Source organism: Dipodomys spectabilis, unplaced genomic scaffold, assembly GCF_019054845.1.
Source record: "Dipodomys spectabilis isolate Male_0828 unplaced genomic scaffold, ASM1905484v1 ptg000066l, whole genome shotgun sequence".
Classification (NCBI taxonomy): Eukaryota; Metazoa; Chordata; class Mammalia; order Rodentia; family Heteromyidae; genus Dipodomys; species Dipodomys spectabilis.
The window spans coordinates 12,572,787-12,716,965 of NW_024870743.1; the positions used below are offsets into that span (position 1 = coordinate 12,572,787).

The 144,179-nt window shown below is 38.6% G+C and overlaps 2 protein-coding genes across 4 annotated transcripts in view; one reads left to right on the plus strand and one right to left on the minus strand.

Annotated features, from left to right (window-relative positions):
• Positions 1–3,254, plus strand: part of Gdf7 (growth differentiation factor 7) — a 3,780-nt gene extending 526 nt beyond the window's left edge. The window contains exon 2 of the mRNA XM_042680852.1: positions 2,284–3,254. Within this exon, the coding sequence (XP_042536786.1) occupies positions 2,284–3,254 (971 nt within the window). The remainder of the gene's footprint in view (positions 1–2,283) is intronic.
• A 12,854-nt stretch (positions 3,255–16,108) lies between these two features.
• Ldah (lipid droplet associated hydrolase) lies at positions 16,109–106,217 on the minus strand. 3 transcript variants are annotated; one of them, XM_042680801.1, is made up of 7 exons: positions 106,153–106,217; positions 95,968–96,123; positions 90,889–91,032; positions 81,084–81,253; positions 49,030–49,264; positions 31,495–31,577; positions 16,109–17,964 (listed from the first exon to the last, which is right to left on the minus strand). In XM_042680801.1, the coding sequence occupies exons 2-7, from the start codon at positions 96,119–96,121 to the stop codon at positions 17,773–17,775; spliced, it is 978 nt and encodes a 325-aa protein (XP_042536735.1). In that variant the 5' UTR covers positions 96,122–96,123; positions 106,153–106,217; the 3' UTR covers positions 16,109–17,772. The 3 variants fall into 3 exon arrangements, with proteins under 3 accessions (XP_042536735.1, XP_042536734.1, XP_042536736.1); XM_042680800.1 differs by lacking the exon at positions 106,153–106,217 and adding an exon at positions 105,727–106,146; XM_042680802.1 differs by lacking the exon at positions 106,153–106,217 and adding an exon at positions 101,480–101,488.
• Positions 106,218–144,179: the final 37,962 nt, after the last annotated feature.

Sequence of the window (144,179 nt, forward strand, 5' to 3'; positions counted from 1 at the left end):
ACTGGAGCCCCGTGTGCCTGGGACTGTGGCAGCGGCTCGCGGGGCCGGGCCCCAGGGCCCCAGAGCGCTGAGCGGATGCCTCGGCGGGCTGGCAGGTCCGCTCAAACGAGCAGGCAGGCTGAGCACAGATCTGCTTCTTGGAAGGGGTCTGGAATGGTCCCGGGGCCCAGACCCCTCTGAGAAGAAAGCAGGACAGGAGTGGGGGCTTTGGAGTTTCTACCACGAGGGATCGTACACAGTGATCGCTGTGGCCACGGGGGGGGGGGTGCACAAATTGGAGAGAGTCCGGGGGAGCACTGGCTAGAGGCAGCAATGGCTGGGGAAGGTGGTGGCTCTCGGTACGAGGGCCCTTCTTGGCTGGCCGTATCCGGGTTGTAGTGGTTTGCGTGTTTGACGAGTGAGTGGGTATAGATCTTTCCATGGATCTGGAGAGCCAGAGGTCCTGGACTTTCGGTTGCCTGGGGAGGGGAGGCCTCCCTGGAGTCTGTGCAGGAAGAATGCCCGCGGCCCTGGCACCCCACCTTACCCTCTTCAGGGCCCTCCAAAAAGGTAGGACGTGGGTGAGGCCATGTGGTGTTTCTGCGTGTCATCTGGATTTTATTAATCTCCATTGAAGTCATTAAAGCAGACAGATAGAGAAAATTTAACTAATTTCAGGCGGAAATGCAAGTAATTTTGGCTTTAATTCTGTCCGGCATGGAAAGTTAAGAGAGGAAGAAAAAAAAAAAAAAAAGAATTGGGGCTGGAAAGTAAAGGCTGTGGGTCTGAGGCTTGGACTAGAGGTCTGGACCCCTAGGATCCCAGTCTGGGGAAAGCAGGCAGAGAGAGGCCTCTGCGAGGTGGGCAACCACCCCTGCAGCACACCTATGCGCACACTCCTTTATTCGGAGTACGTGGGAAACCTAAGCTAACATAGCTCCATGAGTCTGTTAGAATGACCAAGTATTCTCTGAGGTCCAGATATGTCCCCTGCTCTAGAGGATTGGATACACATAGGAAGCCCAGGCCTGACATACAGGGCCAGCAAAGGCCATCGCTGCATGAGGACCTGCGCAGGACCCTACACTTGCAGAGACACCAGACTTCCTTAGGGTTAGCTGTATTCCCCACTGTCAGAGACCCAGCGAAATCCTTTCCTGGGAGAGCTCTGCTTGACTGGTAAGGCCTGAGAGGCCTTGCTTCTTTCTTCCAAGGGTAAGAATCAGGGCCCTGAGCAGGAGGAGGTGGAGGGCTTCAGGGGCAAGTTCAGAGAGAAAGATGAAGACAACACCCCGACAGACATCAGGGCCTGGAGTCCACCGTTGGTGAGCTGAGCTGAATCTCTGATGAGGGGTGGGGGAAGGTTGCAGTCTCTCTCCCGAGTTTGGGGCAAAACGAAACCATATGACCCCCTTCAAAGGGAGCTCCTTATCTACTGCTTGGTGGAATTTAACCCCCCCCCCCCTTGATCCCCTAAAGAAAAAAAAAAAGCGCTCACGACCAGAAATAAAATCCCAAGCCCGAGATTAGTCGCCACAGAGTGAACAGGCTCGAAAGGCTCCCGCGCTCTGGTGGAAGCTAGACTTCCCGCGGGCAGCAAACCCGTTCCGCTGTCTCCAATCTCGAGTTCTTTCGCCTCCCACCCCCCACCCCTCCCCGTCCTTTCCAGGCTAGGGGGGCGCCGAGAGGGGCCAGGCTGAGACTTTGGGCAAGCTCTGGGCCTTAGTTCTCCGTTCGCCAAACGATGCCGCCTTTCTGCCTTGTCCGACTTTGCGACAACTGGCAGGCCGAGTTTGCACGGGGGGGCCCCTGGGGGAGGGGATGTCCAGGCTGGGTTTGGGGAAGAGTGGAAGCAGAAGAGGAAAGTGTTTTCTGGGGATAAGACATTCTCGTTGGCGCTCAGCACCGACCCGCAGCAGCTCCCCCGTACCTCGGCAGGCAGGGCAGCCAGGAGCAGTGGCTACATTGCGGGGGGCCGTCACCCCTGCCTGAAGTCCGGCATCCATCCATCTTGTTACCCAAAGCCCAGGCCTCTGGAACGGGGGCAGAGCTGACTTTGTCTGGGACGCAGTGGCGCGCTCCCAGCCCCGATGTGAGGGTGTCTTTGGTTGCTCTGGGGCTAGGATGGCAGCATCGTGATTGCGCCCCCCATGCGGGGGAGGGGGCAAATGCTGGAGTCCCCAGGCCTTACCCTGCTTCCAGGACGGCTGAGCTGAGTGTTGTTGGGGGGGGGGGCATGGAGAAGGGGGAGTACAGCTTTCGTTCTCTTTCTTTTCTACCTGTGTCTCTGTTCACCTCTGGCAGACGGATCGACGGCGGAGAACGGCCAGCGTTTCCTGTTTGACGTGTCCAGCCTTCCCGAGGGCGACGAGGTGGTGGGCGCTGAGCTGCGGGTGCTGCGCCGCGAGCCTGGCTTTGGCCGGGCGACTCCCCAGCCGCCGCCGCCGCCGCTGCTGCTGCTGTCCACGTGCCCGGGGGCCGCCCGCCCGCCGCGCCTGCTGCGCTCGCAGGCCGCCGAGCCCCTGGGCGGCGCGCGCTGGGAGGTGTTCGACGTGGCGGACGCCGTGCGGAGCCACCTGCAGGAGCCGCGCGCCAACCGCTCGTTCTGCCTTTTGCTTCGCGCGGTGGTCGGCCCGGAGAGGAGCCCGCGGCCCCTGCGGATGCTGGGCTTCGGCTGGCGGGGCGGCGGCGACGCGGCGGCGGCGGCGGAGGAGCGCGCGCTGCTGGTCGTCTCCTCCCGCACGCACCGGAAGGAGAGTCTGTTCCGGGAGATCCGCGCCCAAGCCCGCGCGCTGCGGGAAACCCTCGCCGCCGAACCGCCTCCCGACCCGGGCCCCGGCGGCCCTGGGGCGCCCAAGTCATTCCTCGGAGGTCGCAGGCGGCGGCGGACGGCCGGGACCCGAGCCGCCCCCGGCAGCGGTGGCGGCGGAGCGGGCCGGGGCCACGGGCGCAGGGGCCGGAGCCGCTGCAGCCGAAAGCCGCTGCACGTGGATTTCAAGGAGCTGGGCTGGGACGACTGGATCATCGCGCCGCTGGACTACGAGGCGTACCACTGCGAGGGCGTCTGCGACTTCCCGCTGCGTTCGCATCTGGAGCCCACCAACCACGCCATCATACAGACCCTGCTCAACTCCATGGCACCCGACGCCGCGCCCGCGTCCTGCTGCGTGCCCGCGCGCCTCAGCCCCATCAGCATCCTCTACATCGACGCGGCCAACAACGTGGTCTACAAGCAGTACGAGGACATGGTGGTGGAGGCCTGCGGCTGCAGGTAGCGCGCGGCCTGGGGAGCGGGCGGCGGGGGCCCGAGGACGGACCGGAGCCGGAGGAGAGCCGCCCGGGGGTCGGTCACCCGGCGAGGGTGCGCGTCCGACTCTGGCCCCGCGCCTGCGCAGAGAGCACGGTTCACACTCACACGCATACACTCGTTCACTCACGCACACCATCACCCGTGCCGTTGGACAGCAGCATCCGAAAGCCCTTAGGGAAAGAGATGGCTAACCCATCTCCCTCACCCTCCCCCCGAGTCACCTTCGCAGCCGGTTGGGGGCGGGGAGGGGGGGGAGGAGGATGTTCGTGGTGAGGGCGGCAGGTAGCCCTGGACGAAATCGGGTAGAAACGGGTTCGGATCAGGGGCACCAGTTAGGTGGCACGCACTCAAGTACGTTTTATTTCACCCCTCCCCCCTTTGCCTGGTGTCTGGCGGGGTGGATGCATCCCCGACGCGGCCCCCTGGGGCCCCCTGCAGGGTTGACTTGCCCGGCTCGTTCTCCCCTAACTTGTACCACGTAAAACGCAGCCACTGCCGCGGTTTCCAACAGGATGTTTGCTTCCTGCAAGAATGCCTCGCGGAGCTCCCCAGATCTCCGCAAATGTCAGCACCGCCCCGTTTGATCAGGCCCAATTTGGAGGGATCCGACACGTGGTAAAGTGTGTTGTTGTTGTTGTTGTCTTATGGGGCAGGCGAGGGGAGTGAAATGAAGGAGAGCTTTAACGCTGTCAGAGCTGATGTGACCTTGGGGGCGGGTGACATCTGCCAGGTTCAGGAGCCCTCCCCCCTCCCCCAGTTGCTCTGAGAGAGGCCGTGGCAGTGTCCTGAGGGCAGGCAAGGAAGTGAGGGCCAGGGGCAAGGGGGGGAGGGAGGGGGGCTCCTGGGGCGGGGGAGGGACTCGTGGTCCCTACTGACTGCCAGGAAGGGGTTCCTAAGAAGCTGGGCAGCCATCAGGGCATGGGGCTCCAGTGTGTCCAGGCCAGCTCCAGCGGCAGGGTTTCTCTGCCAGGTAGCTCAGCTCCAGCGCCCCCAACATATGCTTGTGCTTAGCTTTACAATCTGCCTTGGCCATTATGTGCTTGCAGCACTCAGTTGTTGCTGTCGTTTTATTGGCAGTGTGATAGTAGTGGGAAGTGAAGGTACACACAGAAGTGCTTCACCCCACACCACGCTTGGTCAGACTTAAATTCACAGTCCAGACCTTCAGAGCAGGAGGAAGGCTGACCCTCCTCCCACACCCTCTCTTTCTCCTGGCTCTCAGTTTGGCTGTTGTGGGTCCTTTCTGAAGAGCAGGGCCTTGTGTGGGTAGAGCTGGTTGCAAACCTGTCTCAGTTTCTGACGTTTGTTCCCAAGAGTCTTATCCGTGGCAAGATTTTCTAAAAGTGAGCTCCAGCATGCCAGCCTTCGTTTGCTTTGCTTTGCTTTGCTGATGCCACCGTTCCTTGTGGCATTTCTGCTGATGGCTGGAAGAGAAAGAGAAGTCAGTTGGACCCCACCTGTTCACAGTTTCTTAAAGAAAAACAAAACAAAAAACCCTCCCCAAACCCACAGTTCTCCTGGGTGCTGTTGTTTAAAGCTGGAGCTTTTCCTTTTATTGTCCTGGAGATCCATTGATTCTGTCCTTGGCTTGGATGTCAAGGTCCAGGGCAATTTATATTTACCTTAATTCTTTGTCGTTACACTTTACATTCTTGAGAGACAAGAAAGACAAGGCTACTTTCTTTCAGGGTTCTACCTGAGTCCTTTAAATTTTTTAAAATTCTCCTAAAGGGGGTAAAAAATCTGTGTATAAATTATTAACATTAAGATGTTCCCCTTTTATAATGTAAATATATGCCATTGCTATGTAAGTAACTATAAATAATCAGAAAAATTTGAGTCTTCTAAGCTTAAAAAAAATCCCATAATGGCTGCTCTGGTTAAAAAAAAAACCAACAAAAACAAAAACACAAAACAATCCATCACTTTTTAGTGCTTGGTCAAGATGGTGCCCAGATTTCTGGATTTTGCCAGGGACTCCCTCTTCTAAGTGATGATGTTAATATTGATTGATCTGATGCCCATCATAATGGAAAAAAAATTAAAAAAGATACTAGTTAAATGCTGTTGAATTAGAAGATTTAGAAAGTAAGTTAATGAGAAGTCACAGTTTATTATTTTGAGGAAATTTTAAGGTATTTTCTCTCTTTGAACTGAAGCAAGCATTTTGATACTTTTTTGTTATTAGGAGAAAAAACAACTCCTGGATGAAGAAATGTTTTTGATTTAGCTGGAGCTTTTTATAGTAAGAAAAAATGTCCTTTTTTCTTTCTTATTTTCTGCTGCTTCTTTGTAAAAAGCTGTGCTGTGGATAGCATAGCAGTAAGCATCGCTCTCAATCTTTCTAAGCCATACCTTGTGAGAGAGGAAGGGTCATTGTCCTCTTCAACAGAATGGTTTCTTTCCACTGCCCCTGAGGCCTCCTCTGCTGTTTATTGAATAGAAGGAATGGTTCCTCGTTTTTCCTGGGCCTTCCTGGACCCTCCAGGGACTGCAGTAGATGCCCTGTTCCAGCTGTGCCTAGACCTCTGTTCATCCGCTGTATAATAGCATGTGTTTCCCTGTGAAAAGGTTCATTTTTGACATAGGGTTGTCAGGTTTCTGTTGCTAGACTGTGTTTAGACTGGTTTTGCTAATAAGCCTCTGTCAGCACAGTAGGGAGCACCCTGCACTGTCTGCCTATCTTTTAGGTGATAGGAATGGGCTGGGATAAGCAGCACACTCATTTGTACCACTGATGGGAGTGTGGAACAAGGTTCAAAGTTGTCAGGATTGTGGGTGACGCCACCTCCTGGCTGAAGGAAATTTCCTATTCGAATTAGGCACTACCACACGAGGTCACAGCACTCTATCCTGAGTCTGGGGGTGGGACAGTCCTGCTCAGGGAGAAGGGCTGCTGCTGCTGCGGCTGCCAAACACCAAGATGATGTTGTTGTTATTGTGGCTGTTGCTTGAAGCCAGAACTTCTGTATTAAAGGAGACCCTCCCCCGCCTCCCTACATTGGTGGATGGGAATTTCTAGGATTCCCAAAGGCTGGCCTCACAGAATTCTGGCTTTTCAAGCAGCTGGGCTGGGTCTTCCAGTGAGGGTAGCAGGCTTGCTTGGTGTGTCAGGCTGGAGCTAACTGTGCTCCTTTGGTAGTACTCGTTTGGCAGTTGAGTGCTCCAGTGCCCGGGGAAGAGAAGCAGCACACACGGCTGGCTGTCCCTGACTGCACTCCAGGCGTTGGCAGGGGACAAGGTGTGACTCCTGAGGAGGGGGGCGAGGAGCTGATATAGATCCTCTGCGTCCCCACGTTGTCAGCAAGCTCACCCATTCACACAGGGTGCCACTGGGGCTGTGGACTGCTGCTGTGCTCAAAATAAGGAACAGAACTGCATTCTTTCTGTGAGCAGCTTTTGTACAAGAGCTCTTGTACAAGCACATCCTTGGCTTGTGTGGCCTTCAGAAATGCAGTAAAAGGGACAGGACAGGGAGACACCCCTTCCCCCCCCCCCCCCCCCCCGCCCCGGGGCCAGGACAGCTGAACCCCCTCCCCCAGTGGGCTGAGAGAAGGATCAGCAGCAGGTAGGAAACAGAGTGAAGGGCTTGATTTGCCCTTCATGAAGGCCAGGGGTGGGAAGGGAAGAGAACAAGCAGATGACCGAACTTGACAGATATCATGCTTTTGGGGGGAGGTGGGGAGTTGCTAGGTCCCTGTGGAGGCTGGCATGTCTGAGTGGCAATAGTCATGCCTACTGTGGGCTTCAGTATACCAGAGTCAACCACACTGCTCCACCTACTGGGTGGCCTGCACCTGCCTGGAGGGTCTCCCCACCCCCCCCAGCCCAGAGGCAAATTGGTCATGACAGCCTCCCTGCTGGAGGGGACTTGTCTTTAAAATGAGGCCCTCTCATTTTAAAATGAGCTGGGAACCTGTAATCCTAGCTACTCAGGAGGATGAGATCTGAGAATTGCGGTTGGAAGCCTGGGCTGGCAGGAAAGTTGGTGAGATTATTATCTCCAAATAACTATCCCTAGCCCCCCCAAGTGGAGCTGTGGCTCAAGTGGTAGAGCACAAGCCACAAAAGTTCAAGGACAGCGTCCAAGTGAGTTCAAGCAAACACAAACAAACAAAAGTGAAGCCCTTTCCAGCCCCTGAGTCCTAGGATGCAACTACAGGAAGCTCACTCAGCTGCTTCCAGTGCACAGCAGAGCAAATGAGACTGTTTATCTGGTCAGTTGTACAACACTTGTGGCACGTGTGCCCATGCATGCATATGTGTGTGTGTGTGTGTGTGTGTGTGTGTGTGTGGTGTCCATCTTAACTCCAGCCTCTGCTGATGCTTTACCTGTGTAGCTTCCATTTCCCCCTGGTATGAGGCTGGGTGGAGGAGGCCAGGACCTGGGGCTGGGGGAATGGGGCGAGGGGATGGGAGTTGGCTTTTCCAAAGCAGGAGCTGTCTCATGTCCCCTAGCTTGGGTGAGCACTGCTTACCTAGCTCCCGATGCTCCTGTGCTCACACTGGGTGAGTAAGTAGGTTGAGATTGGTGACTGCCAGCGTTCCTCTGTGGAGGGCAGCAGAGGGCAGGGAAGGCTGAGGCCTGAGGACAGCCCAGGTGGACCTGTTCCCAGAGGCTGGGAATGAGACAAGCATGCCAAGGCAGACAGGCCTGTCTCTGGGTCTTCAGTCTGGGCCAGAGCTCAGAAGTGCACAGAGAACTCTGAAGGACGTTCTGGTGAGGGTCATCTTTTTAAATTTATTTTCAATTTTTTTTTTTTTTTGGAGGGCTATCCTGGGGTATCACTTGCTCAGAGCAGGCTGCCAGTACAAGGCTGGAAGTTGGTGTTGTAAGGCAGTGAGTGTAACAGGGCAGGCACTCTTTGTTGTGATGTATGTATGCTCCTGGTGTAACCAGAGCTTCCTTCTCCCATCCATGCGGCAGGGGGTGGTGGTGGGGGTGGGTGACGGTGGTGGGGGGAGGCTGTACTGTGTCTACAGCTGGCCTGAACTTAGCACCAGACTTCAGCCAGGCTGAGTTGGAGTTGGTCCTTTATGGCGGTGGCAGTGGCAGCATCAGCAGCAACAATTACTGCAGAGCAAGCAGGAAGGGGTTGGGGAGTTGGGAGGTCACAGAAAAATCAGTCTGTGTTTTGAAGCCTGTCTGCGGTGGGCTTTAAAATCTCAACTTTATCTCCCTTCCCCCACTCCATCCTTTCTAGATCTTGCAGGCCTCCAGCATCTGTGCGAGGTAGGTGTGTGTGCGTGTGTGTGTGTGTGTGTGTGTGTGTGTGTGTGTGTGTGTGTGTGACAGAGCCAGGACTGGTTTCTCTCACATGCATCTCCCTGAATGGCAAGAAGGCTGTGGTGTCCACAGGGATTTCCTGTTTGTGCACAGGCAGGTGTTTGTTGGCGGGACGGCTTGGTGTGCAGCACAGTTCACTCTTGTCAGGTGAACTTCCCTCTGCTGGGCTGGAAGCTTCATTCAGAGGGTGCCCTGAGAAAAGTGGTAGTGTGGGAACTTGTCATCCCGGTTCAAGGGACACGGAAATAAGGTCTAGAAAAGCAAGGAAAAGCTGAGGCCAAACCTAGGCACCTGCAGGCGACGTGGAACAGACTTTTACGATGATGCCAGCTGCTTTGTTTTTGCATTTGTGTTTTATCACCCCCACTCCCTTTTTATTTTAGTAAACAGAAGCACCGTAAAGGCTGGAGATGTGTTAGGTCAGGCAATGGGCTTTTTTTTTTTTCAGTCTTGTCTCCATTGCTTCATCTGACCATCGGTGGCATCCACACTATCATTTCCATGTCTAGAGATGCCTTGTTTTGAATCTGGGATCTCTAGAACCATGGCTGGCTTTCCAGGGGTAGAGAGAGTAGCCTAACATTAAGCTCAGTCTCAGAGTCCTGCTGAATGATAAGTTTGCAAAGGTTCATTAGCAGTGTACACGTTTCCCTGACACTCTGGGCTTCTAACTATGCACAACCTGTCCCTGTTTGAGGAGAACCCCAGGGGTCCCCCTTCCCTGAGCCTGGCCCTACCTATTCTACTCACAAGGGCCCTGGCCTGGGGGTCTCTGTGAGACAAATCTGAAATACAGTGATAAGGTGGGTTGAGGGCCTTTTCTTGCCACAGATGTGTGTGTGTATGTGTGTGTGTGTGTGTGTCCTAGCCTTGGAACTGGTGTGTCTCCTAGCCTTGGGACTGGGGGGACTTCACCTAGGCTTGAGGGAAGTGGGCTGGCTTGAGGAGCAGGCCCTCCACATGCTGCATGTTTCACTGCAACTTCACTGCTGAGCCAGAACAAGTCATTCTTGTTTAGAAAATGATGATCCAGTTTGGTGAGAAAGAAAACTCAGGATGAAATGTGTCTCCTGGCTGGGAAATAGGCAGGTGTTCCAGGCTAGGAGCAGAAACTCTCTGGAGCAGAATGTCTCTGGCCTTCTCTACTTCGGATAAATTACAGATTAAACATGAGCATCTTTAGTGTGATTTTATTTTTGCATTTCACTTATACCATGGGGCCAACACCTTCTATGTTTCCTTTTTACGAAGAATTAGAATTTCATCACATTAGGTCTCTTAGCTGGAAGGTTCTACTTAAAATGAAAAGTCAGTTAATCCATTAAAAAGTAAGGATTAATGTGCTGTCTACAGCTTGTCCTTTTAGCTAATGAAAATAGGGGCTCTGAAAAGTTTAGGATTTTTGTCTTGTTGTGTGTATAAATGAAGAGGCAAATCCTTTTGCTGTGAAGATTGCTGCTGAACTCCTGCACCTGCCTTCAGAGGGACGCTGGTTAAATAGGCCGTGGGTGGGCAGAATGCAGTTAGTTCATGGTGAGTGGCTCACAGCTTAAAAAGCAAATTTAATCTGATTCTCAAACGTTGGTCTTAAGGAAATGGCAAAACTCAGTGACGGTAATGCCATCAAGGCTCCATTACACGCCATTCCCTCAGCCACTAAGAACAAAATTAATTATTTTCAGAGGAAGTCTCTTTCATTTTGCAACAACACCCACTGTTTCTTAGCTTGGCTTGGGAGTAAGAAGGTCGGGGGATGTGGGAAAAGTTTTACAAACTCATTTGGCTCAAACTGAAATCTCCTTGCAGGCAATCTGCCAGCTCTGGTTTGGGCTGAGCAGAATTCTGGGGCTTTCAGGTTGCGGATTGACTGTCTCCTGCTGCCCAGCCTGACTAGTTGGGCAGCCCTGGCTGGCATTGTGAGATGGTATTAGTGGCCAGGCCAGCCAGCAGAGAACCTTTCAAGAAGAGGTAAAAATCCACATGGGTATATATTCTCACATTTAAATAGATTGTATATATTGAAATGTAAATGACTTGTAAAACAGCAAACTCTATTTTTCTTGACTATTACATAGCAGTATATATTTGCTTAAATATGCTTGTATACTTGTCATTAACCATTTGAATATTTTGTACAGATCAGTTGATTAAATATTTTATTCATAAAACTGCTTATGACTGGTGTTTAAAGATTAAGATTTGGATTTTGTTTAGATTGTGCTGATCTAATCTTTTTCTATAACAGAAAACAGATAGCATGACCGCAGGTGGGATCCTGCTGATCTTTATGCTGACCAGTGCCCTCTGAAAAACAGGGTCTCAGGTGTGGAGTGTGTGTGTGGGGAGGGCTGCAGGCATGGGCCCACTGCACCCTGGGTTCCTGTGAGCACTGTAAAACCACATAGGACACTGTGCGTAGCCCACACTGCATGAAGTCACTGCACAGGAAGGAGAAGAATCAGGCTTGAACTCTGGAGAAGAGGCCAAAATGCAGTGGAAAATATTCTGACTTTGGGGAAATGATCATTATAATTGTAAAGGGGACCATTCATTCCAAACACAGTGGAATGGAAAGGTTTGGGGTCTGTATACACCAGAGGCTGCTATAAACCTAGCGCACTGCAGAAAATGTGAGTCGCCCCCTCTCCCCCCAGAACAGGCCATATAGCCAGGCCTCTGAATTCATGAGGCCTCTAGTCCCATGGGAGTAGCTTCTTCTGCAAGACCCTGGCACTTTTCAGAGAAATCACCTGAGCCTTACAGCAAGTTTGACAAGCCATTTTGCTCAGTCTCTGCTAGACAAGGTCAAAGATCCCATGTGCTTGGTGACAAGAACGCTAGACTTATCTTTCTCCAACAGCATCTGCCCCAGGGTTAGACCTAACTTCTCTGCAGATGAAGGAGAAGCTTATTTCATGTGTGTTCCTCATACAGGCTGGGAGATGATTTTGTGGAGGAGCTGCAGTGGTGGGAAGCAGCCAGGGACTTGCTTCACTAAGGACTGGCTACCAGGGCCTCCTCTTTTGGGATCCACCTTAGGTGGCAGCATGGGTGTATTCTGACTGTAGTTAATGCAGGGGCCTGCGGTTGCTCATGTGAGCGCCCCTCTGCTGACAGATAAGCCTATTCTCTTTCTGCTCCTTAGCTTCATCACTCTTAAGGAAGAATTCTTATTTATTGGAGAATTCTTTCTTATTGAAAAAGAAAAGACCAACCAAACAAATCAAACTACCTTCCTCTTTTTTTTTTTTTTTGGTCAGTCATGGGGCTTGAACTCAGGGCCTGAGTGCTGTCCCTGAACTCTTTTGTTCAAGGCCAGCACTCTACCACTTTTAGCCACAGCTCCACTTCCCATTTTCTGGTGGTTAACTGGAGAGAAGAGGGTCATGGGCTTTCCTGTCCAGGATGGCTTTGGACCATAATCCTCAGATCTCTGCCTCCTGAGTATCTAGGATTACAGATGCACCTTCCTCTTTTTAATGAACTCATTTGCAGGTCCAAGTGATTAGCAGGCCCTGTAACATACCATAGAAAAATGTAAAGTCTTGTCAAGCTTCGTTTACAACCCTAGGCAGATTCATCATGTTCCTGTTGATCAGTCTCACATGGCCTCAGCATTCTGTGCAGAGCCTTTATACATCAGTAGGGAAGAAGTGGCTCCAGGAAGAAAGTAACATCAGGGATGGTGTTTAAAATTGTATCGCTGGGCACTGGTGGCTTTGGTGATGCGGGGATCACCGTTCGAAGCCCTCACAGGCAGAAAGTCCCCATGAGACCCTACTTCCAATTAACCACTCAAAAAGTGGAAGTGGAGCTGTGGCTCAAAGTGGTAGAGCGCTAGACCTGAGCAAAAGAGCTCAGGGACAGTGCCAGGCCTTGAGTTTAAGCCCCACAACTGACCCCCCCCCCCAAAAAAAAAAGTATTTAACTTCCCACACACCAATGAGAGCAAGTCTATAGTGACTGATGCTGAGAGGTAGCTACCACTGATTGGCCTGCTCCCTCCCTGAGCTGCCATGGTCTTTATGTGACGCTGTTCATTTCCGAGCAGGACTAAGTACCAGTCCATTGGGGGTGGGATAGCACAGGGGCATGGATGCATACAGCTTCTGTGCCTCAGGAACCTGTACTCATGAGCTTGGAAGGAGCAGCGATCTAGGGAGAAACTTGTCTATTGGGATGTGTTGCCAGTGCTCAGGCATCAACCTTGGGGCTGGCGTCTGCCTGTCCTAATGACATGCAGGTGCGTGGCCCTTCAGCAGTGGCCAGTAGAAGAAAGCCCAGATGTTCTAGAGATCCTGAGAAGGGTGGATTTGCAGGAAGGGGGAGCTAGTCCCTCTTGGAGGGAGGGAGACCCTGCAGGTGCACCACCCCCCTCCCCCTGGCTGTAATGGAAGCCCAGTCATGGGGTCACATTCCCATCCCAAGGAGAGGAATTTTCCCATAGACTTACTCAGAAAGCAAATCCACCTTAATGCAGAGAGGTCAGCACAGACCCCATTTGCCAGAACATTTGAGGAATGCAACACCAAATGCGAGTATCTCCAGGCAGTCCTGCGTATTGTTGCTGTAATTCCCACTTGGGAGGCTGTGTTGGGGTTAGTAGTTCTCAACAAGTAAGCCATGTATTTAGCAGTTGGCAAACTCCAGGGCTCTTCTAATCACAGAAGCATGGAAGTAACATTTGCAGGCATACCAGACGAGACCAACGGGCCAGGAGGTATCATGGCCTGTTTTCTTGCAGTTCTTGGGTGCCAGGAAGCAAACAGTTGATGTCCTTGAATCTATGAGATATAGTTGTACGTAACTCTGATGGAGAAATACGAGACAAAATTATCCATGTCCAACACTTTCATGGACATACATACACAATTTGAAGGTGAAGATGTCCTAAAATGTCTCTTCCTACTCATTGTGAGAATTGGGACTTTTTTTTTTTTTTTTCATGCCAGTCCCTGGGCTTAAACTCAGGGCCTGGGCATTGTCCCTGAGCTTTTGTGCTCCAGGCTAGTTATGTACCACTTGAATCACAGCTCCACTTCTGGCTTTTTTGTGATGAATTGGAGATGAGAGAGTCTCACAAACTTTCTGACTGGGCTGGCTTTAAACCATGATCTTCAGATCCCAGCCTCCTGAGTTGCTAGGATTACAGGTGTGAGCCACCGGTGCCTGTCAGGAATTGGCATTTCTTGAGTGCTTGCCTATTAGGTAGGGTAGAGAGATATTAATGAAAATACCTGAATTTGTACTATATTCTTCTGGCATGCCCAATTTTCTAAGCATTGCAAGGAAAGAAAAGACTGATACAAGTCTGTCTTCTAGAACGCTCCTTTGAAGGACAGGAAGTGGCATTGGTGGCTGGCAAAGAGAGGAGACAATCAGGAAAGGTGCTGTTCCTTTAGTGATGGTAAGAATTTCCATTTCAGTTTTTACTGCAGTAGAAGGTGGCCAGAATGCAGAAGCTGAGAGGGAGGGAGGGAGGGAGGGCAGGCTATGGGAAGAGAAGCTTTTGGTAGCTTGGGCCAAGGTTCAGCATGTGAAGTAGATCATGCGCACGATTCCCGGGGGTTGGAGAAGAGTTGATGAGGTGCTGGATCCAGTATCTCTCTGTGGAGTACCAGATGGCTAGTTGGGCATGGCAAAGGTGCTTGGTGATTAGAACCGCAGACCTGACAAACTCCCAGCACGTGGGCTTCCTCTTTTCAACCTAATGCTGGATGTACTTTACATCCAAAATCCAGTGAGTTACAGCTGTCAGACTTTTACAAAGACTCCATCGTTACCAATTAGCTACTCTTTATTTCATCTACCAACAGGTGTAGCTGCCCTTGGAGCCTTTGCTAGGTTTGCTTGTTGTGGCCTCCTGGGCTACAGGAGGCAGCATGATGTAGGACCTCTGGAGTAGAGGCCTGTGCTGGAATCCCAGCTCTGCTACCTACCAGCTGTGAGGCCTGGCACCTTGGTAGTGATCTGTGTGACAGCACAATCACAGCCTTCCTGGATTGGGAGCCCACATGAAACCTGTGACTGTGCAGAATAGTCTTTACCAGAGATTATTCTCTATGCTTCCAGGAGCTTTCTATATAGAACTATGACAACCAGGGCTCTGAGTGACACCCTAGAGCCTCATCAGGTATCACTTCCACTGACAGCAGCCTTGCTCTAGAGTTGCCTTCAGTATAGTGGGAGAGGTCAGACCCAGACCATGCCCCACAGCCACACCTGGTGTGGTGATCACTTAGCCACATCTATCCGTAGGGGCACAGGAAGCAGTCAGCCACTTGGAAAGCAGTGAGGAGTGCACCCCCAGCCCCGCCCCCACAGAAGGCCAGTTAATGTTAACACTGATCAAGCTGTGAAAATTATCCTAATAATTCATTTTCTAACAAGAACCTGTAATCCATATAGGAGTCATGTTAGGTTGTCATGTTTCTTTAGTCTCCTTTATTCTGGCTTGTTTTTGTTCTTAATGTCCTGTAGTGTGGCTTGGTAGGAGGGCCCTGGCAGCTTTCAATACCAGCTCCCCCAGCTCCTGGGGTTGGCTTCTAGAGCTTAGCTCTGGACTGCCCCAGTGGCTCAGAGCAGACCAGGAACCACAGTGGGCATGGAACAAGGCTACCACTGATGCTTTTCACTCAGCCTTGGACAGCTCTTCTGGAAAAGAAATCATGGACAAAGAACAGCCATGCAGTTGAGTAGAAAACAGAGCCAGACTTCCTCTGGAAAAGGTATCTCAGCTACTACTATCTTATCAAGTTTTGTCCTCTGTGTAATTTTTCTTTTCAGGAAAAGGATTTGAACTCAGGGCCTTACACTTACTAGGCAAGTACTGTACCACTTGAGCCATGCCTCCAGTCCCTTTCTGCTTAGTTATTTTTTAGATAGGGCCTATGTTTTGGTGTAGGCCAGCCTCAGACTACAAATCCCATGCTTCCTGCATAGCTGGAATTAAAATTACAAGCTACTATGTCTGGCTTGCTGAACAGCTAACTTTTTGCCAGGGCTGGCCTCAAGTAATGATCAGCTTGATCTCAGCCTCCCAAGTAGTTGGCATTAAAGGCATGAGCCATCGTACTTAGCTCTTAAGTGTAATTCGCACACGTGCACGTTTGTGTGTGTGTGTGTGTGTGTGTGTATGTGTGTCTTTGCTGGCACCATGACGTGAACTCAGGGCCTTAAGCCTTTGCTTGGCTTTCTTGCTCATTGCTAGTGGATGCTCCACTTGAGTCACACCTTGAGCCAAATCTCCAGTTTGGCTGGTTAACTGGAGATAGTCTCCTAGACTTTTCTCCCTAGGCTGGCCTTTGACCCTCAATCATGCAGGTCTCAGCCTCCTGAGTAACTAGGATTACAGGTATGAGCCATCAGCACCTGGGTTTCCTTAGTGTAATTCTTAATGAGAAACAATGAATTTTGGTCTTCTAAAATCTGATTCTTCCTTGTTTAAAAGAAGCAGTGAGAAAGTGGGTTTTCTAATAACAGTGACTCAGATAAATTGCTCACAATACACAGAGATTGGGCCAGACACTAAGTACTGATAAAACATTTATTTTGAAAATTAATGAAGTGTTTAGATGAGGAAAGGGAATTAGGGGCCAGAATCTCTTCAGTTCTCAGGAACAAAAGATACAATTTCATAAAGCAGACCTTGGAAATAGAGAGTAATGCCAACTAACCTGTCAAAGAACAGCAGTGGATATGACTCTTGTTTGTGGGAGACTGAACAGTACTTGTTTATGTGCGTCAGTTTCATGCTATCGAGCCTCTTGTGTATGCAAGCCTCTCAGACGTGAGTCCCAGCTTCCAATGTCAGCTTCCCTGGCCTCCCATAAGGATACCAAGAAGGACTCAGGCAGCTCTGGAGCTGTGGCCTGAGTACCTCCTGACTCTTTCCCTGGGACAAGAGCACTTCTGATCTCAGGTGTGGTTTCTTCCTTCTGAGAAGCCACTTCCCTTGACATGAAGCATGCTGAAGCCTGGGGGACAGCATATCGCCAAGGCGGAATGGTTCATCAGGGGGCTTTTGGTTTGGAGGGAAGGAATGAGGAAGCATGAGAGCTTTTTTCCTTTGGGAGGAAATGGAATGTTTCTGACTGATCATCAACTGTCACTGCACACTGCAGCTGATGGAATTTGCTGGCCCAGAAGGTCTCAGTATTGAGTCAGTTTAGGGACGCAGCACTACTGTTGGCCCTTCCCTAGCCAGAGAGAGGCTTCTTCTCTACCTCACTTAATGTGTCCAGGAAGGGCGAATTCACAAAATTTAATAGCTAATACTTGGATTCATTAGCGAAATGATTTCTAACAGTTATTGCAAATGGAGAACCAATTTATATGACTAACTCAGCAATTTATAACATCTATCAGGAAGTTACTTACTAAGACATTTTCAGAAGTCGGTAAGAACATCAGCATTAATGACTAGGATAGTAAGTACTTGGCTTGTGTCTGGTCTTCAATTGAGCGTTACTGCAAGAATCACAGACACAGCAACTGCATGGCTGGCCATGTAAGTCTGATTCTGGACAGCCCCATGCCTCCTTGACTGGCTCTGGAGAGGCAGGGAGGGTTAAGGCCCAGCCTGGAGCTTGCTTATTGGTTGCCCTGCAGCAGGAGGCAGAGTTGGGATCCAGCATTGGTTAGTTGACCAGAGTAATGTCTGCCAAATGTCTGGCAAACTTGACTATCGGTCAAATCAGGAAAAGCATGAAGTCAAACAAGGATTATACACCATTAGTCTGGGCTAATTTTCATCTTCTGTCTTTAAAGGAAACCAAGTCCACTCCCTGCTATGGGAACCGAAGTATGTCCTTGTCATGATCCTATGCCCTTCACATATCAGACTGTGTACTTCAGATCCACTCATCTCTTTTCCATTTGCTAGTAGGCATTTCAAGGTTTCTTCCAGGGGAGTCTATTCTGCAAGGAAGCTCAAAGCCACCTATATTTAGCTTTTTCCTTTTTTTTTTCCTTCAAGGATCCTGCTGGCCCCGATCCACTATATTGTGCCACTGGCTATCTTGTGCAAAGGAAGTCATTTAAATGACTGTGTGTGCTCCCTGATTGATTTTAAGCCAAGTGGTGCTCACATGTTCCTTTTCTAATATCAAACATTAAAATCAAACATTTACATCTTAAGCATAGGACACCTACTGTTTCACATACTGCCCATAGGTGTTCATTTCTGCGTCAGTTTTTATATTTTGGACAGATTATCCTTTAGCCAGTCAGCAACTATGACAGCTATTTCCTGGCTAAAACCGAGGATAAAAGCGTGAGGTATATTTTTCTCACAGAGTCGAATATCTCCTTCTGGAAAATCTTTCTTGATGTCTTCATAGTATTTTACTGGACACCAACCATCCACTGTGCCATAGTAGAATGTAAGCTGAAAGACAAGGCAAGAACATCCCATTAGGCCACGCTTTCCCTCCTGGCACAGGGATGGTACCAGTGGACTGCAGTGCTTTGAAGGCAGCATCTATGTCTGGCTCCATCTGCCCACCCCAAGGCTCCCTCCAGAGTGTGGCTCTCTTGAGGTGACAGGCCTTGTGGGTCCACGTTCATTATATTACAGTGCATTCCTTATAAGATCTGATGGAAAGAAATCCATGTAGGGAGACTGCTGTGTGAACTGGTGTGAAGGCAATGAAGGTTCATTTGATAATAAACAATGGTTTTCACACAGACATATGGGTCCCATTCATTGATGGAATACAAAGAAAAATCAAGAGAAGGGATGGTAGGGAAAAAACAAAGGAGGAGGTAACAATGCTGGATAGGAAATGTACTCATTACCTTGCTCATGTAACTGTAACCCTTCTGTACAGTATTTTTACAATAAAAATGTATATAAAAAAAGAAAAATCAGACTGATTCAGAGTTTTCAATGTAGCAGATAAAATGTGACGTTTCTAAGAAAATGCTCCAAGTAACAGGGAAGTGTGTTGAATTCAGTGGAGAGGCTTTGTAAATATACGTCAGATGACTGTGTGCAGGCTGGATGGAGACAAGACTCTCCTTTGAGGCATTACTGAGATCTTTACTAGAGACATATCTATATCTGCATGAACTATAGAGATAGATACAAGTACCACAGAGATGTCACATATACTCTACTAGGCTGTTGTGTGTCACTGAATAACTGCTATATATTCTGCATCTGTTTAAAAGAGGCAACAAAAGTTAAATGTTATATCCAGAAGGGCACACAGTAGTGTGTGTATATATATTTTATTTTTTTACAAAACATAAAAACTAAAGCTTAAGACTCTTATGACATGTCATCACTGAAGAAAAATTCATGACCAGTTCTGGCCCCTAAGTGGTCAAACAAAGCCACTTAGAGCGTCCATAATCTGCCAAATTGGCTTACTCACTCAAATAATCACTTATTCAGTAATTTGTTTAGCAAATAAGGACTTCCTCTGTAGTGCAGCCTGGGAGACAGATAATAAACTTACAAGGCTAGGGATGCCTAGGGGAAGCAACAGGCAAGATGGAGTCCTCAGACAGTTAGTCAAGCTTGGGTGCACACTGTGGGGGCAGACTAAGGAAACCACAAGCATACAAGAGCATGGTGATGCTGCGAGATTAGAATGAATAGAGCACGGCTGGACTATCTGGCGGTAGGAGACAAGCCTAGGGGGGCAGAGTGTGATCAGGTCATGACAACTTTCCATGTGCACCAAGAAGGGCACAGAGGAGTCAACAAAAACTGTCCCAATGAAGGGACATGATCAGGTGTGCCTGTACGAGTCAATCTGGCTGCGTGGGGAGAACAGAGGGGAACCAGTGTGGGGGATGAAGGGATGGGAAATACACTGCCAGTGGGTTGTTTTACATTAAATCAATCATGTGAATAAGGGAGTAAGTGCGACTACTCTTATAAAAACACTGATCTTTATTACAATGACATTTGATGTGAACAATAGCTAGAGACTCAGGGAGTCAACTATTAACAACTAAACCTGAATGGCATATAGACTAAATCACTTCACCGATTTTTCTGGTTGTCACCTAATATATTCTTTCATTTTCCTATTTTGCTCATTCCAAAGTCCCTAAAACCCCAGTTCTTTTTGTCCTGGCTCTTAGCAGGGGAAGAACTATTTTTGCTTAGCAATTGTCTAGTTCTTCCTTCTGGTCTCAGCTCTTTGGATAGCTGTAAAATAACTTGTTCCCCAGTTCTGAGCTGTGACCTCACCACCAATGGTATCTATTCTAGCCAGTCACGGGGAGCAACCACTCTGCTCCAGCTTCCCTCTAAAGAAACTGCTGCAAGCACAAGTGATCTGCAGGCATCAGTCAAACTACCAATAGGGCGAGTGATAACTTTAGGTTCTCCCTAAACCACCGCCTGCACTTAACCACCAGGAATCCATAAAACTACTCACACAAGGGCACATGTGGCAGTTGCTCTGCATGGTGAGTCAGTACTTACACAGAACATGAACTAGCATTGAGAAATCTAGAAGTTCAGACTTGGGTCATCACCTACAGGTCTGCTGCTCTGTTCTAACGCATGCTTCTTATGGGCACTGCAGAGGCCATTTTGCCTTCCCTCTCCCATGGTCAGTACATGCCACGGTGGTGAGTTTTGAGAAAACTAGTGTCAGTCAGAGGAGAAGCAAGGCAGAAAATACCCTCACAAAGTCACCTGGACAAGGTCATCACTGTCCGTCTGCACTTGCTGTTGCTCTCTGCCGCACATTTCAAAACAGTTTTGAAGAACTTAACATGTCCTTGTCAGAGAAGCATTTCTAATGAGAAGCCCAGCTTGATGAGCCCCTCACTGGCAAATTCCATCCCTTTCTTCACATGTGAAGTTATTACAGCTGAATCAACATGGAACTCTGTACTGACCTTAGGGTGTCAAAAGGAAAATCGTGTCCCAGCAATTACAGGAACTTAACAAAAAGTGGTATTAGTGGTATAAGACAGCATAGCATAACAGCAAAGATTCTCAAATTTCCTTATGCTCATCTGAGTTTACTTTTTAATTCTTCATTGTAACTGCTTACAATGGGCTTCCTGAACTGATGGTAGGGCCAAGCTCTTTTGAGCTTTCTTTTGCTTAGTTTTAAAAGTTCCTCTTACTCTATACATACTGATGGCCTCTCTTAAAGTTTTTGGCTTCCAAGTAAAACATATGGCTATCTAATGGTTTTATAAACACTAGCTTGAGCTACTTCCTGTTCCATATAGATTATAAATCACAGGCAATAGATCTGACCAGAGGTTACCTGCAACCTTAAACAGGAAAATGGAAAGATATGGGCTGTGCGAAGGTAGTGGTGGGGGATGGAAGAGGACAGGTGAAGTAGAAAGGAAGATGACTAACTGGACACCAAAACACAGTGGTTAAGTGTGCATGTTACCATACTGGCATATAAAAGAAGCTGCAATGGGTTATGGTGAACTGTAGGAAGTGAGAATGCTATGTAGGCTCTGTGCTACTGGCATTCAAACTATTCTCTCAGTGATCCTTGTAACAATATTCATAGGGATGGTTTTTGTCCCTATTTTTCAGAACAGGCTTAGTGTAAGCAATGAGTAAGTTGTAAACCTGGGTTATAAAACCCAAAGGCAGTGGGATGCTAGTGGCTCATGCATACCTGAAATCCTAGCTACTCAGGAAGCTGAGATCTGAGGATCACAGTTCAAAGCCAGCCCAGGCAGGAAAAGTCCATGAGACTCTCATCTCCACTTCACTACCAGAAAACCAAAAGTGGCACTGTGGCTCCAAATGGTAGAATACTAGCCTTGAGCAAAAGACCTTAGGGACACTACGTAGGCCCTGAGTTCAAGGCCCATGACTGAAAAAAAAAAATCCAAGGGTAACATCTCTATTTAGTGGTTACTACTATACCACTTATACCCAACAATGAACAATGTTACCAAAACACAAAACTGGAAGAATGGACTGTATGTAGAAACTAACAACATTACAGTAATTGTCAACAAGAATAAACCCAACTTCCTTCATTTAAAGCTGTCTCCAACTTTATATTCTAACCTAGATATCTCATGCCACAGAAATGATAACTACTCTGAAAATATTAGAATTGTTACCTAAGAATTTCAGGCTATCAACAGGATATTTATATTCAGAGATTTTGAAGAAAACAAATGAGAACTGATTAAAAAGTTCATATTACTGAGATGGAAAATTTTGTTTCCAAATTGTTGTCATGCTAAGTAATCCATTTTTCTATAAACACACAGTTTACTTTTCTTCTAGATATTGATTTACCTAGGTTGCGCCTTGGCTTTTCCTCTTGTGTTTTCTACAGAAAGGTGGATCATAATCTCTCTGTATTTTCCTTTAACATGTTCCTCCTAAATGTTTCTAATTTGCTGCAGCTTGTCTCCACATAGAAGCCAATTGTCTTTACTCAAGTGTTCCTCACCCTGGTGTGTGTGTGTGTGTGTGTGTGTGTGTGTGTGTGTGTGTGTGTGTGTGTGTGTGTGTGTGTGTGTGTGTGTGTGTGTGTGTGTGTGTGTGTGTGTGTGTGTGTGTGTGTGTGTGTGTGTGTGTGTGTGTGTGTGTGTCAGAGACAGAGACAGAGAGAATGTTTATGAATAGGCATTTTTAAACACAGTAAACCAAAGAAGCTGAGAGTTTCAAATGAGTTCCACCCAAAATGACTTTGAACCTACCCCACTTCTTGTACTAGGCTATGTAGTTGAAACTTATGAGTAAGACAGCTTTTGATTTGGAAGTTCTCAGGTCAAGGACCAGGCCTGAAACAACTGTTTCCTAAACACAACAGGTAGAGATGTGTACAGAATACTGGGGAAACCCAAAGAAGAAAACAGAATTCTGCTCTCTGGGGGCCAGCAAAGCTTTGTTTGAATACATACTTTGGGTTGCTCGCTTTTCTGCATTATGTTAGAGGATTTATGACGAAGAAATATTAGAAAGTATAGTGTGATTTGGCTAATAGCAAACAAACAAACCATTTCAACATCTTAAAATACTAACTTCAAAGAAAAAAGCACACAGAGAAAAATCTCTATCTTAATTATCTCTATTCAATAGCCCAGTAGGACAACAGGCCTTATAGGAATGACAAGTCTCATAAAATGTAAGTGTGTGTCAATGGAATTTTATGCTTCCATCAGAAAGAACAACATTGCTCCATTCGTAAGGAAATGGATAGAAAAAAATTATATTAAATGAAGTAAGCCAGTCTTAAAAAAAAGTAGGTTGCATGATCTCCCTCATTTTTAAGAGCTAGAATATGTATATGATAGTCTTAACAGGGGATCTCATAGGACCATATAAGGTAGCATATCAACATGAACTCCAATATATGGAAATAAGAGGTCTTACTGGACCCTGTATGTAGTTTGTTCTTTTTTTTCTATTGCTTTTTTTCTCTGCTTCTCGTAGTTTTTTGTACCTCATGTTTTGAATATAAGATTATGCAATATGTGGAAGGGAAAGGGAACCATAGAAACAGCAGGACAGCAGATGAACCAAAGCAACATTGATACTCACTTGACACTATGTTGGATATGAACATTACAACTTGGGGGGAGGGGAACAGGAAGGGGAAACAGGAGATAATGAGGGATGGGGTAACACTGATTAAAAACAAATGTACTCATTGCCTTACTTATGTAACTGTAACCCTTCTGCTCATCAACTTTTCAATAAAAGAAAAGAAAAAAAAAGTCTGTGTGTGTGTACATTTTTCTTTTGTTAGTCTTATGGATAAACCAAATTATATCAGCTCCTTGGGTTTTAATTCTCCAGCCAAGTTCAACACAAAATCAACTTTATTCCTCTGGCAGTTTGTTTCACAATACAGTGTATGTCGCCTGAGGAGCCCAGCACGTGGTTTTCCTGGAGGTGGCATGTTCATAGTCTAAAGGCTTTTCATAATGCCTTCATGCTATAGTATGGTGAAGTTATTTATATTATGGTAGTCATTTGTGACACTGTTCAAGTTCATTATGCAGGAGCTGGCACTGGTGAGCATGATGGAAGAAGATGGCTCGCAGTAGACCTCCATCTCTACTTCAAGAAAAGAATGTCACTTCTGCCGTCTCCACTTTTGCTTTCCTTTTCCACAAAAACGCCCTCCTTTTTTTTTTCTTTGTATGTTTTGAGTGTCGGTAAAAGAAGCAAATGTTTAGATACAAAGCACCTAGTTGCTTTACCCAGGGATCAAATTAGTGTCCATACATGGGAGCCTTTGTGTTAGTCTGATGCCTGAGATGCTTGATTTACAAAGAGAAAAGGTTTATTTTTGCTCGTAGTTTCAGAGGTTCCAGTCTATGACCCTCTGGTCTAGTTGCTCTGGGCATGGGTGAGGAAGCACATCACAATGGGAGCGTGAGGAACTGCTCACCTCAGGCAGTGGGGAACTGAGGCAGAAAAGAGTCTGCATTCCCACAGTCCCCTTTGACAAGGGCACACCTCAAATAACTTAAGAACTCACATGAGGCCTCCTAATAGCACCATGGTAGGGCCACGCCCTAACACTACCTCAGGGGATAGTCCAGATCCAAATGAAAGTAGCCCTCTAATTCCCAGCTAGATTTCCCTGTTTGCCTCCTTGCTGCCCTCCTCACCTTCCAGTTTCTACCTAGAGTACACTTTTAGGTCCTCCAAAACATTGCCAATTCTGAGGTGAATCTAGGACAAGCTGGATGACAGCCACAGGCTTCTGCTTTCTCCTCTCACCAGAGTCCAAGACACTTAAAACTCTGACCTTATGAAGCTTAAGGGAAGCCTACCGGCATTTCCTTTAAGTCATTTAAAAGTCTTATCCTTGTGAATACACAAATGGTTATAGAGCTTTAAACTTTCATTGTGACCTTTCTGAGCAACTTGAGCAATTCTGTCAGAATTGTTAAAGAAAGAGAGATGATTTGGGACATTTTCATTTCAATTTTTTTTTTTGGGGGGGGGTCTGGTCGTAGGGCCTGAACTCTGGGCCTGGGCGCTGTCCCTCAGCTCTTCAGCTCAAGGCTAGCGCTCTACCACTTGAGCCACAGTGCCACTTCCGGCTTTTTTCTTTTTGTTTATGTGGTGCTGAGGAATCGAACCCAGGGCCTCAGGCATGCAAGGCAAGCGCTCTACCACTGAGCCACCTTCCCAGCCCCATTTCAATGTTTTGTTTCTACCCTTCATCTTTTTTATGGCTTAATACTATTCTTGAGAAAATAGGAATTGAAATCTCCAAAGGAGATAGAGGGGAAAACACAATACACGTAGAACCCCATCTCCTTTTGCAGGCACCAGGAGAGCAGTGGGAAATTTTCCTTGCCTGGCCCACTAGTGTTTCCTCAGACACCCAGGAAGCAAGAGTTGGTCTCTTTACCTGGCCCACTCTTGGTGTTTTGTACACTATGCACACCAAGGTGCTTTACGCAAGGCTAACTGGTACAAGGCCAGCACTGACTCTCTTCCTGCACCGAAGTCCCAAAGCTATTGTGATTAACTTCATCTTTCTGGTGTGGTACTGAACTACTATCCTCTGGAGAGGTAGCCAAGTTTGAGGCACTGCGAACCAATTTCTCTAACTGTATTTCTGTAGCTTCCTGGTCCACTGGCTCGGCAAAGTTGAAGGAATGTGGTGATGATCATATTTAACTGAGATATGGCAGAGCCCAGCTCATCAGCATTTCTGCACTTGGGTACAGAGCCTGAGTCCTGGTCAAAATTAAGTACTACTGTTTTCCCTTAGTAGTGGTAGTTCCCTTAGGCATGTTAGGGAAGAAGAATGGTATGGGATATTCCTGAGCCTCTCGGTCACATAGTTAATGTCATTAATATTTTTTATTACACAGTAAAAACAGATAGGAAGGGAACATATAGGAAGGGAGAGGAAAAGTTACAAAAATAAGTCTTTCTCTGAAAAGTAATCAGAGGCATATTTGGGCTACAACTAACGTTATAGCAGCAATGTACATTTATTGAATACTAACTATATACCAGACACTCCTAGCAGGCCTGAATGACAAGGTATGAGTTGCAGTATTATCCTTCTGGAACAATGTTATAGGAATAGATCCTAGTATTAAATGATTTAATTGATGGGAAAAAGGAGGCACAGTAAGGCTCACTAACTTAAGGTCATATAGCTACCTTATCAGCAGAGCTGGAGTTTAAACCCAGGCTGTGGTCCTAAGGACTCTGCTATGCAACATTCACCCCATTTCCAACAGGCTCCACCAGAAAACTTGATGGTATATTAATGCACTTGCCTCAGATGAAGCTCGTAAGGTCAAAGCGGTCGAGATAAAAAGAAATCTGTTTCCAGGATGATTATGACATTCTGGATGAGCTTCAAATTAAACAGGCAGAACTAACACAATCCGTTTCAGATTCAGGCTCCGCAGAAAGGCAGCACTGGTTAGTTGGTCCAGGGAGCACTTCCTGTGCTCCACCAAGCAGGACGTGTGCATGTCAGAAGGATTTGCATGTCCATTCAGCAAGCAGCAGCAGGGTTGTTCCTAAAAACAGCATGCACCAGGCAAACTAAGGAGAGGATGGGGAGAGAGCAGGGCAGAGGGCTCCTGCTCCTGAGGACATGTTGCCTCTTTTTCAAGGTACACCCAGACTGAGCCTGGCCCTCGGAGGCAGAGACATGCCCTACAGGCAGGCCCTTTACTGTTGCCCACTTTCACCCAAATGCTGCACTCCATGTGAACAATTCCAGACTCTTGTGTACTGACAGTGAAACTCAGATTCAGTCTGGAAGTAGCTTAGAACAGCTGTTTCCTTAAGTTTGGGCCAAAGATGGTCACGGCAGTTTAGAATTTCCCTCCTCAGTGAGTTTTAAATGAAAACTTCAAGTTTATAACCAAATACGAATTCACTTTTGTATGAATGAGACATGTATCCTCTATCGTTTAGAACAATGACCTCCTCACTGCCTCAGATACACCAGGTGCCTTATGAAGCGGAGCAGACTCCAGAGGCTCCCAGACAAATTGGGTCTGGAGTGGTGAAATGAAGTCAATTTTCTTCCCTTGGTTTATTCCATCCTGTTTCTCAGCTGTAACTCCATTCCCCTTCTATTCTCATCAGCTCCTACTCCCTCCCACCCATTGCCCCAGTTCTTTTGGGCTCCTCAGGGACTGATCTGATCTTTAAAGGTCTTCTCTCCTATACTGCATACACACACATCAGTACAATGCCACCATCCAAGCTCCTGGCTTCAACTACAGGCCTCTCATGTCAAAATGAAATTGGAACAGTACTCTCTTAAGCTTCATACCATACACTGGGCTGTCAGGCATGTGCCTACCTGGATGTCCCATAGGTATCTCAAACCTAAGTACCAAAATAAACTACACTCTCAGCCAGCCACCTTCCAAACCTTTAAGCTAATTCTCCTTTCTGTGTTACCAAATCTACAGACAGAAATAATCCTAGATTTCTCCATCTCCATTACTATCTTTATTCACACTAAGTGCCTTTGCTTTTACCACCTAAATCTTCCCATCCCCAAACCCACTGGCCCTTTTTTTGGGGGGGGGGGGGTATATAAATGGTCTGCCTACTTACAATTTCATTGCTTTCTAATATCCTGCTGCATATTTCTCCCAAAATAATGACTGTGATTTGTTAATTCCCCATTCCTAGGATAACTGATATGTACTGGTGCCTCTGAATTGACTGTTGGCAGCTGGTTCATGTTCTGATTGGTCAGTGGCTCTATCACATATAATGGTCAAGTATTCTGAACAATATCCCAACTGTTAATCTTTTACTAGAATCTTTCAATGGCTCCCCAACAACTTAATCTCTTTTGTACAGATATCATGGCTTGCTCTCAGGCTAGTGCCCAAGCCATCATACTGAGCGATCGGGCCTTTTCTCATTTCTCAAATGCAGGGCTTCATTACCTGTGCAGGTCCATGAAGGTCCATGGGTTGAGGTAAGTTATGTAAACTTAGAAAAGGAATATCTATATTTGTATTTACTTTTAACTGTAATCTAATGATTCCTTAGTTATAAATACAGACAATAAGCCCCTAATATCAGTAATATATTTTGTCACTTATAGAAACTATAGGTATTTTCAAATTATAGTAAATTTGTTGCAGATAACTAAAAAAAAATTAAATGATACCCATCACTACAAGCTTTTGATAGTAATTCCAACTGCTATTATATCATGCTAGTCAATTGTGTTAATACAGGTGAGTCCATTATTAACCACAAATTAGTTTTTAAACTATTTTGGTAGAATACCCATCAATCTGTTTTCCCACTTCATCTCCTTAGATTTATTTATTTTTTTTATTTTATTATTATTTTTTTTTTTTGTCGGTCGTGGGGCTTGAACTCTGGGCCGGGGCGCTGTCCCTCAGCTCTTCAGCTCAAAGCGAGCGCTCTACCACTTGAGCTACAGCGCCACTTCCGGTTTTGTGGTGGTTTACTGGAGATAGGAGTCTCACGGTCTCTCCTGCCCGGGCTGGCTTTGAACCGTGATCCTCAGATCTCAGCCTCCTGAATAGCTAGGATTACAGGTGTGAGCTACCAGCGCCCGGCTCCTTAGATTTATTTACTGACTTCTTATCAGATATTAAAAATTGTCTTGGGACTTGGCGATTTTAAGATGAGAATAACAATTCCATACTCCAACGTTGGGGAGAGGGGATGGCTGATCATTTATATATGGTGTGACAGATTCAGTATTACAACTTTACACATGAAGCCATGAGAACCAAGAGCTAGGACATCTTGCTAAAACAGGCTAGGCAAGATCTCCTGCAGATGATGATGAAGTCAAGTTATAAAGAACACATAAGGTTCACTCAGGTGAAGAAATAACACACCTATGATGCCACACCATAATATAATCTTTCAGAAACAACTATAAATTAGATATATTTGTTTCAGGCAAGGGAAATTACTACCCAGCCCCAAAGCACTAAGACAAATACAAATGTCCATTATTCAGTATAAAGTCTCTAGATTTTGGAAGGAAAATCATTAACCCAGTAGACATTTCAGAGACCAATTTCCATTCTGTAGGTATACCTCAGTAGTACAACACTTGTCTAGCAAACATATGAGAACCTGGGTTGAATCCTAGCACGCCAAAAGAAATAAAAAAGTCAATTTCCCAAAGAATTAAAAGTTCTCTTCATGTGGGCAATGGAAATCAGTGGTAGAAAATCTGAACCTAGAACCCAAACTTACTGATTATAGTATGAGAATATTCTAGGGTAGGAGAGAGAATCAGAAAATCTTCTCCAAGATTAGCAGTGAGGCTAATATTTTAGACTGGTTTTCTCATAGATTCCTGGCTAGATGACACAATTAATTATTTTTCAGGATGTTTTTTCACAATATTTGTTTTTTCACAGTATTTGCTTTCAGTTGAATAACAGATATGTGACATAATTTTTGCAGTGATATGAGGCTCAATAACTCTTCATATTGGAGACCCTTGGTTAAATGTGAAGTTTCTGAGGATCTTTCTTTAGATGGAAATGGGATAGAATGTCCTTGACTAGAATATCTAAAATAAGTTCATGCCAGGTGCCCGGTGGCTCATGCTTATAATCCTAGCTACTCAGGAGGCTGAGATCTGAGGATCACGGTTCAAAGCCAGCCTGGGCAGGAAAGTCCGTGAGACTCTTATCTCCAATAAACCACTAGAAAACCAGAAGTGGTGCTGTGGCTCAAGTGGTAGAACACTCCCCTTGAGCTGAAGAGCACAAGGACAGCACCCAAGCCCAGAGTTCAAGCCCCATTACTGACCAAAAAAAAAAAAAAAGCTCATTCCTAATCTCAGGAATTGTTTTTCAAGTTGAGCACTTTTAAAGAGTATTTTGAAGGCAAGAATCAGTGCTTTGACTCGGAAATAACCATGTGCTCTGTTGACTTTCCTTATTTTCTCAAGCAGACTAGGGTATATTATGTTGATTAAACTTTTATCAATATTGAATTATATCATGTTTCATCTTTTTCAGTACAGAAACAAAAAACTGCAATAAACTTCCTGTCTCTTTGTACCTAGTTTCACTTAGGAACTGCAATTGTACTATTTGAGTGGAGGGCTCAAATTTAACTGGTAGAAAACACAATCAATAAACTTCAAGGTAGTTGAGGACCATTAAACTAAACAATGTCTTGTTTCCTCAAATTCTGTAAGTACATTTAATGTTGTCTTAGAAACAAAATTATTCCCATAAAGTCCATTCGTGTGACTGTGTGTTAATACTAACCTTGAAATGTCTGCCACCTACCATTATACCCCCATATTTCTCCATAAAAGTTTCAGTAAACTTACAGTCCTGACACAGTATGAACAAACCTCTATCTGGGAATGATTAAACTTGCATATGGATTTAACTTAGCACAGGAATAAGTTAGCACCTTTCTTTGACCTCTTTCTGAGCATAACATACACCAGGATCTAGAAGTGATGAGGATTTTATAGCAGCTGGCTTCCCCAGGTGGTAAGACAGGCTCCGACACATGATGGGTCCAGTTATTTGGCAAGTGTGAATTTTAGAAGTGAGTATCCGCCACTCTTATTATAAACTGAGAGTTGAATTGTTTTTATGAACTTCTACCCTGGAGAACTTAAAATGTATTTTTGAAAACAGATGAGCTTACAATTTAACTGGGAAGAAAAATTCTGTTTTCTTGCATTTTCACATGCTTTGATGGTTAGTAGTTTAGAGCCTTGGAGGAAAGTTTCTCTCCTGTGGCTCTTAGCCTTCTCCATTAAAAAATGAGGGCTTCCTTCTGATTTAGATCTATCTCTAGATAGATCTAAATAGATCTAAACTGCTCTTTAAGAAATATAATGCCCACTCTGGCCATAAGACAGAGATAGCCATTTGTTAGTCCTTTCTAGATGAATTTTCAATATGTTGAAAATATTTTCAAAGATATAAATATTTCAAAGAAATAAATATAATTTCTTTCAATCAGTGCTTGGTAACATGCACAACTTAAAAAAATTTTTTTTATTAAGTAACTAGGTACTGGTGGCTCATGCCTGTAATCCTAGCTACTCAGGAGGCTGAGATCTAAGAATCAAGGTTCAAAGCCAGGCAAGGCAGGAAAGTCTGTGAGACTCTTATCTCCTATTAACAACCAGAAAACTGAAAGTGGAGCTATGGCTCAAAGTGGTAGAATGCTAGCCTTGAGCACAAAAGCTCAGGGACAGCACTTAGGCCCTGAGTTCAAGCCCCACAACCAACAAGAAAAAATTCTAGTAACTATGATAAATGGTATAGAGGAATAGGTGAAATCACCGTTTAATATATTTTATTTAATATGTCTTAAATATTATTCAACATTCAGTTGGCATAAGTATTTTCCCTTTTAGGTAATAATTTTTCCCTTTCCTTTTTCTTCTCTTCTCTTCCTTTCTCTCCTCCCCCTCCCTAACCCAGCGAGAAGAATTTTAGTGAAAATTAGAGTCTCACAGACCTTCCTGCCTGGGCGGTCGCTGCATCTCTAGCTTCAGATCTCAGCCTCTTGTGTAGCGAGGATTACATGTGGGAGCCACTGGGGCCCAAGTCAGAAAACTGCTTTCTTTTTTGTGTGCATTAAACAAGACAGTCTTACTCTAATGGCTTAAGAGTAAGAAAGAAGAAACTTACCAGTCACCATGTCATACACTATTTATGTTTTAACATAATCTTATCATACAAATAATTTTAATTCTCCTTAGTACTATGCATTGTCAAAATAGATAAGAATTCTAAAAACAAGTTCAATAAAATAGGTGACAAAGTATATTCAAGTAGCTAACCAGCTTTACTTGCACTATGTAACTTTTAGGGATAACATTAATTTGAACTAGAAGTAGAACTCTGTATAAACTGACAAATCTTTAAGGTCATACAGAATTCCAGCCCTTCATTCTCAATAAAATTTCTGTGTATCTAATTAATTGCTTGTAGTATTTAAGTGATCGATTACCTTGGATAAATTCTTCTTTATGGTTTCGTCATCTCTCTTCACCACCTGCATCATTTCTTGGGCTCCAAGGTAGGCAGCATTAGCTACATTTAGCAAACAAAAAGCCAGATACTTAGAATGTGCAAAACAAACACAAACATGAATTAAGTTTTGTAAACTCACACTTCTCCCCTTTTCAACAGGTCAAGTGCTGATATATTAGTAAGGCCATGAGAGAGACATATGCAGGTAACACATATGGCATATGGAAATGAACAGATCTTGCTAAATTTAGTACATTTTTAATGTTGAAGATGGGCAAATACAAACAAACAAATACATAGTACAATGTGAGACCAAAATAAGCTAAGGAGATAGACTGTGCAGAGATGTGTAAAGTATACTGGAGTGCCTCAAAGAGGGATGTCTGAACTAGACTGACATGAAAAGAAGGGGTTGGGCCAGCTAACACTGGGGGAAGAAACATTTCAGACAGAAAGGGCAGGGCAGACACTTTCTCTAGCTGAGGATTGTAGAAGCCCTATGCAGCTGAGGATAACTTTTGAGGGAGAAAGCTAGCATGGGTAGGGGATCTAGTTTGTTGTTCCCTCTCATAGTGGTGCTTGCCTGTGGTTCTCTCTCTGTTGTTTTGTTGAGTGTTGTTTTTGATGACTTCTTAAAGGAAAGCATACTAGAATACATATCCTGTATTTTCTTAGCCTACTTTCTTAAGTTGAGACTGGACCTTTAGACTATAGCTACACATTAAACAAGTGCAATATAAAGCTTTAAGTCCTATTTCCAAAGTCAGAATATCTTTGTTTTCCTAACAAAACAAAAGGTATTTATAATAACTGAATGAATTAAAGCAACAGGAACTTGATTACTACATTACAGTTCATCCACTCAATTACCCTACTATATATACTCTATGGTGATGAATATAGAATGTCAAATACATATTTAAGAGTATCATAAAAAGGAGATTACAAAAATGTCTTGTGATCTCATTGTTGTAGAAACAGTGTATGATTGGGATATATGTGAAAAGATGGAGAACAAAATAATCACAGTGATTATTTGTGGTTAATGGAATCTCAGGGGATTTGCTTGCCCTTCCTCTTACCTTCTTCCCTTCTACTGGTGACAGTGCTTCTTTTTTTCCTTTTGTATATGCTCTGTCTTTCTATAATTAATTATTTCATTAGTCATGCACAAAAATTCTCTTTTTTCTTCAACAATCTATCAGTGTTTGCAGACTTCCATCAAATTTTATTCCCAAGTAACCAACAGACCCAATTATTTGTCTATCACATCCTTCTTCCTGTAGAGCCTTCCTTTTCTTTCTTTCTTTTTGCCTATCTTAAACTGATTGCTCTCCAAACTTGCTACATAGCTGTCACCTGTGGGCTTTTCTGGACTAGATTCTTTGTTTTGCAGATTCTATCCATGACTGTCTTTCTTTGGTTTATTTTTTCACTGAAGCACATTAGTTAGATTTTATAAATGTTTACATACCTAATTTTTTTTGCATTGATTTATAGTTTGGCTGTGTATAGAAGTTTAAGCTAGGAATGGCCAACCCTCCACAATCTAGCATCCAAGGTTAGTGGCTACAATTCTAGTTTTTATGAATGTAACTACTTCCCTCAAATTCTTCCCACCTCCCTCATTCCTTTACTCTTAAGCTCAAGAACTCTTCTTAGTACCTTCATCTCAGTTCTGTAGGAACACCAATTCATAGGAATTTTTAATATATTAGGGCCAGACACCTAGTGGGCTCATTTATTCCTAGACTCATTGAATTCATTTCTGAATGTTTCCGCCCCCTCCTCCTTCGCCCCCATTATTTCTTTGATAATTTCTTGTCCTATTTTCTCTGCCTTTTCTGTCTGGAACTTCTACTAGTAGGCTATTAGGCCTCAGAGATTCATTTGTTAAATTATGTTTTTCTTTTTTTTTTTTGGGTCTGGTTGTAGGGCCTGAACTCTGGGCCTGGGCGCTGTCCCTCAGCTCTTTAGCTCAAGGCTAGCGCTCTACCACTTGAGTCACAGTGCCACTTCCGGGTTTTTTCTTTTTTGCTTATGTAGTGCTGAGGAATCGAACCCAGGGCCTCAGGCATGCAAGGCAAGCACTCTACCACTGAGCCAACTTCCCAGCCCTAAATTATATGTTTTTCTAAACCTTTCTCTCTTTATATTTCCCTTATTCTCTAGAAGATTTCTTCAACTGTCTCTTCAGCAAAGATTTTCCTGTTCTTTTTCCATTTTCATAGCCTTTTTTCTTTGTTTTACAGATGTTTTGTCACCTTTCTGAGATTAAAGAGCTTTTAACAAATGTCTTCCCCCTGCTTTTTCCTGTTTGTTGCATTATCCATTTCCTTGGAGCCTTCCTTTCTTTGAGCCTGTATTTCTGTTTTGGTCTCTCTTATCTTGAGGAAATTCCTGATGTACTTGCATCATATAAAGCAATCTGCTCTTAAAGCAGTACCTGATTCTCTTTATCAATCTTTAATTTTGATCCAGACTTAGATTACTTGCTTGCTGTTCAGAGCTACAAAATCATGAAGGACAACTGTCTTACTGATTTGAAAAGATTTCATTTAATAAACGTGTCTGGTAGATGCCCATGTTTTCCTTCTGTGATAATTGTTTCCTATTTTTTCATGACAAATTGGTATACTATTATTTCTCCTTCAGAGATAGGAGCTATAAAGTTGAAGAAAAGCATCTTTTCATGTATCCTCCTCTAGCTTTGACTTTCTGAAAGTCCAGATCCTATGTTCCTAGACCTCTGTTCACTTCTGGATAGAATTCTTTCACTGAGATACAGGCAGGATGCCAAGTTTCTTTTCTGTTACAGCAGGTCTTGATGGGCAGCCATCCATCCCCAGCAATTCTTTATAATGGGGTGGTCACTGAGTGACATGGATAGGCTAGCCTCAGCTGAGATTCTGCATTCTTGACCCAGTACTTCCAAAGCACTTTATCTGCAGTGTAGACTCATTTAGTCAAGAGGGTACACAGGACTTGTTCCTCTCCCTTCACTGTAGACACAGCCTGTTTGGGTTTTATTACCAACAGACTGAATGCCAAACAAGTGCTTTCTCCTACATGAAATAAAAGCCCCAGTGGCAGTCCTCATTAGTGCACTTTTCTCTTAGGTGGAATTTTCCCTATTGCAACTCAGGGCACTTGAAATCAACACAAAAAACATGGATAATTGACTATTGATAAAGCATTACTCTGTCATTGTAAACTTATCCTTACCCTTTTCCAGAGATCCTATAATCAAGTCAATTCAATGGTTGTTTCTTGTATCAGAAACACAAAATGTTTCCTAGAGCAACATACCTTTAATTAACCTTCCTATAAAGATGTCATTATAGATAGTCCAGAATCTACAGGAGGATTATGTTACAGAAGTTGGACTAAGTGAACCAAGTTGAACTTGGTACTTGTTTCTTCAAGGTGGTGGAGATAGGGTTGGGGAAGGAAATTCCTATAGTAATATAGGCTTACATCTTACCTACTACCTAGATAACTATGATAACCTAGATAACTGATGCTAATATCAGATGTCCTCCAAGGTCAGTCAGTCCTCTCTTATCACAGAAGATTGTACACGCAGTTTGAAACCTGGTGTGGTGTGGGAAGGCCTAACTTTGGTGCATGGCAGCCATAGGAGATGCTTTCTGGGCTGGCCACACCTATATATTTTGAAGTATACGGTTTTGTAGAATTAAATGTGCAGTTTCCATACCTTGTACTTGGCATTTTGTTAATAATAAAGTTTTATAGGAAATACTCCAGCCATTGTTACTGAAAAAATTTTGACTTTAAGCTGCTTATAAAAAATCCTTATGAAATTTAACATATACAGTAGATTTCTATGAAATAAAAATGTTTTCAGAGATGGAAATCTCAACTGAATTTTGATTTCAAATGGAAATCACAGTTCTACTTCTAAGTAAAATGGAGTAAGAGGGACAAGATTTGCCATCCTTCCTAAAAACAACTAAAAAAGTAAGACAAAATATATGAAAAAAAAGTTTTTGAGATTCTGGATAGTGGGCAAAGACAGTGATCTCTGAGAAAAGAGTAATCAATTATAGAGTAATAAAAGTGTAGAGCAAAGTATAGAGCAATGAAATGAAAAGAATCACAAAGCACATGGATGAACATTGTAAACACTATGTATAAAAAAAGCCAGCCATAAGAGAATGTACATTAGGTAATTTGAATAGGGCAAAATTCAAAACCAGGTAAAATTAAATAATGTAACTAGATGTCAAGGTGGTAGTTACATCTGGGAGTTCAGATCAGCACAGGCAGAGGGGAGGCCTTTGGGATCTGTGCATTGGTGACTTTTTGGTGGGGTGGTATTTATGGAATTCTGTTTTGTGACAATTCAGGTAAGTATACATTTGTGTTTTAAGCTTTTTTTGTCATTCTTAAATTAGAAAAAAAACTTAATTCAAATAATTTATAAGGAGTCTTATATTTCTGGAAACCAGTTCTTCATTGGGGAATGTATTAACTTTATTCTTATTGTTACTTATTTTGTCCTGCTAATTTCCCATCTACATATGTAATAATAATAATATAAAAACATATAAAAAGCACACAATACTAGTTCCTTTTTCAGTAATTGCTCTGAAGAAGCCATCTTTGTCATTCTTCAAAAATGCTCATAATGCAATTCAGTGCTCAGAAATAATAATACCAAATAGAAGTGTAATTTCCTAAGTGGAAAACACATTTCTCTTGGCAACAACGGTCAACAACATTCCTGGAAATACAGCAGAATTCAGAGCACTTCAAGGCCCATAGTGAAGGAAATGTTTAGTACCAGGAGTAATGGAAATAAAAACATGGAGAGGGAATGATTTATAAGAAAGCAAATTGCTTATTTTCCTTCACTAAAAATCTAAACACAGGTATAAAAAAGACTTGGAGGAGTCTAAAATTCACTTGCTACGATCATCATCTAACATCTATTCAACATATGGATGTTGTGATGGGACATCAAATTAGAGCAGGAGCTGAGAAGTTCAGGATAGCTGAAAAGTGAGGATTAAAATTTGAAGCTCAATAGGGCCTTCATCTCACATTTCAAATGTTTTCACTGCCATTTTCCCCAAATGGTACATAATCAATGCCAGAAGGCTGTCTTCTGTCCTTCCCATTGTCTATTTTGATGCTATTTTGTCAGCCTAGAAAAATCCCAAGTCCTTTTCAGATCCAAGCTCATGTATGTTCTTCTGTTACTTATCTAGGTAGAACTGATCTCTCCTAAGTATCATTCCCACACTGTGTCTGTTTTTATGATATTCCTTCCATGATAGAGTAAACACTTTTCACATTTGTCCCCTGTAATGTACTCCAGTAACTTAAAGGCATTTCATTCATTTTCTCCTGTGTTGGAGCTAGTTCTAGCTTCATTGCATATGTGTGTGAGGAAGGATTGTTAAAATAAATAGGAATGGCCTGAAAGTGGCAGTTGGTCAAGTGTTTTGAAGAGGTGTAGAGAGGAAAAGTTTGCTGCCTGATTTGAAGTGGTCCTTAGCTGACATCACAAGAACTAGAGGCTGAAGTATGCTCACACTTGATAAGCCAACCTAGAAGGTAGTAGTGTATAAGTGGTATAAATTACAGGAAAGAGGGCAACTTTAAAAGTTTTTCTTGAGATTAACCAGAAACTAGTTTACATGAACACAAAGCATACAGGGATAATGTAAGCAATAAGTAATAATAATTAATAAGGACTAATTATTATAATTACATGTGCTAGGTGCCGGTGGCTCATGCCTGTAATCCTAGCTACTTAGGGGGCTAAGGACTGAGATCTGAGGATTGCAGTTCAAAGCCAGCCCTGGCAGGAAAGTCTGTGAGACTCTTATCTGCAGTAAATCACCAGAAAACTGCAAGTGGCACTATGGCTCAAGTGGTAAAGTGCTACCCTTGAGTTGAAGAGCTGAGGGACAGTGCCCAGGCCCAGAGTTCAAACCCCATGACCAAAAAAAAATTATATACTGCAAGATTATATAAAGAGATGCATAAATAACATCATAAAGCAAAACATAGAGATGGAAAGTCAAACTAGTACAATTTCCAAGTAGAATGCCCTGGTATTTTATTTTGCCTTCATATTGGTAGAAAAGATCAATGGTGCTAAAGCAAAGGGAATTCCTATAGATGGTCACAGTTAATCAGGACAGGTGAATTGTGGAGATAGGAAATTTGCCATATATGGCTGTGTATATTGCAGTGTAAAATGTGATTGTTATGCTCTATTCTGGCAAAGATATTTCTAGGCACTTTGAACTTCTTTAAAAGGGTTGACAGATTCTATATGTACAAAATAATCCAAGTAAAACTTCATCTCTTTTAAAACTTCATCTCATTTCGAGATTTGGTAGATATGAAATGGGTTTGGTATACTCATCTCCATGATGGAAGAGTGGCTGGGGAAAGACTAAAAGAAGTGACAGAGTAAAGATTTATTTGGATGTGGCTCAGTGGTAGAATGCTTGTCTAGCATATGCAAGGCTCTAGGTTTGATTTCTAGCACCACAAGAAAATTTTTATTTTAAGTGAGCTTTAAAGTTAATAAAGTACACTAGTCACTATGTGAATTGAGATGGACTCTAGTATGAATAGGGATATCTAGACATGCTTTCAAATCAAGCAGCAATTAGGAAATAAACTACAGACCCTAATCTGATGTTATCACACCAGAGCCTATGAAGTCCAATGACATTCTGGGGAAAGGAGGCTATGGTATTTTAATTACAGTGGATTTCAGTCAGAGATTGGGGTGACATGCCTGAATGAGGTGTTGGGAGGTGATTTACTTATAAAAAGATGAGTCTCAGGACTGTCTTGAATTGGAGCTGTAGTAGTGTACAATGTATACTTAGTAGTATACAATATACTTCTCCAAAAGCCAGTAACAAACCCCCTCAGTTCCCGTGACTGCTTCTACTTAGACATGAAAGACAAAACAATGACTTACTGGCTTCTAGTTTATAGGAAGAATATTCTGGGAAAGAATCTCTCCCTCCTTCTTTCCTCTCTTCCCTAGGCTGACCTCAAGCTCAACATCTTCCTTAGCCTCTGGAGAGATGGGATTACAATCATGTGAGTCTTTTCTTTATTAATAAGTCAAAGGTAATCAGGGACAAGCCTTTTTTTCTCTCTTGTTCCCTTCCTTTCTTTCAGTGTTATACGGGAGGCACAAGGTTGCAAGAGCAATCATGTGACCATGAGATACTGAGCAGGAAGAAGCCTAGATACTAAAGGATAACAGCATGGAAATATAGAAAACCCGCATCTCTGAAGGCCCAGTGGGACATTTGTTTACTTCAGTCTTGACTGCATACAGCTATATGCTTTGGCCACTGTGATTTAGTTTTCTGTTAACTACAGTCAAACTCAATCCCAGCAGATGAAAAGTGAAAATATGTCCTTTGCATTTTCTGGGTGCTTGTGGAGATGTTCTGCTTACCTTCCACAAGATTGATACTGAATATGGGAGGAGGGTGGCATCATGGCATATCTATACACATCCACAGCTTCCCTGGGAGAAGGTAGAAGTAGTAGCTGACTATAAAAGAGATTTTCCAAGTACCCTTCTCAAACATCTGCCCATCTCCGAGATGGCAAGATTAGCTAGGCATGCTTGAGTCAGGCAAAGGTGCACCGTGGCAGGATTAGGGACATATTGTAAGACTGGAAGACCCTGGAGACATGAGCAGCAGCTAAGTAAGCAGAGATTAAAAATGATAGAGAAACTTGGTCAGAGCAAGGTGAGAAGTCAGAAAGGCATCAGACAGGAGGAGTCTGTCCGAAGATTAAGCCAAACTAGAAGTGTAGGTAAAGCTGCTGAACAAGGGAAAACTGTTTAGTAATTCCTTATGATCTTTTTCAGCTTGTTTTCCATCTTTTCCAGTGGTGCCAGATGTGGCTTTTAACAAAGTAGAAACTAGACACAGAAAAGAAGTTCTTTCATTCTAAAAGTTCTTTATGATTTGGAAAAATGTTTCTTATTTATGTATTTTATTATGCTTCTCTACAGCTGGGCTTCTGGTTATTAGGGTCCTCCTTTCAGTCTGTAGACAGATACTTTACCCAAATGACAGTGTGTTCACCACAGTGAAGAGAACACAACTAAAGGGATTTCAAAAACTCTTTAAGCTGGAAGATAATGTAAAAACATAAGCAAATATCAACATACATGGTGTCTATATATGAAGCTTGTATAAGGAAACTTGCTAAACACTATTAAACAATGGAAGGGGGATGGGGAAAGAACAACAGATGAGCTTAATCTGACTAAATCATAATATGTGTATGTGTGAATATATGTGCATATATTATCATGATGAAACCCCTTTGTACAATTAAACACTCTAAAAATGAAATGAAAAAAGAAAATGAAAACAGGCTACATTGGGGGACAGATACAAGAGGGAGTAGAGTGGGCCACAAAAGAAGTTAAAGGAAAGTGATCGAAATACTTTGTATGCATGGAAAATAGAAACAGAATATATAGAACAATGAAAATAGAACAATAAAACCTGTTCAAATTGTGTTAAGAAGGGAGGAGGGCAGATAAGGGAGAGCTAGAAGAGGGAAGTTCAACTGAGTTACATTGTAGGTATGGAAATGCTACAGTGAAACCTTCACTTGTACAACTAAGATGCTAATATAAATCTTAATAAAAAATAAAAACAATCAAAATTTCATTTAGAAAAATAGTAAGATATTAGCATGTCTTAGTTTTAGACAAGTGATGCTATCTCAGCTTCATATGTAGTCACCTTTGGTTTTAAATCTAATACTGACAAACAATTTTTTCCTCATTCCTGGATTTTAGGCTGTTTCTATATATCATTAAACATTGTAGTTGGGTTTCATAAACAGATTTCACAAGCTTCTCATTTAAATGAGTGAATAGTTAACATGGGATTCTGAGTTCTTGTTAAAAAAATTATTCTGGAACTGGATTAAAATATTCCAAGAACTCAAGGATTTGTGATTCTTTTAGTGAAGCTTATGTTAGCTTGCTAAACAGTTCAGTCATTTTAAATATAAAATTGTAAATGTTTAAAAATGTTATATTTCCACATTAAGTATAAGAATGATTAAAGTTTCATTTACAAGAAGGTATTCAACGAGGTAACATAACCCTATATCTCTGTGCTATGTTTTTCTAGTTAGGTAACTGAAAGGAACTAAAACACCAATTTAGCTGAATGAAAAGACCTTCGAATATTTTAAAAAGTTAATTATTTGACCTGTGATACTGCTGAGCTAAAATATATTTTCTTTTACTTTGATCAGAAAATCCAATTTAGCTGTCTTGGAAAGTCTATTTCTCATGAAGTGGAATAACATCTATTTTAATGAAAATATGTAGTAGCAAACATTCCAGGATTGAGATTACAGAGGAGAAAATCCATGTTCTTTAAAATAACTTTTAAAACAATCTAGTTACAGAATTTATCCTGATAATTCTCTGGTAACTAACTTAGAGCTACTCTTCTCTTAATGCTGGCTAGAAAATGATGTTTTACTTACTCATATTGGAGAAGATTATCTAGCTCCAGCCTACAAGAAAGGATGGGGCATCTTTGCCAAAGAACAGCAGCACTAGAAATATTTGAATAGTTTGGTTCTTGAAGTTTTCAGACTTTATACCAACAACAACAACAAAAAATGAGTGCATAAAGAATACAGAAAAAGTTTCTATCTAGATCAGGCAGGACTTATTATCCACGATTTGGACTTGCAAATTTCCTCCATTTGTTTCCGCAAGATCTGTACTGAAGCACAGACATTACATAATGTGCAAACACTGCAAGGCCTCCTACGAGTCAAGCTGGCAAGCTAAAGGTCACCGTCTGGATGTCAGGCCATAGAGGAACAGGTCTGTGGGAGGAATGTACTGCTGTACCCAACAGGACCACTGGGAATAATCTCTGACTTGGTCTTCTTTTTTCCTGACAACTCTTCTCCTCATGTCACCTGAAAACTATGCCACCAGCTTATGTGGCTTGTAAATCCTGGCTGCCTTCACCATTCACAGCAGCAAAAGCTCTGGTAGAGCCCACTAATCACTACAAGGGTGAAGGTCTTTCATTACAAGCAATGTTCTCTCTCAGCCAGACCTTCATCCACTTGAAGTAAGCAAGGTACTAGGAATCACTTAGGAATGCCTGGGATATGGTTGGTAGCTGTAATGATTGCAAGAGAAGACAGGGTGTGACTGAGGATTCCGGTGAGACAAACTAGGGACTAGGATGGTTGAGATGCTTGCTTAATGATCAGCCAATAGTTATGCCTAGGAGAAAAAGAACACCTAATTCAGGCAGTCAGAATATAGTGGTCATCTATCCCATTGAAGAAAATAAAAGTCCTTAGCTGGAAAATGCTTTTCATTTTTATTCAACTTTTAAGACAATTGTAGATGCACTTGTAAAGTACAAGAAATTCAGAGACATGGGTGTGCCACCTTTACTCAGTTTCTCCAAATGTAACATCTTATAAAACTGTAGAAAACATACACTGTGGAATAAATAATACATTAATACAATGAGGTTACAAAGTAATTCAGTTGTCTCTCTTTCAGTCTGAGACTAAGGCTCACTATGTAGCCCAGGCTGGCTTTAAATTCTTAACTTTCCTGCCTCAGATTCCTGACTGCTGGGATTATAGGCATGTACCACTATGTACTGCCTAAAGATCTCTCTTATTGCTCTTTTATAAATGCACTCACTTCTGTCTTTGCCTTTTTTCATTCTTATGCCTTGACAACCACTACTTTGTTCCCTATTTACAGTTTTATCATTTTATGAATTCTGTGTACATGACATTCTATATCTATGTTGCTTTTTATTTTTTTCCTCACAGAGCATAATTCTCTAGAGACCCATCCATGTTTTGTGTGGATTACTAGTATATTCCTTTCTATTTCTGAATAGTGTTCTTGGTATGATTCTACCATAGTTTAACCATTAATCCACTGAAAGATATCTGGGTTATTTCCACTTTGGTGCTATTATGATTAAAGCTACTATGGAATTCAAGTAGGTTTTTGTGTTAATGTAAGCCTTCTTTGAACAGGGATGAAAACAAGGGATGCTTTGGTATTATCAGACCTGTGATCTCATTTAAACTTTTTTTTTTTTTGCCGGTTGTGGGGCCTGAACTCTGGGCCTGGGTGCTGTTCCTCAGCTCTTAAGCTCAAGGCTAGCATTCTACCACTTGAGCTACAGCACCACTTCAGGTTTTTCTGTTTATGTGGTGCTGAGGAATTGAACCCAGGGCCTCATACATGCAAGGCAAGCACTCTACCACTGAGCAACCTTCCTAGCCCCTCATTTAAACTTTTTGTTTTAGCTGTTCGTTTTCTGACACTGCTTTAGCAGGGAAAGCAGGGAGAGGTGAATGGCTATTATCTTACTGGTAAATCACGACTCTAGGTAGAAGAGTGTGCTTCATTACTACTAGGCATGGTGAAGTCTGATTATATCATTGGACCTCTGAGGTATGAGGCTTCAGTTTTACCATGGCCTTTGTCTGAAAAAGGGCAGTAATGGCCTTAAGTTTGCTTTTAGAAAATGTGGTAAATAGATCACAATACAGAAAACCTCCTCTTGGCAAAAGTATTATTCTAAGAAATAGTAGATGCAGGAGAAGTCCCAAAGACAGAGCTAGAGAGTTGGCTTTTTTTTTTTTTTTTGGTCGGTTGTGGGGCTTGAACTCTGGGCCTGGGAGCTGTCCTTCAGCTCTTCAGCTCAAGGCTAGCACTCTTACCACTTGAGCTACTACAGTGCCACTTTCTTTTTTTTTTTTTTTTTAAAGGGAAAGACTCATCTATAAGAAATTTCCATTTGATACCAAGTCTCCTGTTTGTGCCAGGAAGATGACTCTGGATCAGTAGAGGCTCTGTTAGTAGACAGGTAACAACTTATACCTATACAACAAACCTTTCCTTTGCTTAATTTCTTTTTCTGGGCACCTGCCCATTCCTGAATTCCCTACATCCTTTGGTTTGTTTCATGTGAAAGTTGTATTTCTGCCTGAATTCAAGGCCATCTCTTTGAAATGTACTCATTTCTCTGTGAATCTTTGTGTATATAAGATGTTCATGTTCGTAAGTTTATACCTTTCTCTTATTAATCTGTCTTTTGTTGCAAGAGTCTGTTACAACTAAGAACTATAAGGGTAGAGATTTGTTTTTTTCCCCCTCCCCTTTCCTGAACCTTTGGCTGAAGACAGATAATGATTTCTTTGTCTCTGGCATTTCTGGGTTGCTGGCTTCGTGTCTAGGATATATGCAATAAAAAAGGAAAAACGAGAGCTCTTATGACTCTGTTGAGCCTTAGGTCTCAAGGTCCTAACATAGCCTACCTTTTTCCCCCTCCACCTTACAAAATCTTCTTATGCTTGTTTAATATAGAATATTGAGAGTCTTTACTACTTAGCAGGAGAAATGGGAAATTTGTATTTATTCCCTCTTCCCTATAGCGTAATTTCTAGGAAAAACAAAAGCCTTTAATAGAGAGTACTTTTAAAAATCCTCTGGAAAGATACAAGGAAAATGTCAAAGAGGGAAGCTGTGAGGAAAATTAAAATGGCCTTACTGAAATATAAGTGGAAAGTTTCACATACAATTATCACAGGTACGTAGAAATTGCTTTTGTTAAAAATAATGAACTCCTCACTTAGGCCTATCAGTTAACTAAAAGCAGGATAAAAACCTCAAATTGCTGCTTTCCTTCCTCATTTGTCTCTGATTGAGTCTTTCTCTCCTGTAGCCATCTTGTATTCTGGGACTAACATCTTTATGACAAGGGAACAAAAGTCACCCCAAGGAACAGCAGAGGGCCACAGGACAGACACACCCTTCTCCTGGCCAGCAGTAGTAATAATCTTGTTTCCCTCAAGTGATGACAATGGTAACAATGTCTCCAGAAACCCTTACAGAGCTGAGAAATCAATTAGACTACATCTGAACTACTACTGCTTAATCATATCTACCTTTTGGCCCTTGCCCCCTGTCCTGATTCTTCTTCTATTTAGCCTGAATCTCATGTTTGTATCTTTACCAATACACAATCTCTCTCCTTCCCCTCCCCCTTCCTTTCTCCATCTCTCTCCCTCCCTCTCTTAGTCCTTTTGGAATCCGAGCTCAGTGCTTATACTTGGCTGGGCTGTACTCTATCCTTGACCCAAGATTCCAGGCCTTTTAAAAATGGTTATTTTTGAGAAAGGGTCTTGAGAAGTTTTCTGACTGGGCTTAAAGCATTATACGTAGTAATTCTGCTCTCTACCTCCTGAGGCAATTTCTATGTCTGTCTGAGCCTTGCTTCACTTTCTTTCTATTTCATCCTTTTCTACCACAATGCTAAGTCTATATTCAAAAACAGGAGTTGAGGAGAGAATGGAGAGGAAAAACAAATCGTGACTAGAAAATGTAATATTGAGTCTTGTATTTACAATAACCACATTTGGAAAAAATGTCTATTATATTTACCTCTACAACTGGAGAGGCACAGAAGTGACTTAATTTTAGATTCACTATACATATGATCTTGTGGCATTCTTAAGATGGATGATGATGCTGAACTTTGGGAGTCCTGGCTTTACCAGTAACTAGGATAAGAAGACAACAGGAGCAGCAATAGTGAAAGGTGACAGTTTACTTGAATTAGAACACTATTCACTAATTGTGTGACTGGGCTAACAACACCTTAGTTTCTCCATCTGTAAAATGGGAACTGTAGCAATCCTAAATCTTAGTTCCTCTGGAGATCATAAGTAAAAGCTTGAAACAGTGCGGTTAGCTATGCTTACAATGACTGTTGGGGTATTGGAGGCCTGTTACAAATAAAATACTAGATAGATAGAGCATATATTACTGCATCTAATTCTAGAATAATATTTTGAAGTATGGGGCATTATTATCCTCACTTTTATAGATTAAGAAACTTGGATTATTTTATTATGAAAATCATTTATGGATATAGGATGTTATCTAAAAATTTAGATTACATTCTTGAAGTAACTTTTGAGATAAAAAAAATAAAGTTCCAATTTTCCAAAATAGACCACATTTTAGGTCACAAAGCAAACTTGTCCAAATTCAGAAACATTGAAGTTTATACCTTGCATTCTCTCAGACTACAAGGGAATAAAATTAGAACTCAACACCAAAAGCCACCAAAGAAAGTCCTATAACACATGGAGGCTGAACAACATACTGTTGGATCACCAGTGGGTCATGGAAGAGATTAGAAATGAAATTCAAATGTTCATTATATTCAACAAAAATGAACACACAAATTACCATCTCCTCTGGGACACAGCAAAGGCAGTACTCAGAGGCAAGTTTATAGCTCTGAGTTCCTACATCAACAAATTGGAGAGATATAAAACCCAAAATTTAATGAGACAGCTGAACCTCCTTGAAAAAGAGCAGCAAGATAAACCCCAATCCAGTAGACAGAAAGAAATAATTAACATTAAATCAGAATTAAATGAATTAGAATCCCAAAAAACCATAGAAACAACAAAACAGAGTTGGTTTTTCGAAAATATTAACAAAATTGACAGACCCTTAGCAAATCTTATCAGAAAAAGAAGAGAACACACCCAAATAAATAAACTCAGAGATGAGAATGGAAATATTACCATAGAAAAAAACCAAGATTCAGAACATTATAAGGGAATACTTCTCAAACCTTTATGTGAATAAGTTTGAGAACTTGGCAGAAATGGATCTTTTCCTAGCAAATATCAACATGCCAAAACTAAACCAAGATGAGTTAAACCATCTTAACAGGCCCGTATCAAGCACTGAAATAGAAACAGCAATAAGAGACCTCCCATATAATAAAAGCCCAGGATCAGATGGATTTACAGCACTATTCTACAAGGCCTTCAAAGCAGAGCTCACACCAATACTCCTCCAACTCTTCAATGAAACTGAGAGAGAAAGTTCACTACCGAACTCACTCTATAAAGCCATCATAACCCTCATCCCAAAACCAGGCAGGGACTCATCAAAGAAAGAGAACTATAGATCTATTTCTTTGATGAACATTGATGCAAAACTTCTCAACAAAATTTTGGCCAATCGACTTCAACAATTCATCCAAAAAATCATACACCACGATCAAACAGGATTCATTTCAGGGATGCAAAGCTGGTTCAATATTCCCAAATCAATTAATATAATTCATCACATCAACAAGAGCAAGGATAAGAACCACATGGTTATCTCAATAGATGTAGAAAAGGCATTTGACAAGATCCAACACCCCTTAATGAGGAAGGTTCTGGAAAAACTAGGAATCCAGGGAACATTCCTCAATATAATAAAGGCTTTATATGACAAACCTACAGCCAGCATTATACTTAATGGTGAAAAACTAAAGCCATTTCTTCTTAACTCAGGAACGAGACAAGGATGTCCGCTCTCTCCACTTCTCTTCAATCTAGTATTAGAATGCCTAGCTACAACAATAAGACAAGATGCAAACATAAAAGGGATCCAAATAGGGAAAGATGAAGTAAAACTCTCCCTCTTTGCAGATGATATAATTTTGTATTTAAAGAATTCCACGGTCTCCACTCCCAAAATACTTAAGATGATTCAAAACTTTGGCAAAGGAGCAGGGTATAAAATTAACCCTCAAAAATCAATGGCTTTTCTGTAAGCAACAATGAGAAAAGCGTGGCTGAAATCAGGAAGGCAACTCCATTCGTAATAGCTCCACAAAAAATAAAATACCTAGGACTTAACTTAACCAAAGAAGTAAAGGACCTCTATGATGAAAACTTTAAAAACTTGAAAAAGGAAATCAAAATAGAACTTAGTGGCAAAAACTCCCATGTTCCTGGATTGGAAAGATTAACCGTGAAAATGGCAATACTTCCCAAGGCTATCTACAAATTCAATGCAATACCTATCAATATTCCAACCTCATTCTTCAAGAAAATAGAAGAGGCAATCCAAAAATTCATATGGAACAATAAAAGACCCCGAATAGCAAAAACGATCCTTACCAGAAAGAACAGTGCTGGAGGAATATCAATACCAAATTTCAAACTCTATTACAAAGCCATTGTAATCAAAACAGCTTGGTACTAGCACAAGAACAGACCTCAGGATCAATAGAATAGAATTGAAAGCCCAGAAATGAACCTACAGACATATAGCCATCTAATCTTCAATAAGGGAGCTAAAAAAATAGAATGGAAGAAAGACAGCCTCTTCAGTAAATGGTGCTGGCAAAATTGGTTAATGACTTGTAGAAAACTAAAGCTAGATCCTTATGTATAACCCTACACCAAAATCAACTCCAAATGGATCAAAGACTTCAGAGTCAAAGCAAACACTCTGAAAACATTACAGGATGGAATAGGAAAAACCCTAGGTCTCCTTGAGGCACAGGCTGAAATTTTCTTAATAGAGACCCAGAAACACAACAAATCAAAGAAAGGTTGGACAAATGGGATTGCATGAAATTGCAGAGCTTCTGCATGGCAAAGGACATAGCTAGCAAGATCAATGTTTTTTATTTCCTGCGATTGTTTCTAATATATTTATAAGATGATTTCTTTGTTGCTTTGTATGTCCCTTCCCCACGGTATAACCTTTGCTTTCATTGTACTTGATGCTGGTATAATTTGTGGAGGGGAAGGGCAAAAACAAACCATTTAAATAGGGATACAGGTGGACCCATTGCAACAATGAGATGTATAAGTCCTTACGTGGAAAAAATGAACTTTACAACTTTGGCCTGGGGGTGGCGGGGGGGGGGGGGGGTAGGATGGGAAGGGATGGGAAGGAGAAACAAAGGAAGAGGCAACAATGCTTGATAAGAAATGTACTCATTACCTTGCCCATGTAATTGTAACCCCTCTGTATGGTATTTTCACAATAAAAAATTAAAAAAAAATAAAGTTCCAAAAATACTTCCTTGCACATTCAGAAAATATATTCAGCAAAAGCACCCAATATTAAATATATTACAATGGTGATTATTTATTCATTTTTTAAAATGCAGACTCCTCCAAAAATTATGTAAAGGAGAAATAATGGGCCTGATTTTCTCAGGCTGTTTTTGCAAAATTGTAAACTAATAGGGCACACCCTGGATTTCTGTATGGGTTTCAGACCTGCTGTACACTATCCACTGAATGCTTCTCTCCATGTTTGCAGTGGAGTGGAAAATAAGAAGCGTAAGATTAAAAGAAAGCTAGCTATCATTCAATTTTGAATTTTCTTTATTTCTAGTCTTAAACTTTTGGAGGAAAAAAAATTCAGCAATGGCTTGCTGGGATTTTATCAACTGTCTGAGCTTATTTTGCTACTATTTCCTTATATAACTTGATGGGTGGGGTTGAGATAGATGGAGGGTGGGAGAATGATGAAAGGGATGAAACTGATCAAGATGCATTGCACACATAAAATAATATGTTAAACTGAAACGTTTCTGCCTAATTATTCAAAGATTTTTTTAAATCATCTTTTGCTTACCGAAGCAGAACGGCTGTAATATTTCTTGTGGCAAGCATTCACGCTTCATGTTCATGAGATGAAGGCTCATTTTGATCACCAAGGACTTGATTATCTCAGGACACAGTTTAAGTACAAAGTAGCCAGGAACGTAGAATACATAGCGAAGCCAGCACAATATTGGAGTGGCAATCCTGCCATTGGGTGACTCAGATAATCGTTCAATTGTTGGGAACAGCAGAAAGGTGTGAAAGACCTACAATAAAGAAACACACTTTGATGAGATGTTTTCTTAGGGGATATGCCACTGCTTTATTGTTTTCCTATATTCTACTGACAACTGGGTTTTAAACTATGACTACAGAATAAGGAGAACCACCATTAACTACCCTCTCATGCCATAGAGCATGAGGATGATATTTGCTATATTGGAGCTAATTTTTAGGAAGAAGAACTCTTAGATTATGACAAAAAAACCTCATGATTCTTTGAAGGATTGCTAAAAACACAATGTACTACTTTACTAGTTATACCAGTTCAACTACTGATGATACCAGGAGCAAACAGAGCCATATGAAACACTCCATCACCAACCCAGCATTGCTTTTGCCAGTGGTACTTAGTTCACTTCTGAAAAGCTGTTCTACTCCTTAATTCTACCAGCAAGAGTCATCTTTTAACATCTTGCAACAATGGTTTGATCTTAATAAAGTGCTACCTAGATATAAGGAAATGGAGTATTTCTACCTACATAGGAAAATGTTTAAAGAGAAAATATTTGTTCAACACAATCTGTTAAGACAGTACAATATATATTTTAACAAACTGACAGAAGAAAAAGCATCAGCAAAACTATTTAAAGTCTAACATTACTTACCATATTATTATTCTGAAGTTAATATATACAAACAAGTTCTATGGGGATGAGAAAAGTCAAAATAGTTAAACATAACTGCTATTAATAATCTAAGTGGAATAGATGAATAACACGAAAAGATTGCAGAACAGGAAATGAGACTGAATATAATGTTTTTATCTTTTATAAAAGACACATTTCAAAATATTAAGTATAGCACACATAAAGTAAAGTACATAAAGTATAAGTATGATGTAACACTAACTATAAAATGAGGTTAGATGAGAGAGGAGTGAAATAGAAGTTCTGCTTGTATATCTGTTCATTACAATTCCTTTCTCTGCTCATAGGTGAAGTAACCATTCCTTCCTATCAATATTTGTCATCTCAATGATATACCGACTTCCGTATTTTGTTTCACACCAAAACTTATTTTCTTCCTTCTTTGTGTGTGTGTGTGCTAGTCCTGGGGCTTGAACTCAGGGCTTAGGCACTATTCCTGAACGTTTAGGCTCAAGGCTAGCACTCTATTATGGTAGCACTCTAGGACCGCTCCACTTCTGGATTTTTGGTGGTTAACTGGGGATAAGATTCTTATAGACCCCCACGACCGACAAAAAAAAAAAAAAAGATTCTCATAGACTTTTCTGTACTTGTGGGCTTTGAACTGTGATGCTCAGATCTTAGCCTCCAGAATAGCTAGGATTACAGTTGTGAGTCACCAGTGCCCAGCTAATTCTTGTTGATGAATCTCATGAAAATATAATCACACCACATGCTTTTGTGGTTTTACTTCTTTCACTAAACTTTGTAAGATTTATCTATGTTGCATACCTGTTTATCTTTGCTACAGCTTATAGCATAGTTGTTTTTACTGATAGATTTTTTTTTTACTGATAGAAGTTGTTTTACTGATAGATACTTGATTTGTTTCCAAATTTTATGCAGACCTGAATTTCTGACCTATATTATTTTCCCTCTAAAGAACTTTAGTCATTTCTTGGAGGGCAGATACTGACAACAAATTACTTCAATATTTATTTGTTTTAGAAAGTCTTTGTTTTTCCTTCACTTTTGAAGGATAATTTCACAGGGCACAGAATTCTAGTTTTTTCTTTCTTTTTGCCACATTAAATGTTTCACTCTAATCTGTTTGCATGGTTTCTGAGAACTGTTCTTTCGTTCTTTCTCTTTAAGGAACTTGTTTTTCTCCTGTCTTATTTCATCAGAATGTTCAGTTTTGATTTCTTGTAGTTAAAAAAATGATGTCATTCTTATTTGTGCTTATATGTATATATGGTCAATGAGCACATCAATTTGCATGAGAAAGAGAGGAATGTTTTTTTTTTTTAATCGTGAAAATGCCATACAGAGAGGTTACAATTACATGGGCAAGGTAATGAGTACATTTCTTATCAAGCATTGTTGCCTCCTCCTTTGTTTCACCTTCCCATCCCTTCCAGATAGGAAGATACCCCCCCCCCCCCCCGCCCCGGCCCCCTCCCCTTCCCCCATCCTCCCACCCCTGGCCAAAGTTGTAAAGCTCGTTTTTCCGACCTAATGTCTTGTACATCTCATTGTTGCAATGGGTTCACCTGTATCCCTATTTAAACAATTTGTTTTTCCCCTTCCCCTCCACAAATTATACCAACATCAAATACAGTGAAAACAGGGGTTATACCATGGGGGAGGGACATACAAAGCAACAAAAAAATCTTAATATGTTAGAAACAATCACAAGAGAGAAAAAAAACATTTGAGTCCTTATCTTGGAGTTCATTTTGCCTAACATCAACTTATCTGACCTTTTCTGCTTGACTCAGACATATACTAGTAATTGCAAATAAGGGAAACCATGGGACCTATGTTTCTTTGGGCTTGGCTTACTTCACTTAATATAATTTTTTCCAAGTCTTTCCATTTCCTAACAAATGGGGCAATGTCATTCTTTCTGATGAGGGCATAGAATTCCATTGTATATATATACCACATTTTCTTGATCCATTCATCTACTGAGGGGCATCTGGGTTGGTTCCATGTCTTAGCTATGGTAAATAATGCTGCAATAAACATAGTTGTGCTGGTAGCTTTAGTATGGTCTTGTTTGTGATCATTTGGATAAATGCCCAAAAGTGGGATTGCTGGGTCATAGGGGAGCTCTATGTGGAGTCTTTTGAGGAACCTCCATACTACTTTCCAAAGTGGTTGAATAAGTTTACACTCCCACCAACAATGAAGTAAGGTTCTCTTCTGTCCACATCCCCTCCAGCATCTGTTATTAGAGTTCTTGATTTTTGCCATTCTAACTGGGGTGAGGTGGTATCTCAATGTTGTTTTGATTTGCATTTCTTTTATGGCTAGGGAGGTTGAGAATTTCTTCATATGTCTATTGGCCATCCTTCTTTCCTCTTCAGAGAAGTCTCTCTTTAAGTCTTTTTTTTTTTTTAATTGTGAACATACTGTACAGAGGGGTTACAATTACATGGGCAAGATAATGAGTACATTTCTTTCAAGCATTGTAGCATCCTCCTTTGTTTACTCTTCACATCGCTTCCCTGCCTTGCCCCCGCCCCTCTCACCTAATCCTCTCCCCGCCCCCCACCAAAGTTGTAAAGTTTGTTTTCGACATGACAACTTGTACTTCTCATTGCTGCAACGGGTCCACCTGTATCCTTATTTAAACGACTTGTTTTTCCCCTTCCCCTCCACAAATTATACCGACATCAAACACAGTGAAAGCAGGGGTTATACTGTGGGGGAAGGACGTACAAAGCAACAAAGATATACCTTATAAATGCGTTAGAAACAAATGCGAAAGAAAAAAAACATTTAAATACATATCTTAGGGTTCATTTTCCTAACATCACCTTATCTGACCTTTTCTGCTTGACTCATACATATACTAGATATTGCAAATAAGGAAAACCATGGGACCTATGTTTCTTTGGGCTTGGCTTACTTCACTTAATATAATTTTTTCCAAGTCTTTCCATTTCCTAACAAATGGGGCAATGTCATTCTTTCTGATGGAGGCATAGAATTCCATTGTGTATACATACCACATTTTCTTGATCCATTCATCTACTGAGGGGCATCTGGGTTGGTTCCATATCTTAGCTATGGTAAATAATGCTGCAATAAACATAGTTGTGGTGGTAGCTTTAGTGTGGTCTTGTTTGTACACATTTGGGTAAATGCCCAAAAGTGGGATTGCTGGGTCATAGGAGAGCTCTATGTGGAGTTTTTGAGGAATCTCCATACTACTTTCCAAAGCGGTTGAACAAGTTTACACTCCCACCAACAATGAAGTAAGGTTCCCTTCTGTCCACATCCCCTCCAGCATCTGTTGTTATTAGAGTTCTTGATTTTTGCCGTTCTAACTGGGGTGAAGTGGTATCTCAATGTTGTTTTGATTTGCATTTCTTTTATACCTAGGGAGGTTGATCATTTCTTCATGTGTCTATTGGCCATCTTTCTTTCTTCTTCAGAGAAGTTTCTCTTTAAGTCTTTAGCCCACTTATTTATTGGGCAGTTGTTTCTTTGAGGATTTGTTGTTGGGGGATTTAATATTTTGAGTTCCCGGTATATTTTAGATATGAGACCCTTATCTGTTGTATGGCTAGTGAAGATCTTCTCCCAATCCGTGGGCTTTCTATTGATCTTGCTAGCTATGTCCTTTGCCATGCAGAAGCTCTGCAATTTCATGCAATCCCATTTGTCCAACCTTTCTTTGATTTGTTGTGTTTCTGGGTCTCTATTAAGAAAATTTCAAAAAAAAAAAAAAAAAAAAGAAAATTTCAGCCTGTGCCAAGGAGACCTAGGGTTTCTCCTATTCCATCCTGTAATGTTTTCAGAGTGTTTGCTTTGACTCTGAGGTCTTTGATCCATTTGGAGTTGATTTTGGTGTAGGGTGATATATAAGGATCTAGCTTTAGTTTTCTACAAGTGATTAACCAAATTTCCCAGCACCATTTACTGAAGAGGCTGTTTTTCTTCCATTCTATTTTTTTAGCTCCCTTATTGAAGATTAGATGGCTATATGCCTGTAGGTTCATTTCTGGGCTTTCAATTCTATTCCATTGGTCCTGAGGTCTGTTCTTGTGCCAGTACCAAGCTGTTTTGACTACTATGACTTTTTAGTAGAGTTTGAAATTTGGTATTGATATTCCTCCAGCACTGTTCTTTCTGTTAAGGATCATTTTTGCTATTCGGGGTCTTTTATTGTTCCATATGAGTTTTTGCTATTCGGAGTCTTTTATTGTTCCATATGAATTTTTGGATTGCCTCTTCTATTTTCTTGAGGAATGAGGTTGGAATATTGATAGGTATCACATTGAATTTGTAGATAGCCTTGCAAAATATTGACATTTTCACGATATTGATCCTTCCTATCCAGGAGCAGGGGAGAATGTTCTTCTGGCTCCTTCCTCTGCAATGTATATTATCGATACTACTGTAAATATCAATTATGGTTTCTGCTTTTAGGTATGTTTTGTGATTTTTTTCTTGGTAGGTGGACATGATGTACCAGGTAAAAGTAACTGCTGTAAGTATGCCAACAGTAATAAGTGGCGAAGTGTGTGTAAAGGACATTCTACTGTCCTGTGATGTCAGTTTTTATGAAACTGATGTCTCTAGATTGTGAACTCACATGTATTCCTCAGCATTTTTCTCCCTTCTTTGGTGGGATAGGATGGCTACAGTTGGATGGATTAGGTATTTTCTTTCTCCAATGTGGAAGGTTAAAGTTGACTGGAGTTGAATATTTCTCTTTCCCCAAGTCAGCTGGTCTCTGATTATATACCAGCAGGTTAAAAGCTAGTTTGTTTTGAGAGCAGGCCTTGTCTAGAAGGTACATAGTTCAAACAATTCCTTTTTCTTGCTCCATTGCAAAACAGAAGCACAAAGGATATTCCTCCCCCCCCCCCCCCCCCGATATTTATCATGAAAACCCAATTGAGCTCCTGGAGGTAAATCTTAAAAAACTGTGTAGTTCCTATAATACTGAATCCTCTGGAACTTTTAACTCCCAGAGTTTTCCACAGTAAGCCTCCAGAACTTTGCTCATTATAGTTTGTATTTTTTCTAACTTGGTTTCCTGCCACAATTTTCCACTTGTGTATCTATGGTCTGGTAGCTGTGATCTTTTGTATTCCCCTGTCTCTCCAATATTTGGAAACACTGGTTTGCCTTGTGTCTTCTTTCTTAAGAATCCAGGAAGAGTTGTTGGGTTTTGTGTCTGTTTAACTTGTTATTTTTTGTTAAGATGGGATGTCAACTTTTCTAAGGTCCTTATTGTGGTTACTGGAAACCAGAATTTCTATTAACGTTTTGGTACATGTGTATGTGTATATATTTTTTATTGGCTACATCATCCTGAAGCAGCAATTCTGAGTCATGCAGGTGTTCAGTTTTATCAGACAGTTCCAAATACTTTTCCAAAGTATTTGTTATCTATCTCTTCTATCAGTAAACCCTGTCTACCAACAGTGCACAAGATGTACAATGGTTTCAATTTTTTCATACCTTCATCAAAATTCATTTTTTACTTTTTTAATAGTCATTCAAACATGTGTTTAGGTGACACAGCATTTGGTTTCCATTTGCATATCTGTAATGATTAATGATGCCAAGCACCTTTTTGTATACTTGGGGCCACTGTTTATCTTCTTTGAAGAAATAAAGGTCCATTTAAGTTCCTTGCTCATTTTTAAATTGGGCTCAGTCATTTATAGATATTGCCTGTTGTCTTAAAAGAAACTGTTTTCTAACATGAAATCACAGACATTACCTTTTTCCATTCAAAAAATCGTTTTTGTAAAAGTAGGTTAGATAATGCTATCTCTTATCTACAATGTAGGCTTAAGCTTCAGTCTGTTAATATCAGCTGTGAGTCTGTTCTTTGATATCAGATATCAGTTATGACTGTTTTAACATTTGTTTGGCTTCTGGTAGATGCTGTGCATACAGGTAGTGTTCTTCCTTCATCTTCTGTGATGAACAGCCTTTCTCCTTGTAATTTGCATACTGACATTTCCCAGATGTCACAGGTGATCAGACATTCCCCGCAATTCTGCCTTCAAGTCTCCTTAGTAGAGAACCTCATGTTGAATGAAACCTGTAGAGGACTTTTTTCTTTCTAGTCTTCTTGTTTTTCCTTAGTCATATCTCCAGGCTGAGTGCTCAGCCATTTCCTGTACTTTTCCTTTTCTCTTAAAAATAACAAATATTTTACTTGTTTCTTTTTTGATTACTATAATTTGACCTCCATTGAGTCCCCTTCTGTCATGTAACTAAGAGCATACATGTTCTTAAAACACCTGTATGACTTTGATGACTTGTAAAAAGCATTCTTTGTGAAGAGGGAGCAAGTGTTCTCAGATAGTCTTAAAGTGGCAACTTTTTAACAACAGATCGCAGATGCTTCTAATGTGTTTTTTGAATAAATATAGTTTTAGCTATAATGTAAAAAATGAGATCCTCTTTTTTCTAACGTTTTCTCAAGTATAAAGCAGAGGCAGAGTCATTGGATGAACCTGACTGTTTTAATAAAGGCTTTATGCAACATCAATTGGTAGTTGTAATACAGATAGTAAGGGTTCCTGAATGTTGTAAATAACAGGCTGTAGATTCCTTACAGCCAGTTGCTTGTACTACCATGGGCTTATACAAAGCTTATATACAAAGAGTCACACAAAGTTATGGGGCCTATGTGAAGTTTGGTTGGACAAAAACATCAATAAGGAATCATCCTTTCTGGATGCCATTTTCAGATCAAAGCATCAAACATAGACAGAAGAGGACATGAGATTAAAACTTTTTATGATGTTTTGTCATCTTCTTTCCCCAATTCTAGCCTCACAAAGGAATATACTATTTCTGACTCAGCAGTAATCACTACAGCGTTGAGAACACATGGAAGGCAGGAAAAAGTGTATCAAAAATGATAAAAAGCTAACCTTTCAGCTTGGGCTAATGGGGAAGCCTTGTAGGCCACAGTTTGCAGTAACCTCAGGGTCACAGGCAGCCAATGATATTCTTTAGAAATCTCTGGAAGAGAGCAGTGTTTGTGGCTTTCACACTTAGGTCCATAATCTACCTGAAGCCAATTTCATTATATGAGATGAAATATGGATGTAATTTAATTTTTTCCCATATGGAAATCCAATCATCCCAGCATGATGAACTGCATCAGCGGCCCTCTCCCTGTTTTTCTGAAGTGACACTTCTGTTGTAAATCCTGTGTATGTGTGAATGGACATATGTTGGGGCTTTCTAATCTGTCCTACTAGTTGACTTTTCTAACTCTACACCAAGAGTACAATGTCTTATTTAATTAAAGCTTCATAATATAAGGTAAGTTAAATCCCATCTTCTTTATCTTCAAGAATGTTTAGGTATTTTTGGCTCTCTGCATCTGTGTAAATATTTTAGAATTAGCTACCTAAGTTCCAAACACATCTTGTTGAGATTTTGACTGGTACTTGTACAACATTTAGTTATATCTTTATAATATTGAATTTAATAGTCTATGAAAACAGAACTGTTTTTCCTTTATTGTAAATATTTATTAATTTCTCTATAAGACATTTTGTGCATTTAACCTGGTCACTCTGCCCCATCTTTGTCAGATACTCATCACTTCTAATGTTATTGCAAAGAATATATATATATATATATATATATATATATATATATATATTTTTTTTTTTTTTTTTTTTTTTTTTGTCAGCCGTGGGGCTTGAACTCCGTGGGCCCTGTCCCTCATCTCTTCAGCTCAAGGCTAGCGCACTACCAGTTGAGCCACAGCGCCACTTCCATCTTTTTCTGTTTATGTAGTGCTGAGGAATCTAACCCAGGGCCTCAGGCATGCAAGGCAAGCACTCTACCACTGAGCCACATTCCCAGTCCCTGCAAAGAATACTTAAGAATTTATTTTCTAAGTGGGTGTTGCTGATATATAAAATACAAATATGTATTTGCATATTGATTTTGTACCCAGTAACTTACTAAAGTCTCTTATTAGGTCTAGTAAATTGTCTATAGATTCCTTAGGATTTTCTAAGTATATGCTCCCATCCCACATATAATGACACTATTGTTCTTTCTTTGAAAATCTTGTGTCTTTTATTTCTTTTCCTTACTGAATTGGCCCAAACCTAAAGTAAAATACTAAATATTTGCAGTTCTTGCTCTTAATCTTAAAAGAAAAACAATTCAGTGTCATCATCTGAATTAGTCAAAATAAAGCATATATGAAAGTTTTATTTTTTTCTCTATTCGTTCTTTTTCTTCTTTTCTTTTTGAGACAGTCTTGCTATTTAGCACAGGTTGGCCTTGAACTCATGATGTAGCCCAGAATGTTTTTAAACTCACAATTTTCCTGCCTCACTTTGTGTGTGTGTGTGTGTGTGTGTGTGTGTGAGAGAGAGAGAGAGAGAGAAAGAGAGAGAATTTGAAAGTTATAACCTTTTACATTCTCCTTCCTTCCCTTTTTTCTTTCTTTCCTTCTTCCCTTCCTTCCCTTCCTTCCTTTACTTTCTTCTTTCTTTCTTTCTTTCTTTCTTCTCTTTCTCCTTCCTTCCTTCCTTTCTTCTCTCCTTCCTTCCTTCCTTCCTTCCTTCCTTCCTTCCTTCCTTCCTTCCTTCCTTCCCTTCCTTCCTCTCTTTTGCTTGCTTTCTCTTTGCCAGTCCTGGGACTTGAACTGAGGGTCTGGATACTGTCCCTGAGCCTCTTTGTATTCAAAGCTAGCACTCTATCAGTTGAGCCACAGCACCACTTCTGGCTTTTTTTTTTTTTTTTTTCCTGGAGATAGAAGTCTCATGACGTCCTTGACCTGAGATCCTCAGATTTCAGCCTCCTGAGTAGTTAGGATTACAGGAGTAAGCCACTGGTGCCCAGCTCTCACTTTCTGAATTTCTATAACTTATCTAATCCTATAATTTTTGTTTTTGTCTAGTACATTAAATATATTTTTACCTACAGTAATTGCTAACATTTTCTATTAAATCTAAAATACAAATTTCACATTTTCATTCTGGGCCTTAAAAAAAAATCTTCCTATTTCTTCTTGTCTCTCACCATATTTTTATATAAAGACAGAAATAAAAAAACACAAAATGCATTCATCTCAATAGATGTAGAAAAATAATCTAATGAAAATTCAACATTCTTTCATGATTAAAAAAATCAATGAATTAAGCACAGAAGAAATGTAACCTATTCTAAATTCTATTTATGACAATCTTACTGCTAGTGGAAAGTTGAGAACTTTTTCTCTAAGATGAGAGACAAGCCAAGAATGTCCAGTCTCACTACTACGCAGCATAGTATACTACTCAGCATTAGAGAAGAGAGAGAATCAAAAGGTATCACGTTAGAAACAAACAAGGAAAGTTGTTCCTGTTTGCATGGAAGATTGCTGTATGTATAAAAATATAAACAAATATATAAAAAAACAAACCAACTAAACAAACCCACACCCTAATAAATGAATTCAATAAAGTTGTAGGATTAAAAAAAATCAGATATCAATGGACAGAAATCAAGAAAACAATTCCAATTTTAATATGTCTAAAATGAAATTAAACACTTAACAATGAATTTAATCAAGAAAGTGAAGACCAGTACACTGCAAGTTATAAACTTGATGAAATAAAGTGAAGGCTGGGTGCTGGCTCACACCTATAAGCCTAGCTCCTGAGGAGGCTGAGATCAGAGGACCAAGGTTCCAACCCAGCCCAGGCAGAAAAATCCTTGAGATTCTTATCTCCAATTAACCACCAGAAAGCCAGAATAGCACTGTGGCTCCAAGAGCTACATAGAGCTAGGCTACCCTTGAGAGAAAAGCTCTTAAGCCCTGAGTTCAAACCCCATGACCAACACCTCCACCCCCCCAAAAGCAGCAGAATGCAAGGAAATGGAAAGATACTCAATTTTTTAAATTGGAAGATCGAATACTTTAAAATGTGCATATTCCTCAATGCAATCTATAAATTCAATGCAATCTCTATCAGAACTCCAAAGACATTTTTCGAATAAAGAAAAACCCTGAAAGTGTATATAAAGCCACAGCCAACAACATCATACCAACTGACTTGAAGCAAAATATGCTGCAAAAGAACAGCAATCAAAACAACATGATAATGGCATAAAAAACAAACTCACAGACCAATGGAATCATAAAGAATCCCTTCCTCCATGCATTTTCACTCAATATATTTTCAACAAAGGTTCAAAGAATGTACAATGGGAAAAAGACTGCCTCTTCAATAAATGGTATGGGGACTACTAGTCCTCCCTATACAGAATAATGAAATTATACCCTTACCTCATACTATAAACAAATAACAAATGTAAGGCCTTAAAAACAAGACCTAAAACTATAAAACCACTAGAAGAAAACAAGAGAAAAGCTTTCTGAAATCAGTGTAGGCAATGACTTTCTTTAGCTATGATCTCCAAAGCAGGAGCCACAAAAGCAAAAAGATATTCAAAGAATTGCATTAAACTGCAAAACGCCTTTATAGCCAAGGAAATGATCAACAAAAATGAATGTAAAAAAGAATATAAAGAACCATCAATAAACTATGAGAAAATACTTGCAAATTATATATCTGATAAGAGGTTAATATAAAAATACGTAAGAAATTAAAAATCCTTAAAAGCAAGAAAAGAAATAACTAGGCTAAAACTTAGGCAACGGATTTGAATAAGCATTACTTACACAAGTCTACCAAGTATATAAGAAAATATACAATATCATTAATCATCAAAGAAATTTAAAAACTCTAAGACATATTACTTTAAACCCATTAAGATGATTATTATGAAAGAGAAAATGTAAGTCTGGGTAAATATGCAGAGAAAACCAACTGTATTTATATATTATTGTAGATTACAGAAAATACTGTAGCAAAATGCTTCAACAGGAAAATGAAACTAAATGATATCTTACTATATTGCTTATGAATGCAGACATATATGTTAAAATACACTACAAATGTATTAAGTGGGAAAGTTAAAAATAAATGTTTTTTCTTGGTAAATTTGTAGTTAACTGGGATAATCAATGAATGAAAACAATCTGCTTTTCAAGAAACTTGATCATTTCTTTAGTCTTGTATGGTAAGCATATTCATTTTAGTTTCCAGTTTATTCACTCCAAAATGATATACTTCCTTATGTTTGTTAATGTCCTTCAAAGACTTAAGGAATTTAAAAGGTTAATTCACTTACTATCAAACTAAAAGTACCACAAAGATTCCATACTAGTTATGTAACTCATAGCACATTGGAACTTCAGACTGATCAAATCAGCTGGCAGAAACAGGAAGCAATCCATTACTTTTATAAATGATCCCTTACTGTGACCCATGTTAAAACAAAATTGCATGCAAGGGAAACTAAACATACATGAGCAACCATGGGTTATATTTGGTTGATCTATATCAATAACTAATTGAGAATTAAAGTGCACTCTGAAATCATGGGAATGGACCAAAACAATAAGGAAGTTCTAATATTTTCTCTGAAAGCCTCACTGCCTCCCCCAAATATAAGAAAACCAAAAACTGTTTATTATAACTAATACTTAGTTGATGGGACAGGGTTTCTTCTTTTGCCACAGGAGAACAATTTTTATCTGCTGGGTGAAGCATATTCTCCCTAGATACCATAATGATACTTTCAATGAAATTTATAGTCTAAATTTAAAAAGGTAAGTCAAAATAATGGGAATTAAAAAAATAAATTCTTTATAGTGAAACAAACCGGCAAAAAAATCACTCAGGTCAAGGAAGTATACCTAATTTTATAACACAGCTGTGCAGAGAAGGTTTCCAAATCTGTATATATGACAAAACATTTTCTTATGTTACTGTCTCATTAAAGAAAGAGCTTCCAGGCCAACCAAATCATTCTGCTCTAGGAAAATATTTTCACATATTTCACATTTTCATTTGAAATCTACCACAGTCAGCTTTTGATAATAAAGCATGAGCAGCACAGGAAAGTAAATATGCACATTGGGACTTTATATATTGGCTACATTTGTAAGGATTAGTGACAGTATTCTGGTATTTATTTTCCTTGAATTTATTATTTTTATTAGTCATTCTTTAGAAAATAAGTTAAGAAACAATTTGAGGTATGACTACAGGTAAAGCGTCTGATGCTCAAGTGTGGTTTGTGTGCAATATTTTAAATAAGTAGGATTTATTTTTCTCATGGTGCCTGAAATTGAACATTAAAGAGAGCAAATCTAAAACATCCTTCATGAACTTCATCATTTAGATAGCTACCACAGATGCATCCATTTTCTTAGGAGAGCAACAGTAATATCTTCTATGTTACAACTAAGTGAAGCCATGACAAACAGTACTTTTATACTGTCAGAAGAAGAGCACCACCACTACCCTCTTATTTGTTTATTAAGTCAGCCCACTGGGTGTAGTAATGGCAGTGTGCTTTCCTGTTCTACAAGAAGAAAGCTTATATAGCGCATAGTTTTTCTTTTTATATAATTTGCCAACATTATTAAGGCATATCTTAGTCAATGTGAAATATAACCCAATTGCCTTGAATGATAAAGTAGAGATCTAGAAATAATCATTGTTTCATTTGTCTCTTTCCCATAAGGTCATGTTTTCCTGTCCTTAGAATCAGACTGGAAATGCAGGTTTGTTTAAGTTATTTCTATAACTATGGGGCTTATAAACTGCCATTGCATTTTCACCTTAGAGAGTTTGTTTTTTGAGATATTATACTCTGTATTTAAACTTTCATAAGTAAGAAAGACAGGAGTATGTTGCACAGTAGAGAAGTACATAAATACTAATAAAATTATTGACAGAGATATGAACCTAAGCCACCAAAGTGTGGCTTCTTAAACCACTTTTTAACCATCAAACAGGCTATACACAAGTAATTTTTTGTAATAATTATTGCTTGGAGAAATAACTTCCTTACAGTTGAAACAATGACTACTGTTACTGTTAGACATGCGTCAGTATTTACAAGAACCTCAAGTAATTTAGCTTCAGAAATAAATACCTTCATATCCTAATAAGTAAAGCATAAGATTTTCCAGCCAGAAATTACTAAGACAATATTATGCTATTTCAGTAAGCTTTGGTTAAGATGGTATAACCTCATTTACCATTTTTATTCATGTGAATTATATTCAGACTGGGGAAAAAGATTTGTCTGTACTTTACCTGAATGTAAAAAACAAAAACAAATTCATATATATTTCAGTGACACATCAAGGTAGCTAATTACAAGGAGTGCTTGCAGAGATCTTTATATAACTTATACAAGTATTTGAAATTTAGTTCAAAACCAGCTTATAGCTCCATTCTTCTCAAGTTTTTATCATTGTATAACTCTCACATTTATTTTACTTTGAGTGTTAAGTAATCTTTTCCTCCATGTCAAATTCCTTAGAATTCACTTTTGAATCTTTCTGATTCAGAACTACCTTAGTGATTCTTAAATTCACTCTGAAAATAATTCTCACAGGCTCACTGCAGATATTCTCCACACATTTTAATCTCTTATTAAGCAGGTAGCTTCAGAATGCAGTTTGTGGTGATAACAGCAAACCTACCTTCATGTCTATGGCTACAATATTCTCACATTAAATATTAAAGCCTTTGGCCTATTAGGCCCTTTTCATGTTTCCAACGGCAAATCAAAACTGAATGTGAAAGATAGTTTTGTTGACCAAAAAATTCCTGATGCAAGTACTCTGAACTTGAAACTATAGTACTATGTCTCTGTCATGAAGCCAGAAAACACCAATTGTTTAGCAATAGTACTAAGACTGTTTTAAATTAGAAACCTAAATCTTTAAAAACTTAGGGCCAAAATGAAGAGTTATGACTAGGAGAAAGAATCATGAATACATTATTTCTATTGGTTGTTTATGTGCTTGTTCAGATATATTAGGTACTTAAAACGTGCCATATGCTACGCTGTATTGTGTATTGGAGATACCACAGTGAACAGGACTGTCTCTGCTTTCAGACAACTTAAAATTAGGAGAGATATGTATGACAGTGGGAAAAAAAATCAATCAGAGAAACTAACACCCCAAGAGACAGAGACTACAACTTGAAAATACAAGCAGTTAACATAGGCAAAGGTTAGGTTCAAGTGACTGAGAAGTGCATAAATTTCCAAAGTAGCCTAGATAATGAAACAGGCGTGGATCTGCCTTGTTTAATTCAGGAAAAGCAAAGCTGTATTTTCTTCCTGACAGGTCTCTGGAGGGGGTGCTCCTCTTCTCAGGGACTCCCAAATACATCAGCTTTATGAGGCATATCTCGAGGGTGCCTAATCTCAGGCTTAGCACTAACTTGCCTTAGTGTGCGAGTCCTCGCACATCCTCCTTGCATAGTTGAAGTCTCAGCTTTTACAAAGCTTAGGGAAAGGACAACTGTCTCTGGGCTCTCACCTCTTCTGACAGGACTGGACAACATTCCTGACAGCCTATAAGGTATTGCTACCAGCTTTGAAGAAAGACTACTTGGTTCATTAAACTATTAAACTAGTTCACTAACTAAAATCAATCAAAATGTCCCTGGTATTTGAAAATGCTACATGATTTTTAGCTATCTCTAAAAAGCAATCTAATCAACTTATTGATCTTGGATAGTTGGTTAGTAAGTTGTTTAGTATTGATATTTTGCAAATATATACAGAGAAAGTTTACACTAAGATAGTAAATGTGGCGCTATTAAGTCAAAGCAAACTGCTTTTGAAAGAATTTAAGCTCCATTTGTGTTTTGAAGGTAAAAAGCATTTTATTTGCAGCATTGTGCAACTTATATGAAAAGATTCTCTGAATTATAGGTTCTACTATAATTAGTCATGTAATAAAAGGTGTACATTCTCTTAGGAAAAGTATACTGTGAGTACTTCTAGTTAGTGTTCTCCACATCACTATAAAATACAGGATATGAGATTTTATATTGAGGTAAAAATGTTTCCTTCCTTGAAAACAAATCACTCCAAAGCAAGAAGAACATGAAACAAACAACTTCCATCTCTAATAAATCTGGAAGACATCTATAACAACAAACTACCATATATATTCTCTCAATCTTATGAGCGTAAATGATCCTAAAAAGTTCCACATATAAGCATATCCTATTGAACTTAGAGCCAGGCACTGTCCCTAAGCTTTCTCACTCAAAACTGACACTCTACCACATGAGCTACACCCCTACTTCTAGCTTTTTTTTTTTTTTTTTTTTTTGGTGGTTAATTGGAGATAAAAGTCTCACAGATATTTCCTGCCCAGCTGGCTTTGAACCACAATCCTCAGATCTCAGCCTCCTAAGTAGCTAGGATTATAGGTATGAGCCATAGATACTCAGCTTTAAAAATTACCATTCTTTTGTCAATTTCAGAGAGAAAACTGTACTTTAGGTCCTAAACATGTATCTTTGAAATCCACTAAAAGACTGACAAAATCACTTCAGAGATGAACAATTATCCTAGCTGCATCGTAACATTATATGAGTGGTTTGGTGATGCAGGGGGTGAGGTGTGTGCGTGCATGCGTGCGTGCGTGCGTGCGTGTGTGTGTGTGTGTGTGTGTGTGTGTGTGTGTGTGTGTGTGTGTGTGTGTGGCGGCGGGGGGGGGGGGGCAGGAGCTGGGGGAGAGAGCATGGGTATAACTCAGTATGTAGGAATTCACTCCAGTGATATAAATGGAATTTTTGGCCCTTCCGGACTTAACTATTTCCATAATTGTCTTCTTAGGAGAAGCCTGATCACTACACTAGCATTTGAGATTCTTGACAAAAGAGATGAGTTGTTTCTAATCATTACACAGGGGAGCCAGGAGTCCATGCCATTAATAAGTCTAGCTCATGCAGAGAGATCTCCACATAACAAATTTAATATATACCTTAAATGTAAAAAAGAACCAAGAGGTTAACAAACTTAAGAGTAAAATTCCTAACATGGGAGACAGAGAAAAACTAACCAAAAAAATGGAATGAAATTCAAAGGAAAAGACAATGAAGGAACAAACAAAATTACAATTTGTTTAGAAATAAGGAACTATTTTATTAATAGTTAACTATAAATTAATAATGAGCAGGATATATGAGATAGTAAGGCAATATTTCTTAAATATTAAAAATAACTGTTCAATTAAAGAAGTCAATGAAAACTTTGGAAGATTAGGAGTGGAAAAAATCCCATTGAAATCACAGAGACGAGCAAGTAGAAAGAAAATTAATTAGCTGAATCCAGGAAAACTAGAGCTCTACTAAGTGAATTCCAGGAAGAAAAGTCATAGAGAAAGCAGGAAGGGAACCTAACAGAAATGATGCACGACCATTTCCTGGTAAGCCAGATGGATAAGTCTTCACACTGTAAAACCACTCAATGTCAAGGATAGTGTAGCTGTTTCCAATAAGGGCTGCAATAAGGTACCACAATTACATTGTTCCAAGTAACAGAAATTTACTTGCTTGGATTTGAGGGCAAATGAGTCTTTCTGGGCTGAAATTGATACATTAGTAGGGCTATAGTGTCAGGAAGCTACTTACTCCTAAAGCCTAAGAAAAATGAAAATAAAGTCCATGTAACCTATTATAAACAATAAAACAATGAAATATGGATAGCAGATGAGGGAGAATTACCAATAGCAGACCAGAGATGTCAATCTATTTTCAGAAGCTGGAGAGTAGACAGAAAAAGACCATTTATAGAACGTTTAAGGAGGGAGGATACTCACTGAGGTATCAAGCTGAAAATCTTTCATTTCCCCTACTCTTCAAGTTGCTAAATCCAATGGTCAATTCACAGTCCATACTTAACCTAAAGTATATGACATTCTTATCCATACACTTACTGTTATAACTTGTTTTTCTTCTCACTTCTCTGACTTGCCCATTTCAATCTCTTTTGATAGTAACACTTCAGACTTTTTTTTTAAAAGAAAGTAACTCTCCATTTTCAATTGGGATGTCTAAATACCACTTCAGCTGTAGTATTCCAAATCTAAATTTATGACATTTCTCAAAGTGAATCCATCCAAATTTCCTTAGCTCACCTGATGGTCACTCATCTATCTTGTTGCTCAGCCTTCAACTTGATAGCCAGCCTGATTCCTTCTTTTCTCTCACAGTCCATATTTAATCAACTAAGAAATTCAATGGCTTCCACTTCAACACTTCTGCCCCCTCTCCGTCCCTGTCCCCCCACCACAATTAGAACACCTTTTTAAAAAAAAAAAATCAACTGTTATCTTTATGATCCAATACATATGTATGCTATCATCTTTCACATGAATTACTGCAACAACTGGCCTTCCACTCTTTTCTCTTCATCCATTCTAAACACAACAGCAAGAATATTTCTTTAAAAAATCAGACTAAGGATGTAGCTCAGTGTTAGAGCATTGCCTAGCCTACACAAATCCCTTGGTTCCAACCTCAACACTAAAAACAACAACAACAAACAAACAAACAAACCTAGGTCAGGTATTGCTTTCCTACTTAGAGCAAAGTCTTTTAGACAACTCTCCTGTCTATTATTTCCTACTCTACTTTTCTCCAACCACTTGGCCTTCATGCTATTCCTCAAACACACTTCTGGCCTTCAACCTTTGTAATACCCATTTCTGCTGCTTAGAATCTCTGTCCCTGTGAGAATCACATAGTTAATTCTACCTCCTATAAACCACTTCTCAATTAGGCCTACTTATTATCTTGCTTAAAAACAGGGTCAGATTGAAGGGGTTCCTGCTGGCCAATTTCCCCATCCATGTAATTAATTGCGATAGTAATTCACATATCTTTAATGAATCAAACAAGTCCATGCTGACAAGTAATCACATACATGCATAAAAAGGTCAAAAATTTGAAAGTAGAAATTTTTTGATTACAGAAGACTGAGTGCCAAGTGGGATATATGGAGAGAGTATTATGGTTGGAAACCCATTTTTGCAACCAACATGGCAAAGATTAGATAGGAAAGGATAGATAAATGTTAAATATGGAAAATATCTTTGGAAAATTTTTTGGCAAAGACTGGGTTATTGCTTATAATCTTAAAAATGACCCATTACATATTGTTTGTTATTTGCTAAAACAAGGTAGCAACTATTCAGTGGAGTTGACTGGGTGTTCAGTAACATCACCAATGAAGATAAGCTTTGTGTAGCACACTTACACATATACAACCCTGAGAAGGCCACAGCATCACCTACACGGCACTGTGTCCAAGGATATTCAATCCCAATCTATTATAAGGGAACATGAGACAAACAGGAGATTCAGAATAATATTTTTGGTCTTTGTCTTTTTAAAGGAATTGTGTTCCTTAAAATGTTAGTTCGTGAAGAAACAGTTTAAGAAGATGATTCAGACCAAAGGAGAATAGAGATATGATAATCTAATGCAATACTTGATTCCAGACTGGGTTCTCTGGTGGAATAAGAAAAATAGGGCATTAGTGGGTGAAACCACACAACAGGAATATGGTAAGTAGACTAGGCATTACACACCATTATGAAATTTACTGAAGTTGACAACAAGATTGTGGTTAAAGAGACTCTCTTGTTTTAAAAACTATACATTTAAGGATGTATGTAGGGATATTCAGAATATTTAAATTAACCTCAAAACAGAATGACACCTGCACATGCACATACGTAGTAAAAATAAAGCAAATGAGGTAAAATATTAAAAACAAGTAAATCTGGGTAAAGATTTACTTACTGGTTCCTTACTTTCTTGTTCTTTGTGTTCTTCCAATGTGTTTTGCTTCTTTCATTTTATTTTTGCCTTCAATTGGTTTTACAATGGGGTTATAATTTAACATGCCCATTTATTTGTCCAGTGCATATTGCTCAGTCACCCCTTCCATCATCAATTCTCGCAATCTTATTTGAAATAACTTCCAAGGAAAATGATAAAAAAGAACTTACAGTCCACCACTGCCCTCTATCCATCAGCCAAGGCACTTTCAATTCCTTGCTCTACTTTTTTTTTTTTTAATTTACTTTTTCCCCCTATTTAAAAAAAAATATCACCTTTGAGAGTACTAATTTACTCACTTTTATGCTTATTTCCACCTCCTCTTAGTAGACTGTAAACCCTGAAAAGCTATGGTAGTCTTCCTGTTTTGTTCACCTTATCTAGTAACCCCACACAACATCTCTGCAACCTCAGTACAGTCTTGACAGTTTACTCTGTATAGGAATAGAAGGAAAGAGGTTCTGGACCTGGGCATATTAGGATGTGAAAGAGGCTGGAGGAAAGTGAATCATATGAAAAAGCGGGCAAGAGAAAACCGAACACTGAATGTGAGACTTTCACATGCAACATCAACCCTGTGGACTTCAAGGATACTGCTCTCAGGGAAGAATGCTGAAGATTCCCCTGACTCCCTTGGAGAATCACAATGGCTCCAGAAAAACATATACAGAGGTAGTGCATGTAGACAATACTAGACACAAAAATATCATGGTACCTATGCTTGGGACTGTGCTGCTTTTTTTATTTTTTTGCATTAATTTTTGATTATAACAGATTAACAAACAGGAAAACGAATTCAGAAATGAGATAAAGCAAGACAAAATTCTCCAATTTTGCTAAGACAGATACACAATTTAAAGGTTACTACAAAAAAGACAAGAAATTCATTGGATACGATTTGCATGAATGCTGAAATTAAAAGTTTAATTAGATTATATTAATTATATTAATTAGAACATAAAGCTGGAGAAAATACCCCATGTTTCTCATCATATAGAACTGAAAAAGAAAAGAGCTGGACGATGGAAAAGAAACTATGAACAAAACTATTTCTGAAAAATGTAACAATAATGAGAACAAAAGAAAAAAAACACGTGAATATGAATACTTACATAGTAAATATACCATTTCCAGATAAAAAAGTGTAAGCAGTCTAAGAAATATCATTCTAAAATATAATATTGGGGACAAAGTGAAGATTCTAAACTTTCCTGAGAATAATTCTCATATAAAGTAACAAGGTTCAACAGAATGACACACTTCTCAGTATCACAGCTGGCAGGACGTAGAGTCAGGCAACAGCTGGTAATGGTGCGCAAAGGGAGAGGGGAGAGGACTACCTTGCTGCACTGTAGTCTTCCTGTCAGGAACATTGGGAAAGTGGGGTAAATACAAAAATCTCCTTGAAGAGCAGAGGAAACTGAAGAAAAATATTTTGGGAAAAAGGAAACGCAAAGAGGAGTACTATAAATGGTTTTTACTTGTTATTTACTGATTTGTGGGCAGCAGTTAAGAGTCTCAGAAGCCAGAGGTTTCTGAAAATATTGAAGGAGAAGGTGCTTTAGGCTTTCAGTGGGACTATGGGCTTCAGTCTTTATATATCAGTATACCTCCCAATACTCAATACCAATATTACTTCTTCCTAACCAAATACAAATAGACTGAGCAGGCCTGGAATGTGAGATCTCGAAGTTACCACATTTTATTCTTGTGAAGCATCTTCCATTTAGTGCCTGCTAGGCTTTTTCCACTTCAGGGTTTTTTTGTTTTTTTTTTTGAGTGAGTGGGTAGGTGGGGTGACATTGCGTATTGTTCACAGATTTTCCACACAAGAAAAAAGTGAGCTTTTATAACCACAGTAGAGAACTTTTTCCTTTTGAAAGATCACACTCAGATTTTCATCTCCACAAACAGATCTAGAAAGCTTCAGGGTAGAATACACAATGCCCACAAAAAGGGAAGTTCCACAATTGCTGTTCATCTGTCTCTACTTTCCTGCTCCCAGTTATCTCTACTGTAACAGTTATGCTCCACCCACTGAAACAACGTGAATTTGCTCTTGTTTGAACGAAGTTTACATGTGGAAAGATGCAAAGGTATATTTTCCAGACCTGTAGTCCTCCAATCACGGGGAAATTTACAAATAAGGTATCTGCCATAGCAATACCCATGAATGGTATTGTTGGATCACAGGGTAGTTCTGTAGTCATTTTTTTGAAGAATCTCCCAACTGTCTTCCATAGTGGTTTTACTAGTTTACATTCCACCAACAGTGTATTAAGATTCCTTCCCCTCCTCACTCCCCATGTCCATACCAGTATCTGTTGTCTGTAATCTGGATGATGGCCATTCTAATTGGGGTGAGAGGGAGACGGAATCTCAGTAATGTTTTGATTTGCATTTTGGTGAAAGAGATGGGGCATTTCTAGAATTTTTAAGGTTAATTTTTCTTTTTCTGTGAAGAACTACATTGGATTTTGATAAGGATTGCATGGAATCTAGATTATTTTTAGTAGTATGGCCATTTTCATATTAATTCTGCTTACAAACATGCCAGGTCTTTAAATCTGGTGTTTTCTTCAAGGTCTTACAGTTTTCATTGTAGAGTTCTTTCATCAAATTAGTTTTCTATTAGAGGTCTGTATTTAAAATAATATAGGTGCTCATATCTATAAACTTTTCTCTTAGCATTGCTTTCATTATATCCCAAAGGTTCTGTTGTGTTTTCATTTTTATTATATTTTAGGAACTTTCTGATTTCCCCCCTTATTTCTTCAATGACCTGCATTCAACAATGTGTTGTTCAGTTTCCATGTGTTGGAATGTTTTCTGTAGTTTCTTTTGAAGATGATTCTCATTTTATGCCATTAAGGACTAAATAGCGCCCCTCACTTAGAGGGGGCTATTTCAATTTACATTAAATATAAAACAGAGATGAGGTACTTAGACATTTTCTCTGACCTAAGCAAAGAAAACTCAAGGGATAAGTTATTTGGTCTTAATGACCCACATAAAAGAAAATACAAGCCAGGTGGCTCCTGACTCATGCCTGTAACCCTAGCTACTTAGGAGGCTGAGATCTGAAGATAGTGGTTTGAAGCCAGCCTTGACAGGAAAGCCCAGGAAACTGTTATCTCTAATTAAATGCCAAAAGGTCATGGCTCAAGTGGTAGAGTGCTAGCCCTATGCACAAAAGCTCATGGACAACACACAAGCCCAGAATTCAAGCCTCAGAGACTGGCATGCACACACACACACACACACGCACACACACGCACACACGCGCGCACACGCACACACACATACACACGGGCACATGCATATACACACACACAGGAAAATCATATAAAAGTATAATCTCAATCTAGTATTTACAGTGCTTATCCATATGTAGGAAAGACAGGTGTTGAAAAAGGGAGAGTAGGAATATGAAATGATGCATAAAAGGCAACTAATTTTTCAGAAATTTTGACCTGTTGGTTTATCTGGGCTGGGCACAAAATGAAATGAAATATAAAATAAAAATATAAATATAATAAAATAATTACAATATACATATAAATTATATATAAGTATATAATAAATATAAAAAAACCTGTATAAAGTAATGAACTTATAAAACAAGTATCTTCAAAATATACTGTAATGAGATCTAGCTATACTTTTCCTTTAGGTGATTTCACATATCAAGAAGCCATGTGCTTGATAAAAAAAAGCAGTTTGTGGTACAAAGTCTGTTAGGTTTCTCTAAACACTAATTTTTAATTTACTTTTTTACCTCTAAAATTTGCAAATGCCTTAACTTTTATGATTAGGGAAAAAAAACACTCAGAGAATGATCTTGCAAATCAATCCCAAAAATACATTTTGGGAACAAAGAAAATCTAGATATGAACTATAATTGATGATATTGAAGAATCATCATTAGCTTTGATGGGTATAATAATGATATGGTAGTTATATAAGAGAATATTCTTTAAGACACCATGAAGTAAAATGGGTCTAATATAGGCATTATAATGCAAGTATTTAAAAAATATTTAAGGAAAAAGCAAAGATAAGAAAAGCTTTTTAGCTATGTTCTTCTGGGATAATGTGCTTTTGGGAGATTCCTTTCATGTTTATTTTTATTTCCCTCAAAATCTTCATAATAGAAATTTAAATTGTCATATAAATGTCTCTTCTTTTCCCTGTCTAATAGCATACACAGCTAAATGTCTCACTGAGATGGTTTTCGACTGAGTATAATTTTAAACTCTTTAAATTCCCTTAGGCTATGCCTAAAATTCCTATCCTTAAACTAAACCAGGCCCAAATTAATTGAAGGCTCACACCCACTGATGTATGACATCCATCACCAGGATACTATTCTCACGAGTTACAATGCCATGGACATTAGAGTTTGTTGGAATGTGAAGGAGAACTGTAAAGCATAGGACTGAAAATTTTCACACAGAAGAGTAGATATTATTTACATCAGTTTCAACTGATGGACCTGATACCTTGCTGTTTAAATCTTGGAACTTAAGACTTCAAAGATATGAGAATGAAATACTATACACTACCATCCCAAATTTTATACAGATAACTCAAGAGAATGAGTTAAAATAAATCATGGAGGTGCCATTGCTCTTAACAAGCTGGAAGTTCTGTGTAGACAAGGCCATAGGTGAAAAGAGCTTCAGTACATTCATACAGAAAAGACCAGAGAACTTGATTAGTATTGTTTCCTACTTCCAAGGGAAGACAGCTGACGTTACAGAAAGACCCAGGGCAAATTTAATTGTACACAGCTTTTTAGATGCACTCTGTGTCTCAAGCTTTCAAAATGCTTAGTTCAGTGGTTCTCATGCTTGATCAAGCACCAGGATTGCTGATCGGTGGGCAACATTCCTCAGAGCTTCCATTCCACCATTGTGGTGGGGCCTCACAATGTGCACTTCATGTGTATATGTGTATGTGTATATGTGTGCATGTGCTGGTACTAAGGCTTGAACTCAGGGCCTGGGAACTACCCCTCTGCTTTTTCTGCTCAAGGCTGGCATGCTACACTTGAGCCATACCTCCACTTCCAGCTTTTTGCTGTTTAACTGGAGATAAAAGTATGACATTTTCTGTCAGAACTAGCTTCAAATCATGATCATTAGATCTCAGCCTCCTGACTAGCTAGGATTATAGGTATGAGCTACTGGCACATGACAGAATATGCACTTCTAATAGTATTCCAGGTGACAGAGATACTGCTTTGAGAAATACTGGCTTTGATATCAATGTCTAGCACCATTTGTTATACTATTCATAACTATTCTTTGAATAGGAAGAGATAGTGACAAAATGCATTAGTTGGCACAAAGCTTTCTCGAGCCACTAGTTACTTCACCTCATTGCCATATCTATCCCTTTAAACACAACTCATTAACTTGCAAGGGTTGAGAGGATAAGAAAAGCTTTCTCTACTTGACAGTATATCATGGATATACAAACATTAAAATGGCTTAATGGTTAAACTTGAAGTGTTAAAAAATTCTCAGATGAAATGCATTAGATAAAGCACTAAGTATTAACATGCATGAAGAATGTTCTATTATAAACCCCTGTTTTCACTTTCTTTCAGCTTTCCAAAAAAATTAGCCTTTTGTGGTGAAATTTTCCATGCTTGGTTTCAGCCCAAAGGTGATTTTTTTGTGTGCAGACTTTGAGAAAATATATTAAATAGTTTTTGAGTTATGAAAAGATGAAAAAAGCCCACATAATTTTTCCACTTTGAAAGCAATTTCAAGATTCTTAAAAATATTCAGATAACTAAAAATGGCTGAAGTTGAAAAGTTGAAACTTTCCATGTGTCTAATTTTCAGCAAGGTATTCTCCAAGATAATTCTGAAAAGGCTATGTGTGTGCACAAACATAAACAGATACACATATAAAAATGCTTAAGTCACCATATTCAAAACTAAAACTTTTTTTTAGAGGTTTACTATTTTCTGAAATGGAGTCTTCCACAAATCAGAGTAGTCAGTTACCAACTGCCTAGCCTTTGTAGTTTTCATCCATCAGGATTCATTAATAAGTTATTCTGATTTCCATTTCTACCTTTGGCCCAAGCTTCAATGCCAGCTCTCTGTCTTCTATGTTTCCCAGCACTCACACATTCTCTCATTTCTCCAACTTTCTCCAAATACTCTTCAAAGTATTCCCTCTGATGCATCTGAAGAACCCAAGTATGCAAGAAACAGCAATAGAAATCTTAAATTTAGGGCGAATTGGATTTAGTGATTTCTGGTTTTTTTGGTACCATTACTGTGGCTTGTACTTAGGGCCTGGGTGTAGTCCCTTTGCTTTTCTGCTCAAAGCTGGTGCGCTACCACCCACTTGAGCAATAGCTCCACTTCTGGCTTTTTGGTAGTTAATCGGGGAGAGTCTTCTAGACTATTCTTCTATCTAGGTTGGCTTTGAACCGTGATCCTCAGACCTCAGCCTCTTGAGCAGCTAGGATTACAGATGTGAGCCACGGTACCCAGTCAGATTTACAGTTTCTGGAAGTAACTTACTCCAACCATCTATAATCTTAAATTTTGTAACAAATTCAAACAGAAAGCAGATATTGGGGAAGTTAGAAAACAACACAGTGTACTAGTTCTGCCACTTATTTGTGATTGACAACTGGACCAGGCAATTAGCTCCTGGAATTTCAGTACCATGAGAATAATTTGGTTTTTAAATAACACTTTCATGTAAATATATTTTGTGTATTTCAAATGAACACTATGTGTCATTATGGTTGGCAATGACAAAAATATCAATGTTAAAAGTTGACTCAGTCTTCTAAGATTGACTTGGAGAACCAAGTACAAGCACATAAAAATCGCCTCACTGAAAAACATTTTTACAAGGACTCAAAGATTAATGGTCTCAATTTTCAAGTGAACAAGCCTAAAAGCTAAAGAGAAGGAAATCTCCAATGAATATTCTCCTTTCTCTCTTATTTGCAACATCTCTGTTGGGTTATTCATCTCAGCATGTGTTAAAATCTCTCCCACTTACAGGAAAAAAAATGTTCCACGACCATTATTCCTTAATTAACATTTCATTCTTTCACTGGCTAACTCTTGGATGACTTTCCATTTCTTACCTAATTTCTTGTATCTTCCACTAAAAATGGTTTCTCCAAGGTCATTGATGACTCTTCAATTACTAACTCCAGCAGACTGAAGTTCTCATCCTCTTCAACTTTTGCTGACTCAACTGTTGCCTTGTTTCAGTTACCTATTGATGTGTAAAGTACCCTCCCATTCTTATAGCTAAAGATTACAATGAAGTTTTTCTAAAGGTTTTATGGGCTCAGAATTCAAATAGTGCCCAAGTAGGTGGTTTGGCTGTTCTACTTTTTTTTATTTTTTCACTTTGACTCACAATGAAATGTATGTTTCACACTGTGGTCCAAGGTATCATCAATACATACTGATAAAATGTGAAGCAAATGTTTATATATATCTATCACAATATACTTATTTTATGTCTTTAAAAATACTGTTTTAGCATTCACAAACACATGCTTTCTTTCTCAGGGGAGGATTATACTGCCCACACTCATCAGTCTCAGACTTGGTCATGTGACTTGCTCTGTTCAATGAAATGTGAGTGGCCAGAGTTACTTCCAAGCAAGATTTTAAAATGCAGTTTTTGGTTCACTACTTCCTTTCTATTCTCTGCCACAAGAATATTCCAGAGGCTACTTGTTGAAGCTCCTGAACACTGTCTCTGTGTCATAGCCTATATCCATAAACAATTCACTGTTGTAATACACTGAATGATGCAGGATCCATTCATGAACTTATGGCAACAGTTTGAAAAATTACTGTGCTTTCTCTTTCTTTGTTTTTATTGTTCTTTACACAAAATGAAGCTCCTTAATATGTACATATCTATGATACTTTCTTTTCTCTAACAATCTCCACCAGCAATTTTATCTTATACATTGTCTTTATCATTTCTCATCTGGATTGTCAACTTGTCTATCAGCTGGTTGTTTGCCTTTCATTCTTTCTCTTCCCATTAGATCCCTTTGTACAGTCTGTTATACTAACACCTCACTCTAGAATACAAACAGAACCAAGGTACTTTCCTCTTCTTACTTGTAAAAAAAAAGATGGGTCTAGACTGCCTCTAAGGCCTACCTCATTTTGAAGATCTAGGAGCCTAAAAACAATTTAATTTATTATTACAAGTCATGGCAATAATAACTTAGTCTCCAATTAACTAATTTCTTTTAAAATGCCTCATTCTGGACACTACTATTAAAATGATGTATTTCTACAGTTCTGTGTATCAAAGCCGCTTAAAAAAGAAAGAAAATATATGCACAATATAGTTTTAGCAGAGGCAATTATTCTTCAGTCTACTGAAATATAGGTCATATAATTCATCTGACATATACAATGTCATTTATAACAATTTAAGATCCAAGTTGCTTATAATTAGTTATAAAAAATATTGCAAAGAACTGAACCAAAATGAAGTCCAACAAACCAGCTACCAAACTACAAATATGTCTTCAAAATCTTATGGGATTCAAAAATTCCAGTAAAAATAACAGACAAGATGGAAACACAAGTTTCTTATTATCACACTTCATATGTTATAAAACATAACAGTGAACTTATTTTTGGCAAAATGATTAAGGATTGCAACACTCTCGCTTATACAAACTTACTTGATTGTCAAATGTATCTTAAATGGAGTGTGTCATGCTAACTTAAGGCATACAGGCCTTGGTTTGTATTAGAGTGGCCCAGAGACACTGACATTTCAACACTTCAACAGGAATAACACCATCAATATTAACTGGCACAGGTGTTTAACGGGAGGGGAGTAAGTGGGGGAGAATTTCAACAGTGTAGTTAATTGAAACCAGATAAAGCTTTTGAATAATGGAAAAAAACCATACGAATGTCTCTTTCCCTGAAAAAGGTGTCCTTTAGGGACAATTTATCACATACATTTTCTTAGCATCCACTTTTCTTTAAGAAGATAAAACATAATTTCACAAGTTTCTTTGAAAACTCTCTAAGTAATCACAGTATGAGTTATATCTCACAAATAAGACTAGGTTAAGCTCGTATTTCATCTCCCCTGTCCCTTTCACTACTGTTAATATTTTTCTTTTTCCTTCTTCACACTGAGGATTGAACCCAGGGTTTCACACATGCTAATAAGCATGTGCTCTAACTCTAAGCTACACCCCAGCTTCTTTTACTATCATTCTTGCAAAGATAAGTTATAAAGCTGAAGAAGCTATAAGAAGGCTTATTAACCTTAAGATGACTCACACTGATTTCCTAACAGACACTGTGAATATAATCCTGAAAAGAGAGAGGGGTTCAAAACAACATAAAGGATGCAACACTGATCAAGATATATTTTTAAGCCGGGCGCTGGTGGCTCACGCCTGTAATCCTAGCTACCCAGGAGGCTGAGATCTGAGGATCGCGGTTCAAAGCCAGCCGGGGCAGGAGAGACCGTGAGACTCCTATCTCCAATAAACCACCAGAAAACCGGAAGTGGCGCTGTAGCTCAAGTGGTAGAGCGCTCGCCTTGAGCTGAAGAGCTGAGGGACAGCGCCCAGGCCCAGAGTTCAAGCCCCACGACCGACAAAAAAAAAAAAAAAAAAAAAAAGATATATTTTTAAACATATATTTATAAACATATTGAATTGAAATCCCTTTGTATAACTACTTGAAGGTATTTAAAAAATAAAATAAAAACAAATACATTGAACAACTGTTTTCAAATACACACAAGAGAAACTACACATTACACACAGAATAGATTTGGAGCAAACAAAACACAAAAGGACACACTGATGATTAAGTTAATAACTGTGATGAGCTAAAAATGAGTATTTTTCCTTATGCTTACAGAAAATACTATTATGATTTCAAATATGCAAGTATCCTTTTTTATGTTACAATTTTTTGAAAATACCTGTAACAATAAAAGTTGTAATTTATATCAGCTTGCTGTATACTTAACAGAACTAAGTCACTGCCTACATTAGAAAATAATTATTTTAACTTATATACTACTATTATCACATGATTGACTATATACCACTCAAATGACATCGGAGCTACACAGTGGTGAGTAGGCAGCTTTGACATGGCTCCAAATGCTCTTTACCTCCTAGAAAGCATGCTTTCGTGTAATTCTCTCTCCTTGAGGGTGAGCTTCATAAAGTGTTCTGATTCTAACGCAAACAATACAAAAAAAGTGATGTGATGTCACTTCAGCAATTAAGTTATAGCCTGTGACTTTCATCTTGCCAAAGTATTCTCTTTGGCAGTTCTACCAAGGTTGCTCAGATGCAGCAGCCAGAGGCTGACCTGTTATGGAGGATGGATACAACTCAACTGTCAGTGATGAACTAAGGTCTGAATCCAAGTACTCTTGGAACTAAATCCTGACAACAAACCATATGAGGACTTTGGAAGCAGACCCACATCACTTCAAGTCTTTGATGAGACTGCAAGTGTGGAAGATACCTTGATTAGTATCCTGTGAAAGACCTTATAGTAGGGGACCCAGATAATCTGTGTGAGATTTCTGATAAGCAACTGCGAAATTAAATTTGTTTCACTTTATGTTGCTAAAGTTAGGACAACCAGACACAGAAGAGTAGATAACCAATACAGTTGTTAATCAGTAGTTAGCATAAAAACTGGGTCATTGATTCCAGTGTCATTTCCATAACACTTATTTAGAACTTTTCAGCTCCAGGTGCTATTCTTAATACTTTATATAATCCCTCACAAAAATCTTTTGAAGAACGTATAGTTATCCTCAGTTTGCAGATGAGGAAACTAAGGTAGGAGCTCAAAAATCTGTTCAAGGTTACACAGATACAAATTGACAGGAAGTTGCTGAATACAGGTCACTGGCTAAAGCCAACAGTCATACCAACTATGCAGGCAGAACTGCTAGCAGATGGGGCTGAACACTGTATAGATGATAACCAAGTATACAGGACTAGTGGAGATTTTAAGGAAATGGACAAAATTATAAACTAACTAAAGGTTAAAAAGGTTAACTAAAGGTTAAAAGCAAAAATAAGTCCTGTTTTCTGATTAAAAAGTCTTATTTAGGAGAAAGATTCAATAGAGTAGAAGCAATAATACAATGAATAGAGTGCCATCTTAAATTTGCCAAATTCACACTTAGGAATGAAAAAGGTATTTTTTATATCCAATAAGAGAAAAGTTTAAAAATCTTCACTGATATTAAAAACCACAGCCAAGGAGACTTCAACTGTATTTTTTTTCCAAGGGCTATTATGAATGAGTGAATGTGTCAAGCTTGCTGGAAGTGGAACAAATTTTTAGTGGAGCATCCAAGATGCTAGTGGAGGTATGTCCTCATATGGAGTAAAGAGTCAAGTGAAAGGATCGTTTCCCTCTTGTCTTCAGGTCATTAGAATCAACTTCATTCCTCTCATCTAGTATTTATACAAGATAGCAGATATCACAACCAATGGTTAGTCTGATTTCTCCAGAAGACTCCAGGGCCTTTTAGCTGTAAGATTTATCTGGAAACTCCTCAGAACAAAGTACAGTACCTATACGTGGAAATGCTTAATATGTCTGAACAAAGAAACGAATTATTTTGTGAACTGTTTCTATTCAATGGATCTTTCTAATGGTATGTGCTAGTGAAAGTACATGTTTTTGCTTTAAGTTTCTTATAGTTCCTTTCCTTTTCTGAGCACTTTAAACCAATCTTTGTGACTCCAATACCTCACTTAATATCTGGTATTCCATTACCCAAGATGTATTTGTGTGGGGGCTAAGGATGTAGCCCAGGGGTGGAGTGTTTGCCTAGCATGAACAAGGCACTAGACGAATTCTTAGTACTAAAAAAAAAGAAAAAAATATGTGGATGAAAAAATGAGTGTATACTCATAAAGGTTGCTAAGCTATAGGTCATTTATAACTACTAAAAATCTATTATTCCATTAAGGGCAGATGTTTGTCTGCTATTAACAAAGACAGCAATACCTTTTTTTTGCTTCATGAATATTGGTATAAAATACTTTCCTAATATATGCAGATTCCTTTTTTGTCTTGACTGTTCCTAAATATTCCTTCATAAATGATAGCAAGTTAAAGATAACATCAGAGCCAGAAAACCCTGATTCAAAGATATTGATGTAGAATATTCCACTCCCTCCCCCCCTTAGCATTATTCTTTGAAACATTATAGAAATTTCACAAACATATACTCACATGGATCCATAGTAATAGGGAGGTAAGGATACAAGAAGCCACCAAGTATCCTTGCCTTTTTTCTATTTATCCTTAACCAAGAGACAAAAGAACAAGAAAAGCTGAGGAGAATTTGTGCACAACATAGCCAAGGATCTGCAGTCACTTCCCAGGCATACTTACTGGGAGCTCAGGGGCTTGCTTCAAGATCTGAAGAGCAAGATAGCAGCCTACTGAATGGCCAATGAGCATAAGTTTCATTTCCTTTGGCACATGAGTTTTCAGAAAAGCCAGTTTGTGTTCTGTTTGGCCATTCAACCCATAGACATCCTTAATTTCTTGAGCACTTGGATCTAAAAGCAAATATATAAGCATACTTTCACTCAAAAACTGGAAGTATCCACTAAGCTGCAAAGTAATTTTTTTTTTAAAAAAAGCACAGGCAGGAGTAACTATTAATAAAAAGTCTATAGTGTATTTAGTTACAGTATTAGACACTCAAATTATGTCAACCAATACTCATCATCATTTTCATATCATAGTGAAAAATCTCAACACTTACAGACTCATAACAGGCTGACAGTTAATTCAAATACAGATCTCTTTGTTCTCAAAGCCCACCAACTTTGAACTGTTCCATGAATAACAGTTAGCTTAAGTCAAGGTTCTCAAACTTAAAAAGGGAACCAATCCCCCAGAAGGCTTATTAAGAGATTTCTACGCTATACCACAAGTTTCTTACTTGGTAGATTTGGGTTGGGGCCCAAGGATTTTTATCACCAAATTTTCAGGAGATGTTGATAGGTCAGGTCTCAGGACCACACATTGAGAACCATTGACTTGAACTAATTCATGTTATTAATAGACAATTAAGAAAAATGGCATAGCTTCATTAATTTAAATAAGCTGCTCATTTCTTTAAAGACCTCAGACTTAAAGACTTCAGTTAAAATGTAAACTGTTCTTTTTAACAAGCACAGTCTTGACCTGTAATAGTCTTCCTTTCTGTCAAAACTCTTTGCTAGGTTCTTCAATATTGAATTAAAAATGCCCCTTGCCTTCGAGGAGATCACAGTAGAGTAAGAAAAAAACATAGATAAAAACAATTATGAGACCCTGAAGTAAGTATCTCAAGAACTTTACTTGGACAAAGATCAAAGTTTTATTGGATCAGGGTTAAAAAAAAGGCAGTACTCCTCTGTATTCATAAACATAAAAACTGATGTACCTTTCTCTAAGTTAGCCAAGACAAGTAACTAAATTTACTAAACTTACTGTATGCATATACATATATGTAATGTTTACATACAAACTGAATATAAATGTGTAAGTTTAGCTATATATTTTCACATAAACTGTATTACAATTCCTCTATGATCACAGATCTGATAAGACTAGATATTAGCTATCTGAGCCTTTAGCTAAGCCTGAATCTGCAGATGGTAACTTCACATCTCACAGGAGAATTTTCTTGGTTACTGAGCTCTTCCATCTTGCCCCTACTATTGCTCCAAAGTGACATGTTACTAATGATTTTAATTAAACAATTTACATAATAAAGAAGCTGAAAACAGAACATCGTATTTGTAAGAATGCTTTGAGCAGGACAAGCGAATTGTCTATTCTTTAGATGTCTTGGGATTTTTGTTTGTTTTTTGTTTTGGTGCTAGTCCTGTGGCTTGAAGTCAGGCCTAAGCACTGACTCTGAGCTTTTTTGTTCAAGTCTAGTGCACTACCACCTGAGCAATTGCTACACTTCTGGCTTTCTGGTGGTTAATTGGTGATAAAAGTCTCACAGGCTTTCCTACTGAGCTAACTTTGAACCATGATCCTTAGATCTCAGCCTCCTGAGTAGCTAGGATTATAGGAGTGAGCCACTGGTATCTGATGTTTAGATAATTAAAAAAGTACAATAATATTGTATTATTCATTGTACATATATAACTAAAAATACAGAAACAGCCAGAAGTTATTTACTCCAAATTCATGATGGAACTGGAGACAGGATACAAAAAGAACTTCTCTCTGTATTATCTCATATATTTTATTAATAAAAATGTCAAAATAATTATGGCACTGTTAACAGTCAATTGTATATAATTGAAATTGGATTGTTATACTAAAATGATAAAAAATGCTTTGATATGTTTTCCCAAGACATTTTACCCCTATTTTATAGGTAAAATTACTATTCACATCATTATTACTCAAATGGGATACAGGGGCCCCAAGAGACTTTTTGGGTTCAAGCTAAATAATAATCAGTAAAATAGGTAGATGATAACTTTAATTCTTTATGTTTAATTTACTGGTCCAAAAGTCTCCTTACACAACTCTCCCCAGAGATTACTAAGCTAACATGAAAGTACATTCTCATAGTCTTGGTTCATCTGGACCCAGAACCTTAAGTGTTTGGTTTGCTTCCTGAATCTTAACATTGGCATAATTCTGCTAGCTCTAAAAGTATGATAGACATTCTACTCAAAACTTCTATTTTACTTAAAAACAAAAAAAGGAAACCTGTTAACTCCAATTACATATCTTATAAATTAATATTCAATTAATATTCTCCAAACAGATGGTAATATTAAGGATCATCAAACTATGCTTTCCACTAACACAAATGATCTGCTAAGGACTCCAAGAAGAGAAATGAGGAGCATGGGAGAGATTCAGCAGGAACAGCAAACTGACTTAGCAAACGACAAAAGACACTATTTTGTGAGCTATTTTGAAGACAGCCATAAACACTGTGGGTATCTGTGGTTATTGGGAGACATGGAGCAGAAAGGTCAGAAAATAAGACTGTCACTCGTTAGGTAGGATGCATGCCATCACACTGAGGGATCCAGAAGATCTCCAAAGCACAGCATGGTCTGCTCTGTGGTACAGGGAGGAAGTGTCTTTCTGACACTTCTTAGTACAATAAAGATTACTAAATACAACCAGAAAGGAATTTGGGTTTAAAAATGTAATTCATAGACATTGGCTACTTCAAACAGAAAAAGAATTTATTTAGAAGATATTGAGCTTTACAAGTATTCATGGAACATTCAACAAGACAGGACATACACTGGACCACAAAAAGAAGACTAACAAATTTAAAAGACTTGAAGTCTTTAAGTGTATTTTTCTCCAACAATAATGAAAATACTAGAAAGCAATAATAGGAAAGAGGAAAACTTGCAAAAAAATCGGATATGACTAATATTCTTTTAAATAACTCATAGGGCAAAGACAAGATCTCAAGAGAAATAAAAGATAATAACATGTATCAAAATCTGTGAGACACAGCTGAAGTAGTGAAGAAAATTTATAGTACTAAATAAATGCATTGTAAAAGAAGAAAACTCTGCTACCAACAATCTAAGCTCTCACTTTAAGACCTAGTAAAAGGAGAGTAATATGTAGGCTCAATACTCCCTATCCAAAATGCTTGGGAATAGAAGCTTTTAAGGGTTCTGATTTTCTCCCCCTATGGATTTTGGAATGTTTACATAGACTTTACCAGATGAGAATCTCTCATGTAAAAATCTGAAAACTGAACAACTCCTTAGTCCTTCCTCTCCTCTCTTCTCCTCTGGGGTTCTAATAATGTGATGGACTCCTAGTTTCTTTTCTAGCTCTGCCTTTTGGATTTTGCTTCTTTTCACCTAGAACCTTGTTTTCATGTCTAGTGACCATGGATCCTGAGATTTGCCTGTTTGCGTCTTCTTGCCTTGGGCTCATCTGTCATTCCATCTTCCTCTATTTCCTCTGCCAGGCCCTATCCTGGCAAGAAAAAGCTCTACCAGTTTCACTCTCTTCCTTTCTATTACCAGGGCCACATGGAAGTAGCTTCCAAATCCATGGTTAGCTGCAAGATTGTACAAATTTTGAGGGGTAAAAATTAAACAAGTATGATTTCTAGCTTCATATATATACTTGGTGATGGTACTGGGACTTCAATTGAAGGCCTGGGCACTGTCCTTTACTTAGCTTTTACACTCAAAGCTAGTGCTCTACCACTTGAGCCACAGCTCTACTTCTGGCTTTTCAGTGGTGATATGGCTGGTTTTTGAACCGTTGTGATCCTTAGATCTCAGCCTCTTGAGTAGACAGGATTACAGGTGTGAGCAGCTGGAACATGGCCTATTTTATACTTTTCGAACAAATGACCAGAAATAATTGACAATAAATTTGCCATCAAGGAAGATTATTTTGGTAAATCAAAGCTATAAAACAATATATGCTTCTAATTAGTCAAGTTTTCCTTTTGCTTTTTTTCTTGAAACATTTTTTTTCTGTCACTGGTGAACTTCTGTCCTCTGAATTATTTTCACATTTTTGATTGTCATAATGTAGTGCAACTAAAATGTTATTTCAGCTATTTATAATCTTAACATATGTCAATACAAAGCAAAACATATGGTCAACATTTGATGTATTGTTACAGCTTTCTCTCAATAATTACATGCTTTTTCACACTATTCTGCATGCCAGAAAACTAGACCTTAGGACAATAATCTTCAATGGTGAAAATACATCTGCTCTGCCTACACAAAGCCATCTACTATAGCATACATCTGTCAGTATAACCTCCAATATATGGAACAGGTGAACTTAGAACTGTTCTGGTTGAATGAGGAAGTAATAAGGCTGAGGGTCCTACTTATCCTTCACAGAACTTTTGAGGCTACTCAAAATAAATATGGAGATCAGTATCCTAAAAGATGGCATTTCTATTCCTCTTTCATTCTAATGCAGCACCACACATAAACTAGTTGATTGTCCATAAGTCCTTGCTAATGACAAGTTAACCTTTTCTTCTTTAGAAATCACAGCTGCTACTGGCGCTGTGGGGGCCCTTAAGGAGAATGCCTCTAGATGGCACTGTTTTCATTAGGGAGCAAAGAACCCAGGCTCTAATTACTGTTATTAACTCAAGAACATACTCAAGATCACCTCAAAAGGTAGCAAGCATACTTAAGTAGTTACAAGAACTTTAAAATAATTCGTAGAAATTCAGACACACAACAGATACTTTTTTTTTAAAAAACAACAGATGCTTTTTATCGGTTTTGTTCACTTGTGTTAAGTTGGGAAGATCTAGGGCAAATGGCTCTGAAAATGTGATCCCAGGACTGACAACGTGAACATTACTTGGGTACTTGTTGGACAATTCTGTTTCCATCACAGATCTATTGAATCAATAACTCACAGGGTGACCTTTTATGTCTCAATAACTCACCTAGGAGAATCCTGAGGCATACTAAGGTTTGAGAACCACTGATCTACAGGGTGTTTTTCAAAGTCTGTTTTAAGTTGCTATTTAGATTCTGCTGATTCTTTTCTGTCTGCATGTGCAGATAGCTACTGTGATTGCTGATGTTGTGCTAAATGAGAACCGGTCTCTTCAGTGGATAGCCTTTCTCATCCAGGTAATACTGTAGGAATAAGACATGCTAGCTACTCAACATTAAGAAGCTTAAGCAAATAAAAAGAAGAGAGATTCACTTTCACTGGGTATCTTGCTTCACTCCTATTACTTCCCAGTTCCTATGGCCTTGAATTATCTCTTCTTTTGCCAGAGTTCTGACAACAGGCCAGTACAGCTGGCAGTGTTTGGAACTCTGCAAGAGTTCTATCACTGAGCTGTCTATCCCCGGTTAAGAAGAATTCTTTTAGTCCCTATTTTGCAAGCACAGCATAAGACTGAACAACCAATCATATTTTAAACAGATATAAATTTCCTTATGAAAGAAATACTATGGTACCTTTAAGAGTATTTCACAGCAGTGCATCTAATATATTTAATTGATTTCAATAATAATATGATGACTGTTGAAATAGGCATTTTTAATCAAAGCAATACAACACGTATATTCGGTTTTACTTCACTATCCCTTTTAAAATCTTTTACAGGTAGGTAATAAAAATTCATTTTTTCAAAATGCACCCTGACTTACATAGAAAGCATTTTATTGTGAATTTTCACTGCTGCAATATAGGAGAGCAATTAACTTTTGTATATTAACCTTGCATCACTTTCTAATTCCAAGAGATCTTGTTGATGGTGCTTCGGAATATCCTATGTAGACAATTTCCCATGTTGTTGGTGAATAAGATAGTTTTATTTTCTTGCTTGCTAATCTTTTTTTTTTTTTTTGGGGTCCGGTCGTGGGGCCTGAACTCTGGGCCTGGGCGCTGTCCCTCAGCTCTTCAGCTCAAGGCTAGCGCTCTACCACTTGAGCCACAGCGCCACTTCCGGCTTTTTTCTTTTTGCTTATGTGGTACTGAGGAATCGAACCCAGGGCCTCATGCATGCAAGGCAAGTGCTCTACCACTGAGCCACCTTCCCAGCCCCTTGCTAATCTTTTTTTAATATATATATTTTATTGTAAAGATTCTGTACAGACCTTTTATTTCTTCTTCTTGTCTCACAACCTAGGCAGGAATTCCAGTACAATGCTGAATGGGAGTGATGTGAAAGGACATTCTTGACTATACCCTATTTTAGGAGGTAGACATGAATTTAGCTGTGGGCTTTTTTTATTTCTAGTTTGCTGAGGTATTTTTTTCTTTTTCTTTCTGGTCATAAATGTGTTAGTTTGTTAAATGCATTTTCTGTAGCAATTGATATTATCATATGATTTTTCCCTCTTTGACATGTTGATGTGATGGGTTGATTACATTATGTTCAAATGTTGAACCAGTCTTGCACACCTGTAATAAATTTTATTTGACTGTGGTATATAATTTGTTCTTTACAATGTTAAGAAGAGGTATTAGTCTACAATTTTCCTTTCTTGTTAGCTATAAATGTTTATCTGATTTTGGTAATAGGATAATGCTGGTTTCATGGGCTGAATTAGGAATTGTTCCTTCTCCTTCTATTTTTCTGGAAGAGATTATAGAGAATTGGTATAATGTTTTCATTATTATTCATTTATTTTACTATAAAGGTGATGTATGGGGGGGCTACAGTTACGTAAGTCAGGTAATGAGTATATTTCTTTTTGAAAAGTGTCACCCCCCTCTTCCTCAATTTCTCCCTGATTTTTCTTCTCGACCTCCTCCCCTCCAAGTTGTATAGCTCATTTCCAACACAGTGTCTAGTGAGCATCACTGGATGTTTTCATTAAATGTTTGATAGAATTCACCAATGAAATCATCTGATCTTGGTACTTTCATATTTAGAAAGTTATTAATTACTGGCACATTTGTTTTCTTGATTTAAAATCTATTCTCTTAGAAAAACTTCAAAGACAGTATAGTACAGTAGTAACTGTAGTAATCTTATCATAATTAGATCTCTGGAACTTATAATTCAAAGTTTTTACCTATTCTTCAATATAGTTCCATTTCTCCTACTCCCTGGCCCGCATAAACCACTACATAACTCTATTTCTCTGAGGCTGACTTTTTAGGATTCCATATACAATAAGTGAGATTATATGTACTTTTTTTTTTTTTTTAGTACTATTGTGAGTTGAATGGCTTATTTCTTTACAGGGATCATAGTAAATGTAGCTGATTTTTTTCCATATTGATTGTGTATATTGCAACATTACCGAATTTATTTCTTTGCTCTAATTTTTGGTGGAGTTTATAGGGATTTCTCTATTATAAGGCTTTGTTATCTGAAAACATATTATTTACCTGTTCAGTTTATCTTAGATGTCTTTTATTTTGCCTAATTGTTTTGAGTAGGATTTTGAGTATTATATCAAATGAGGTAGTGAGAGTGGACACCATGGTCTTATTCCTTTCAGAGGAAGAACTTTCAGTTTTTCACCATTGATTATGTTACCAGTTGGCCTGTCATATATACCATTAATATGTGGAACCACATTCATTCTATACTAAATTTGTGGAAAAGTTTTTATTACAAAAGTGTGCTAAATTTTGTCAGATGCTTTTTTGCATCCTTTGAGAAAATTATAATTTTAATTTTTCTTCATCTTGTTTAATGTGGTAATTAATTTGCACATTTTGAAGTATCTCATTTTGAAATTAATCTCATGTATTATTATCTGCTCATAAACCTCATTTTATTACCTGCTCAATCTCTTGTGTCTGAGCAGGTAGTAAAAAGCAAACAGATGTTGTGAAAAAAAATACATTCAGAATAAAAAGGGAATTATTTTACTAAGGCTTAAGATATGCACTTCATCATGCCATTACCACAGGGAAAAATAGCACTAAAAGTACTGGACAGTATTTAGATAATTATTTCAGCCTGAATACAACTTGTCAACTATTGTGTAATGTGTGAAAGACATTGAGAAATAACAGAAATTTCATCTCTTTGTGCCAAGGCACTAACTTTTGTTTCATTTAGTGCTGAAAAAATTTTAAACGTAATTAAAACAAAATATTATAAAATTATGATCTCCTTTTATATTATAGAATACATTCAACTTTTAAAATTTTCTTATTTACACTTTTCTGTGTTGGCTAAATTTTTGTAATAAGAAAATGAACTTTTAATATAAAAATAATAAAGCCAATCCATTTAAAAATAAATAAAATTTACAATGCTATTCACTGAACCTAAAAGATGAGTTAAAAACTAAAGACAAACTAGCTAGAATTAGATAAATTGATACTAGTTATCTAATCCAAGTTAATATTAGATTAATAAATTAATCTTTAGAGGGCATCTAGAAGAGTTCACGTAGTTATATTAATTGCCACTAAATCCAAATTCTAAAATGGAAACAAAACATTACATTTGATATGATGGTGAATGCCAAACTCAAGAGTACATAGTTAAACTAAACCATAACACAAACTAGTCTGCTCATTCACAGAATACAGATTTTGTGTATTCAAATGTGTTTATCTAAAACAGTCCCCTAAGAAACAGGATCCAAGAGGGAAATAAAACCACTTCTCTCACCTCAGAAAACAAGGAGAATAACCAAGGACAAAAGATCCTTGAATGTAATGCCTATGGAGAACTGACATTGATATGTTAATTGATATATTTTTTTCCCTCTCTTTTTAAAAAAAAAATTCAGGAGAGTGAACATGTTAGAATCCTAAGTAAAAAGCAGGTAGTCTGCATGTCAACATTAATATTTCTTCCATTTAAAAGCTTTCTAGCAGTCTATCATAGTCCTAGCTTTCTCAACTTTCACAATTCCCCTTAAACTAGCCCCTTAAACTGTACCTCCTAACTCTCACTCCTTCTGCCTGTTACATCTCTGCATCCATGTCCACCCCCAAATCTAAAACCTACACAAGTTCCAAAACCCACTCGAGTCTATTATATGCACTCCTGTATATGCTGAAAATCCTACGATCAAATGTAATAGTATTAGAAAATGGAATCTTTACAAGGTAACTATAATTAGATAATTACAAAAACAAAGTCCTCATGATTGGGACTACAAGGGGATTACTATAAGGGGATATAGCTAGGAAAATGCATCTATGAATCAACAAGTAGGCACTCCTCAACATATAGTAAATGGGCCTGTATCTTTATCTTGTATTTACTCAATTCTAGCTTATGTTTATAAGCTAACTGTCCAAGGAATTCTTCCTTATCAGCCTATACTGACTTATGACATCTGATATTTCACAGTTTCTTCTCACCTACACTGTGGGTTTGTTTATTCTTTAGACTTACATACAATCAGCAGCTCTGAGTATATCATGTCATCATTCCCTGAACATGTACAAGACCATGTACAAGACCACATCTTATACATTTTCTCTACTAGTCCTCCCTATACAACCTTGGGAAAATATATTAATAAATGTATGGTTGATTAGTAACTGGTAAAAAAAGGAGGCAAGTCATATCTAGATTGAGCTATCCAAATCCTGATGACCTTCAGAAGAGTGAAGTCTCTAAAAATCTTAAACATGCTAAAATGTAACAGCATCATGAGCCCTGCAAGCAGGGATTTTCCCTGTCAAACTCTTAATGGTACTCGTAGTATTTCTAGAAATATGAATACCTACTTATCATAAAGGATAACAGATGTTACCATACCTTCTGAAGGTGAACGTGTCGTTTTGTTTGCAGGGGCCAATACATGTCCAGCGTGAGAAATAATCCAAACTGGAAAGCATCTGCCAGTCAAGGAATACAATGCTTTTGCAAATGATATATAAAAGAAAGGGAAACCTGGGTTACCTAAGTAAAGAAACAAAGTTCTCAGATTAACCAATGCAATGAAGTCATGTAAGGTAAAGTATAGACTAGAATGAAAGGGTTTATCTGTTCTCACTGTCCTCTACAAATCCAGCAACATCTTTCTATATCTTTAAGTCTAGGAATACAATTTCCAGTGGGGAATTTACAAAACAAACAAGCAAACAAAAAAAAGCCCTGAGGATGTTTCTGCTCCAATGCCCCTTTCCACACAGTGTGTTCATATTCCCTAGGTGGAAATTCAGGTTCTACCTGTAGTACCTCTTTCAAAATGCTTAATAGCTGTTTTCCCACACAACAAGATGAAGCACCAGATTGTTCTTCCTTTCAGAAAACTGTTCAGATTTATTTTATTTAGCCAGCAAATAAACTCAATATGTTCTTTGACACCCTTTAACAATATTCTACCTATGAGAATGGACCATAATCTTGATTGACTGTACATGGTGGCATTATTTTTTACTTACCAGTGTCACTTTCTAAATACAGATATTCATGTGAAATATCCTGGTATATTGCTACCTTAGGATTGTATTTACTTACTAATTTAAAGTGTATAATAATATTCCAAATAATAGCATTATTTCAAAATAATAATGCCATTTGTAGATAATAAACACAAGAATATACAAATGATTTACTCCTTATTTCTTCCTTGGTTTTCAACACAGACATGGATTGTTGAATATATTGCATTATGATGGGTGAGAAGTTGGTTTGGTTCATGTTATTTGATCTATAATCCTTCAGATAGTTTTGCATAGCTTTTCTACTATCCCTCCCCCCAATTACTGGAGGCTTTACTCAATTAAGATTTTAAGGACATTATCTGCAGAACATTGACTCTAGATTTGTCCTGCTGTCCTACCTCAGCTTGGTGACTACCAACCACATGTAATTAGGCAAGTTATTTAGTCTCTCTGATTTGCAGTTTCCTGCTGGGGAAAATTGGAGATTATATTTATAACTACCTAACAGGATCTGTGAAGTGTACTAATTACCTTAAATAATTCATTAAAGATCTCACAAAATTTCTGGCACATTATAGATGCTTATTTTTTTCTAATGATTCCCATTAAGTTTTGATATGATAACTTGACAATGGTATTACATTTTTTTTGTTTGTTTGTTTGAAAAAGTCTTAGAAAGCTTCAGAAAAAGTCTGGGAATAACAATCTAGAAAATAAGTTCTCCCTATTTCTTAACCCACTAAATGGAACTGTCAATCATAAAAATGCTTAAATAAAAACACTAGGAATCATTCTTGATTTCTCCTAGGTTTTCACATCCATTAGCCTCTAAATGAATTTTAAATTTGCTTACTTCTCTCCATTAGTGCTTATCATCTGTCACTAGGTTTTCTAGAACAGCCTCCGAACAGGTCCTCTCTATTCTTCTTGAGAGAGAGGGAGGAGGGTAGGCAGAGTGTTTTCCAAACTTCAAATCAAAGTATAGAAGGTGATTATTTATTTGCTTATTTATTGATAGTGCCAGGGTCTGGGTACTGAACCTGGAGTTGATTTTTTTTTTTCTTTTTTCTCTCAAGATTAGCACTCTACCACTACAGCCACACCTCTACTTGTGGCTTTTGGGGAAGTTAATTGGAGATAAGTCTCACTGACTTTTCTGCCTGGACTGGCTTTGGCTGTGATCCTTAGGTTTCAGCTCCTCAGTAGCTTTGATTACAGGTGTGAGCCACCTGGTACTGGGGCCTGAGCTAAGGGCCTCTTGCTCTTAGTTGGCCTTTTCACTCAAAGCTGATACTCTCCCATTTGAGCTAATGCTCTACTTCTGGCTTTTTGCTGGTAAATTGGAGATGAAAGTCTTATGGACATTACTGCCTGGGCTGGTTTCAAACTGCCTTGGCCTCCTGAGTAGCTAGGACAACATATATGAACCATCAGTGGCTGGCAGAAATATTCTTTTTATTGTTAATTTCTATTTTTTTTTGTGCTAGTTATGGGTTTGAACTCAGGGCCTCAAGCTCTTGTTCTTATGTAACTCATTCTTTCTATATTGATTTGAAATGCCTTCTAATCTAATACTAAAAATTTTACTAGTTTGATCATTTTAATTCCAAATAATGCTGCTTACTGTTTTCTTTTCCCCTTTGTATACTGTGTGGGCATATAAGTATGTTTCAATAATTAGTAAGGCAAATCCCTTTATTTAGAAAAATCTCACTGGGCACCAGTGGTACATGTCTGCAATCCTAGCTATTCAGGAGGCGAAGAGTTGAGGATCATGGTTCAATGCCAGCTTAGGCAGGAAAGTCCATGAGACTTTTATCTCCCATTAACCACACACACAGATACACATACAGCTGGAAGTAGAGGTGTGACTCAACTGGTAGAGTGCTAGCCTTGAGCACAAAAACCTCAAGCCCTTTATTTTCCTAAATTTTCTTGGTTAGTCTCTCATAATTTACAGTTTTAGTTACACTAATTTCAATTTTTACAAAACTCTTTAGGATTCTGAATAAAATTTCATTTAATTCATGCATTACTTTGCAAAGATATACCTTTTATTACTAAGAATAAAATCTTGGGGGGGGAGGGGGGAGGCTGGGAAGGGAGGTGAAGGGTAAACAAAGGAGGAGGCTGCAATGCTTGGTAAGAAATGTACGCATTATCCTGCCCATGTAATTGTAACCCCTCTGTACAGTATGTTCACAAATAAAATTAAATTAAATTAAAAAAAAAAAGAAAATGGTAAAAAAAAAAATTTATTTCAACAATAAAAGAAAGTTCAATCAGAAAAAAAAAAAAAAAAGAATAAAATCTTTCAGGGGCTGGGAAGGTGGCTCAGTGGTAGAGCGCTTGCCTTGCATGCATGAGGCCCTGGGTTCAATTCCTCAGCACCACATAAGCAAAAAAGAAAAAAGCCGGAAGTGGCGCTGTGGCTCAAGTGGTAGAGTGCTAGCCTAGAGCTGAAGAGCTGAGGCACAGCGCCCAGGCCCAGAGTTCAGGCCCCATGACCGGACCCAAAAAAAAAAAATCTTTCAGAACTGTGTTCCATTTCATATTCATATTTTTTTACATCACTGACTTAAATGCTACAGATTCTCCATATGGCTAGAAGATAACAATACCTAACATTTTAAGTGCTGTTATTAAATGTACAAATGCATACACACGTAGACACACACATAATCATCTTAATTTTCACTATAGTTTATATAGACTAATTCCCAAAATAAAATATAATTCTGAATCTTATAAAGGAATGAGAAGAGCTAGCCTAGAGCTTTCAAAAGTTCAAGAAAAGGGCCAAGAGAAGAAAAGGACAAGCATAAAAGAACACAAGAAATAAAATGTGGGGGGAGGAGAGGGAAGGGATAGTGGGACAACAACAAGGAAGGGAAGGGGTAACAAGGGAAGGGAAACACTGTAACAATGATCGACAAGTAATGTGCCCATTGCCTTACTCATGTAATTGTAACCCCTCTGTACAGCATATTAACAAGAAAATTAAAAAAAAATGTGACTTGAAAATTTCAAAGCACTACAAGCAATGAGATTCCATATGCAATGCCTTCACTGAAGGCTTCCTACACCTCCTACTGTTATCAGAAACCTGGCTCCCCAGTGATGGACTCTTCCTTTCAAGCCTTTTCAATAGAGGACTCACTCACAACTCCCTAACACCACCACACATACCTCAGTAACAGCAAAGACTTTTACAACACAGTATTCCTAACACCTGGGATAAACGGAAGAATAAATGAATACCACTAGTAGAAGTAGTAGAATAGACTGTTTACTATTTTACCTTACAGTAGTTTATTTTTTCTTCCTAATTAAGCAAACATATTATGAGGCCTAAAGAAGGGAAGAAAAAATTACTCCGGAAAAGAATGAAAGTGAGCAAGGACAAGTATTAAGTGATATGTAAAGATATCATAAAGCTGCAGCTACTAAAAACATGAAGAATGCATGAGGAAAGAGAGGACACAGCAATAGACTCTAGCTACTGGAGCAGCTGTTTTATGATGTTAGCATTGCACACCAGTAGGGCAAAAAATTATGCAGTAAATTGAGGGCCAATTTGTAAGCCATCTTACTAAGAAGGCTTCTTCAGTTTCTGCTCTTATATTTATAAGTGCCAGACTTTTAAGACTATAAATAAAAGCGTAAAAACACATAAACACAGGGTAAAATTGTTTTATAATCTTGGAATAAGGAAGGGCTTTTCCAAGAAAGTCATTAAACCCAGACATCTTGAAGGAAGAGACTAGTAATTTTGATCAGCTTCATAAGAATGAAAATTTCTGTACAACTAAGTAAGGATTGTAAATGAAGACAAATCAAGATTCTTGTTCTATATGACAGAGAGAACACAGTTTTACTTTATTAAAATAAAGGCTTATTCAAAGTCAACATGAAAAACATTGAAAACACAAGTGAAAAATGAGTAAGGTTTCAATTTAACAGTTCATGGAATAAGGTCTCCAAATGGATTGGATTTTAAGTAAATGTATTCAAACTCACAATATAAAAAGCACTTTAACTGACTGCAATTAATCAAATATCTACCATTAATAATCTATTCACAATAAATGCAAATTTAAGAATAAACATAAGGTAGAAAGTTTAGAAAAATGATTAAAATATTAAGTTGTAAATTCAAAGGAAATTTCACAGGGAAATTACAGAACTGAAGATGGTATACTTCCAATTGTCACTTGCCTTATAAAATTATATATCTATACATAATAGACAACAATACACCTGATTGAAATGTATAGAAGAAAAACAACAACAAAAAAGGCCCAGCCACAAAAATGTTAAAACTGGTTACCACTAATGAGTTGAGTAATTTTATTTCCTCTCATATTCTCTATAGTTAATGCTTAATGGTAACTTTAAAATCAGGAACATTTAGGAGCATTCATATAATTCAGATTTTTATACTCACCAGGAATAATGACAATAAGCAGTTTAGGCCTATTGATACATTGCTCATTAAAAAGGTCAGTCCAGGGTCCACATTTCAGAACCTGGGTTTCAATTCCACCACAGAGAACAAATTCCTCAAGCAAAGGGACTTCTTCCTTGGCTTCTGAGTCCATTTCTAAACAAAGAATTTTTAAAAAGCAATATATAGTGTAAGTAAAATGTAAAGTCTTGAGTCAAAGACAATACTGAAGAAAGGGTAAATTTCATAATACCTAAAAGGAAATACTATAGGACATATAGAAGATAAAAGAGTATGCAGATATTCTAGATTATAGGACCAAAAGACAAATTAACTAGCACAACCATGTTCACTGCAGCATTGAATATCATAGCCAAGATATGGAATCAACCTAGATGTTCCTCAGTGGACGAATGGATCAAGAAAATGTGGTATATAATCACAATGTAATTTTACTCATCCATCAGAAAGAATGATATTGTAACATTTGTAAGGAAATGGAAAGACTGGAAAAAAAATATATTAAGCAAAGTAAGCCAGAGCCAAAGAAACATGCTGCATGCTGCATGGTTTCCCTTATTTGTGGTAACTAGAAAGTGCCTATAAATCTACAAATAGACACAATGAGTGCTTAAAATACATGCACACACACTGGGACATGATAAATTATATAGGACTCTAGACAGTCACACACTGAGGCCAAAGGAGGACATGCACAGGAGTGGTTGACAAAAGCTCAATAGCTATGTACAGATGACCACATAAAGTAATGTTCGGTGAAATGAACGCCAAGAAAAGTAAACAAGAGGTATTTTTTAGTTGCCATTGTTGCTGTTTCTATTTTATTTTCCTTTTGTCTTGTTTGTATTTGGGAGGGGAAGGGAGGGCAGTAAAAGCTGGAATAAGGGGGAACAAATACAACAGCGATACTCACTAGACACTGTATGGAAAATAAACTGGATATCTTGTGGGTGGTGACAGGAGGGAAAAACCAGGTGAGAGCAACAGAAGGGGAGACATAGTTCATAAAGAATTGTATTAATTACTCATTACATGATTCAGGTAACTATAACCTCTCTGTATACCAACTCTACAATAACAATAAAAAGACAAAATATGTCTTCAGTGCAATAAGAGACCACTCGAGGGTTTAGATTAGCTTCATCAGATTAATCCCTGTCCATTCTAAACTAACAATGACCATGGATCAATTCCTTTTTCCCTGGTTTAAGCTGGGGGAAAAGTCCAGGGCTATGACTCGACTTTATATTTTCCCCAGAAGGGACAAAAGAACAGTGAACACATTTATGCTAATTTCTATATTAATCTTCTGCCCAAGATTCTTTTTTTGGGGGGGGGGCGGTTGTGGGGTCTGAACTCTGGGCCTGGGCGTTGTCCCTCAGCTCTTCAGCTCAAGGCTAGTGCCCTACCACTTGAGCCACAGCGCCACTTCTGGCTTTTTTCTTTTTGCTTATGTGGTGCTGAGGAATCGAACTCAGGGCCTCAGGCATGCAAGGCAAGCACTCTACCACTGAGCCACCTTCCCAGCCCCCTGCCCAAGATTCTATAAAGGTATTTTCATGTATTATTACATTATGTATTATTTTTTGTGTAGTATGAAAGCATCAAATTATTAAATTATGGAATAAGTAGTGAAATCTCTTCCTTCCAGGATATAACATCATGAAAATTTCCAGTATAATACATGTAGATGCAAAAATGTAGTTCCGAATTACTCAAATAATTCCTTAATCTCTACCTTTACCGTCTGTGTATAGACAACACTTAGTATGAAGCCCTCAACAGTCAATATTCTTCTTCCATACATCTAAAACTCTTGACTTGAAGAGTCAAGACACTACATACCCTTCCAGCTTTTTACCCTCTCAATACTATACACTGCCTTGGCCCATTCTAGTTTGTCTTGTCCTTGCATTCCCTTAATGTCCCTTCATACTCTTCTACTCCTAACTTGGCTCATATTTCAGTTCTCAACCACTTCCAGAATGCTGTCCATCTCTGTGTTAGTTATCAAGTTAAAGCATTAACTCAACTAAAATACATATCCCTTATTGCCTTCACTGCTTTAAAAATATGGATCTGGGTCTTCAAAACATTTTTCTTTAGCCAGCTGATCCAATATTCTAATGGGCCAGGGGAGTGGAGTGAGCTAGAGATGCTTTAGTGGGGAAGTTTCTGGCAGGTTTCATTTGTTTGTGGTACTGTGGATTGAACAAAGAGCCTTGTACATTCAAGGCACAGCACTCTGCCACTTGAGCTATGTCTCAACTCTTCCATTTCTCACAAGTGTGACTCTTACCCACCTTCTAATAGCCTGTGAAATTTTCCATATATACAGGATTTTGTTTCCAAAAGATATATGGTAGTATTTGGAACTGTTAATTTTTTATTTACATTTATAATATGATGGAAAGACTACTGTAGTTCAATATCCTACACTGGACTAGAGAGCCTCCATCAGACCACCTATTCTACTTCACCACCCCCAGGACAAATAATTTATCCAGCACTAAATGCCAATTACACCAAGGCTGAAAAACATGGCTCTAGTACAGATGCCTAAAGGACACACAGCTTTCACCAGCATTTGGTTGACTGTTGTATACTTTCCTTCCTATCCCTTTTTTCCCCTTCTACCCCCACTCAGGTAGCAGCAATGTCAACATTATACCCAGGAGCCTCAGACCAGGTGGCTACTTTCATTTCCTCTCTTCAGCTCCCATGCAAATCCTTCTAGAGAGCCATTTGATCTTTGTCTCACACAGTAGCCTACAACTGGCCTTGTCTCAACCTATTCAAAAATACTCATATAGGATGCTAAACAAAGTTCAGCAATACTTGGTATGCTCTAAATCTCCCTGTAATTACCTTTCAGTTTAATTCACCTGAGCCCCAAGGCCTTTCCCAAACAGACAGCATGCACTCCAGGCTCAAATGTACATTATTAGCCTGACTTGACTCTACACGCTTTCCCATCAATCTAGTCTCACTTGAGGTCACAGCTTTGGCACAGGCAATCCAGAACATTTGTTTGCCTTGTCCTAGGCAACAGCCACATCTACAATGTGACCTGATTGCGCCTACTTTCTTTCTTTTTTTATTGTGAAAATACTGTACAGAGGAGTTACAATTACATGGGCAAGATAATGAGTACATTTCTTATCAAGCATTGTAGCCTCCTCCTTTGTTTCCCTTCCACATCCTCCCCCGTCCCCCCATCCAATCCTTCCTGCCCCCCCCCTGAAAGTTGTAAAGTTTGTTTTCGACATAACCTTGTACATCTCATTGTTGCAATGGGTCCACCTGTATCCCTATTTAAACGATTTGTTTTTCCCCTTCCCCTCCACAAATTACCGACATCAAATACAGTGAAAGCAGGGGTTATACTGTAGGGGAGGGACATACAAAGCAACAAAGAAATAATCTTATAAATGTGTTAGAAACAATTGCATGAAAGAAAAAAAAAACATTTGAATACATATCTGACCTTTTCTGCTTGACTCAGACTAATACTAGATATTGCAAATAAGGGAAACCATGGGACCTATGTTTCTTTGGGCCTGGCTTATTTTACTTAATATTTTTTCCAAGCCTTTCCATTTCCTCACAAATGAGGCAATGTCATTCCTTCTGATGGAGGCATAGAATTCCATTGTGTATATATACCACATTTTCTTGATCCATTCATCTACTGAGGGGCATCTGGGTTGGTTCCATATCTTAGCTATAGTAATTGCCTACTTCAATTTTATCATTCCTTAGGTAGTTTCCTTCAGCCTCAGTGTATCTTTTAGAATTCTCTTTATACAGTAATGTTGCAGCTTTTCTCCTTATCATAGTTTAAGAAGTTTTTAGGTGAAACTATTTCTGTGTGGCTTCTGTCTCCTGATTTTTGATCCAGACGATATACCATTCAAGTGTCTTTGCCAAGTGTTCTTTATATATCTTTCCCACCTTAGATTTGGCTTGAATTCTGCTTCCTAGATGAAAGCTTTTATGAGCATACCAAGTTAAAAAAATTATTCTTTCTCTAACCTTTTAGCACTTGTCTTCATCTTAAGTGGGCAGTAGTTAAGATAGGCCGCTAAGCTTTACTTGATAAAATTTATTACTTATCTGATGCCACATTTGCCCTAGCATCAAAGCTAAGGTGTTTATGGGAAGCACCAATTGTCTCTCTTCATATTTAAATTTAAGATAAAAGGAATGCTGGTTAATATTTAGTGAAATGGGAACTTTCACACATTAATAATGAAAATAGCCTTTGGAAAGCAATCTGACAGCCTGTAAAAAGGCATATACTCTGATTTAGTAATTTTGAGAAATTGATTATAAAAAGACAGGATATGTTTTTTATAAGACTAATGCATGGAATTCTTCTTACAAGAGTGAAAAGCTGAAAAACCTAAGTAATCATTAATGGAATGGCTGCGTAAATTATGATAAACCACCTAAAACATTACAATCATATAATAATTCAATATTGGGCAATGATTATATAAACTGGTGGCCAATATTATGATCAAATATGGTTTATCAAGGCTGTTCTGTTGATTGGTTACCATTTATCTGTTTCTAATATTTCATTCTTTAGTCTTATGTTCTGTTAATTTTTCCATTTTTTTATTCCTTTTAGTTTTACTGCCATTTTAGTAAATATAGAGAGGAAAAGTAAAGAGGCACAAATATTCTAACTTCTATGTTCAACCATAGTCCTTATCTGATTTTTCTAAATTAGGAATCCTTAGATTCCTAAGGAATGACAATGGCTCACTCCTGTTATCTTAGCTACTTAGGAAAAGGCTGAAATCTGAGGACTCTGGTTTGGAGTTAGCCTGGGCAGATAAGTCTGTGAGACTGTTGTCTCTAATAAATCATAAAAGAGCCAAAAGTGGAGCTGTGGCTCAAGTGGTAGAGTGCAAGCCTTAAACACAAAAGTTCAGGGATAAACAGTGTCTAAGCCCTAGTTCAAGCCCCAGTACTGGTACACGTACATGTACACGTACACGTACACGTACACACACACACACACACACACACAAGGAATGCTTAGAAATATGAAAAATCCTCACTAAAAAATGGGGACAACTCAAATATAAATGAGTGAAAAGTATCACTTTTTTTTTTTTTTTTTGGGTCCGGTCGTGAGGCCTGAACTCGGTCTGGGCACTGTCTCTCAGCTCTTCAGCTCAAGGCTAGTGCTCTACCACTTGAGCCACAGCGCCACTTCCGGCTTTTTTCTTTTTGCTTATGTGGTTCCGAGGAATCAAACCCAGGGCCTCATGCATGCAAGGCAAGCGCTCTCTACCACTGAGCCACCTTCCCAGCCCCAGTATCACATTTTTATATAGATTTCAAGTTAATAATAATAAACGTTAATAAATGTTACTGTAGCCTAGTCTCCAAAATTATCACTCATGTTTCTGACTTCCCCATATCTGTAAAAGAAGCAAAGAAAAATGGAGGCATAAGAAACCAAACTCTATCTTACCTAAAGTTCCAAGGAGCATCAGATTAAGAAAGAACAATGCATTTCAATTATATATCATGGAGGCATGACCCAACCTTCAGCCTCAGGCTTATTGATATAAATCTGTGTATCAAATAGCATTAACACTTTTGCAACTTTATGTAAGAGACCTTTTCCCAATTAAATCTTATACATACCTAGACAATGTTTAAAACAGAAAAATAGCATTTGATTAGTTTATCTTAGGGAGGTCGATTCTACAATATTTATTTTGTCATTTATTTTATATCTATACATCTATATCTATCTATGTGAGTGTGTGTGTTTGCCAGTCCTTAGGCTTCCTGAGTTTCTTTTGCTCAAGGTTAGCACTCTACCACTTGAGCTTTTTCTGTGTGATACTGAGGAATCAAACCCAGGGCTTCATGCATGCTAGGCAAGCACTTTACCACTAAGCCACATTCTCAGCCCCTATTACAAAATTTATAATGTAAAAATGTACATATTAATGAGTCTTTGTAATATGGTCAGTTGATGGAACAATAAGGCTGAACAAATGGACAGAAGTATTTGAAATGGAATTATGAAGATAGCTATTTAGCTTCAGCATCCAAATTGTCTACAGTTTATTGTAGCTACTCAGAATTCTGCTTTAACCATGTAAGAAATAGAAATGACAAACATTTTAAAGCTGTGTAAGAATGTCTAGAATCTTCAATTATACATTAAACTTGAAAAAGAGTTATTAATACTAATTCATATTATTTACCATACATATAAGGTGGCGGAAAAGTTTCTAAGATCTCCTCAAATGCTGAAAATTTTATAGTGATATTATCAAATATAGACAAACTTTACTGCCTTTGCAATTATCCTACCATGTGTGATAACACAAATATAAGTATCATTGAAATATATGGTGTGTGTGTGTGTGTGTGTGTGTGTGTGTGTGTGTGTAATGCTAACAGATTTTGTGGGACAGCAATTTACATAGCAAGGACATAGCTAGGGATAAATCTATCTTTGGCCTAAACTCCAGGGCCTCATCTTAGAACAATCAACAGCTTCATGTGGTGACTTGTTCATTGGGGCAAGAATTATACATCTTATATACCTTTGTTCATAAGCTTAGAGATCAATTTTGCTGACCCTGGCCCCAAACACACACAAAAAGATTCAGACATAATAGATAGCCTATAAGAAACTAATTTGGGTAGGTGCCAGTGGCTCATGCCTGTAATCCTAGTTACCCAGGAGGCTGAGATCTGAAGATTGGAGTTTGAAGGCAGCCATGGCAGAAAAGTCCTTGTTGAGACTCTTACCTCCAATTAACTACACAACAACTGGAAGGGGCAGTGTGGTTCAAATGGTAAAGTGCTAGCCTTGAGCACAAAGAGGCTCAGGGACAGCACCCAGGTCCTGAGTTCAAACCCCACAACTGTTTCCCTCCCAGCAAAAAAAGAAAGAAAAGAAACTAATTTAACCCTATTTCGTCAGTGGTGATCCTATTAACCTCTCCACTAACATCTCACTTTCCTTTCTCAGAATAGTTTTAGAAAATGTTTAAGGCACAGGAAATGTGATGGTTCTAGAGTGACAAAGACTAAATTAAAATCTATTTTTAAAGAAGATTATAAAAAACAACAATACAAAACTATACCAGAGTTTGAAAGCTACCAAAGGACCTAAACAAGAATCGAGGGCAAGAGCAGGAATTAAAACATAATAACAAATAAAATATTATATGAAGCCAATGGCAGAATGAATTAATTGGCAAGAGAACAGAATCAGTAAAGTTGGACAAATCCATATGATTTACTCAATCTGATTAAGGGGAAAGTAGACTAAAAATAAGCAGCCCTTGAGGGACATAGATGACAATAACAAATCATCTAAATTCATATAATCAAATCATGTAAGTAATAAGCCTGTAAACTTCTCAAATTTGATAGAAGACATAAATCTAAACCCTAAGGAGGATAAATCCAAAGACAAACAAGTCACAGTATAGTCAAACTTTGGAAAACTAAAGGAAAATAAAATGTTAAAAGCAGCCAGAGAACAAATAAATTGGCTATCATCAGATTTCTCACTAGAAACTATGGAGACTAGAATAAAGTGGCATAGTAATTTTTAATGTTGATGGAAAAGAATTGTCAAGCATAAATCTTATATGATAAAACCATCTTTTAAAAAATGAAGGGGGAATGGTTTCCCTTATTTGCAATAATTAGTATATGTCTGGGACAAGCATAAAAGGTCAAAAGCTATGTACATATGACCAGATAAGATGATGTTAAGTGAAATGAACCCCAAGATAGGGACACAAGTTTTTTTTTTTTCTTTCTTGCTATTGATTCTAATGTTTTTATAATGTACCATGTGATTTTTTTTTTGTTTCTTTGTATGTTCCTCCCACACAGTATAACCCCTGTTTTCACTGTATTTGATGTCGGTGCCCTGCATCTTGTATATACACTTTTCTAATTTGGGGAGAGGAAGGGAAAAAATAAAATGCTTAAATAGGGATACAGGTCGACCCATTGTAACAATGAGATATACAAGACACTATGTTGAAAAAGGAACTTTACAAATTGGGGTTGGGGGGATGGTAGGGGAAAAAACAAAGGAGGAGGCAACAATGCTTGATAGGAAATGTATTCATTACCTTGCTCAGAAACTGTAACTCCTCTGTACAGTATTGTTACAATAAAAACATATTAAAATAAAAAAAGACTCATTTCAACAGGAAAAAAATGAAGGGGGAAAACATTCTCATATAAAGGGAAAATAGTTTTAAATTTTCCAAACAGAAGGAAAATTATGAATGAATAAGGTTTACCTATAATAATGGAATAACATTGGAGTGTGTTAAGGTATTAGTAGAAATAGTAGGCTATTCTTAAACTTAAATTCTATTTGAAGACTGAAGCAAAAGTTTTTACAATATCTGTTTGTACAGATATCTGTACGTACAATATCTGTAATGTACAGTACTGTCCCTTACCCAGGGTTTTGCTTTCAGTTGTATTTTACCATGGCAACTGTGGTTTGAAAATATTAAATGCAAATTTTAGAAATAATCTATAAATTTTAAATTATGTACTGTTTTGAGTTGCCTAATCCAATGTGGAGCTGTTTCATTTGGTTCTGTCCAGGGGAATCATCCCTTGGTCCAGCATATCCATACTGTATACACTACCTACCCATGAGACCCTTAGCAGCCACCTCAGTGATCAGATCAACTGATATCACAGTGCTTGTGGTTCAAATAAGACTTACTTTGCTGAAGCATAAATATTATGTGTAGGAAAAAACAATAATGCATATTAAACTATTAAAAATAGTAATTTTTCTTTTTTTAGAATATGCGTAGACTTCAAAACTAACTGCTTAATCCTTAATATTATAGTAATACTACAAGAATATGCTGAAAGGGGAATCAATCTTTATTACAAAGAAAGTCAATGTTATCAAAATACAAAATGTAGGCTGCAGAAATTCAATTATCTTTTTGTGAGAAATGGAAGAAGACACAACAGAGACATCAGACACTCCTACTTATATTTACAGAAAGTGTTAGCCCAATAAGCTCCCTTCCTATAGCTTAGCATGCTCCTTTTCTAGGCAACACTAGGCCCTTTTAGTAAAAGCAGTAAATAATCAGCCTCCAACTCCCTCTCCCCCTTTTACCTTGAGATGGCACTCCTCTGAGGCAGCTACCACCATATAAGGCAGCAAGATCCCCTTAGAGTGACCTTCAGGTCTGGGCAGCTGCAGCCCCTTATCTACTACTTGGGCAGCAGCCATAAATCTTAGCCCACCATGGTGAAGCCCCTGGCCTACATGTCCACATCAGGGTCTCCGCCTTGTAAACCTCATAGGTTATACAAGGTTACTAGACACTATAGCTGGCACTTCTCTCTTGTGAAGTCCCTTTACTGGTAATAAACCTTTTCTTTGTACCTGGATGTCTCCGTGGTTTTCTGGCAAAGACTAATTTACTCTAAGAGAAAGAAGTTTGGAAACAAATCTCCGTGAATAAAACCGATGACTTTTCTTTAAAAAAAAATTTTGGAGGTTTTATTTGGCTACTCTCTCCCCTCCTCCCTGTCCACTTAAGAAAGTGTGCTTTCAGTACTGAAAGGTCAGACGGCGGAATGTCACCTGGTGGCCTTTGGCACCCAGGGCGCACAAACAGGTGTCCAGTAATTCCCTACGGGGAAGAAATGAATGAATGAATGAACCACGGAAGGAAGTGTTTTTACCTGAATCCAGTCTTGCAAGGAGAAAAAGCTCCCAAGGTCCAGCATTTACAATCGGGGTCTTAAGAGTGAATGAGAAATAGGGTGTGTGCTAGGTGCCCGCTGCACAGAACGTCTCTGACTGTGTTCTGGTCTCCCCTGGCCTCTGGGAGGTGGCAGGGCCGATTCTCCAAGGGGAGCCGTGTGAAGAGGACGCGGGTGGGCCGCCCTTCAGCGGTGCCCAAGAGCGGTGCTCAGGCTGGGGCGCCGGCCGGGAGGCCCGCAGCAGCCTCCGGCGTGGCGGCACGGTTATTTCCGCCTCAGCCCCCGGCCCCTCTTCCCGAGGGCAGGAGTCTCTCCGCAGAGAGGCAATCAAGAAGGAGCCCGCGCGTGCCGGCCCACACGCTCTGCCCCAGACAGACACCCCCGACACGCGGAGCGGCACCTCACCTGCCAGCCCATTAGGCAGCTGGCCGCCGGTCCCAGAGCTTCCGGAGCTGTCTACGGTCGGCCCCGGAATTCCCGCCTCCCTACGACGTCATAACACCGCGCCGCCGCTGACACTTCGCGCCAGTTGACGCCTTTCGGACGCCGGGCCCGAGGGCGGTAGGTCGGTCACTCGGGCGGTCTTACCTCGAGGCCTGGTACCCGGCTCTGCCGAGGCCGCGGGGAGAGTGCAGTCCTTTTTCTTTCGTTTTGACTTTCAGCTGCTCGTCTGCTGTCCTTCTCGTACGCCGGTCTTCCCTTCTCTGCCCTTTGTCCTCCGTGGCTTTGGTCTTGGGTGCAGCCCTCCAGGTGATTCTCAGGTGACCTTGTTTACCGGCGGCTTTAACCCACTGAAGCTCCCGGAAGACGTAGTTACCCGTATGCGGTGACTCCTCTTCTGCCCTCAGCATCTGGCAAATAGTCGGTGAGCAGTAGGGACCTGTTCAAATTTGAACAGGTGAATGTGACTGTTCAAATGGGCGAATCCTTTGCCCCTTTCGTCAACATCTCAGTGGTGAGCACCACCATCCAACCAGATGTTGGAATTAGATTGATAAACCTCTTTATAACTTCTCTTCTTTGCTCACTTCCACTTCCCAAGCAGTAGATAAGACTTAATGAGTTTAGGAAAAGTTATTCACAGGGTTGAGTTTTTCGTGAAATGACCTCTTTTTAACACAGTAATTCTAGGAGGTCCGGATTAACAAATGACCAAGTGTCCCATGATTAGAAGGACAAAATGAAGTTGCCCTTCACACTAATACATAATTCAATGTATGTGCAAAATTCCCACAAACATAATTTTCACTAATTTCACTTCTTGCCTATCATCTGTAATGTATTGCTTCACATGATTAATATCTGTGCACTAAATCTGCCAGAAACAACTAAAAAGTTTTCATATTCTAAAATCTTTTTAGACTGGTGTCCCACTCAGTATTATCTCTATCCATAGCATAAAAAGAGGCACAGATAAATTACAATCAAGTAATTGTAGTTTAAGGACTTTGCTCCAGGTCAGTAGGCAGAGCTGGGTTCTGCTATTACATTTGTATTTATGTGTGTGTGCATACATGTATACTGTATATGTTCATGTATATGTACATATGTGTGTATCTACATCTATGTGTCTATGTATGTACAACTTGACATAACTTCTGAATTGTTCTTCATGTCTTCTCCCTTTTTTGGAATGCACATGCTCTTTCCTATAAAATTGTTATGCCTTGGTATATACTGTTCCCTCGGCCTCAGTTACTGTTATTCCTTACCTCCCCACTCCGCCTTCTCTCCCAACACATCATCCAGGACTCATTTCCATTTAATTTTAAACGTGATTTCTCCTTCTTTGACCTACATTTTTTAGACAGATTCTATTAGACTCACTTTGAAAGGTACAGAAACAAAGAACATCTTTTCTTAGTGCAGGTATACATTCAATAAAATGAGATATAGATTATTACAACAATAGTAGCAAAAGAACTGAAACCATTATTACTCTTGCCACATTCTACGTTTATATTTTTTTTACTTCATAGTTTAAGAAGGTTTCTATCTACATACAGTAATTAGATTGCTTTTAAAAATGTTCACAAGTATAAAAATAATTGCATATATTTTGAAAGAAAATATTTTCTTCAAGGAAACAGTTTAGGAAAATGTAACCATGAAAGCTTTTTTGAATCTTCAATCTGGAACACTCAAAAATTCAAGCATAATTAGTCTAAAATTTGAAAATGCTTTGTCTATGCTCAGATGTTTTGTCTTTCTCAAATGATGCAGGGGTACACTGAAGGCAAAAGTGATGATTAAAATTAGTGTCCAGCAAGCCACAGGGTTATAAAATAATTGAATTTATAGAGGCAGGGGGAAGCTTCATTCATATGGAAGTTACTGACATTTTAGAAAAGTATCTGATTCAGAGATGATTTTTAGGTAAACTATCAATTTAAATAATCAGTATTTATCAAATGCATTTTTTTAGAAAATTGTATTGGCATTCTGTATGGCTATGTGGCACAAAATATAAGCATTATAAACATAAACAGTTTACTGAGTAAACAATAAGGTCTAGAAATAAATCCAATGAAAAAGAACATTTTGGCTAAAATTATTACTGTTATAGACTTGTGGTATTAATATTTTCTTTACATATCATTGTGTATTAAAAAGTCATTGTTCTCATAAAGGAAAGGACTCGTTTTCAAGTGGCTTTTCTTGATGTCCACAGGTACAATGAGGTTTCCTCTCTTATATTTGTATTATTATCATTAGCATTCTCATGTGATTCTACCTGTCTCCAAGAACAGACTATAAAGTCCTAGAAAGTAAGCACTGTTTCTCTCAACTTTGTATTCTGTACATTCGGAATAGGTTCTGAATATGGCAAAAATGGTCTGAATCTGTTTTAAAGAGCTTAACAATAAGTTACAACTTTCGGACCAACTTGAATTTGTTTTAAATGACTCCACTCAAAACTATATTTATCACCTAATCCAAGGGCAGGAATTCATTCAGTCCTCTATACACAAAGGAAATGAGATTTGGAAAACAGTTGGGAACTGAGGCCCTCTGTTTATCCATGACGCTGTTGTTTGATCTACAGGCTATGCGATAGAATGTGGCTTTTATGGCTCATGCAAGTGGTTGAGTGGAGTGTGCTGGTAGACCTACTATTTGGCACATATTCCAGGTAAAATGTATATTGGGGTTTTCATGTATATTGTTTAGATGTGAAATGTGTCCTAGACGCTCATGTATTGAAGGTTGGGCCCTTTATGCATCAGTGTTTACAGGTAGGAAGATGATTGGGCTGGGAAAGTATTAACATTATAATTGGACTAATCCATTGATGAGGATTAGGCCATGGGGATAGGCCATGGTAGAGGTTACTGATATGTGCCTTTGAAAAATATAATTTGTCCCTGCTTCTCACTTTCTCTGTCTCTCTCCTTAGTCGTCATGACATGAGTAGCTTTCTTCTACCATATACTCCCTCCCCACCATGATGTTCTGCCTCATAACAGTCTGAAAGGGTTGCTCGAGGTAGACCATGGATTAAAACTTTTGAAACACTGAGAAAAACAGAGTCATTCCTCTGTTAAGTTGGTTTGCTCAGGTATTTTTATCACAGAGAGAAAATTGAGCAACACAATGTGTGTTTGTTCATTTCTGTATTTGTTTCCAATTTCCATTAAGATAGGGATGATATATTGTACTTTTATAATCCTTAAATAAAGACTGTGTGTTAAAATCCTTGTATATGTGTTTATTCATTTGAAAGTTTGGAGAATGTTTTAATTAAGCCAGCTTTTTAGTATCATCTGTCTTCTTAAATTTTAGTGTGCATAAGAATTACATAGAGGAAGCTGGGCATTAGTGGCTCAGGCCTGTTATCCAAACTACTCAAAAGGCTGGGGTCTGAGGATCCAGTTGAAAGCCAGCCTGGGCAGAAAAGTCTGTGACACTTTTATCTCCAATGAATCACAAGAAAATGGGAAGTGGCACTGTGGCTCAAAATGGTAGAACGCGGGGCTGGGAAGATGGCTCAGTGGTAGAGTGCTTGCCTTGCATGCCTGAGGCCCTGGGTTCGATTCCTCAGCACCACATAAGCAAAAAGAAAAAAGCCGGAAGTGGCACTATGGCTCAAGTGGTAGAGCTCTAGCCTTGAGCTGAAGAGCTCAAGAACAATGCCCAGGCAAGCCCCACAACTGACCAAAAAAAAAAAAAAAAAAATCACATAGAAGATATGTTCAGAGTTATGATTTGCTAGGTGTTGGGAGCTTAAAATTTGCATTTTAAATAAGCACTCATATTATTACTGATAGTAGTGGCCCTTAGGCCATACTTTGACCGACTCTAGTGTATAGAATAGAGAAATTGCTTGGAAGTAGGATATTAATCTTGATTTATAGGAACTTGTACTTAGAATCACAAGATAGTCTTCCTGAAGAATCAGTGATAGGTTACATTATCAAGGAATATAGAAGGGAAGAAAACTGCTTGTAGAGGAGAGAAACAGCACATGTTATGATTTTAGGGGATTGTCAAGCATGTGAAGCATTTACATGGTGGAAGTTATGGTATATAGTATTGAACCTTCTGGAATCATTGAGAAAAGGAGAGATTTTGCATTTGTGATATGATAGAGATAAACTACACGAAGACCCTTAAAGACAACTATTTATCCACAATTTATGGAGATATTTTAGCAGAACTGAAGGAGTAGTTGGGGATACTTTGTAAAAGGACTGAAGGGCCCACAATAGCATGTACAGTGAGGTGGAGAAATGAATATGTTTTGAGAACACTGTAAGGTTCTGTGCTTACCAATTAACATTCCCCTCTTCCTTATCATTCTATTACACAGAAAGTAGAAAATTGTGGTTTAAAAAGCTCTTGAATTAGGATATATAGACTGATGATCATATTAAGAGAAAGAAGAGTAAGAGGAAGATCAAAGAAAAGGAAAAATTAAAATTAAGCTCTTTTTTTTCTGTGTATAGAATGCAACTAAAATTTCAATGTATATGTTAGAGATAAGACCAATATTAGTGAAGTTTGAGTTGTAATTTTCCAGTGACCCTAGCTGTGATTTCTCTTATTTGTACTTTTATAATAGAAGTATCTGTAAATATTCTTAAACATATGACTATTTGACACAATCTTAAATAGTGCTGTTCCATGGAATCCTCATTACCTCCTCGTTCAAACACCATAAATCATGAAAACAGAATATCTCATCTTAAGCCTAAATTTAAAATCACAATATGTTCTTTTTCAGTTTACAAAAACCTATGGAAAATAGAGATAATAGCTCAGTATTGACAAAGCCATTTTCAACTTCCATATTATAGCTAAACTGTTCACCTTGGCATTTAACAATGCAGAAACCCAAACAGATAGATGGTCCTAAAAGTCAACAATTTCAGCTATAAAACCCAGAGATTTTTGCTAATGGTCTGTTCATGGATTGTATGTCTTCACAGAGGCATTTGTCTTATTAAGAGTATAAACAAAAATGACAAACACCAGAATTTAGATGTTCTTTCTACCGAAAATTATACAAAATATTAATATACATATAGTTGTGCCTATGCACATGTATATGTGTAGTAGTATAATAAAATATTTTTACTGCAAAACATTCAAGATAGTTTACTATATATAGTATTGCTATACCCAAAATGTTTTGTTTTAATATGTGTTGTACTCTATTAGTCTCCTTCAATGAAACCACACCATAAAGAAGCTTTTAGTGGCAGGGACAAGCAGAGTGAGGATGAGAAAAATATGGGAGATGTAGTTCACATATCTCTATAAATTAAAAACAAAGCAGGGATTGGGCCTAGGCACAGATGAATACCCATTTGCTGTACAGTATGTTCCCATTTTATTGGCTTCCTCAGAAACAAATTGCTCCATTCAACAGATGTTTTGTGGGCTAATAATATTACTACAGGGCTTTTACAAAACATTCCTTTTTATTTTTGTAATGAAGACTTTATATTTCCTAGTAAAACTAGAAGGGAATTTTTTTTCAGAGATTATGATGCTTTTCCATACCATCCAACTATCCAAATGTGTTCCAAATAGGTTCACATTTAGCAGCTGGAGCTGGTTCTAGGCTACATTTACATGGCACAAAGGATATTACAGATGTGATTAATATGTGTTAAGAATCTTGAGTAGGAGAGAGTACCCTGGATTATTCAAAGTATAAGAGCTAGGAGAAGGGCTGCAATCAGAACTAATTTTCTGATACTGGAAGCTGTTGGAGAGAAGGAAACACGATGGTAGAAGTATTGGGCATGGCCAGAGAGTACAACTGGGAGATATCACACTGCCTGCTTGAAGGTAGAGGGAGGAGCCATAAACAAGAAATGCAGGCAATTAATTGCTGGAAAAACTGAAAAATGAATCCCCAGAAGGATACTGGTCTGTGAATGTCTTGATGTTTGTCCCATTAAAACTGACGTTTTCAAATTCTGATCTACATTATAGAATGATACTGCACCAAATTTATGGCAATTTGTTGCAGTAAACACAAGAGACTAATATAGCAACTAAATAAGTGCTCAGACTAGTTGTGTTTTGAGCAGGAATGGTATTTCTGTTGCATTTTTCTTCTCTTTTGAAAAGGGTCTTATGTAGCTCTGGGCTGGCCCCAAACTAGCTCTTGCCTCAGCTTCTCAAGTGCTAGGATTCCATTTCTACCCCACCACACCTAAATCTTCTCTATTTTTACTTTCTTAGTTGAGATGCCTTGAAAAGTCTCATATTTGCCTGCCTTTTCAGTCTTGTTCCTTCTTACTGAACTGTAGTCACAGCATCAGCACAGAGTTCAAATCCACTCTTAGATTCCATTCTAGTCATGATTTGAACTTGACCTGCTGATGCCAAATTTTAAAAGAAATGTTGAATTCCAGTATTTTTAAAGGATTCAAATTTACAGAGCCATGCATTTTTGTTTTGAATAACATTTCAGGAAGACCAGGGAATCATGGTCATGTTCTTTTCCACTCTTGTTTATTCCTTCAGATGGTGAAACTGGAGTGTCAGTTCCAAAGAATGTGGGATTAAGTGGATTCTTTGACTTTTTCTTAGTCTACAGATAGTCCTTCCCTGTGCTTAGAGAATGCTTCCTGTCATACAAAATCCAAAGTCTTGTGCTGGGCTTGTTTTAAGACCACTAGTAGCTCAGGAGACAAGGTTATCCTTGTAAAATCGTATTGATACTCTGAACAATCTTGCCAATTACAATGTTAAATAGCATACTCCTGCTGGGCATGGTGGCTCACACTGGTAATCCTGGTTACTAGGGAGGCAGATATAGGGAGAATTCTGATTTGGGGCTAGCCTAGGAATAAAGTTTGAGAGACCCCATCCTCACCAATATAAAGCAGGTATGGTGGCATGTGCCTGTTATCCCAGCTACATGGGAAGTATAATTAGGATTGGAGTCCAGGCCAGCTAAGGCCTGAGACCCTATTTGAAGAATAAAACTAAAAGGGTTAGGTGCTATGGTTGTAGTAAAATCAGAATGTGCTTAAGAAGAGGAAGGAAAGCTTTGACCAAAGAAAATTCTTTTTTTTTTTTTGTTGGTTGTGGGGCTTGAACTCTGGGCCTGAGCACTGTTCCTCAGCTCTTCAGCACAAGGTGAGCTCTCTACCACTTGAGCTACAGCACCACTTCTGGTTTTCTGAATGTTTATTGGAGAGTTTCACGGACTTTCCTGCTCAGGCTGGCTTTGAACTGTGATCCTCAGATCTCAACCTCCGGAGTAGCTAGGATTACAGGCTCGGCCAAAGAAAATTCTTGAGTCCTACACTGGAGAGTAATATTCACATAAAGGAGATAGAAAGTTTCATTATGAATAAGGAGGTTAATTTTATAAAATATATAGGAATAGTATTATCACATGAAGAAAAACTGACTTGTCAACTCTTATAATTAAGACTAGTTTCCCCTTTATCATAAATGCTTTCACTGGAGTTGTTTGCAGTTTCCACTGAAGAATTGACTCAAGATGCTTTATACCTATTTCAAAATACTTCTCCAAAACATCTCTGCCTTGGCAAGCCTATGCTGTCTACCTAAAACAGTATTCCCTTTCCTAATAACCATACCCCAGAAAGCCCAAATATCACTTTTGTAAGTTCTTATCTTGTTTGAGTCTTGAGCTCTCCAGATACTTCGAATGTATGTGATCTAACATTTACTGCATTTTCATTAGGCTTTCATGATAGGTCTTTTTTGCTTGAAGGAACATTTAAAAGCAAAATTGCACTGTGTGTGTGTGTGTGTGTGTGTGTGTGTGTGTGTGTGTGTGTGCACATGCCAGCACTGGGGGCTTGACCTCAGGGTCTGAGTACTATTACTGACCTTTTTTACTCAAGGTTAGCTCTCTACCACTTGAGCCACAGTTCTACTTTTGGTGGTTAATTGGAGAAAAGAATCTCATGACTTCCCTGCTCTTGCTGGCTTTCAAACCTTGATCCTCAGATCTCAAGCCTCCTGAGTTGCTAGGATTCCAGGTTTGAGCCACCAGCGGCTGGCAAGCATATAATTTCAACCTAAAATACTTCTACATGAATCTGGAACATGATTTTAAAACAATGCCATTATTGCACACAAATTATTAACAATTTTTAATACTGTCTTATTTATACTGTCTATTTAATTTCTCCAAAATAGATTTGATTGACTACATCCTTCTGGGTCTGTTAGGGATACTTTGCATTTTACTATGGAAGGACCTTAATATCATTTAGTCTCATCGTAGAATCTCCTGTTTGGGCTACTTTAAGCAACACAAGAACAAAATTTAAAACAGAAAACAGTGCATTTGTAAGTCAACTTTTTGTTGCTGTAATAAGTGCCTGAGGATGAATACCTGATGATGAAAAGAGGTTTATTTAGCTCACAGTTTTGGACACTGATACTACAAGATTGAGAGATTGTCCATTGGGCTCTGGTGAGAACCCATCTGGTAGCATCATAACATAACTGAAAAGCAGGAAGAGAAATGACCACTTTCATTAAGAGGCATGTGTGGAATAGCCTCACTGCATTGTTTCTGAGAATTAACCAGGAACTATATTAATTACTTCCAGGGTCTGGCACCCCTATGCATTAGATCCTACCTCTTAAAGGTTCAGCACCTCTCAACATCCCCACATTGAAGACTAAGCTTCCAATATGTGAAGCCTTGGGAGACAAACAATATGGAAACCATCGCAATGGAGAATAAATTTCAACCTTGGAGTTGGAATTTGGCTTTGGGTTTTCTGAGTCAGTTCATAGTCTAGGGGCAATATCCATCTTTCTCATCAGCTATCCTCAAAGGATATCCAAATAAAAGCTATTGGTGTAATAGAATAGCCTCCTGCAGGGTAGAAGGAAGGGTCTCCCAATGGTTCTGTCTCTCGAGGCATATAAACCATAGGTTAATGATTAACCGAATCAATTTAAAAGAAAACAAGAAAAATCCAACAAGCTGGAATATATTTTCCACTTTCAGTGTTTCTTTCCATGGTGAAAGACCTTAATTAGTGTAACATTCTTGGCCTCTCTCACTCCCTTCTACACTCTGCCCCAGGGAAAACAGACTTGCCAGATAGATAAAGTTTAGAACATTAAACTATTACTGCTTAAGTCATCTGCTTTCTTCCTTCTGGAGCTAGCTTCCTGTGGGGAGTTCGAGGGCTGTACTTCAAGACACAAAACAACCTGGACAAGTCTCATCCTTGTAGAAGTCTGCGTGTGAATGCGTGTGACTCCATGGGTAAGTCTGGCTCATGCTGGGTTCACTTTTGATGCTATTGACTACATACCAGATATGGATCCTCATATTACCTTTATCAAAAACAAGAATGACTTTGGATGTTCATGTACTTGGTTTCTATTGTTATTTTTTTCTAGAACTCACATGAAAATGAAAGACATAAAGCTCATAGTGTTATTTTAATATGTTGCTATATGTTGTTTGGCACTATTTTCTATAGGATTTTCTTTGTACTGACATTCTGAAGTAGGATATCTCAAGCGTGGTTTTTTTGGGGGGATTTTATTTTATTTATTTTTAAAAGTTTTATTGTCAAGGTAATATACAGAGGGGTTACAGTTACATAAGTAAGGTAGTGATTGCATTTTGTCTAACTTGTTACCCCTTCCCTCATTTCTCTCCCTCTTGCCCTTTCCCCCATCCCCCAAAGTTGTACAGATCATTTCCAACATATTGTCTTGTGAGTATTGCTGTTGCATAGGTTCCCACTTTGTCCTTTGTCTTGCCGTTTTGTTGTTACCCTTCAATTCCCTAGTTCAGATGCATATATATACAATACTGAGGGTACCAAAATCGAATGCAGTGACAACAGGGGATAAACCATTGGAGGGAAAACGCAAAAGAAAAAAGAAATCATATAGTACATTGAGAACAACAACAACAAAGAAAAAACTCTTGTGTCCATGTCTTGGAGTTCATTTTGCTTAGTATCATCTTATATGGTCATATGTACATAGCTATTGAGCTATTATGCTCATCTGTTAAGATTATCCTAAATGTACAAATAAGGGAGACCATGGATCTTTGGGTCTGGCTTACTTCATTCAATATGATTGTTTGGGGGGATTTTATTACTAAAATCATACTGGGTTTCTAAAAAGAACATGGATGCCTTCTATTTATGTTCTTCTATTTTATGTTCTTAAATAGTATTAGAATTATCAGTAGTATATATTTATTTAATGATCATCTTTTAATTCAGGTTCTTAGATTTGTTTGTTTAGAGTTAAACAAAGTGGTCACTTATGAATCTTTAGTTTTCTTTTGTATTTGTATTCCATTTTCATTTTTATTTTTTGTATTTTTCCACAGTTTTGTACCATTTATCTACTTGGGCACATGTCCTAACCATTTATGTTTATGTATTTTCAAGTATTGTTTTAGTGCACTGTGTTTGCATAGTAGTTCCATAAACATCTTTATTATTTACTTTTTATTTGTGATTCTTTCCTTCTGCTGTTGTTTCTAACTTGACTCTTATTGGTAAATATAAATTTTCCAACAATGAATTTCCTCTGATTTTTTTCATGGTTTATATCCTGTATTTCTGATGTGATGATGAATACATAGTTGGTTAAGAAATGGGGCTTTCTAAGGGTGAACCAATACAGCAGTGATACTCACTAGACACTATGTTAGAAATGAACTATACAACTTGTGTGGGAGGAGAGGGGGTTACCAGGGGAAAAGCTGGGAGTAAATGAGGGAGGGAGTGGCACTGTTGAAAAAGAAATGTACTCATTACCTAATTTATGTAATTGTAACCCCTCTGTACATTACCTTTATAATAAAAATTTAAAAAAAGAAATGGGGTTTTCCAGTTGTGTTATTGTGGGATCTATTATTGGATCAATTGTTGCATCTATTCTTTGTGTGAATATGTTGTAGGGCATCTCTGCCCTTGTCAGTAAGAGTCTTTTTTGTGCATCACTGATATCAAGCGTAACCATTTGTCTTGCTTACAGTGGAATGTTAACAGAATGTCCATTGTGGGATGGTGCCATTCCTCTTTCTGTACCAAGTAAGACCATCATGTTCTGAGCTGTGGCTGTTCCTTTCTTCTGGGTCCCATAATGAGGAAGGCATGGAGTAAGAGGTACAGCCAGAAACCTTGCTTGTTTAAAATGGATAAGATTTTAGGGTTGTTTTTGCAGCAAATACAAGCAAAACTGGCTGGTATAGCACATACTGAAGGCATAGTAAAATATACTCAAATATACATTATATATACCATTAAGTTTTATATGCAATGTATACCTAAATGTGATTAGTGAAATCTTTTGAACAATAATGTGTAGGTACCTGTATGGGACACAAATGTAATATTTACTATTTAAATCATTATAAAAAATATAGTTGTGTCTTTGATCTTATAGCACATTTCTGTATGTTATTGTGACTTGTTTGATGCCAAGTGTTTAGTCAGAAAAGTTCCCCTGCTGGATAAGAAATGTACCCATCACCTTGCTCATGTAACTGTAATCCCTTTGTACAGTATTTTCACAAAAAAAACTTAATTTAAAAAAAAGAGAGGGCTGGGAAGGTGGCTCATTGGTAGAGTGCTTGACTTGCATGCATGAGGCCCTGGGTTTGATTCCTCAGCACCACATTAGCAAAAAGAAAAAAACCCGGAAGTGGCTCTGTGGCTCAAGTGGTAGAGCCCTAGCCTTGAGCTGAAGAGCTGAGGGACAGTGCCCCACGACCAGACCCTCCCCTCAAAAAAAAGTAAAGTTCCCCTGTTCCAATTCTGTTATATCAACTTTAGGACATGGTTTTAGACATTCAGTCATATGACAAAAAGATTCAGTCTTGTTTGAGAATTTTAGAATCTGATTTTTATTACTTCTTAAAATCAGTGAAGGCTGGGTGCTGGCCATTCATGCCTGTAATCTTAGCTACTCAGGAGGCTGAGTCAGCCCAGTCAGGAAAGTCTTGTGAGACTCTTATCTCCAATAAACCACTAGAAAACTGGAAGTGGCGCTGTGGCTCAAGTGGTAGAGTGTTCACCTTGAGCTGAAGAGCTCAGGAACAGTGCCTAGGCCCAGAGTTCAAGCCCCATGACCAATAAAAACAAAACAAAATGAAGCCAAAAATCAAACAACAACAACAACAACAACAAAACAGTGGAAAGAGCTTATAATTGTGGTGACAAAATTAAAGGTAATTAAAAAATATTATTCATGTGAAGAAATTCTAACTTTTTATTGAAAGTACACTCAAGAAGTCAGGTAATACTTAAAGACCGCTGGGCTGGGGGGAGGGGAGTTATAGTTCAGTGGTAGCCTGCTTGCCTAGCATGTACAAAACACTGAATTTGATCCCTAGCACTGCAAAAGAATGTTAAAAGTGAACATCATGTTTTGACACCACTTACTGAGCCGTGCATTTTATTTAATAAGTGCTTGTAATTTTATAATTGTTTTAACAGTATATCTCATAGATCTAGGAAAAGTACATCAAATATCAAAAATGTTTCAAAATAGTGTTTTTAAAATACTCTCTATGCTACATAGTTGCTATTTTATATGGAAGAACAGGACTAAGTTAATTTTTTAACTTTGTTCTTAGAAAGCCAAATTTTCTTTATGGTCTTACAAATCTGAGTTTTAGTAGGCTAATCTCTGAGGAATCAGATATGCCTAAGAAAAAAAGCATCCACAGAGGAGCTACAACTAAGGACCATATGATTTACATTATTAGTGTTTCCATGTAATAATTCTACACATTGTTATCATTAGCAACACTATTTCAATCATGAATATCACCCAGTTCAGAAGAAATCATTTTTGAATTGTCTCTATTAGACCATGATCAAGAGGAAAAAAATACAAGGCTGAGTTTTTCTTTAGTGTTGTATCTGACATTTTTAAATAGACTCATTTTCTGTGGTTTCATGTGACCTATTACATTTGTCACTGAATGGCAAGGAGGCCTGTGTCTCATTAGCACTTCCGCTAGTACTTGAGAAAAATATCCTGAAAGAAAAAAAATGCAACCCCACCCCCAGCCCCACACTCCAACTCCTTGGATTTGGAGGCATTTGAGGTTTTGAGAATTTTGGAGAATATTGTCTAATTTTAGTTGAATACTCATCACTATATGTTGTTTTGAGATATTACTAACCTACTATCCAACTAGAAATATGTTTCTCTTTGATCCGAATAATGGTTTCTGATTGAAAAATTGGCTGTCATGTTATGGGTGAGATAGGATTTGTATGTGGGGGAAGGAGACTGTTTTATAAAAGAGAACAAAAGAATAGATGAGAGTTAAATCTGTTACTTTTCAAAACACTAGTATTTTTAGTCTGGTGCCCATGGCTCATGCCTGTAATCCTAGCTATTCAGGAGGCTGAGATCTGAGAATCCTGGTTTAAAGCCAGCACAGGGAGGAAAGTCTGTGAGACTCCTATCTCCAATTAACTAGCTAGCACAGGCAGGAAAGTCTGTGAGACTTATCTCCAATTAACTACCAAAAAAAAAAAAAAAAAGCTGAACGAGTAGGTTGGAGGGATGGGTAAGAATGCTTTTGATTACATGCATGATAGTCATACACTGCTTTGTTAAATGGCAACTTCTTTACTTAAAAGTAATAAATTTAAAAAAAGAAAAAAATAAGGGCTTAAAGTAGAGCTGTAGCTCTACAAAAAACTCTTGAGATTGACACTGTGAGGCCTGAGACTACCATATCAACTATTTCTGAATTTCTTGCTTTGCTGTTTTGTTTTTGTTTAGACAGCATCTCATTATGTAGCCCAGTCTGAGTTTGAACTTGCTATGTAGTCTAGGCTGGCGTCAGATTCACAGTTCTCCTGCCTTAGCCCTACTGAGCACTGGAATTACAGGTGTATACCACCAAGGCAGCAAGCTACTCACAGAGACAAGACTGACCCAGGGACCACTGAGTAAGGGAGAGCTCATTAGGACTAACTGAGGGCCCCTTCAGCCCTTGTTCCAGGAATCAGGTTTCCAGTGTAGCATGCTTCCTTCTCAATAGCTGGATACTCTAGTTGTGAGCAAGAATGGTATTGGTTCTTGTAGGGCAGGCACATAGAGAGGTCTTTTGCTTTTTAGCATCAAGAAGTGAGGACCAGTTAACCAAGTCAATTTTCAATGAAATAAAAATTTAAAAACAGTGTGTTGCACATTTTTACAGAAAAGAACATCTTTACTTTCTTAAAAATATTCCATTTGCAAGGGCATATATGAGCCATAGCCACAAATAGTAGATGTAGGAAAAGGGTAGTTTTGTCTACACCTGTTTTCCAAGCTCTTGTAATGCATCATGACAGGCAAGTTTCTCTTGACTCCATCTACCAGCTAGTTTTCTGGAGGAAAATACATTTTTGTTTTCAATAAAATCTTCCTTTGAAGGGAAGTACCTAAGGATCTGAAGGGAAAGGACATTTACTTACAGAGATGTCAGTTCAGTGGGATATAGATTTCTAATGTCTGATTGAAGTTTGATTGTATTGAAAGCTCTTTACTCAGTTCTGATATTTTATCAAGATTTTTTATTTTCTATTTCTATTATAAAATGTATATGTACATTACATACATGCATACAATATACTTCATTGACTTCAACCCCCCCAACACTTCTAAGCTCTTTCCATCTTTGCAAATTGACACTTTACACCCATTAAAAACAAAACCCACTTTTCCTTCAGCCTGTGGCAGATCTATTCTACTTTGTCTCTCAAAAATTGCATATTCTAGCTATAAGATTCTGCTATTTTCTTTGCTATTTCTAGGTGGCAATTTGAACTTGGAACCTAGCCAGTCCATCTTCGATAATTTCTGACATATGTTGACGCTGAAATTATGTTCATCTCTAAAGTGATTTTTATACTTATTTTTTAATTTAGTATTTTATATATCACATTTCCTTTCTTCAATGCACTTAACACAAGATAAAATCTTAGGATGTTAATATCAACAAGTAGGTAAGGTAAGTGTGTGAATATAATATAATAAGCTTTTGCTGTAAGTGGAGTGATTGCTAGGTTGCCACTCATCTTAACCACGTCATTATTATATCGAATCACCTTTGTAACTTTGAAATAATTTTTAGGGTAAGATGCTTCTGAAGCATTAGCCAATGCAGTTTCATTCTTGGTCTGTTTGTTTGATCCTTCTTTGCCCAGTCAAGTGGACCTTCCATATTTCCTATAGCATGGAAGGAAGACAGAAGAAAAGAAGGTCATTCTTGGTTTGTGCTTGAAAACTAAACCACATGAAAGGAGAGGAAGTCAAGTGAGTATGAATAAATTGGAAAATTATATAGTAAGAGAAAACTTGTTAATATTCCATAGGCTGAGAGTAGTGGCAGAGAACAGGAGAGAGTATCTCTAATCAGTGGGAAGCTTAGTGGAATTGAGACAGATCATGGGAAAGGAAGATAGAGATGGGATAGACCAACATTCCATACTCCACTTGAGCAGACAGATGAAGTATTCTTTACCTGTAGTCATAAGGGAGTTAAGTCATTCATTGTTCATGGGCTTACTGTATATTCACGTATCTATTTTATGTATTTATATTTATGTATAATATGTTTATATCCAATTATAAATATTATATGATATATAGTATGTAATATATAGTATATTATATATACTGTATTCTATATATATAAGCAGTTTAATATATCTTAGACATTTGATTTCAGGACTCCAAAGATATTTCAGATATAAAAATTCCCATATATATGTATATATACACATATATGTATATATTTATGCATAAATATATACATATAGATATATTCATACATATATATAAATTTTTATAAGAAATTTTCCATTGCTCTAAGTGTTAGTAACATTAGCTATAAACAAGGAGGTATTTGGTTGGTGGCTGTAAGTACTAGTTTTTATTTATTTTTTTACTTTTCAGGCCATAGAACATTTTTGTTCAATGAAATACTATTACCCTTTTTGGCTTGGTATTGTAGGACAAGGTGTACTTATAAATTGAGCCTAGCAATTTGTTCAGATTCATGTGTGCAGAGAGGCTAGACATTGGCAATGTTGATAGAACTAGCATTGTGATGGGAACAGACAAAACCTTTACTTTATTCTAATGGTTATGCCTGCACTGAGCAGTACAAACCACATTAGATTTTTTTATTAGAAAGGAATAAAAAGCAAGGTCCATCCAGTCCAGGGTAGAAAAGTAGTGTAAGGAAAGTCTTGGAACTTATGAGCACTGGAATGGACAAAAGTGGGCAAGTTTTACTACTTGGGCAGAAATTCTGAGAAGGAAAATGGAAAATAAGGCTGGCTAAATGAAGGCCTTTGACATTTATTCATCAGGAAAGCATGGCCATATTGTTAATAACAGGTAAAGAAATGGCTTAGGAAGACTAAAATGACAGTAGTGTATCAGGATTAGATTTGAATGGCTGGATGGCAGAGAGAAGTTCTTAAGAACTAGATGGAAACAGAGAGAAGAAAATAGGAGATTTTATTCAAAGGTTTATTAACCCATAGAATAGGAAATGAAAATGAATGTGGAAATGAGGATGACTTAGGACTTTGGAATAGTGGATAGGTGATGCCATCAAAAGGAGCAACAGACAAAATTTGTTCTGGGGGCCTTTTCAGTGTAAGGCAAATCATATATATATATATATATATATATATATATATATGAGAGAAAGAGAGAGAGGAGAGAGAGAGAGAGAGAGAGAGAGAGAGAGAGAGAGAGAGAGAGATTGTTTGTTTGAAACAAGGTCTTGCTATGTAGCCCAGGCTGGCCTTAATTTGAAATTCCCTTCCTGATTTCCTCTTAAAAATAAAATGTTTCTATTTTCTTTAAGTAGTTGTACAAAGGAGTTGCCATTCAACAAAGCAATTTATGAATGCAATACATCTTGACCAATGTCACCCCTTTTATCATTTTCCCCATCCCTCCCTACCCCAGCCCTTCCCTCATTTTCTTAATTTTGTGCAATATGCATTGAATTTTAGAACTGCATTCTCCCCCCTTCCTCTCTTCATTAGTCTATCCTTCTCCCTTTGACCTCTTCTTTCAAGTACCTGCTTTCTGGTTTTTATTTTGTTGAACTGTGTTAGCTTTTTAAAGGAATTAAACCCTGAATCTACTGTATTTCAGTTAATACACTTTTATACAACCCTGAAGTGTTTATTTACATATTTATAAATTAATTCTAGCTTCCACATATGAGAGAAAACATGCATCATTTGTCTCTCTCTGCCTGACTTCACTCAACATAATTTTCTCCAGATCCTTCTATTTCTTTGCAAATGATGCAATATCATTCTTTTTAATGGATGAGTAAAATTCTATTGTGTATATATTCCACATTTTCTTCCTCAGTTTGTCCATTGAGGGGCATCTGGGCTGAATCTATACCTTGGCTATAGTGAATCATGCTTCAGTAAACATGGTTGCACTTTAATATATATATATATATATATATATATATATATATGTTCATTCATTTACTTTGTCATTTACTTTGGGATATAAGTGCTCATACATTTGGTCAAATGTTATTCTGAATCTTTTCATGAACATGGTTTGTAATGAGAAGACCTTTAATAAAGCAGAAGTCCCTCAGTGTACATAGGCTTTATCCAATCAGAGGGAAATGTGGGTAGGTATGTGGTTGTGGGGAGGAGATAGGTCAGGGCAAAATATACCCTTCAATGACACATCCACGGTGACCTACTTTCTCCAACTAGGCTCCACTTCCCAATAACCCCTTTAGTATGAATTCATAATGAATTAAACCATTGATGAAGTTAGCACCTTCATGATCCAATCATGTGTAAATGATTGGATCCATATGAACCTGTTAGGGGACCCTCCATGCACAAACCATTAATACATGGATTTTATTTTTAAATGGCTTAAAATGACTGTAGTTTATCATTTAGGGAATCAATTTGTCCTTCATTTGGCTAGTGTGAGTCTTTCAAGCTGATTTCTGTATCTTTGTGACATGTTTTTTTTGTTGTTGTTGTTAGTAGTGGGTCTTGAACTTAGGGCCTAGGAACTGTCCTTGAGCTCTTTTGCTCAAGGCCAACACTCTACCCCTTTGAGCCTCAGCTCCACTTCTGGTTTTCTGTGGTTAATTGGAGATAAGAGTCTTATGGACTTTAATGCTTTGCCTAGCTTTGAACTGCGATCCTCAGATCTCAGCCTTCCTGAGTAGCTAGGATTATAGGCATGAGCCACCAGTGCCTAGCTGTGACATGATTTTTAAAAAAATATTTTCCAGTACTTTTCTCAGTTTCTGGCTTACCAGTTGCTGTAGGTCTATATTAGACCTGTTATGGAACTTACCATTTCTGATAAAACCCTGGTTTCTCATAGTGGGGGGCTCTGTTGTCACACCTTTGAGTATTTACCAATATTTTGGGTAAGAAGTATATCTTAGCATAGTTCTGTTTGTTTTTCTGTTTTGAGTGAGGCGAAATATCTTTTCACCTGCTTTAAGGCATATTTCTGGTGTATGTCCATTTCAAAGGATTTTTCATCTTTTTCCCTCAAATTTTTGTCTTCTTTTTTAGTATTGGAGATTAAACCCAGGACTTTGCACTTGCTAGGCAAGTGCTTTGCCACTGAGCTACATCCCAGTCCTTGCCCTCAAATGAAAATAAAATTCTTAAAGTTAAATATGTTAATCAGTTATTTGTGATACTTGTTACCTATATTTTGTATCAGCTTTTGTGCTTCTGAATTTTGGTAAATAAAACTTTTCCCTCCATTATAATTAAAGTAGAACTGATTCATGTTTTCTTCTAGTACTTCTATGCTTTCACTTAGCTGACTTGGATATTTATTTGATTCTCAAGTTGTAGTATTTCCTTAAAGATTGTTGATATTTATGTCATCTTAGCTATTTGCTTTTAAAAAACATAAGTAATTATCTGTTAACAAATTTGATTATAGTATTTATTATGCAACATACACATACATAAGTATATATGTATATATATACTTATATATACACATATATACATATATATGCATATATATGTATACATGTATGCATACAAAATCATCACATTGTGCACCTTGAATATTATCTGTTTTTGTCCATTGAATATTTAATAAAAATAATCTAATATAAGCTTAAAATAAGGTATAAATAGATAGATAATTATTATATCCAGCAATTTTAGTGGTTTTTATAGGGAGTAGTATTGAGAACATTGAGTCTACTTTGCTGCTGGAAATGGAAGTAGGCTAATCCCTTCTCAGCAGCCCTTGAAGAAGATACATTCTTTGTCTATGCACTTCCTAAACCCACATTCTTACCATATATAAGCTCATATTCTTTGTACTTGTCTCTTTTATAGCCCAGAAGATTTCACATGGTAGAATTTCCACTTATCAGCAATATAGTAGATGAAAATGAAACTCAGATTTTTAGAAAAAATCTTTCTGCTCCCCAATACATGTGACCTGGTGCAGTTGTTGTTTTTGGCACTTGGAGATTTGAAGCCAACTCCATAGACATTTCTCTGGGATGGTCTATGCATCAGGGCAGAATTGCTATACCAGTTCCATCCAAGAAAAGCTTAGTGGCTGTCAGCTGATCTGGGGTCTTATTACCTGCCTGCCTTCTCTGTAAATTCTCTTATACTCTGGATTTTGTAAAATATTTTGATTAAAAGAGAATTCTGGTGCATTGTAGTCTCTAAACAGAAAATATATCTTGAAAATTATTGTTAGTTTTAACGATTAAGATGATGCTAAGTGAAATGAACCCCAAGATATGGACAGAAGAGGTCTTTCTTTTGTTGTTGTAGCTTTTGGTCAGTCATGGGGCTTGAACTCTAGGCCTGGGCACTGTCCCTCAGCTCTTCAGCTCAAGGCGAGCACTCCACCACTTGAGCCACAGTGCCACTTCCTGTTGTTGTTTTTAATGTACTACGTGATTTTTTTGTTTCCTTTGTATGTTCTTTCCCCTCTGGTATATCCCCTGTTGTCACTGTACTTGATTTTGGTACCCTGCATTTTGTATATACATTTGTCTAATTTGAGGAGGGGAAGGGGAATAACAAAACACTGAAACAAAGACACAGGATAAGCCATTGCAATAATGATATCCACAAAACAGTATATTGGAAATAAGCTTTACAACTTTGGGGTGGGGGGAGTGAGGGAGGTGGGTAAGGGAAGGGATAGTGGGAGACCAATAAGAGAGGAGGTAACAATGCTCGACAAGAAATTACTCATTGCCTTATTCATGTAACTGTAATCCCCTCAGCAAAGCATCTTTACAATAAAATAAAATTTAAAAATATAACTTTAAGAGAAGATCCTCCTTAAGTTCATAGTCTTTAAGTATGTTCCGCAGTTTTCTCTTTACCTCACTTCCTGTGCCTTTTGGAAGCTGCATGAAGCTTTGGAGCTAGTTCCCTCCACAGTGTTTGCTTTATAAATATTTGTGGCAGAATCATCAGACAGCAGTAAACAAAGTTTGAGGACATGCTGACAATTCTCTTTGATCTGAAATGGTTTAGATGATAGTCAATTATATGGAGCAATGGCCACTTAAGTCTTTGGTTGTCTGGTGAGGGAGTTACCATCATTATAGTTGGCTAGGAATATTGTAGAAAACATAGGCAGCAGTGCCAGAATATTTCAAAATTAACTCTAGGAATGTGAAATATTTGAAGGTCAAAGTTATGGATCATAATAAAAGGAAACTAAGCATATCGAAACTCTATGATGTCTGATATGAGATATCTATGGAAACTCTGAGACTCCTTTCTCATGGTGGGTTTTAGATTGCATTCATGGATGTGGTTTCTGTCTGAAACTCACAGCAGTCTTATGGAGCAGATGGCTCAGAAAAATCATGCCCCTTTGAGGTACAGCACAGAATGTGAACCTTCTAGGTTTTCTAGCATTATTGTCAGGGTTAAGACTGAAACTCAGCACTGGGCATTTGACTGAGTACTCTTTCTCATTAAATATTAGGAAGATATAAGAAAAGAAGAAAAAAAGTTCAGTGTCCAGTTAGGTTTAGAGGTTGTTACAAATGGCATATTTAACTTAATACATTTTGAAAATGTAATGAAATTGGTGAATGTTGGAATGGACTTCCTAGGGGAAAACCACTTTTTAAAAAAGTTTGAATATGATGTAAAAATAATCACTGTAGGACAACAAAGCACTTAGTGGGAGTAGATGTTAAGTATAAACAATGCTACTGGATAATAGGTGAATTTTTGTCTCTTTGTAGAGAGATCCAAATCGTGTGCTCCCATACACAACAAAATCACTATAGACTTGTGACTCTTCTGGGAGTTTTTTTAAGTGGATCCATGGTAGCCAGTAGATAGCCAATGTGGATTTCTGCTTACTGAGAAATTTCAGACATCTTTCCCTGGACCTTTAACTGTAGTCTTGGGAGAGGAAATGATAAGAATGAAGGGAGGCGTAGAGTAGGTTTAGGAGGCACATACTTGGCTGTTGCCATTGTTTGAAACTTTCTTGGTGTAGAATATAGGTTAGCACCACCTTTTACTGTGATATACTACTTTCTAAGGCTCAATTTTTCTTTTATTTTTTTTAAAAAAATTATTAATTTAGTTTATTGTTATTATAGAGGTGATACCTTCTGAAGTTATACACTTGAATACACCATATATAAAGTAAAGAAGACAGACTCATCAAAAACTAAAAACTAAAAAATAAGAGCGGTCTTTTGTTTCTGTATCTTGGAGTTCATTTCAATATGTATACTATTTTATATAAATATGGAGAATCACTTAGGCACTGTGCCTTTGTGTTTCTCTCCTAAGAATATCCACTTTTGGCCTTACTTTGTGTGAATATCTAGACTCCTGTATATGTTATCATACTCCAGTGTATTTTAGATTTAATTCTGCATATCAGAGAGCTAAGGCTCAGATTTTCCATTGCATTTTTTTTGAGCCTGAGAAAAAGGCAAATAGAATTTTCCAGGACTGCAAATGACAGCCCTTTACATGGCTGTTCTTCCATCTGCTGCCAGACACCTTGAGCTGTAGAATAAAATGTCCCAGTCTTGCTTCTTAAGGAATTGGCTCTTAAGGAATTGCTGTAGAAATCCATCACCTATTCTCTAGTTTACTTGGTTAAAGTACCTTTGTGAGAAATCAGTGGAAAACAACAGCCATTAAATCAATAACTAAAACAAATCTGTTTTTTGGATAACTAATATTCTTGAGTCAAAATTAGGTATTCTAAGATATAATTTAGGGACTGCATCAGGTCACAATATTTTTTTGCAAGTCCCATCTGAAGTTTCATGCATGATAGAGTTGTTAAAATGTAAGTTATTAGGCACAAAGCCTGGTTAGAGACGCTATGCCAAGTTGAGACAGTTTTGGTTTTCTCAAGGTTAGGAAAGCTTTGCATCTTCCCTGGGGCTGGAGCTGGAGCCAGGGTCAAGGTTGACAGACAGCTAGCCACACTCCTTAGAACATGGACGGGACTTTAGGAAGTGAGGTGTAAATCTAATCATGATTGGAGAATTTTATTTGTGGTAAATAAACACCCGTAAGTACAAATTAGACCCAATATTTGAGCTATTTTTTTAAATAAGTGTTTTTATTGTGAAAATACTGTACAGAGGGGTTACAATTACATGAGCAAGGAAATGAGTACATTTCTTTTTCTTTTTCTTTTTTTTTTTTGGGTCCGGTTGTGGGGCCTGAACTCTGGGCCTGGGCACTGTCCCTCAGCTCTTCAGCTCAAGGCTAGCACTCTACCACTTGAGCCACAGTGCCACTTCTGGCGTTTTTCTTTTTGCTTATGTGGTGCTGAGGAATTGAACCCAGGGCCTCAGGCATGCAAAGCAAGCGCTCTACCACTGAGCCACCTTCCCAGCCCCATGAGTACATTTCTTAACAAGCATTGTTGCCTCCTCCTTTGTTTTTCCCCTACCATCCCTGCCCCCCCATCTCCACAACTACACCCCCCCCACTGCCACCCCCTGCCCCTGCCAAAGTTGTAAAGTTTGTTTTTCTTTTTTTTTATTGTTAAAATACCGTACAGAGGGGTTACAATTACATGAGCAAGGTAATGAGTACATTTCTTATCAAGCATTGTTGCCTCCTCCTTTGTTTTTTCCCTTACCGTCCCTTCCCGACCCCTCCCCTCTCACCAAAGTTGTAAAGTTCTTTTTTTGACATAGCATCCTGTACATCTCATTGTTGCAATGGGTCCACCTGTATCCCTATTTAAGCAATTTGTTTTTTCCCTTCCCCTCCACAAATTATACCAGCATCAAATACAGTGAAAACAGGAGTTATACCATGGGGAACGGACATACAAAGCAACAAAGAAATATCTTATAAATATGTTAGAAACAATAGCAAGAAAGAAAAACCATTTGAGTCCTTATCTTGGGGTTCATTTTACCTAACATCAACTTATCTGACTGTTTCTGCCTGTCTCAGACATATACTAGTAATTGCAAATAAGGGAAACAATGGGACCTATGTTTCTTTGGGCCTGGCTTACTTCACTTCATATGATTTTTTCCAAGTCTTTCCATTTCCTAACAAATGGGGAAATGTCATTCTTTCTGATGGAGGCATAGAATTCCATTGTGTATATATACCACATTTTCTTGATCCATTCATCTACTGAGGGGCATCTGGGTTGGTTCTATATCTTAGCTATGGTAAATAATGCTGCAATAAACATAGTTGTGGTGGTGGCTTTAGTATGGTCTTGTTTGTGATCATTTGGGTAAATGCCCAAAAGTGGGATTGCTGGGTCATAGGGGAGCTCTACGTGGAGTCTTTTGAGGAACCTCCATACTGCTTCCCTGAGTGGTTGAACAAGTTTATACTCCCACCAACAATGCAGTAGGTTTCCCTTCTGGCCACATCCCCTCCAGCATCTGTTGTTATAAAGTTTGTTTTTCGACATAGCATCTTGAACATCTCATTGTTGCAGTGGGTCTACCTGTATCCCGATTTAACCAATTTGTTTTTTCCCATCCCCTCCCCAAATTATACCAACATCAAATACAGTGAAAACAGGGGTTATTTTCTTCACCAGCCCCCTTTTGGCTTCTCCCTCCCCTATCTGCCCTTTTCTTGTTTTTCTTTTCCTGGCTGCAAAGGCATTTATGTATTCTCTTAAGGTCTACAGCCTCCTCTAACGGTTCAACACATTTACAAATGTCAGTATTCTGCCTTTGTGAGGCAGAAAAGAGAATGGCATAAACTCTATGTCCAGGAGTCTTTCCAGGCTCTGTTCCAATGTCCACACTAGCTGGCCAGAGCAGTCTTCCCAAAACACAAATACATTCAGGTCACACATAGTTAAAGCCCTTCTGGGATGCTCCTCCAGCTTCACATCTCACCTTAAAAATAGCGCACACCCAGACCTTCATGATTTTCTACATTTTGACTTATGTGGCTCCTTCTACTTGGGAAATCAAACATACAAAAACACAAGCCAGTAATGAAGCAAACAAACCTACTTGGATTTCATGGCTCTGTTTTAATATCTTTTCTTCTGTGAAGATCTTACACCCTTGCTTTTACTTGTAAGACACAGTTATGCTTCTTCTCCCATGTGTCCAGAGAATGCAATGCTTACTTACAAGTCATATGATCATCTAACAATCACATATGCATGCATGTATGCATCCTAAAGGAACTTTCAGATTCTTGTAGGATGGGCCATATCTTCTTCCTACAAGTATGGTTCTGGATGATGAATTAATGATAAATTAATCCAATTAATAAATGCAACAATCCAAGAATGACTAAAAATTATGCATGCTTGAGAGTTTGTCTTTATAGAAGAGAGAGGGAAAAGAGGAGAAGGAGGGGAAGAAAGGAAGGAAGGAAAAGAGCATACTGAAACCTATGAAAATTCTTTTTAAAGAGGAGAATAAAGGGACTGGGAAGGTGGCTCAGTGGTAGAGCGCTTGCCTTGCATGCATGAGGCCCTGGGTTCAATTCCTCAGCACCACATAGGCAGAAAAAAAAGCCGGAAGTGGCGCTGTGGCTCAAGTGGTAGGGTGCTAGCCTTAAGATGAAGAGCTGAGGGACAGTGCCCAGGCCCAGAGTTCAGGCCCATGACCGGACCCCCAAAAAATGGGGGGTGGGAGGATTGGGTGGGGGGTGGAGTAAGAATGGAAAGGGATGGGAAAGGGAAACAAAGGAGGAGGCTACAATGCTTGATAAGAAATGTACTCATGATCTTGCCCATGTAGTTGTAACCCCTCTGTACAGTATTTTCACAATTAAAAAAAGTATAAAGAGGAGGAGGAGAATAAAGAATGAAAGGAGAGGGTGAATTCACATTATATTCTTGTATGGAAATATAATCTATATAATATAAATATAATATATAAAAATATAATTTTTGTACATTAATATACACCAACAAAAAGTTTGAGAAATGGCTTGAAGATCCATAGAGAACACTCATATCAGGTAGGAAGCAAAATATAATTAAGTCTAGTGCCAAAAGTAGTGGCTTATGTCAGCAATACGAGCTACTTTAGAGTTAAATATTAGGAAGATCACAGTTCAATTTCAGTCCACTCAAAAAAAGTGATTGAATTCCCGCTCTTTCTTTGCCCTCCTCCTCTTCCTTTTTCTCCTCTTCCTCTTTCTTCCTCCATACTCTCTTCTCTCTTTCTTTAGGGGTTTGAACTAAGCACCTTGAATTTTCATATTTACTCATTATCCTCTCTGTCTTGTCTGTGTCTGTGCCTCTGTCTCTCTTGGTTCTCCTTAAACAGTCTCCTGTTTTACATTTCATGTTATCTTTTATTTTGGGGGAGTTTAGTTTCTGCATGTGAGAAGAAACAAATGATATTCTGAGTTTGGCTTATTTCACTTAGTAAGATAATCTCTAGTTCCATTTATTTTCTTAAAAATAACATTATTTTATTCTTCTTTATGGGTGAATAGAACTTTATTATGCATACATGTCACATTATCTTTATCTATTCATTAGTTGATGAGCACCTAGGCTGGTTCCACAGCTTGGCTATTGTGAATTGTGCTGTGATCAACTTAGGTATGCAGGTATATTTATTGTGTGCGGACGTGCATCCTTCATACATGTATGCATATATTTATATTTACATATGAATTTTTTCATTGCCAAACAGTGGAATTCAAAGTTTTGTTTTGCCTTTCAAAAATACTCATCTTTACTTAATGATAGAAGAGCAGAGGAAGAACTTGGAGGAAAGATGTGAGCTGTTACAATTGGAGTTCTCCCATGCCAGAAAGAGTGAAGACTACACAGAAAGGAGGCCTGACAGTTCTTTCTAATGGAGGAAATATCTGTTGGGGAACTTTCTGAGTAAGGAAGATGTGGACTAGCTGACTGCAAGCCAGGATTCCCGAAGAGTCTGCTGCTCAAAGAACTGTGGCAAGTCCCACATCTCCAAAGGCTGAGGGCCTTCTGCCTCTTGGGGCAAGCAGAAGAGGAGCTGGAGCATGTGGCAAGAGTTCCACATTCCTTTCCCACCCAGCAGGATCTCTTTATTGAGGCTGAAGTCCTGGGTTTCATGCAAACTTCAGCAGCAAGCAGCTGGTAACATGGAGCTCTGAAAATGTTTTATCCCTATTCTAATGGGCATTGGAAACTCCTTGTTTTCCATCTAAGATAGAAATCTAAAAAAGCCAAAGGGGAAACAAATAGGTAAGGAGGAAGAGGAGGAGGAGGAAGGGGAGGAGGAGGAGGAGGAGGAGGAGCAGTAGGAGGAGGAGGAGGAGGAGGGAAGGAGGGAAGGAGGGAGGAGGGAAGGAGAGAGGAGGGAGGAGGAGATGAAGAGGAAACTGGAGACACTACACTGGAAAGACAGAAGGAAAGGAACAGAAAATCCTCCTTGGCCTTAGTGAATTCATGGCAGGGCTTGGGATGGACAAGTAGATGGAGACCTGCTGGCCCTGCCTGGCCTGGGGACCTAGTCCAGGGGATGGATCTTGGAGCAGGAAAAAATTTGAGGTAATAATGGTTTTTGTCTCCATAGAGAGCTAGAGTCAAGCTCATAAAGAGAGTTGGTAGACAGGATACTGTGCCAGAGAAAACAGACGGACAAAACATAGCCTCACCCAAGACTTCAGGCCAAGAAAATGAACACAGGAATGATTTCTTTATGAAATAGGAGTGCAGATAGAAATGATAAAACATGTGAAAGCTTAATTGTGTGGATATAAATTATGCTGTATAAAGTAGATTATTCTCTTCAAGGTCATTGTTAATCTTTGAAGGACACCATTTTATCTCCTTAAATAAGTACCCCTTAAAACAATGTTTCATATTCTCAGTACAATTGACATTTAGGGTTCCAGATAAGTTGTCCTTTTAGGGCCAACCTGTGCATTATAGAATGTCTAGGGCATTCCTGGCCTCTTCCCACTAGATACCAGGAAATCCCCTTCCCTAGTTGTGACACCAAAAAATTTCTAGATGGTGCTAGGTACCAAAATCTCTTTCCACAAAGACTACTGACTTAAATGTTCTCAAGAAGGTTTTTTGTTAGTTTCTTTAACTACTTCATAATCAATGTTTTTTTTGCCATTGAATGTATGTTTTATTTTTTTTAGTGGCATTGGGAATTGAACTCATGTACTAAAGTTTTTATACTCTGTAGAGTGTTTAAAGCACTGAGTTTGGACCCTGAAAATCTTTGTCCAAGTGTCTGTAAGTTTAGCTTGTCTGAGCCTCCAAATGAGTTTAATACAGACATGTAGCACACAATTACAGGCAATAGACTTTTATTTTTCTATTTCTAGGAGCCTATAAGCACCTAATGAACAGATGCCATTAGAAAGCTTTCTATATTTGTCTTTGCCAAAATAGTAATACATTGTGAATTGCATCAAACACTGGTGGGGCTAAATTCTGTTAGTGAACTCATCAAGACAAATAAGAACTACCAAACTCTTTTGCAGAGTGCTAGTGCCCATTGTACACTCCTGGTAGCAATGCCCATCATCTTTGCCCTTTTAAGACTTCGAGTGCCATTTCTTGCCATGTCTAGGAAGCAAAAGCATATTCCCAGTGCATACCTCCAGGAAAACTTGGAGGTCCAACTCCAGGGACTACCTCTCTCAGAGTAGATTGTAAGTTTATGTAAACTGCTTGGTGACTTGGTATAAAAATTTAAAGACAAACTCCATAGCTGTGATCCTCATGATTTTACCATATTCATGTTCTCATACAAGTGATATATATCAACATGGAAGAAGTGGCCTAAAAGAGCACACTTGGGAAAATACTTAAATAAGCTATTAGTCCTGCCAACTCAACACCAGGGCATCTTGACCGCAAGCTTGGAACTACAAGAAACAAGTCATAAACTTCTGCACTCTGGGAATGATTACATCTGGCATGATGAGAGGTAGGGTGGACAGAGCCCATCAGGCAGCCACTGCCAATCCATGGAGTGTATTTCAAGTCTGAGAAGAAAGTAAACAGAGCCCAGAAGCCTTGCAGTTGTCAACAGGAGGAGTAGGATGGGTGGGGTGTGGGGTGCAGCAAGGGTCACATGAAAGGGTTACAGAAAATGGAAAAAGGTGGACAAAGGAGTTAAAGGCTGCAAAGGACAGAATTAAATGAGGTGGATTATGAGGAGGGAGAGAGGAAAGGAGAAAGAACTGAGCTTTACTTCCTGGAGCTGCCCAGTCCCAAAGTGAACATGGTTGTGAAATACAATTTCTGCTCTATAAATTGACACTTTTCTAACTTTATTTAGGACTAACCTTAGGGTCCTATTAAAATTCAGATTCTGACAGAACTGGCCTTCAGTGGGACTGAGAGTCTTATGTTTCTAACAAGCTCCCAAGTGATTGGATGCTGCTAGACTCATTTTGAATATCAAGGCTGTGAATTAAAGATAAGATGGAATGGAGTGCCTTAGCTCATTCCTGTGATTTTGGCTACTCAGGAGGCTGAGATCTACAGGATTTCAGTTCTAGGCCATCCTGGGCAGAATAGTTCATAAGATTCTGTGTCCAAAATAGCCATCACAAAGTGGGACTAAAGGTGTGGCTCAAGTGGTAAAGCACAAAGTTGAGTAGTGCAGACTGAGTTCAGACTCCAGAACAGAAAATGAGTAAATAAATAAATAAGGCAGAAAAGGAATGAAGAACGAGGAAAAAAGAGAATGGAGGGTTATAAACCCTGGGAAGTCCTCTTCCTGGAAATCACAGGGATTTCCAGAGAATTAGGGACACTTGTCATTATCCTATTTTGGTCCACATCAAAATCTCCACTTATATAACCCATTCATGTCTCTTAAAACTATGAGGCAAAGGGTGACACAGAGTGCTGAATGGTTCACTTTCCCCATTTTGTGGAGTGAAATGCTGGCATCAGGCCTGTGAGACTCACAGCTGGAGTGGAAAAAAAAACAACATAGAATTTAAGTGGATTTATGAGCATACATAAGATATTCCTGGGAATGCCTAGAAAAATATATTTTTTGTTCAACATGATGAGAGTTAAGAGAAATACGTGGGCTCCCAAGGAACTCTCTGTGTGCTTCTCCTTAACGATGAGGGTCTGTCTTGTATGTGTGTTTGTTTAAAGCTTTATAAACTAGAGGCAGATGTTCTGAAAAGTCATAGAGAATAATTTTGCTCTTTGGGTATAAAGGCCTTCACAATACTGCTGCTGAATAAAGTATCTGAGTGAGGTATAGTGGTTCACTCCTATACTCTTAGCCTTTGAGAGTCTGATGCAGGAAGCTTGAGAGTTCAAGCCAGCCTAGGATACATAGCCAGACTATTTCCCCCACCTTAAGACACCCCAGTCTTATTGGTGTGTTGAGAACAGTGGAGGTTAAATAGGTACCATTAGTGAGCAGCTGATTTAATATGACATGAATATTCAGAGCCTGCAAGAACTTGATGGGACAAAGGTTGCGTGAGGATTTAGTACCTACTGCCATCTCCCATCTCTTCCAATCCATGTTTGGCATGCTTCTTCTTTCACCCATTTTTTAAACAATACCTATTTTCATACTTACTGTCATTATCCCTATCTGTTTTTCCAGAACTTTATTGCAGGATTGAAATAATCTTTTTAAACAATCACAAACATTCAGTACTTTCTCTGAGGCCATTTGCAAAATTTATGAGAAGCAGCCACAGAGACACACTAAATGCAATCTGAAGGCTTGTCATTTATACTGAGATCTCTCTCCCAATCTTGGACTATCTTATTATTCAGAGCTCCAGAAGGTATAGCAATTTTCTTTCCTGTCAAGGCCTGGTAAAGATCACACATTGAACTGCTAGAAGAGTTTGCACATCTGATAGAGCATGGAGTTTTTTGCGTCCATTATGGCACAAGATTCACTGGAAAGCATGATTGTTCAGAAATTGTGCCACCCTGGTGAATGGCACCAGGTACTTAGTGAACACACTTGTACACTTGACAAAGATGGAGAGTGACTGCCTACTCAGTAACATGTTAATTTGGTTCAAAATCATAGACTTTTGGGACATCCCCATATAATTAATGGGTAAAAGCAAAAACTTAAGTGCTCTCATAAACTGAAAATAGTATTGGGCTAAATTTTAGTTCCTTCATTTAATAGGAGTCCTTAGTCATTTTTCTTACATGGAAAAGGGGGATCAAAGGTGTTGAAGGCCAATAATTCAAAATAAAAACAATGTTTTATTGGCTTTCATTATTACAATAGATCAAGTACTTTTCAAAGTTCAGAAACAAAAGTGAGTAAGTTTAAGAAAATGTGTCATAGAATGTAAGAAACTTAAAATACTACAAGTTGTATACCTATAACCTTTTTTCCTCTTCCTCCAGCTTTTGTGTTTTATAGAAAAACAGAGATGAATCATTTTCACTAGCTAAGCATATTCTAACGTTATATTAGCTAAATGGAAATCTTACTATGGTCCCTAGTGGAATAATTTAAACTAGTATTCTTTATGTTGCTCTGCATATAAATGTCTAACTTTAGAGTTTTAACTAAGATCCAAATTAAACAAAATTAGTTAACTTCATCTTTCAGTAAGACATTGTTCAACTAACATGCAGGTGTACTCTTTGGAAGGAAGCCAGCCAGAAAATTCTTGAAATTGAGTACAGAGAAATCACGAAAATGTACTAAAGAACGTAGGTTATAGTTTTAATTATTTAAAGAACCTTTTATTCAAACAGCCAGGAGAGGTTTACATCTTAGCTGAAAATGTTTGGGTAGGGTCCATTTTACTTGTTCTAGAATGTAAATCTTTTTGTTTTATTTCCTTCCCAAAGTACCATATTGCTTTTTGGGTCATGCCAATAAATACAAAGTTCTTACGAGCTGAAATATGGGCAAGCAAGAAGTAGTCACTCATTGTCTAGGTACTCTTGATTCACATGTCTAAAGAAGTTAGGATGAATGATACCCACTCTCCTTTGTTCTCCATATCAGGCTGAAAATCTCCAAAGATAAGATTTTCTTGCCAAGCTTCCAATAATATTTTATTATACAAGACACTGATGTGGCAATTGTTTCATATAATAATAGTGCTTAGCCCTTAAGCATTTGTTGTTATCCAAGTGTTGTTACTGTTTAATACTCATAAAATCAATGTGTAAAGTCAGCAAGCAGTGCATTATTCTCACTTCATAGTCTGAAAGTCTAGCCACTAAAGCATGTTTGTCTCCCCCATACAACTTGGATCTAGCTGGGTTGGATGAACTGTGAAATGTGCTACCTTCACCATTTCATTTTCTCTCACATGAAGCTGACAGAAAGCATTTTGGTACATGATTAGCTCAATTATCTTAACTTTGCAAAAATATCTGGTGAGTCGTTTTTGTGAATACAAGTGAAATGCAGGTCCAAGGCTTCTTTTTTCTAACTTCAGAATATTAGAGTTGGGGACCTTCTTATTGCTTATTACAGAAAGTTCATTTGCTTAAGAGATAGTTGACACAATAGTTTGAGATGAACTTTGAAGATTTAAAAGCATTTAACCTTCATGTAGACTAAAGAATTTGGAATTTTTTCCTAGATCCAAGAGGACAATACTTAATGAAATTCTAAATTTATTAAGTCTATGGAATTAATTTTTACTAATTAATTTTAATTTAGAATTATTTTTACTATATTTAAGAGGAAAATATTTAAACATTTTAAACAAAGCATTCATACTTAATTTTAAAAATCAATTTTGAGAAACAATAGGATGCAATAATTTATTCTAAAGTCTACTATCCCTGTCTCTAGGTCTAACTAATATTCTAGTTAAGGTTTGGTTTAAAGAATTCCAAGGAATAGTTAGAATATGTGCCAGGATAAGCAGTATTTGTTTTTTTCCCCCTAAGACCAGCACTCTACCACTTGAGTCACATGTCTACTTCTTGCTTTTTGGTGGTTAATTGGAGATAAGAGTCTCAGGTACTTTCATGCCCAGGCTGGCTTTGAACTGTGATCCTCAGATCTCAGCTTCCTGAGTAGCTAAGATTACAAGGATGAGTCACCAATGCCATTGAAACCTGGCTATAATATGATATTTTATATAAGCACAGCATATATTTTATATATATTGAGCTTACTTATATTTGCTATGAAAACTGAAAGCAAAATAAAAACTTACATTTTCCTTCTAATTTCCTTGATCATTTGAGAGAAACGATCCCACTGGGAATGGATTTACCTTAGTAGATAATAGCCAAGAACTGATTTTGATGTTTGCTCTCTGGGATATTTTGTCTTCATCCCTGTAAACCAATCACATGAAGAATTATCATATATTCTTTGAATGCTCAATTAAAATCCACAGTGTATGCATGCTGTACCATTAAGGTGGTATCAAATATGTTCCATTGTTGTGCCACCATTGTCACCATCATTTTCCCTCGAAATCACTTGTGCCTAGCTGACACTTACACTGCACTGCTTGAACTGCTTCTGAGCTCATTAATAGCACCCCCCTGATTCCCGAGTCCTGTGGATCTGAATCCTGTCTAACTGGCCTCTTTGTGACACATAACATTTGGTGCCATGGTTTCCTTTTAGTATGACCAGATGGTGGCCTTTTCCTCCTCTTAGCTATTTCCAGTAATCTGTTTACATTTGCTCTCCCTTGTGGGATCCTCTTCCTTTGCCTTAAGAATCTACCTCCTTGAAAATCTATTCCTTCCTCACCTATGTACAACATACTGATCATTTTCTAGTTAACACTGGGAGTGGAGAGCATAACAGAGCACTCCTGTAAGCTCAAGGCTTACTGCAGTTGACAGGCTCCAGAGAATATTCTGCAACCAGCCTCCCTACTAAGGGTCTTGAAGTATCCATATCCCAAGAGCTTCAGGTAATGGAAACAGTAATTGAGAAGTGAGCAAGATGAGAGATTTGATAACTGGCAGCACAGACTCAGAGATAAGTTAATTCTGAAGCTCTTATAGTACAGTGAAGAACAGTGAAGAGCAGAACAGATGGTGTGCATATGTGGAGTGATACAACATCTTTCCATCTTTGCTCTGTCCTTCAGACCTTCTTGACTCCCGTATGGGAAACAGCTCTCCAGCTGTCAGCCTTATAATCCACTATATTAGAACACAGGAGGGGATCTCTGTTTTCAGGGAAGTTGTATGAGGGAAAGCTTTCATCAACCTGGAGGGGAGAGAATAGAAATCTAAGGACAGGTGTGGACAAGTGTAGTGGTTGGTGAAAGGCCCCTAGAAACCACTTCTTTTCTAAATTGAACAAGGAGTTATGTTATCACAGCATACAAGGACCAGGAATACATAGCCCCTGCCTCACGCTTCTTAAAGCTCTTTCTAGACCACAGTGTAGCTGGGACAGTGGTCTCTGAGATTGGCTGACTCAGAAGCAACAACAGTCATCCAACTTTCAGAACATAATGGCTGTAGTCAGTCAACCCTGGCAGTAACTGTCAGCATCATTGAGGATCTTGAAGTTTTAATATAGTTATAATTATAAACTGTTGAAAGGCTAGGTACTCTAAAGATTAGGAAAATTCAAAACACCTGGGAATGACACATGATTGTCCCCAAGGAGTGCCCCATTTCTCCTTTTGGACAATCCCTGCCTATCTTTCAACACTCACCTTAAGTTTCCCACTCTCTAGGAAGTCTATCTATATCTGGCAGACTAAACTTCACAGTCCTTTCTATGATTCCTTTGTATTTCTTTCTGTCATATGATTATGACAAATATTATGTCAGATGATGATGTACCATAATCATTTACTGACTTCTATGTCTCATCTGTTGGACTTTATGCTCCCTGAAGGCACCATGTGCATTTATAATACCTATTATTTGGCATGATGCTTGTGTTTGGTAAGTGAATGAATGAGCAGTACCTGACTGAATGAAAATTTGATATGATTCTGTGGCACTAGGAAGTCATTCCCTAATAGACACCAATTCGGGGGTCTATCTAAAGACAAAGATGTTAAGGTGCATTAGGAAGGTGCCAATCAAGAGAAACGGAAGCCATTGTGCAGCCAAGGATTCAAGAATGAGTTTTCCTAGATACTCCATATAAAACATCAGGATGACCTTGGTTTCTCATTGAGGATCTTTACTAATATATAACTAGGTATGCCTAATTAGAAAGCTGGACAAATCTGTGATTATTTTCTGTTGTTCTAAATAATTTTATTACTCTTTTTTCCCCTATAAGAATGACCACTTTATGGAGAGACTCTTCAAAAGCATTTTCATAGCTTAATGAAATTACCATAAAACATTCAGAAAATGGTTCAGGTCTGTTAATGACTATGACCAGTGTCAGTTAACTTATTCCTCATCACATCATTAACTTGTTTGAAACAGATCTCTGGGTACTACCCTCTTTCCATAGTTCCCAGGCTTCAGTACATTGGCCTATGGATGGAACAAAAATTAGACCTTACAGTTATTTTCAAACCAGTTGCTTTTTATAGTTTTAAGAAAGCTACTTTACCTACAATTATGATAACAGGAAATTTGGCCTATTTTCTAAATAAAAGATGAAAGCCTCAGCAAAAAATGACAGGCATTCAGGTTGTGTGTATGCTGGGCAGAAGGAAGAAAGGATGGATGGAGGAAAAGGCAAAGTTTCTATTGATGTGAATCCCTACCACATTGGCTCTGAGACAGGGAGGTTTTTCCAGACTAGTGGAAGGAAATAGACTCCTGCTCCCTCAGGCTTAGCACCCCAAGTTGGCAAACTCATTCTGGAATATTCTCACTGCTTTTGCATATTTTCACTAGGCTGTTGACAAATAAGCACATGGAAACAATCTGCAGCTGGGCACTGATTACATTTTCCTTCAAAGGCATGGCAGAGCCTGTGTCTTCTGTGAAAAATTATCTTAATCCCTCATTGACATGTAACCTACCTTCACATTTTCCAAAATTTCTTAGTCATGCTTTTCAGAAGGTTTTGATTGCTGTTTCTCCTCCTCAACTTTGCACACAGTGTTTGCTTTTCTCTCTCCTTTCTGGGGTAAGAAGAAGCAAAAAGACAGCTAAGCAGGCTAACAACATTATTTGTAGCTAGAACCTGACTTGAGTTTTGTCCATCAAGAAACCCTGCCATGCAAGAGCCATTTCTATGGAGTCAGAATTGGCTCGTCTTTATCACTTTTCTGTGCTAAACAAGAACTTTTTCATTCAGATTGTTTCTTTCTCCCCCCACAATGCTATGCTTTCCATACAATGGGCCTTTGTTTATGATTTTTCATTCATTGATGAAAAGTCTAGCAACCTCAACTGGGTAATGAACTCCTCACTAATTTATTTAAAATGTTATAGGCTTTGTATTATGCTTAGAGTATGAAAAAATGTTCACTTAAATATTTTCTCAGGCTCTTTGGTTGCGATGAGCTACTTTTTAAGAAATGCTGGCAAGAATTGGAGTTAGTAGCATCAAGATGGAGGAATAAACAATCAAATATCCATAAAAGTAGTACATAAACTTCCTCCAGTGTGTGGGAGAAGAGGATTTACCAGAAATCTGATGGAACTTGTTCATCATGGTTCTCCATTTGCATGTTTTTCCAATTCCAAGGCTCTGTTGACCCAATCTTATATTCCTAATATAAGATATTTTAAAAATATTAACTTTTTCAAAAGAATGATGTCTTTGTCTCTCACAACCGAAAAAGGTTTCAAACATCATTACATACTAAATGATTTTCCAAGTACCAGCCACATTGCAGTGTGTAAAACAGTAATTTTCCTGTCTTCATGTATTATCTTCTCCCAGCCTCTGGAAATGATTGATAAACTTTTAAAAACAAAGCTTTAAGTATTTTGAGCCACAATATCACTTCCGGCCTTTTCTGCTTATGTGGTGCTGAGGAATCGAACCCAGGGCCTCATGCATGCAAGGCAAGCACTCTACTTCTGAGCCACCTTCCCAGCCCCAGCTTTAAAGTTTGATCAATTCCATTTTTTTTTTTAAATCCCAACATTTTAAGTACATCATCCCTTCTGGCCTCCATTCTTTCTAAGAAGAAACTAGCTGTTAATCTTATTGAGGATCCTTGTATGTGATGATTCACTTTTCTTTTTGTCTTTGTTTTTTGATAATAACAACATTGTGTCTCTATAGATTTTTCTTTGAATTTATCATGTTTGCCATTTATTGTGGACTTGTAGAGTTTTGTTTTTATTCATTGTGGGAAGTTCTATCCATTATTTCATTCTGTGCAAGCATATATTATTATGTCTGACAATGTTCTTTTTTTTTTTTGTCAGTCATGGGGCTTGAACTCTGGGCCTGGGTGCTGTCCCTGAGCTCTTCAGCCCAAGGCAAGCACTCTACCATTTGAGCCACAGCACCACTTCCGGTTTTCTGGTAAAAGTCTCGCAGACTTTCCTGCCCAGGCTAGCTTTGAACTGACATCCTTAGATCTCAGCCTCCTGAGTAGCTAGGATTACAGGCATGAGCTAGCAGTGCCTGGCATGTTCATCAAATTTTTGAAGATTTTTTTTAATCCTTTTTTTTTCTGTTTCTTTGAATAAACTCAATTATCTTATTTTTAAAATTGGTGATTCTTTTGCTTATTCGTATCTGCTATTGAGCCCCTCTCTTGAATTTTAAATTTTCAGTTGTATTTTTCACTTCCAGCAATTTCTATTTGTTTCTTTTTAGAAAATTTTCTATTTCTCTTGATATAATTTATTCTAGGAAACATATTTCTCATAATTTTTTGTTTTAAGTCATGATTTCCTTTAATTCTTTCAATTTATTTTTAATAATTGGCTTAATATCTTTGTCTAGTAAGTACAATGTCTGGTTTGCTTTGGCCACTGTTTCTCTCTTCCTCATACACATGGGCCATATTTTTTATTTCTTTGTGGGTCTTATATTTTGTTTAAAAGTGGACAAATTGAGTAATATAATGTGATGATTCTGTAAATCAGGTTATTTCTCCATCTCATGGTTTATAGTTCCTGCTGTTTCTTGTTGTAGTTATTTGTTTCTCCAGAGACTTTTTGAACCAATTCTGTAAAATCTATTTTCTTTGTTGTGTTTAGCCATTGATTTCTCTGCATGGTTAGCTTAAATGGCCAGTTAATTTGTGTAGAGATTTCCTTGTCTGGAAGCAGTAATCTTCCTTATGTTCCTTATGATTAGAATTTTTTTAAACATTCTTTTGGATAGTTAAAACCTTTGTCATTCTAGGGTCCAAAATCAGCCTAAGCTGAGAACTTAGGGCCTTCTCAAGTCTTTCCTGAGCATGTCCACAATCTCATACATGTGTATGATACCCAGAATTATGTAACAGCTTTTCAAAGTTCCTATGCTCAGTTCATTCCCCAGCTTCTCTTCTAAAACTTTTTCAGTAGCAACTCTTATCCACAGGTTTCAAGCTGCAAAGTTAATCTATTGCCTCCAATTTGTTTTGAAAAATACTCCAGTGAAAAGTCTTTTTAAACACATCAAAATACACAAAGTCAAAAAAAGATTTGCACATAAGGTC

Excerpts from the sequence above, each read along its gene's own strand:
- Ldah (XM_042680801.1), bottom strand. The coding sequence starts at position 96,121 with ATGGACTCAGAAGCCAAGGAAGAAGTCCCTTTGCTTGAGGAATTTGTT. Across the intron at positions 91,033-95,967 it reads GCTTATTGTCATTATTCCTG|GTAACCCAGGTTTCCCTTTC; the intron begins GTGAGTATAAAA and ends TTCTTTACTTAG. Across the intron at positions 31,578-49,029 it reads ATTACAGCCGTTCTGCTTCG|CTAATGCTGCCTACCTTGGA; the intron begins GTAAGCAAAAGA and ends TGCTAAATGTAG.